Raw genomic sequence first — 102,387 nt, forward strand, 5'->3', positions numbered from 1 at the left:
ATGGAATTTGATGGAGATGTGATAGGATTCAACATCTTTGAGGCTATGAGGTATCCAATTGAATTTGATTCATGTTTTTCTATTGACATACTTGATACTCTTGCACAGAAGGTTTTGGAAGCAATAAGAGAAGATACGTTGATCACAACCATTGAGCAAGGCGTTGGTTACACCCATGATGGCGTCATAATTCCCATGAAGAAACTTCAGGAAACGTTGGACCCTCAAATATTTGAGGACGTTTCTTCCGTTGAAACTCATCTACGTTATGAAGGTAAACCTCCTTCCCCTTTGTCAATTCAGTTATCTACTAATAAACCTCTTCCTTCAGTGATTCAGGCCCCTACACTTGAACTCAAACCATTACCGGATCATTTGAAGTATGTTTATTTGGGAGATGACAAAACATTGCCTGTCATAGTCTCATCCAAGTTGACGCCATCTCAAGAAGAAGAACTTGTTAAAGTGCTAAAGAAACACAAGACTGCAATTGGATGGACATTAGCTGACATCAAGGGAATAAGCCCCACCACTTGTGTGCATCGAATTCTTCTTGAGGAGGGTGCCAAACCAACTAGAGAGGCTCAACGTCGTCTTAACCCTCCAATGATGGAAGTTGTGAAAAAGGAAGTCATCAAATTGCTCGATTGTGGCGTCATATACCCTATTTCAGACAGTAAATGGGTCTCACCAGTCCAAGTTGTGCCAAAGAAATCCGGAATTACGGTCGTGAAGAATGAAGAGAATGAACTTGTGCCCCAAAGAACCGTGACTGGCCATAGAGTCTGCATCGATTATAGGAAGCTTAACGCCACCACCAGGAAAGACCACTTCCCTTTACCCTTCATCGATCAAATGCTTGAAAGGTTAGCTGGTCATTCTTTTTATTGTTTCCTTGATGGTTATTCTGGTTATAATCAAATATGCATAGCTCAAGAGGATCAAGAGAAAACAACTTTCACTTGTCCTTTTGGCACTTTTGCTTACCGTCGAATGCCATTTGGACTTTGCAATGCCCCAGGTACGTTTCAAAGATGCATGCTCAGTATTTTTTCTGATTATATTGAGAAAATAATTGAAGTTTTCATGGATGATTTTAGTGTTTTTGGTGATAGCTTCGAAAATTGCTTAGGAAACCTAGAATTAATCTTGAAACGTTGCATTGAAACTAACCTTGTTTTAAATTGGGAAAAATGTCACTTCATGGTTGCTCAAGGTATTGTTCTAGGGCATATTGTTTCTTCTAGGGGAATAGAAGTAGATAAAGCTAAAGTTGATCTTGTTCGCTACTTACCCTCCCCCACTTCTGTGAGAGAGGTTCGTTCTTTTCTTGGACATGCAGGATTTTACAGACGCTTTATCAAGGACTTCTCCAAAATTGCAAGACCCCTATGTCGACTTTTGCAAAAGGAGGTGACGTTTGAATGGAATGCGGACTGCCAAGTTGCGTTTGAACAATTAAAGGAGCTTTTGACCTCTGCTCCTATCATGCTTCCTCCGGATTGGTCCTTACCATTTGAGCTCATGTGTGATGCTTCTGATTATGCAGTAGGCGCAGTGCTTGGCCAAAGAAAAGAGAAAAAGCCTTATGCCATCTACTACGCCTCTCGGACTTTGAATGATGCTCAATTGAATTATTCGACTACAGAAAAAGAATTATTAGCTGTTGTTTTTGCTTTGGATAAATTTAGATCTTATTTACTTCAAACTAAAGTTGTTATTTATACTGATCATGCAGCTTTGAAGTATTTACTCTCAAAGAAGGAAGCGAAACCGAGGCTAATTCGATGGATTCTTCTTCTACAAGAATTTGATGTCGAAATTAAGGACAAAAAGGGGAGTGAAAATGTTGTTGCAGATCATTTGAGCCGCCTTGTACATGGTGAGGACGCCATACCTCTTATGGAAACTTTTCCGGATGAACAACTCTTCGGAATTGAGGTAAGTGAACCTTGGTATGCAGACATAGTCAATTTCTTAGTCACTAAAAAAATTCCAAACACGCTGTCAAGCTCTATGCATGCAAAACTTAAAAAGAATGCTAGGCAATATGTTTGGGATGATCCTTATCTTTGGAAATTTTGTGCGGATGGTATAATTCGACGTTGCGTGCCTGAAAGGGAGTTTACTCATATCTTGACATTTTGCCATTCTGAAAATTGTGGGGGTCATTTTGGTTCTAAGAAAACTGCTCTTAAGGTGTTGGAATCTGGTTTTTATTGGCCTAGTTTATTTAAGGATGCTTATGCTTTTTGTATGACATGTGATAGATGCCAAAGAACCGGAAACATAGGACCTAAAAATCAAATGCCTTTAACTAATGTTTTGGTTGTTGAAATTTTTGATGTTTGGGGTATCGATTTTATGGGACCTTTTCCTTCATCTCAAGGTTTTCTTTATATTCTTCTCGCTGTGGATTATGTCTCAAAATGGGTGGAAGCACAAGCCACCCGGACTAATGATTCCAAAGTTGTTGCAGATTTTCTTCGATCTAATATTTTCTCTAGGTTTGGAATGCCTCGAGCAATCATAAGTGATGGAGGATCGCACTTCTGCAATAGATCCATTGAAGCCTTGCTTAGAAAGTATAATGTGACACACAAGGTGTCAACGCCATATCATCCACAAACTAGTGGACAAGCAGAAGTGTCAAATCGTGAAATCAAGAAGATTTTGGAGAAAACAGTTAGCCCAAGTCGCAAGGATTGGAGTCAAAGGCTAGATGATGCCTTGTGGGCGTACCGGACAGCGTATAAGACGCCAATAGGAATGAGTCCCTTTAGGTTGGTGTATGGAAAAGCTTGCCATCTACCCGTGGAATTGGAACATCGAGCTTGGTGGGCTGTGAAGAGCTTTAATATGGATTTAGATGACGCTGGGATTCATAGAAAGCTTCAAGTGAATGAGTTGGAAGAACTACGTAATGATGCGTACGAGAGTTCCCGGATTTATAAAGAGAAAACTAAGGCCTTTCATGACAAGATGATTCGTGGGAAAACATTCATAGCAGGCCAAAAAGTTTTATTGTTTCACTCTCGTCTCAAACTCTTTCCCGGTAAGCTTCGCTCACGATGGGTTGGTCCTTTTATTGTTACTTACGTTTTTCCCCACGGAGCTGTGCAAATTCGAAGTGAGCAAACAGGCCATGAGTTCAAGGTGAATGGCCATCGATTGAAGCCATACTACGCAGCCTTTAAGGAGAGCAACGTAGAGGAAGAAGACCTTCATGACACACCTCCTCTCATAGATTAAAAGCATTCACTACGTCTGGCTGAAGACTTTAAACCAAGCGCTTCTTGGGAGGCAACCCAAGGGATGTTTTCTTTGCTTTCTTTGTTTTCTATTTAGTTCCTTTTTATGTTTTTCGTTTGTGTGCAGGTCATAGAGTTGTAGAGAGGTGTGAAAAGTGTTCCTTCTGTAAAACAGAGTACTGACCGTACAGTCCGTCTACTTTAGACAACTACCGTTTTTAGCTCAGAAGGGACCAGAAGACGTGCCATATATGAATCGAAAGATATTTGAGTCTAGTTTCGGTAAGTTTTTACAGAACTGGATTCGGAGTTTATATGTGTTCCCAGTTCCAGTTTGAATGCAGCAAGGTCAGCCCAGGAAAACAGAAAACTGCGCAGTTGTGTCACAGAAAAAGAAAAACTGGGCATATTTCCGTGGATGAAATGAGGAGTTCTTTACATGGACTCAAAGCTCTATATGTATACTACCTTCAGACCAAAAATCTCGTCCATTGACCCAGTGATGCTCCCGGAATAAAGGTTTGAGTGGGTAAAGGTCACTTTGCCCGGATTTCTGTTCCAATTTCTGTTTTTTTTTTCTCTAACTTTATAGGGCTATAACTTTCAAACCGCTTGGAGTTAGGAAGTGTTCCACATATGCACAGAAAGCTCGCAATGTCCACTTTCACCCCCAAGTGGTATAATCGTCATCTGAAGCTGCATAAAAACATTATGGAACCTGGAACATGCGCTGCCGGCACAAACTTCTGGTTTCCAAAGATGCAACAAGACTTCGCACGGAGCTTACGTTAGGAAGTCAAGACCTTAAGGTCTTGAGGTTGGGGTCTTTTGTTGTCATCTCCAAAGGTCGTGAGCATTGGGAGGTCTACAAGGGGGAGCTTTTCTATCAACCTTCTCACCTTTCTTCTTTTTGATTTCCCTTCTTTACACTTCTATTATGCATTGTTTGATTTAGTTTTCCATACATTGAGGGCAATGTATGATTCAAGTGTGGGGGAAGGGAATTTGAGTCTTACTTGAAAAAAAAAAAAAAAAAAAAAAAAAAAAAAAATTTTTTTTAGTTATGTTCTTTCTTTTAGCATTTTTAGTTCTTGTTTTTGTTTTGTTTTTCGAGTCTTAGGTTGCTTTCAACTGTCTAGGATGAACTTAATCTCTGAAATTATGGATAAAAGAGGATCACAATATTGAGATGATGTTAAAATAATTCTTTGGTTAATTATGATATATACAAAGCATATGAATGTGTAGTAGATGTGGTTTTTGTTGACCTTGGTACAGAATTATGAGCATGTTGATGATGAGTGTGATTCATAATAACCCTTGTGAGAACTTGAGCCTATTTTCCATTCTTTGTGAGTGTTTATTGAAAAATTATACTCTTATTTTTTTGGCGATGCTTAGTGATCTCATTATCTTTCTCTTTGATTGACTGCTTGCCACAGATTAAGTTTGACGGACTCTAGAGATTACTAGAACTTGCTCTTGTACTAGTTGAAACTTTTATCAATACATGTCCCTGATTCTGGAAAGGATAAAGGCACCTAGGAAATTCCACCATAGCCAAAAATAGCCTGTGTCCATATTTGTGCCCGTCGTGGGACTCCTCTAGTTAACCCCTTTGAGCCTACATTTAAACCTTTTCTTTCATCCTCAAAATCCTAACCTTTGAACCTTAGTATAGTTATATCCCTACCCTTGTTCTAAGGATTTAGTGGAGCTAATTCATGAGACAGATAAGATTTTGAAGGCACTACAAAGGAGATGATGAGAAAGAATAAGTGTGGGGGAAAGACTTGTCCATGAGAAAGAGGAAAAATAGTATGGTGAAAAAAAAAAAAAAAAGAGAAAAAAAAAAAGTGTAAGTATTTATGGATTTTAGTCCCCCCATTGTGGATAAGGAGTTTGTTTTGAAGTGAAGGCCTAAGTACGATGAATTTGGTCTTTGTCCTATTTCACAAGAAGTTCAACGTTGCAAGATGCCTTGGTGACTAAAGGAAGACGTCTCAATGCTTCAATGAAAGCTCCACTAGGTTATTAGAACACTTTGTGATTTTTCCTTACCCTTTCGTTTCTTAAACCCCTAAACCTTGGCCCCATTACAACCTTGAAGTAAGACCTCTTTGATCCTTAAGATGGGCAGCCTTTGATCTGTGGAGATTGGTTACAAGAGTTGAGCATATGGTTCGGTCCGTCCGGCAAGTAGTTGGTATCCTTCATGAGATCGTAAAAGAAAAAAAAAAAATGCATATATTTCGACATAGCCTTTCTTTCTTTATATGTGAGCTTTTTGTTTGTCGAAAATATTATTATCTCTCACATATATTTGAGTGAAAAAGCTTTTAAGCATTAGCCTTGATCTGAGAGAAGAAAGAGTGGTGAATCCTGTGAGGTTTGAATCATACTTGTTAGATACATGCTAAGCTCCACCCATCACCATTGTCACATCCGTGTCTTACATGCTTATATGTGGAATATATATTTTAATTGACTATCGAATTACTCATGATTGATTCTTGGTTGCATGCTAATCTTGATGCTATAAAAGTAAGAGATTTCTGAGACAACAATGTTGAAGGCATAGTTTGTTTTGAGTCTTTTGAGTCTTTATTTTATTTTCTTAGTTTTGATTTTGCTAAGGGACTAGCAAAAGCTAAGTGTGGGGGAATTTGATAGGAGCATAAATGCGACGAATATAGTGTGAAATCCCTTACACTTTTCTTAGCTATTTCCTTTAAAAAGTCAGTTTTAACTTTGTTTTCTTTTTAGGTAGTTCGTGAAGTGATTCAAGAGAAATAAGAGCTGAAAGGGAGCAACGAAGCCATGAAACATGAAGTACTGATGCAGAGGACCAAGTTTGATCAACCATTTGGCCATAAATTACAAGGAAAGTCCACGGAATTCATTGTGCAAAACAGTTGCTGCAAAGCAGAAAACTGCAGTTTCAGAATCAGCTTTCTGGGAACGGTTTTGAGGAGAAATTATTGCATCATTCCAGCTTCACATTTGAAGAAAGGACCAGTGATCCTTGAAGACATGATGTTATACTTCAACTACAGCCAAAGAACAGGTCAAAATCATCAACGAGGCAGTAGGAAATCAAAGTCGAAGTATGCTTCCCGATAAGGCAGAAACTGTCAGCTTTTCACGAAGCTTTTTGAGAGATCTTTTCCGGCGATTTTCTTGGAGTTTTTCCAGAAGGTTATCGATCATTCTAGATGATATGATGTCATAGAACACGTGGGAGTCAAGAACCATCCAGAAACTTGTCAAGACGAAGTCGTTCCTTGTCCAAGAAGGAAGCTTCAGAGTAAGAAATCGAAACCTAGTCGAAACAGGACTGTTTGGCAGAAATCTTTTGTGGACGAATTTTGGGGGCATTTTTGGAAGGTTATTGCTGCTGCAAACATGAAGGAGAGTCCTAGAATGATTCCTCAAGATTTTGGGAAGATTACTAAGGCTTGAAAATCATTTAATTATGCACCAAGTAGAGTGATCCTCAAGCAATTAGGAGAGGTTTTCAAAGCAGAATTGGGAAAGGAAACTAGGGCTGTGTATTCTATATATATAGAGCAGTATAACACGTTGAGACACACCATCCTACAGCGCCGCTTCTGCTCCCAAAACCCTAGCACACAAAGTCTAAAATTCCCAAGTCTTCAAGAAGGAAAACCGTGCACATCACCATCCATCTCCATCAAGCTCCTGCCGTGCCCCATCTTGAAGGATTGCCTGCATCTAAGGCTGCCTAAAAGTGAATTCGTGGCTCTCATACTCTGCTCTTTACGGTTTTTATCCTCTTGTAATCGATTACTCATGCTTTTAATTGTTGAATTTAAGACCATGTGTGGCTAGTTATTTTTGTTAGGGTCAAGGTTTGAAGCCCCAATTATGTAGAACATATGTTTGTTTAAATTTAGTTTCTTGATCTTTGGTGTGGATTGGTTGTTTATCTCTGATTGATTGAAAACTTTTGCATGTGTATGTTTTATGGTCGCGAACATAGGATTTATGCATGTAATTGGAGCTAGGTTTAGAAAATAATTCACCTAATCGTTTTGTTTTCTAATCCACAAGTATGCAAGGCTTTGAACAAAAGTTGATGTTTTAAACAACTAGAAGAGCATGCTAGGTAGGCGTTCCACACTAGACTGCAACTCTATAATCAATCGTTTCCATGAGATCTTAATGCTTCAAATGTGTTGACACTATATGTGTTGTTGATAGGATAGCGTTCTATACCTTGATTGCATGTTTGATAGGCTTAGCTATTGTGCATTCACGTAGACTAAGTATTTAGGGAAACATTAATAAGGGACATGATCTGCTCCGACTTGTTTCTTGGTTGATTTCTGTTCACACCTTAGTAATTGAAACTAGGTTAACTTAACATTGTTCGAAAATAATTGGTGGTGGATTTCCGAGTCTCTAACATCTTCTCCATATTTTTTAACTTAAAATCGAAATTGCTTCCTTTGTTTTCCTTTAATTTTCGTAAACCCTAAAACCCCAAAACATTTCTTCTTCTTTTCTTCTTTTATTTCGTTGTTTTCTCTCTTCTTTTCCCTATTCTGCGTTTTGCTCTTTTAGTTAGTTTTCTTTGTTTGTTTAATTTGTGTTCTTTGTTAGTTTAGCTTAGTTTAACTTTTCTTTGTGATTAATTGGTTACCCTCAATCTCTGGCATCGAACGATCCTTGCTTACTCTATATTGCTAACGACTACATCTTGCAGGGTTAAATTGAGCGCTTGTTTTTAGCGTATCACATAAGCAGCATTTATAAGTGGACAATGGCACAACACGTGACCAGCGTGTTTGCGTGTCAACCAACATCATGAAATATTTAAACGTCAGCAAGTTGGTTGAATCAATCCACAGAATCCCCATGGATTCTATGTAAGAACAGAATGAGTATGTTCATTTCCTTTGCATAGGACGGTCATAGTCCTAATTTCCCTAAGGAACGGGCTTTGTAAAACGAGCGAGAGGCTGTAGACGCAACCAATGAGAATTTTGGTTGGGCCTGAGCGTTTGAAACGCTAATTGAAGCAAGTTGGTGATTGCAGCATCACCTGGGGCGCCATCACCATGATGGACGCTATCCATGGTGTCATGGATAGGGATTGTGTCAGCCCTACGCTGGTGGTGGACGGAGGCGGTGCCCTAGGCAGTTGCGTCGATCATAATTAGTCCAGAAATCAACTTTTGATTCATGCTTCGTTTTGCTCGAAAGAGATGATGTCCATGTGAAGTCTTTAGTAGACGGATCATCATATCATGACTAGGATGATCTATTCTGTCGTGACAAAGCTAACATGTGTCTAAATCCAAGAGATCTTCTCTCATAACTTTATTGGATTAATAGCTCGAATAGTGACATAGAATCTACTAGAGAGACACATGAACTTCTCTAAGATGCGCATTCGTTCACAATCATTAGAGGTATTGCAAAGGAACTCATTTCCGTTCTCTACATGCGATTTCACATGGAATCCGTTGGCTATTCATAGGTGCAATTGGCCCTAGGAGGGTAGAGAGTTTCTGTGACAGTAATTAAGGTGCCATTTGGCAAGTGGAACTTGGGCTATTCCATGTCCTTGAATTAATACTGATGGCCCAGCCATTGTAGTCACAAAAGTCATATGCTCAGAATCAAAATGGAGTCATAAAGAACTCGAAATTTTATTCATAAGCCAACGGAGTTACATCATTGTCTCTTTGACTAAACAAAATCTAATCCAAAATGATAGCTAATGCAAAACAATGATAGTCATCTAACTTCTTTCGGTAATTCCAAAATAAATGTGACCAGGTGAGTAGAGAGATGTTGGTGGAGCAAAACTCGCTTAAGTACCACTAATCTCAAAACCTTCCTAGACATCACACTTACTTTGAGTGAGCCTACTTTGAGGAAAAGCTAAACCATTGGCATTTACTACAAAAATATATGGCAATTGCCTATTATATCTCTTGGAAAAATAAAGACTTAAACAGAATTAGCAATCTATTGATCCCAGCCAGATTTGTAGTCTTCGACCCTTCACTCTAGATCATCTTCTTGATCTTCTTGTTCCATATAGTGAGCTTCGCTTGCTTCACAATATGCTTTGCAGGCGGTGACAATTTCTTCACGAGCTCTACAAATGTGTGCCCAATGATCAGACACTCCACATCGAGAATATACATCTCTTTGCTCAAACTTCATTGATTGAGGTGCTTTGAAAGCGTCATTTAGATGGCTCTTAGTGTTGGTGGGGCCACCAACATGGCCAGAGGCATTGCCTCCCTCTCTCTTTCCACGTTTACCTCTTCGGTTTCGTGTTCGCCTATTTTGGCGATTACCTTCCCAAGTAGAGCGATTATATGGACCAGAACGTCCAAATGTATTCCTAAGATTAGGGTTTCGCTCTTGGCGCCCTCTCTTTGGGGCCCGACTATAATTGGATTCCGGAATATGCTCTGTTCCCACGGATTTCAAATTATAGTTCTTCACAAGGATGTTGTCATGCTTTTCAGCAACATTCATAGCTCTAATGAGCTCATGAAACCTTATGATTCGTCTTGCAGTAACATCGATTCGATAGTTCTTAGCAACTATCAATGCAGAGAAGGGAAAGTAGAGAGAGTCTTCTCAATCAACATCGCATTTGTGATCTCTTTACCACAGAATTCCATTAAGGATTTAATGCGAAGTGCTTCCGAGTTGTAGTCAAGAACTAACTTGAAATCACAGAAGCGGAGGCTATGCCATCTCACTTCTAGGTCAGGAAGCAGGGAGTCACGGACGTTGCCAAATCTATCGTAGTGAGACCCACAGCCTTCTGGGGTCTTCTTCATTCATACACTCGTACTGGAGCGAATCATCCATATGACGAGTCATTAGGATAATGGCTTTCGCCTTATTTGCCTCTAAGGCTGCTCTATTTGCTTCCAAAGCTTGAGCTTTCTCAACAGTTAGCACATCCTGGCTAGGCTCAAGAATCGTATCCAAGATTCCATCGGCCTTAAGATGCTGGAGGATATCACCAACCCACCTGTGATATTCAGAGCCAGTTGTTCCCAATGGAGCAAAGTCCAATTTGTTCAGGTTACTCATCCTGAAAGAGAACAAGAAATTAGGGTTAGTTTCGGAGTGAAAAAGGCTACCACGAAAACAAATAAAATTTCTAAGCGTAGTCGCTTCCAAGAAGTCAGGAATTTCCGAGCGTAGTCGCTTCTAAGAAATTCGATTCCAAGAGGGGTTGGATTAGATCGAAACAATGATGTTTGCGGTCGATCGTTTTAGCTCAACAAACTCTAAGTTTGGAGAACTCTACAAGCTCCAAGCTTGGAGTGAGCACGAACTCCCACAGTTCGGCTTAATTTGGTCTCCCCTATGATAAAGAAAGGGGGGTAGAAGAAGGAAGGTTGCAAGTCCCCGAAAAAGAAGAGAAATTGAATTTAAAAACTCTAAAAACAGGAACGTTTAGTAAAAAATACCTCGAAATATGTTGCCTGAAAATTTGGTCGGAAAAAGTGGCCGGGAATTTGCCGGAAAAGTTGTTGACCAGAGGTTGACCGTTGACCTATGCTGACGTGGCAGTGGGTCCCTGTATGCTGACTTGTCATTGAGTCAGGGTGCTGACATGGCGGTGTGGTATGCGTCAATGGGCTTGGGCTTCTAGGCTTCTGGCCTTCTTTTGCTCTCTTCCATTTTTTTTTTTCCTTTTCTTCTCTTCTTTTCTGTCGGTTCAAGATGCAGCTGCTCAGGTAGCCGGTTCACGCCTTTTTAGGCCAGTTTTTGGACTTTTTCTTCCGGTTCCTGAAACTTTAGATCAATGGACTTCTGCTACCAAAATTTGGTGGAAATTGGAGGTCCGGAAGATGGTGAACCGGTAGAATATTTGCTGCGAGTTGTATGGAGCTTCTGGTGGCCGGTTCAGTAGGTTTCCGGCCTGTTCTTGGGGTAGGGCCGCCAGTTCTAGACTCCTGGGATCGAGTTCTTCAATGTGTGAGGTGGAGGCAGAAAAGGGTTCAAGGTTTTGTATTCGGATTCAAGGTTTTTAGCTTCTTTAATTAGAGTTTGGCTATTTGTTTCAGAGTTAGGACTTTGTGCTGATAACGTGTTGTAGGGAAATGAGAATTGAGAGGAATTTGCTGTGTATTCTCATTGATAATAGGGGCCTCTTTATATAGAGGGTTACAATGCATAGAATCTCAATCATACAAGGAAAGTAATCGTACATTGAATAGAAATCTAAATCCTTTTAATTTAACCCTATTACCACTAGAGCAAGTAACCTAGAGTTTGACCAAACATAAATTAGGGTTTACTTGAACATAGCCTACTTTACTACATGATTTTTAATTTATCATAACAATTAATCGCATGATCAAGTATGACATAAAGAAACCTTGGGACCTCGTATCTCAAAAGATTTTGGTGGTTGTACATTGTTCATGTAATTTCAAGATCAAGATGATGTCAATTGTGTACATTTATATAGACTTATAGATTCTCAAAAGGCAAACCGATTTGTTTGGATGGCTTTTGGTGTCTTCTTCCCATGGGGACTAGCATGGTCTATTAATTAATTAATTGCTAATTGGTTCTACTCGCTGCCGCGATTGTTCTCAACTCAACCGTTTTTTCTAGTTGTGGTTAAGAGTTTACTAGGGTTTGTCGTTTGCGAATCTGTCGTTTTTGTCAGCTAAACACTAAAACTGTTAATGAATTGTGTACGTTAACTGGTGATTGGTCTTTCATTCTTTTCTTATCTAAAAAGTCTTATTGACTTACTATAGAATTTGGGAGCCGAGACATAACTCCATTTTTCTAGTACTACTAGCTCTTCTCATAGCACACTGCATTCTCCAAGTAATACAATGTTGTTCTAAATAAAGGAGGCTTCCTAATCTTAGTGGCTTGCTCAAAAGCATATACAATCTCGATTAGCTTTGGCTCTGAACCCCGAAGTCCACCAAAGCATATACCAGCTGGTCTCCCATTCACTACACCAAAAACGTTAACACACAACACTTTTTGCACAATGGAAAAAAAAAAAGTGTTGTGTGATGAAGAAAAGTGAATCACACAACATGTTTAGTAAACTTACGTTGTATAAGGTGGTTAAAATTCTGAAGTTTTTGTTTAGAAAGTCATTGCACAACGGTTACAAGAATAATCTGTTGTGTGAATCAAAAAAAAAAATTGCGGCAGATTTCCCTCCTAGATGGACTCAAATTTGGCTCCAAATTGTACCCTAAATGTCACTAAATTGTACAACAGTTTAGTTATTTGTGTTGTAGGAGTATACTTGCAAATAATCATACAATGGTTTTTAATGTGCCGTTGTGCAAGTAAGTGGCAGAATTTGGAGAAGTCTCCATAATGATATTCATTCCCCCTCAAAACAAGCAAATTTGGCTTCAATGGCTTGTCATGCTTGCAACTTCCTACAACATAATGAACTATTTCTGTTGTGTGAATGAGAAATGCCTAGCCTGAGAGCCAAAACTGGCATTTTAATTGCACAAGCGGGAAATTTTCATCTTTTGTTCCCTCAACTATGTAGCAATTCAGACAACGTAAATGTATCTATACTTTGTCTGAGTAACTTAAAAAAAAAAAAAACAAAGCTATTGCTCAATGCCTTAGACAACTGAGGGCACATTTAAACAAAGTTGCTTGGCTATTTTTCATAACCTCTCGATCTCTTCTCTCAGGACGCCCAACACTCACAGCTCCCCATCTCTCTCGCGAAATCTTTGTCCTCCTCATCGTTGAACTCTCACGTTCTACTCTCTCTCTCTCTCTCTCTGTCTCTCTCTCTCTCTCTCTCTCTCTCTCACTCTTAGTCTTCTCTCGCTCACTTCTTCATCCAACTCTCTTCTTTACCCAGAAATCATAGTCTTCCTCTCACTTTCATTCTGAAATCCCAAATAGGGAAACCCCAATCTTAGATTCCCCGAAATCAACCAAATCTCTATTGGTCGAACCCTCAATCTGAAACCCAAATTTCATTGACCTAACTCTCGTCTCCACAATTAGCTAGATTTACACCGCACAGCCATGGGCCAGGAACTTGATGAAGAACAAGCAGCGCTGCTGGTCATCCTCTAATGGTAAGATTTGGGCGAGTTGCCAGAAAAACGAGCTGATTATTAAGGCTCCCGAAAAGGTGAGAACGGGGGGTGGAAGATGGTTTGCAGAAGACTGCTCAAGAACAGCAGTGAATCTAGGGTTTTGTAGAAGAATACCCGATATCCACTGCTAGTTCCAGATGAACTCTCGGCGAGATTGCACAATTTCAAGAACTCCCATTGCTTATTTCTGGGTATGATTCTTTTTCATGTTCTTCCTAGCGGTAATTGGCAATTTTTGTTCTTTTTCTATTCCGTCAAATCTCTTGGTTTGATAAGCCTTAGTGATCTAATTTCTATTTTACGAATCTCATCGATATAGATCTATTTTTCTACACTTGGTGGAAACAAAAAGGTCCAGAATTTAAGTAGAATATATAGCAAGGCTTCTTGACAAATGACAATGGCAACTTTGTTGTTCAAGATGCATGTGATGTAATATGGCAAAGTTTTTAACTGATGCATGTGATGTAATATGGCAGTTCCAATACTTTGAATATTGGAACTGGGTTAACGAGATGATTACTTTGTGGCAATTTGATCTTTGATTGTTGAGAAGAAAAAGGTGATTACTTTGTTGAAGTTGATGTGTGTGTGAAAATGGGGAGGTAAGTTACTCTGTTACTTAGGTTGGACTTGCAAGGATAGGTGTTTATTATATGTCAGAATAATCACTCAATTCAGCAATTTTTTACATGCCAATAAGCAGAATTAAAAAGTTTCTTTGGCTTATGTAGAAAACAGGGAAGGGTAGGAGACTGGGAAATGGAGGATTTCAAACATTTTTACCTAAACACTTGGTGATTTAATTCTGCTATGCTTTTCAAGCCATTCTTTTGCATATATCAACAGAGGGAAAAGGGTTTTTCTTAATGTTATTTGATTTGAAATTATTTTTTTTTTGAATTATAAAACACAATTATGACATGACAGTAGTCATGTCAAAAGGGTGAACTCATTGTTAAGGTGGTTGAATTTCCATAGAGACAGCTCTACAACATTCAATATGTAGACCCATAATATTATTTTCGTTTGGTGCATAACGTCTTTAGTTTTGCTTTTGGGCCTAGAGTTAATTCAATTAAAATTATATCTTCTTATGTTTTAGAATGTTTCATAATAATCACTTTGATTTGTGTTTTGTCTAGAATCTCTTCTTTCTTGCTTCTGGGGCCTTCTTATTTGTTGATCTCGATGAGTTGTTTGTGTTTTATTTTCTATTGAGAATGGTATTTTTTTGTTTTGATTATGCTAAATTCAGGTCTAATCAATTATTTTTTATATTTTGTTTTTGGTTTTGCTATTCATTCTCTTCCTATTGCTGTTGCTGCTATCCGATTTGTTGTTCCCCCTGCATGCATAAATTGGCTCTTCCTTGCCTATTTCTGCGAGTTGCTTTTTATGTTGTATTTTTTTTTCCTGGTCTTCATATTTTTAAATCCTTTTGAGTTTGCTTATTTGCATAAGGAGCTTGTATTATATGCATATGGTGTATATTTGAGCCGAGAATAAATTAGTCAGTTGATGCATATGGTGCAGAAATCTCAAACTGCAGAATGTCTATTTGAAATTGCAGAATGGTTGAATCATTCATAGCAAAGTCATTGAAAAGCTATATATTTCTTGGTCTAAAGGTAGCTAGATGTCTATAAATGAGTTACTGGAAAAAACAATATTGGAATTTCTTTTGCTTCCTGATGCTGTCATATTGTATTATGTTCATAATGTTTTTCATTTCTCATCTTTTTTTGGTAAGAAATTCTAATTACCTATGTGATTTGTTTTATGACTTTACAGCATTGTTCTTTTACATGGAACTCCAGGGACTAGAAAAACCACTTTATGTAAAGCATTAGCTCAAAAACTATCCATCTGATTTAACTCCAGGTTCGTGGATGTATCACTTTTCTCTCCATTAAGTCATGTGTTTGTATATTTGTAGAATGCCCGACTCATGGTTTTATGATTTACAGATACCTACAGTCCCAATTGCTTCAAATTAATGCACATTCTCTATTCAGCAAATGATACTCTGAAAATGGCAAGTTGGTGAAAATGGCAAGCTGGTATGTAGTCGACACTATCACTGAAAATGACTGCTCTTTGTAAACTAAAGTTGGATTTGGACCATGTGCTCTTTGTAAACCAATCTGATAGTTGTTCTGATTGGTGAAATTTACTGCTACTATGATTTTGTTTTTTCATCTGGCTTGACTATAAATGTATGATGATATGTAGATGAAGTTGAAAGTCTCGCTTCTGTTAAAAAATTTGCTTGATCGAGTTTGGAACCTTCAGATTCTATTCAGGCACCATGCTCTCCCCTTTTCCTTTTGTAGGCTATTTTCTAAGCTTTTTCGTCAGATGTAATACAAAAGATCAAAATTAACATTTTGCATTCAGTTGAGGGTCAAGTTCATATATTCAAGCTTTTCCTAATTCCCTTCAACCATGGCATGTGCCCACAAGCCCTTGACTTGGAGTTACAGGACAGTAGTAATGGTAGGTATCATAATGAACATAAAGTAGAAGAGTAGTAATGAGCTAGATCCCTAAGGATTCATAGAGTCCTTCTAAACTATACCATTGAAAATAGGATGAGACAAAAAGAATAAATATAGCACTATCAAAACTGAGATTTGAGGATGGCATTGCCAAGCTATAATTCATGTTATTTCTTATCCTTCATTTGGTTTGGAAGACCTCCATCAATACTATGTTGTCCCTCACCTTTGGTTACATTCACCAAATAGTATAAAGTGGTGAATGAGGCCGACAGATGTATGAGTTTAATTTTTGTTGCTAGAATGAGGCAAGATTAATTAGACTGCAGAATACCATTTTGATTAAAGAAGCAACTGAATGTGCAGATGGACAGAAAATATGCAATAATGTCATTGTATAAGTTTCATTCTTTAGAATATTGTTTTTGGCCATTTAGCTTTCTTTCTTATTTTGTTCAGGAAATTACTAAGGCCGATGTAGTTATCTTGCTTCGATTTTTTTTTTCTCTCCCTACTTGACCAGCTTGACTTACTAAACCTAATGCTGACTATAACACTAAACAATATCCATTTCACCGGATTGAGATTATAGATGAATAGAGGAGAAGAGAGATGCAGGTATTACCTATGGATTACTGATGTAGAGATTAGTTATCAGCTTTATCTGATTCGGAGAATTTCTGGTGGTAGTATATATCGATTAGTTATCAGCTTTACGAATCATATCGAATCTCATCGATATACTCATGAATTTCACTTTTGTTTCATACATAAATGATCACTATATCGATTCGAAGTTTGTAAGTAACATTGGTTGGTATATATTAGCATGTATCAATCAAATCATATTAAGAGTGTAGCAAATGACTAATATACAGCTCAGAGATGTATATGACTTCTATTTGGACAACTTGACTTGCAACTTTCAATATTTAAATCATAATCATAACAATTGGATATATGCACTTTTGGATGGCATGCAGAAGGTTGTGTTCAGATGGATAGAGAGTAATTTCAACTTTCTGAAGCTTATTTGTTTGTATATAGGTTCTGGACTGGCTTTTTTCGCTGAGGTGTCTTTGGTTGGACATTTGGACATAAATTGCAAACCACTTGCTTCAACTTTAAAGGTTTGACACCATGGCTGCACAGACTAAGTTCCTGGAATAGTGGGAAGACAAGAGTTTGTATCAATATGTTGGCTATTGAAACCAAGTTCTTGCACAAACTCTATATGTGGCATGTTTTACATAGTTATATCAGCTTTTGGGAAATGCTTTTAACATTAAGAGATATATGGAATAGGTTTGATTACTCATTTGAGCATTTGCAATGTGTTTTCTTTCCAATTGATCAACGATCTAGACGTACCATTATTTAGGTAATAATGGAGCATTAATTTTGCTTAATTCTGATCACACAATGATCAGGTAACAAAAATAGGACAAAAACACATTGTAATCAATCATATCACACATCGGTTTTTAACAAATCAGTGTCTTCTAATTTATACTCAAATAACAGAATTAATTGAACTCTATTGTCCTAAAAGTTAATCACACAACATAATCAATTGAACTCTGTTGTCGTAAAAGTTAATCACACGACAGAATCAATTGAATTCTGTTGTCCTAAAGTTAATCACACAACAGAATCAATTGAATTCTGTTGTCCTAAAGTTAATCACACAACAGATATAGTCCAACAACTGAAGTTTGAAGATCAATCAGACAACAGACAAAATAAAAATATGTTGTCTGACACGCTTAACATACAACAGCTTAAAACTGACACTGTTGTCTGAAGACAGCGCCTCAACTGCTGCCATCCGCCGAACTATCACATAACAGTTATAACACATACTTGTTGTCTGTGTGTTTATCATACAACTGTGTTCCACCGTTGTCTGATTTTTCATCAGACAACGGCTCACTCTACAACGGTGGGACTCCAAATCCCACATCGGTTTTCTGCCGTTGTCTGATAAGATTTTTGGTGTAGTGATTGTTTTTGTATCCAGCTGGAACGTACTGTTAGACCTGGGGCTCCCCCAATTGCAAGTACAATTCGAAAATCTGATTTAGGAGTCACCACAGCATCTAGCTTCTTCTCTGTCATTAATTTCACAAGACCATATCTTGTCCACCTTGCAAGATTCAACAATGGTGGCTTCTCTGTTTTTCCAAACCCATTTGTTGCTTCAGCAGCTAAAAATACGTCTTGCCCATACTCCTTGATCGTTTCCTGCCCAAAAAAAATCAATTAGTTGATATGGTCATCATCAATTTGGTTTTAGACTTGCATTGTACACTACTGAAAAGGATAGCTACTTATCACTAATAATTGCAATGAGATTTTGTCAAACATTATTTGCTAACAAGTTTCTGATGTTTGTTGTTAAAGGCTATAGCATCTGCCAAGGATCGCACTGGGGAAGCCACCAACTCCTTCAAGTATGCATTTAAGGATATTTTGAACTCAATATACAATGCATTATATTCATCGTTTGAGGAACAGATTTCAGTCAAATTAGCAATTTTCAAATTGTCTACCAAAACAGCACCTCCTTTCCTAACACCAAATTAAAAGGTCGTCAGAATAGATGAAGACACTGCACATGATCTCCAGTTAAAAAGATATTGGCGACAATCCAGAGTTGTCTTAAAAAGACTAAATTTCTCGCTTAATTAAATATGCGACACCTTTGGGTTGTCGCAACCAGTTGTCGCGTAATGTGTTTTACTGATTGTCAAAAGCGACGAAATAACAGAGTTGTAGTTTTTTCAATATGCGACGCAATAAGTTCATCGACGAAATTATAGGAGACAAACAAGAAGCCTCGCATATAATTTTCTACAACAAATGCATATGTGTCACATATTAATATATGCAACAAAAATGAAACCTCGCAGTTATTTTTTACAACAAAAAAAAGTCTCACATATAAATTTTTGATCAAACATATAAACCTTGCAGATGGAATATGCAACGTAAACAAGGTCTCCTATATTGGAAATTGTAACAAATATAAAGTCTCGCTTATAGCATTCTGTAACGCACTCTCTTGTCTTGCAAAATGTCATATGTGAGGAACGAATTGCGTCGCCAATTGAAAATGCAACAAACATCCAAACCTCGTATATGGAATATGCGATGTAAATAAAGCCTCGTATATTAAAAATAGTGACAAATATAAAGTCTCGCATATAGTTTTTGGTAACACATTTGTGAGTGTCACAATTTGTGATATGCGAGGACCAATTGCGTCGCATATTGGAAAAGTGACAACCGTGTAATTTCGTCGCTTTTGACAATCAGTAAAACACATAAGGCGACAACTGGTTGCGACAACCCAAAGCCGTCGCATTTTCAATTCAGCGAGAAATTTTGACTTCTTATGACAACTTTAGGTTGTCGCCGATGACATTTTCTCTTGTAGTGGCCTGAGAAACTGTGCATAACCACCTTTGGGAATGTACTTCGATGTCTCAATCGTTGCAATGTCATTGTGGTAGATGCCTGCTATGGCATCAAGAACATAAGCAGCATCTGCTACTGTCCTACACATTGGCCTGCTCGATCGCAACCCCAAGAAATGAGTGATGAAAACAATGCAACCTGATTTAGTCATGTACTCTTATATTCAGTTTTGTGGGGTTTGTGGCTTGACGTATGTATTGTTTCAACTTAATTTTGCTATTCATTTACATATATGGTTTGAAATATTTATCAACGCACCTAACATATTTATGTTGTTAGAAGGAGTAATGATCTAGCCATATATCTGACATATTATTCTACGATCAAAGAAACATGTATATTTTGAGATGTATCATCAGTCCAAATGACTAGTCAAATAAGAGATTGTGGAAACTATAATTATACAGATGCATTAATCAACTCACCAAGCCATGACCGCCTCTGGCGATCCAACCATTGGGTGCTTTACTACACCTAAAATATGACCACTTGCTCAAGCTTGCCTTTCCCAAAATGATTGCCCCTGTTTTCCTCAACTTCTCCACCACACCAGCATCACGAGGCACGACGTACAGTGCAAAAGGGCCGGCGGTGGTGTTTATCTTATCCTTAGTTGCAATGTTGTCCTTGACCAGAATAGGAATGCCATGCAACTTAGAGAGTAGTGACACTGGTGCCTTAGTCCTGCGCTCGTAGTCAGCCTTGTCGGCAAGGTGAAGCGCATCTGGGTTGGCTTCTAGGACTCCTTTGAGAACCGGGTTCAGTTTTCGGATTTGGACAAGTTGCCTCGAGGCTAGGTGAGTTGGTTGTGCTTGAAAGCGAGCTGGAGATCGTCTATGGTGGCTTCTTTGAGTGAGAGTCTGCGGGCTACGAATGTGCCTGCTGGCAGAGATGACAATGTGAAGAGAAGAATGAGAAGCGAAAATGATAAGATGTGAGGGAAGCTTGGTTTCGCCGTGGCAGTCAATGAGGAAATTATCATTTCTTGCACTGGTTTGAGCTAGACTAGCAGTGTGAAATGTGTGATCCAAAATAACCAAATGTTATCTGTCTTTGGGTTTCTGGTTTAGTGGGGAACTGTGGTAGACCACCATGAGAACAATAATGTCGCTCACCATGTATGGCAACTTATACACACTTGATCCCAGAGAGCACCTATTCCAGGAAGGTTTGGAAAGACCCTCAGGTCCACACTCATCTTTCTTTTGGTGCTGCTACTTTACAAGAGAATATGCCATGGACCAAATACCTCCAAGTTCAATAATGTTTTATGCGACAAAAATTAGAACAGTAGCAAAAAGAACAAATATTAGGTGAAAGTCAAATATATATATTATGTCCTACATGATGTATCACATTGCTGGCTTTGAGATATCTATCCATGTCATTTCGACTACGAATCTGAAGAAAAAAAACTTCGACTACAAAATGAAAGATAAATGTAGATGAGTGATATTAATTTGTGCAGCAATAATATGCCGGTAGATGGAATTGATTTAATATGTTATACAGAGTTGGTTTACATTTATATATTGGTGCATGAAAACACCAAAGATTAGAAGAGTCATATGCATAAACACAATTTCATCAGTGTACGTAGGAGTTGGCAATCTTTGCAGAGGAAAAAGAAATTTTGAGCTTGGCCGCAGCCAAAAAGAATTTAGCTTGGCTAGCTAATGATAAGCACCAATGGCAGTTCATTGGCAAGTCTCGGTCTGGGAGGGAAATTCAAAAGGTGCACTCTCTAATGAAGAAGTGACGGAGTGTTTTAGGATTTTTATTCTCTCACCCAATGTTTTTTTTTTTTTTTGTTCCCTACACTGGAGAAGCTCTCATTTATTACCCTAATTTGTCACATCGAATTCAAAACCTATTTCTCAGCTGACTATCTTTGCAACAAGCTGATGAATGTCTTGATAATTTTTGTTTGTATATCTAAGATTCCACTTTTCCTGCTAGTCGTTCTATTACTCGGAAAGTTGTCCTCTATGGTGCTCAAGTGTTGTCGAGGGACATCAAGTGTCAAGTGAACAATCAGAGATGGTAAAACATTTCAATCCACTATGTTGCATGGAAGACTCTAGCAAATGAATCAAAGATACACAAGGGGAATCCATTAAGGTTAAGTATCACCAAGTCCCATGAGATAGCTTCTTTTATTGAATCTTGTCGTTTGGCCATTTGGTCAATAAGCTTTTAAGAAGGCAAATCGAGGTCTGATTGAATTATCATGAGAGTGTTGAGAATGTGAAAAGTATAACTCCCACATTGGAAAAATATTACTTTGTTTATGGGTTTATAAGGTTTCAGCCATTTCATCCATTGTCAATTGGTTTTGGATGTGAACCCCAAATTACTTTATCATGATATTAGAGCAGGTTACCCACGTGTTTAGTTTCAGCAATGGCCACACCTGCTCACCGTCAAAATATATAACTTGTCCACGTTTATGGCTTGAGAAATCGCCACATGTGCTGGGGCGTGTTGAGAATGTGAAAAATCTAACTCCCACATTGGAAAAATATAACTTTGCTTATTGGTTTATAAGGGTTTGGGCTAGGGCTGGGCAGTTTAACCCGAGGGATCAAGAAATCAAGACGATCCGAACCAGAACCGACCATTCGGGTCAGGTTTGAAGACAGAAATCCTCAGTTTGGGTTAAACCGAACTGATTAAATTGACATCGGGTTCGGTCGCGGTTTCACTAGTTGCAGAACCGAATAAAACTGATCCAGACTGGTAAATGTACCTGTATACATGTAGCATGTTAATTGGCTCTCAGTCAAGCCTATATAGAGTGTCGTGGACTTGGGTGCAAGCAATCACCCAATTTCATCCACCTAAATCCTAAACAAAGCTATCTTCTTCAGTAAGGTCGGTTTAGTGAGTTCACTAACTTCAAATCTTAATTCTTATCTTCTTCTTCACATTTCCGCTATTCACCCGGTGATTATCTCGATCAATCATGAAATCACCCATGGATTCCTCCACTGGAAGCACCTCAAATACACCACAAACAGAATCCCTTTCCTAATCCGAGCCCAATTCAAATTCTGATTTGAATCATGCAAACCCCAATTTTGATTCTGACATTGAAGTTGCCGAGAATGATGTCGTCCCTGCAACTGGCACAAACCAACCATCTTCTACAACAACTCCATCTACGATGACATCGTCACGACCACCAAAACCCAAAAATAGAGCAAGGAAGAGTACATCCACAAGGTCGAGGGAACGTTCAATGGTATGGGAGCACTATGAGAAGATTGATAAACCTTTCTATGAGTTCAAAGATGGAAAGAAGGTCCAAGTTGGGACTACCAAGCGCGCCAAATGCAGGTTTTGCTCCATAGACCTTGCCTATAATCCATACGATAATGGTACCAATAGTTTAAAGAGGCATATAGAGGTTGTGTGTAAAAAATATCCTGGTAGGATAGACCTGGAGGAGTTTCAGCAAGTGTTTGTAGCTGGTGGGAACTTGAATGAACCTTACTTAACTATGAGGGCATTTAGTCAAGATGCTTGCCTAAGAGCTTGTGTTGAGATGATAGTAATAGATGAGCTGCCATTTAGTCACCCGGAGGAGGAAGGGTTTCAAAGATTTTGTAAAGTTGCATGTCCTAGGTTCAAGGTTCCTTCTAGAAGATTAGTTGTAAGTACATTTTGAAAATTGTATGATGTTGAGAAGCTGAAACTGAAGCAGGAGCTAGCTAGCCACTGTGTTAATTTAACCACCGATACGTGGACATTAGTGCAAAACATAAATTACATGGTGGTTACAGCTCATTTCATAGATGGTGGCTGGAATTTACACAAAAGGATTCTTAACTTTTGTGTAATTCCTAATCATCAAGGGAACACCATCGGGAAGCTACTGGAAACATGCCTACTTGATTGGGGAATTGAGAGAGTGTTGACTGTTTCGGTGGATAATGCATCCACAAATAAAGTTGCCATACAGTACATTAGGAAAAAGATGCTGACTTAGAAAAAAAAAGCCTGTTTTAGAAGGTAAGTGGCTACATGTGAGGTGTTTAGCTCACATTCTCAACTTGATTGTGAAATCAGGGTTAAGAATGATGGATAGATCTGTGGCTTCGATTAGAAATGCAGTTCGTTATGTTAGGAGTTCATCTGCAAGGCTTGATGTTTTTAAGCAATGTGTTACAAAAGAACAATTGGATTGCAAGAAGGTGTGCATATTAGATGTGCCAAACCGGTGGAATTCCACCTTCTTAATGTTAGATGTAGCCCTTGAGCTTCGGAAAGCGTTTGACCGCATGGCGGAAGAGGAAGACTCGAAATACATTGGTTATTTTGATGAGGATGAAGTTGAGGATGATGAGTGATTAGAAGTGCCAGAAATAGAAGCTGAAAAAAAAAAAAAAAAAAAAAAGAAGCTGAAAAGGGTAGGGCCATCGGTTGAAACTGATTGGGAAAGAGCCACTGTTTTTGTGACCTTCCTCAAGGTAATCGGCTACTTTTATAAACTGCTTTAATGATAGCTTGTTTAGTTTATGCTTTTCTGCATTTCTACTTGTTTAGTTTTACTTTCGACAGTTTTCTGTTTAGTTTCTGCATTTTCTGCAATTAGGCCATTTGTACTTTAAAGTTTTTCTACATTTCTACAATTCTGCATTTTCTGCTTTCCAGTTTTGCTGCATTGCATATTTTTGCATTTTCTGTTTTATAGTTTACAATTTTGGACCTTTGTTGCATTTATGCATTTTATACTTGCTATACAGTTTCTGCATTTTCTACATTTTCTACTTGCTTTACAGTTTCTGCATTTTCTACTTGCTTTACAATTTCTGCTTTATACTCTAATATATGCAGATATTCTATGATGACACAATGAGGATTTCGGCCACTAACAGTCCCACAGCTCAGAAAGCATTCCACGATATCATGGCAATTGAAGCTGAGATCGATGACTTGTTCGACCGGCTTGAGATGTGTCTTAGAAGCAATATAGAGAAGATCTTGTTTGAGATGGCAGTGAAGATGAGGGGCAAGTTTAAAAAATATTTTGCAAGCCTCGATGACATGAATCATTTGCTTTTGGTGGCTTTGGTTTTAGATTCTTGATAAAAGCTTCACAATTTTGAGAGGGTATATAGAATATGGCTTAAACTTGATGCTGCAATAATCAAGCATAGGTCTGCTGAGCTGAAGGCATTGGTGGTGAATCTCACGGACTTGTATTCATCGTCTTTGGCCACCAAAAAGTTGAGACCAAGTGGTAATGAGGTTGAGAAAGCTGCAGCAAGTGGTACCGGCAGCTCTAGCACAAGAAGTTCAAGAACCCAAATGAGTGGGAAGATGGCTACCATGCAAGCTGATTGGAAACAAGAGTTGGAAGACTCAGATCATACTGTAGTTTCACACAAGGTGGATAGGTACTTGTTGGACCCTATTGAAGACCCTCCAAAGCATGAAGATTGGAAGCTTCTTGCAAAATGAATGGTTCTAAGTACCCCAATCTTGCATTAGTCGCCAAGGATGTGCTTGCAATTCAAGTAAGCACAGTTGCTAGTAAAAGCTGTTTCAGCACAGGGAGGAGGGTAATTGATCCATTCAGGAGTTCCCTATTTTCAAAAACAGTTGAAGCATTGATATGCTTCCAAAATTGGTTGAGGTCAGAAAGAATTCAAAGCATCGAATATGCTCCAACACTTGAGGATATGAACTTGTTTGAAGAAGTTGAGAGAGGTACATTTTTTAAATCATTTGAATATTTGATTTATGTATTTAATGACTTTGCACTTTCGTGAAAATGTCAATTTGTTCTTTTGTAGACCATGTGCTTCGAGACACAGCTGATAGTGTGCAAGCCAAAGCTGCCAAAGAAAAGGAACGAAAAACCAAGAAGCTGTCGCAGCAATGAACAAGCAAGGATCTTTGGCAGCCATGAAAAAGGCAGTGAAGGTACTAAAGGTTGCTGGCAGTTCAAAGAGGCCAAGAAAATGAAGAAATAAAATAGGTTGAATATAGTTAGTCAATGTCCAACAACTTATGGATTATTTGATTCAAGTAATTCGAGTATTGAACCTTTATTTGAATATATATATATATATATATATATGTATATATATATATATAGCTGCTGTTCTACAAATATTGCTTCTGCATATTATTTATTTGGTTTGGAATGTACCTTTTTTTTTGCAGGGTGGAGGTGGACTCAATGGTGTCAATGTCATGAAGTTCCTGCTTTCTGGTTTCTGCCTTGTCGTTGAGGGTTCAAGACTTCAAGACATGGCTATTTATAATAATTGAATAAATGTTGTTGTTGTTGGTTGATATAATGAACTACTAGTCTGCTACAGCTTTGACTATATATTTATAATTCTACTACTGTGATTTGCAGCTTTGCATTGTTTATGGCTTTAGTAGTTTAGTTTATCTGTTTATGGTTGTACTAAATAATGAAGTAATGAACTAAGTACTTGAGTTGACGAACTGCTACTTGAGTTGAGCAAATTGTGACATTGTGATTTTGTTACTTGAGTTTATCTTTTGTTGGCTTTTGTTTGCAGATTTGCTCCATTTGGATGCTTTAGTTTGCATAGTTTGTTACTTTGCTTCAGTTTGCAATCACTTTGCATAGTTTGTATAGTTTGTTACTTTGCTTCAGTTTGCAATCACTTTGCATAGTTTGTATAGTTTGTTACTTTGCTTTAGTTTGCACTTTGCAATGATGTAGAATGCAGTGAGTCAATGATTCAATCTAGACAAATAGATTTCTTGGCCCGAAAAACCGATAGACTGAACTGACTATTTTCGGGTCGGTTTATCATAGGTCTCTTCATTCTGTAAAAATCGATCTAGACTGAACCGACAGTGTCGGTTTCGGACTCGGTTTTTTCTATTTTCAGACCGAACCAATTCGAATCCAGCCCTAGTTTTGGCCACTCCATCCATTGCCAATTGGTTTTGGATGTGATATTACACCTCATACCCAAATTTACCTGTTTACTAATCAATTGGACTGTAAACGATAATTATCTTTACTTTTTACCTTCGTTTCAGACTTTTTAGGGGTTTCAGGAGTTGACTTTTGTTCGGCATTTTTTGGAGTTTCCTTTAAGTATAATTGGAAGCTTCCCAAAAGGGAAACTACTATTTTTAGTGATTTCCATTCTGGAAAATCGAAGAGAGAGAGAGAGAGAGAGAGAGAGAGAGAGACACACACACACACACACACACACACACACACACACAGACCGACGTCAAATTTCTCGGTCTCACTAGCGCTGATTTTGGCCACCTCCGGCCATGAGACCAGTCCCATCTGGACCATCTCGTCTTCCTCTTCCTCTTTGTGGCAATGGCGCATAATGATACCGGAGGTAGGAAGCACATCAAGTAATTTTTCAGCCAAGCTGTTTTTTGATTTTTTGGCCAATCTCTGATTTCCCTGCAGTTTTCGAGCACACCACCGCTTGAGCTTTCAAGCCCCCTTCTCCACAGTCCTAACCCACCAACTCTCTTGCCCCAATTCAGCCGGAGGAAGGAGAATCGAAGATTTGAGCAATTTTGGAGATTTCGGGTTAGAGGTAAATTCTAACTTATACGTTTGAAATTGATCAATGTTGTAGTTGAGAAAGATGTTGGGAATGTTGAGAGGAGCATGTCGATGAAATTTGGTGACCCAATTCGTGGTTGGAACTGGCGGAGTGTGGGGCCATGCACAGCCGCCTGTAGCGGTGAGTGAGGGAGAGTTCGACTGTTCTTGGCGTCATATTTTGGTTTGTTGGGTTGAACTTATCGTTACGAGCATGTGGGTGTAGTTTGGTAGTTATACAACTAACCTTGGGATTGTTGGGAATTTCTGAAGTTTTGGAAATTCGAGTTTCTATTCAGGAAGATCCGATAGTTAGATCGACCCTAGCTTTCGATAGGTTGTTATAATTATCGAGCCAACGTAATTTATGAAGTTTGAGCCGTTCTGACATGATTTTGAGCTTCCGATGAATTATCGGTTTTAGGGTTTGGATTTTGTTATCGTCAATTTAATTCCGATTATCGAAAAATAATTATTTATAATATCATTTTGCCAGGACGACGTGTAGGCCGAGTTCAAGGAAGAAATATTTGGTCAGCGTTGTAGTCACTAATTTGTGAGTGGACATTTTCTTTTAAATTAATTGTGCATGTAGTATTTTTGTTATTTCCGATTAATATTATGAGTTTATTATTTTCGAGATCTTATGATTTATGTGATTTATGGAGATTTCTTGATAATGGGTATATTTTGAGTTATGAAGGATTTTATAGAGTTTAGCCGACATTTGATTTTATTGATTTATTGTTGATTTCTATCGAGATTTTGAGTACCGAGTCATTGAGAAGAAAATGGAGATTTAAATAGTATGAGTATGATATTGAAGTATTTGAGCAAGATCGATTTCTCGACTATTCACAAATTATGCTTTCGACAATTTATTATTGAGGATTACGGAATTAATATTGAGTTTTCCTTCCGAAAGCATTTGCTATTGTTGAGTTATGCGAATATCGCGTTATTGGGAGAAACATGCAGGGAGATTTAAATACAAGTTGACATTTCACAAGATGATTTCAGTTTATTTGAGGAGGTAAATACGTTAGAGCATGCATGCATTACCTGGTCGGCAGTCCCCTCCAGGTAATTGTCTGGTTGGCAGTCCCCTCTAGAATATTCCGATCGGTTGGCAGTCCCCTTTAGATGACATGAGATAGTTAGTCGGTAGTACCCTCTAACTATCTATGGTTAGTCGACAGTACCCTCTAACCATCACCTCCTCTTCCATTCGGCAACATCCTCCGATCTGTTATCTGGTCGGCAGTTCCCTCTAGATAGCATGAGATAGTCGGCAGTACCCTCTAACTATCTATGTTTAGTCGACAGTATCCTCTAACCATCACCTCCTCTTCCAGTCAGCAGCACTCTTTGATGCTTCCCTAGTTGGCAGTCTCCTCCAGGTGGCATGAGATGACTAGTTGCCAGTTCCCTCTAGTCATCGCCTATTTTCCTATATAAATATTTATGAGATTTCAAGAGTTTCGAGATGAGATTTACATTACGATTTGAGATATCAGTATATCTTTGAGATAACAAGATTTTGAGATAGTTTTCGAGATGATTGACGGCAGGAGTTGAGATTCAGTTTCAGATAAAGATTAAGAGTTTTTTGAAGAGACTTTACTGCATGCTTGGTTTTTAAGAGAAGAAATTGGGAAAGCATTAAGTTTTGTTTATTTTTTTTCGAAATTACTTATTTTTCGTCCACTCACTCTAACCATTTTAAATGCTTTCCTCTATGCTATTCGGTTTCAAATGCGCAGTTTGCAGGCTAAATTAGTTTAGGTTAGGCGTACATGGAGTTGAGACATAGCTGTCACTGCTTCCACATTGTAGGATTTATCGATCCTTTACCTTTCTATTTCTTTTATTGTATACTTTGTATATTAGATTGCTCTGATAACCTAGTGACTAAATATTCTTAAGTTGAGACTTGTGTTGTGGTGGACACTACAACAAAGCTGGTCTTTTATGACACACAGTGTGTGCCATAAAAGACAACTTTACAGCACAAAAAAGAGTGTTGTAAAAGACCATGTCATAAAAAACAAATTTCTCTTGTGGCACACAAAATGTGCGCCGTAAAAAATATTTTTTGCTCGTCATAAAACACTCTTTTGCGCTCCGTGAAAGATGTTTTACAACTTTGATTATGTGCTGTAAAAGACCATTTTGTGTGTCGTAAAAGACCCTTTTGCGTGTCATAAAAGATGTCTTCATTCACTCTTCTAATAGAGAATACTTTCAATTAAACCCTTTCATTCAAGCATAGTAAACAAAAGCATTCATGTAGTAAAATTTTATCAATTAAATAACTTCATATTACAAAATCATAGTATAATTAAACTGGTTTTCAAATAGAACATGCTAGCTAGATCATCCTTGCTCTGTAATGTTCTACTCACAACCTCAAGGTTTGAGGGAATAAAAACTTTGCTGGTACAGGTCCTGATGTTTCAACCTCACTTCCACCACTTGGATCATTTTTTACAGAAGCAACCTAGGAAAATATAAAATAACAAAGTAAGATAAATGCCAGCAATGTACTTTGACGTCCATTTCCCAAGAAGGATGTTATATTAAAAAAAAAAAATGATCAACATTTTAATATATACAAACCTGGCCAATATCTTTGGATGACTGCAAAAGAGAATATGCACCCTTCGGCACGGTCGGAACGGCTCAAGACAATGCCTGAGAACCAGGAACCGGCGAAAGTTGAAGAAGTAGAAGACGGAGACGAAGAAGACAACGAGGGATTCATTTTAGAGTCTCCAATTGAATCTCATCGATTTCTATGGCTGCGATTCTTTTGTTATCGAGACGGAGAGGGGGGATTAAATACTTCGAACAGAAAAGTTAATACTAAAAAAGGTAAGCTGTAAATAGTAAAATAACTCATTTACGACACACATATCGTGCATGACGTTAATAAATAACTCATTTATGACACACATATTGTGTACGCGGTAAATAAATAACTAAATTTACGGCACACATAAAATGCATGTCGTAAATGATCTGAATAAAGATATTCTAACGGCACATATGAGATGTGCCCCGTAAATTGACAGTCTTTTATGGCGCACGTCAAATGTGCGCCGTAAAAGACTGATTTTGTTGTAGTAGGAGTTTCTTGTGAATCGGGGAGCAGGGTGGCTCTAGGAGAAAAAAGATGGTTCGTTTAGAAGTGTAATTATCTTTCTACATGTTTTGGGTAGTCCACTTTTAGGGGAAGTTCTGTCAATTTTTTAGTGTAATTTCTTCTAAGGTGGGCCTCATAGGGCCACTTCGGATTTCACCCTGAAATCCGGGGCGGGTCATGTCATGTGAATCTCAGATTACTTTATGAGAGAGATTGTACCTTTTTTTTTTTTTTTCTCCTGTGACTGAGCCTCTTCGCTTGCTTTGGCGATCTCACGCACTCTCTTTATCGTTTGCTCTAAGCCATCCTGAAATTTAGCACATATTCACAGGACCGTTATATTCTTAATATGTAACCACGAATACTCTGTACAAGTTTAATATGCTCTCCGTCATGCTTAAATGTCCCTAGGGGACATCCGATAAAATTAGAATGATACAGAGAAAATTAGCATGGTCCTTGCACAAGAATGACACCCATAAATAAAAAATTAATAGTCCAGATTTTTAATTCCACCAAAAAAATAATAATTTCATGGCCTACTTACCACATGATTTTTATTTAGCGTGACCACTAATCAGATGATCAAGTGTGACATAATGAAACCTTGGGATCCCGTATATCAAAACATTTTGATAATGTATATTGTTCATGTAACTTCAAAAATCAAGAGTGATGTCAATTGTGTACATCTATATAGAACCATAGATTCTCAAGGCGAACCGATCTGTTTGGATGGCGTCAGGTGTTTTAGAATGGTTCTACTCACAGTGGATGTTGTTCTCAACTTAACCATTTTTTCTTCTTGTGGTTCTGTCGTCTGTGAGTCTGTCTTTTGTGTCAGCTAAATGCTGAAACCGTTGATCATTGTGAATGAATTGTGTACGTTAACTGGTCATTGGTGTTTCTCTCATTCTCTGCTTATTTACAAAGTCTTATCGACTTATTATCGAATTTGGGTGCAGAGACATAACTCCATTTTTCTAGTACTACTAGCTCTCATAGCACACTGCATTCTCCAAGTAATGCAATGTTGTTCTAAAACTTGAAGCCTTTGAATGAAGGAGGCTTCCTAATCTTAGTAGCTTGCTCAAAAGCATATGCAATCTCGATTAGCTTTGGCTCTGAACCCCGAAGTCCACCAAAGCATATACCAGCTGGTCTCCCATTGTTCTCGTATCCGGCTGGAACTATTAGACCTGGGGCTCCCCCAATTGCAAGTACTCTTGAAACACCTGCGTGAGGAGTCACCACAGCATCTAGCTTCTTCTCTGTCACCAATTTCACAAGACCATTTCTTGTCCACCTTGCAAGATTCAACAATGCCGGCTTCTCTGTTTTTCCGAACCCATTTGTTGCTTCAGCAGCTAAAAATACGTCTTGCCCATACTCCTTGATCTTTTCCTGCATTTCGAGAAAAAAAAAAAAGGAAATCAATAAGTTCAGATGGTGATCATCAATTTGGTTTTAGAACTTGCATTGTACACTATTGAAAAGGACCACTAATAAATTATAGTGAGGTTTTGTCTAACATTATGTGCTAACCAGTTTCGGGTGTTTGTTGTTGAAGGCTATAACATCTGCCAAGGATCGCACTGGGGAAGCCACCAACTCCTTCAAGTATGCATTTAAGGATATTTTGAACTCAACAGACAATGCAGTACCTTCATCGCTTGAAGAATAGATTTCAGTCAAATTAGTAATTTCCAAATTGTCTACCAAAACAGCACCTCCTTTCCTAACACCAAATTAAAAGGTCGTCAGAATAGAGATCTCCAGTTAAGACTAAAACAGGAAAATGGAAACCGGCCTGCAGCATTTTGTTACCTCAGAGTGTTAAGATGTTTCTCAAAAGTTTGAGCCAAGGAAGTGTCATTGCCAAAGTCATAGAAGGCTCTCAATATCCCTATTCTTTTTCCTCTAAGTCCGTCGCGCCTGAGAAACTGTGCATAACCACCTTTGGGAATGTACTTTGATGTCTCTATCGTTGCAATGTCATTGTGGTCGATGCCTGCTATGGCATCAAGAACATAAGCAGCATCTGCTACTGTCCTACAAATTGGTCTGCTTGATCGCAACCCCAAGAAATGAGTGATGAAAACTATGCAACCTGATTTAGTCATGGCCATAGGAAAACTAATTGAACTAATTATAAATCGGCAATGATATATATTATATTCACTCACGTACCCAACAGTATCCTGCCTTGGAGAAATTGGGACAACTCCTGCTCGACTAGTAAGACCGATTGTTGGTTTGATGCCCACAACCGAGTTGTAACCTGATGGACATAAGATTGAACCATCTGTCTCAGTACCTAATGACACCGCTGCCAGATTTGCGGCTACTGATATTGCTGAACCGCTGCTTGAGCCGCAAGGGTCTGAGAATGTGTAAGGGTTCTGCAATGCATGTACTCTTATTCAGTTTTGTGGGGTTTGTTGCTTGAGGTATGTATTGTTTCAGCTAAATTCTGCTATTCACTTGCATGATTTGAAATATATTAGGAGTAATGATCTAGCCATATATCTATCATCTTATTCTGAGCTCAAAGAAACATGGATATTTCGAAATGTATCATCAGTCCAAACTAGTCAAATAAGAGATTGCGGAAGCTATAATTATATAGATACACTAATCTACTCACCAAGCCATAACCGCCTCTGGCGCTCCAACCATTTGGTGCTGTATTATTAGACCTAAAATATGACCACTCGCTCAAGCTAGCCTTTCCCAAAATGATAGCCCCAGCTTTCCTCAACTTCTCCACCACGCCGGCATCACGAGGCACGACAGATCCAAGCAGTGCAAAAGAGCCGGCGGTGGTGTTCATCTTATCCTTGGTAGCAATGTTGTCCTTGACCAGAATAGGAATGCCATGCAACTTAGAGAGTAGTGACACTGGTGCCTTGGTCCTGCGCTCGTAGTCAGCCTTGTCGGCAAGGTGAAGCGCATCCGGGTTGACTTCTAGGACTCCTTTGAGAACCGGGTTCAGTTTTCGGATTTGGGAAAGGTAATATTGGACAAGTTGCCTCGAGGTGAGTTGGTTGTGCATAAAAGCGAGCTGGAGATCGTCTATGGTGGCTTCTTTGAGTGAGAGTCTGCGGGCTGCGAATGTGCCTGGCTGAGATGATAATGTGAAGAGAAGAATGAGAAGCAATAAAGATAAGATGTGAGGGAAGCTTGGTTTCGTCATGGGAGTCGATGAGGAAATTATCATTTCTTGGACTGGTTTGGGCTAGACTAGTGTGAAATGTGTGATCCAAAATAACCAAATGTTATCTGTCTTTGGGTTTCTGGTTTGGTGGGGAACCGAGGTAGACCACCACGAGAACAATAATGTATGGCAACTTATACACACGATCCCAGAGAGCACCTATTCCAGGCGCTGTGGCACGTTTGGAAAGACCCTCAGGTCCACACTCATCTTTCTTTAGGTGCTGCTACTTTACAAAAGAATATGTCATAGACCAAAAGGAAAATTTTACAAATTGTCATTCAATTATAACTTATTAGACACTTTGGTAACTGAAATTTCAAATGTATCACTTTGGTCACTCAACTATTACATTGTCAATCACTTAAGTCACCCAAAAAGAAAAAAATTATGAAAAATACTCTTTGGGTGACTTAAGTGATTGACAATGTAATAGTTGAGTGACCAAAGTGATATATTTGAAACTTCAGTGACCAAAGTGTCGAATGAGTCATAGTTGAGTGACCATTTGTGAAATTCTCCCTAGACCAAATACCTCCAAGTTCAATAATGTTTTATGCGACAAAAATCAGAACAGTAGCAAAAAGAACAAATATTAGGTGAAACGTCAAATATTATGTCCTACATGATGATCAACTCGTGTATCAAATTGAAATAGAAAGACTGGTGTATTACATTGCTGGCTTTGAGATATCCATCCATGTCATTTCAACTAAGAATCTGAAGAAAAAAAATTAAGTAGACTACAAAATGATAGATAAATGTAGATGAGTAATATTAATTCGTGCAACAATAGATCAGTAATATGTCGGCGGATGGAGTTGATTTAATATATTATACGGAATTGGTTTACATTATATATTGGTGCATGAAAACACCAAAGAGGAACCCGTAATATTGTGTTGATTAGAAAAGTCATATTCATAATGATGTAGAGCGAATGGCGATAAGAATTGAAGAACAACTTGATCGTGGAAAATGAGGAAAACTCGGTTTGCTGCAACTTTGGCATTCGGTGTCCGAATCGTAATTGCTATACCTTTCTGGAAAGGGAACGACGCCAGGAACAAAACTCGTTGCTATGCCATGACATGTGGGCTTTTTTGGGCTTTCGGGGTCGTTTAGGATCTCAAAACTGCAATTTACTATTTTTCAGAACTTTTGGTTTTCTAGTTTGTTTTGGATTTGTTTTGTTTTTACCCATGGGCTTTAGGGTTTCTGATAGGCTATTTCTATACACCTAAATAGATGCACAAAAATGTCTATAATTTAACCCTACAAGAATGTCGAAAATAGTATAGGTAAGTAGGGATCGTTCCCGCAAGAGATTGTGGTCTAATCACTAATCTAAAGACTCAAAACAAAATAAACCTAAACTGTCCAGTTATAAAGATCTGACTGGCAGACGACTCTAAACTATTCTAAATGTCACGAAAATTTACAGACAGACTCTAGACATGATAAACTAACTACTGACAAAGTTTGATAATTTTTGAAGGTGTTTTGGTTGACGAACTAATTAAATAAAAACGAAACACTAAATGACTCCGAAAATAAAAAGACTTGATTCAGGGTTTTGAAAATCAAGATAAAACAAGTTAGAGGAATTGCATCCACCACCAATCAATCAAGTAAACGAATCATGTTCAACCTAATTTCATTTATTTATGGATGAAGATGCTCAAGTTAACCCAACGCCTGAATTAACCTATTGTTCTTCCTTACTTGTATGCTAGGTGAGAGACGCTCTACACCTAACCTATTTTCTAAAATGCAACCTAGGTTGACGCAACTCTAGATTTAACACATAGAAATCATTAAGATTAAGAAAAACGAGACATCACAAGACATCATGAGTACGACGCGTCTCAATTAAACTAGGAGCCTAATCACTCGCCTTATAGACGATTTACTACTCTAGAACTCTCAACGGAACCCTCGAAACAAGGCACAGGCAATGATCATTCTTAGCAATAGAATCCTAAACATGCAATCTAAGTTGCGCACCAAAGAAAACATGCAAAGGACTCATTAATGTGAAAATAGAAATTAGGTTCTCATCCAATAGATAAACAAAACTAATTGAAAGTCATAACAAGTTTACAATCATGATTTGGGGCTTCAACAACCCCTAACTAAAGAGTTAGTTCAACATAGAAGAAAACAAAACAAAGAAGGGGAGGAAGAGAGAGGAGAAGAGAGAAGAGAAGACAAGAGCTGCTGCAGATTGATCTCCTTTTATATCCTTAGAGGTTGCCTTCATCTTTCTGTTGTGTAGGAAATCCAAAACCTAAAAGAATTAGGGTTCACGTGCTTAGGTGGAGTTCTCCTATTGGCTCTTGAACTTGATGACTTATTCCAACCATTCACATCGCCCATTAAGTCAGAATATGATGCACAAACTCGTCCTCGGGCTTTTCGGTGTGATTTGGGCTTCAAAACATAAATTCCCGTTCAACCTCAGATTCACGCGCAGCCTGACCTTCTTGTACTAAATCGGACATAACTTTGTCTAGAAAAATGATATTGATGAGCCGTAAAAAGAACTGGAAACTAGACATCTGGAGCTTTCCATAAATATAAAGATTAACATCTGGTTCATTGTGAGCTGGTCTCAGTGATCTGTCGAAGTTGACTGATCTGTACAGGCAGATTTGCCTATTTTGCACTTCAATCCCTCTTTTACTTCTTTTCTCCTTCTTTGCTCAAAATACCTATAAAACAAGTAAACAACGTAAATAACGAGAAAATACACTAACTAACAAAGAAAGTATAGAGGTTAACGTTATTAATATCGCATAATTATGCTCTTATCAGTTTCATTGTTAGTCGCTCTAGGGTTTCATTGTTAGTCACTGTAGGGTTTCTTTTCTCATATATAAGCAACCTTAAATGGCTGCATAACCTATCTTTTGTCATATTATCAATTAAATTGAGAGTTTTCTCTGGTGGACTCCAGAATTCTTGTTTTAGGTTTATTGCTTGTAAACCTAGGGTTACTTTCCAACTGCGTCACATAAACACATGCAATTTCATCATAGTGTAGTACGTAGGAGTTGGCAATCTTTGCAGAAGAAAAAGAAATTTTAGCTTGGCCGCAGCCAAAACGAATTTAGCTTGGCTAATGATAAGCACCAATGGCAGTTCATTGGCAAGTCTCAATCTGGGAGGGAAATTCAAAAGGTGCACTCTCTAATGAAGAAGTACCAGAGTGTTTTAGGGTTACATAAAACAGGGAGACTCTCACCCTATGTTTTTTTTTTGGTTCGGTACATTAGGGCTGGGTACGGGCCGGGTCCAACAATAATTTCACTGGGCCCGGGACTGGCCTGTTTTTCATTGGGCCTGGACCCAGTCCATTGTGATACAAACAAGGACCGGGCCGGGCTTGCGGGCTTTCGGGCCCAAAAACCTGTATTTTACCATTTCTATATCTACTCTGCTATATATCCAGATTTCATTCATATCAACCTGGTGAAGATTTGAATCAAAACACAATATCAAGATCCAAAGTTCAAGCTGCAAATTCGAATATTCAGAATACATAATATCCAAATTCAAGTAATCATCAAGAACAATTAAAGCTACAATTGAAATACAAAGTGTCCAAATTTAAATACGAAGTCCAAATTCAAGTACAAATATGCAATGAAATAGAAAGTCTTAATCACAACTCTAGAGCCACCAATTCGAGTTTGATCGAGTTAAAGCTTCCCAAAATCAAACTCATTCTAGAAGTCCTTTCCCCTTTTCTGAACTTCTGCAAATGTCGCACAACAAGAATCAGTATCTGATGCATCAGAATCAAACCAAAATCAACAAATGAACAAAGAGAGAAAGAATTTCTGCAACAAAGAGAAACTGAGCAAAGAGAAACTAACCTGCCCAGATTGAGTAAGCTAACTGAAGGTTCAGATCAAGTATGCTAACTGAAGGTTCAAAATGAGTTTGGGAATTTAGGGTTCAGATCGAGTATTTTCAATGGAGGTTCAGATCGAGTTTGATGAATTGAAGGCTAACTGATTAGGCTGAGACTGAAGTGAAGTGAAGAGAGAGAGAGAGAGAGAGGTCTTGGCGATGACTGAAGCGGCTGGAGGAGGCGCTCTCGGGTTCGGTACAGATCAACTTTGTGAAGGAGGCGGCCTCTCTCTCTGATCGAGTTTGGGAACTATTGATGAAATGAAGGCTAACTGATTAGGCTAAGACTGAAGTGAAGCGATGTGAAGAGAGAGAGGAAGAGAGGGCTTAGTGTTGGCGGACATGGCGGAAGTGGCTGGTGGAGGAGCTCTCGGGTTCGGTTCAGATCGGCTTTGTGAAGGAGGCGGCCTCTCTCTCAGATCGGGTTTGGGGGAAGAAATGAGGCGAGACTGATTTAGTTGTTTAGGACTTTAGGTTTAGGCATTTCAGTGGGCAATATAATTCATTGTACCTGATCCTATGACAATATTTTGAGGCCTTATATTGACCAATAAAACACTGACATCTGTCTCTTTTTTATCTAATACGGGCCTGACGGGCTTTTCCAAATTTGAGTGTCAAGGCCTAGCCTGAACTGTTTTGGTGAAGAAAAAAATAGGACCCGGCCCGAACGGGTCGGGCTTTGAAAGGCCGGTCCGGATTTGAGAATTTTCGGGTTTAAACGCCCAGCCCTACCGTACATGGAGAAGCTCTCATTTTATTACCCTAGTGGCCACATCGAATTCAAAACCTGTTTTCTCAAATTTTCTAGGCTGACGATCTTTGCAACATGCGCGCTGATGATTGTCTTGATAATTTTTGTTTGTATATCTAAGATTCCAAGTTTCCTGCTAGTTCTACTAATCATGAAGTTGTCCTCTATGGTGCTCAAGTGTTGTCGAGGGACAACAAGTGTCAAGTGAACAATCAGAGATGATAAAACATCTCAATCCACAATGGGAATCCATTAAGGTTCAGTATCACCAAGTCCCATCAGATAGCTTCTTTTATTGAATCATGTAGTTTGGCCATTTGGTCAATATGCTCATAACCAACTATTGGAGTTGCCAATAGCTTTTAAGAAGGCAATCGAGGTCTGCTTGAATTATAGTGAGGGATCGATTATACTTTTTTTTTTTTTTTTTCTCTGATAAAACATCTCAATCCACAAGGGGAATCCATTAAGGTTCAGTATCACCAAGTCCCATCAGATAGCTTCTTTTATTGAATCATGTAGTTTGGCCATTTGGTCAATAAGCTCATAACCAACTATTGGAGTTGCCAATAGCTTTTAAGAAGGCAATCGAGGTCTGCTTGAATTATAGTGAGGGATCGATTATACTTTTTTTTTTTTTTTTTCTGTGACTGAGTCTCTTCGTCTACTTTGGCTATCTCACGCTCTCTCTTTATCGTTTGCTAAACAAAGTAATAATTTATAGAGGTTTTTGAATATAAGTCCAATTTCATTTCGTCATAATGGATGCAGTCCACAGATAAATTTATTATCAATCTAGGTCCACTGACTATTGTCATTATATTTTCATGCCAATTTTGCCCCTTGAGTTAAATATAGAAACAAATTAATTTCTTTTTAGCATTTATTTATTTGTTTATTTATTTTTCAATTTGAATTTTGAATCCATGATGAACTTGCAATAATTCAAAATACAATTAGTATCATAAAATTAGCAAATAGAGATGGGAAATCAACCTAACTGGAAGGAACAAAAAAAAGTTCATCAAAACATTTTAGCTAAAAGATACGTATAACCTAAGTAAGAGATATAAATTTTAAGGATTTCCTCTATTGTAGGTATACCATAAATAAGAGTTACGTACCTAAGTAAGAGATATATATTTACGGATTAATGTTCTTTGATTACTATAATCGAGATATATACAAAGTAAGAGATATACGGATATTAACTTTCTTCTATAGTAGGTATACCATAAGTAAGAGATATGTATCTAAGTAAGAGATATGTGTTTACAGTAATGTTCTTCAATTACCATAATTGAGCATAAATTATTCTATGCACCGACGGTGCAAATGACCCAACACTTATAAGATGATCTCAACCCTTGATATTTATAATTAATATTTTTATTAATAACCTAAGAGTATATTTAATATAATCTAACAATCCATTTACGTTGGTGCAAGTGCACGTCGGTGCACTGAATCCTCCCCAGGTAAGAAAAACTACATATATATGAGGTATACTAAAATGCTGAATTTTTGAGTTCTTAATACATCTACCACAAAAATTGCGCAATGTTTACCTTAGAATAATGTTATAATAGTGGTTTGTCAACCAACACACACACACGTTCCTTTCTAGGTTAAAGGTAAGTTAAGAAGGAAATGTAAAACAAAAAACAAAAAAAATGTAGAAGAAGAAGAAGAATAGCTACCATCAATAGAATGATTTACACCAAAAATATTACAATCGTATTGGGCCGACAAGAAAATACATTGACCATAGAAAGGTTAATGCTGAAGAAGGAGAACCACGTTCATAAAAAACTTAACATTACATACAAGAGCCATAACCATAGAAGCTCTGGTGTTGAAGAAAAACATTATCAAAAAATTGCTTTAGAAATATTCTTAACTTATAGAAGACATCTTTTAAATTAGAATAATTTTAGGGATGATTTACATTAAATATGGTATTCAATGTTATATCAATTCCATAATTTTATACCGGATCAATAAGAATAATTTAAAAAAGATATACATCAAATATGATATTAAATTACTAATCAGATTGCTAATTTTAATCCTATTAATTCTTGCCTTTTATGTTCAAAGGTCATATTAGTCATATAAAAAAGAAAAATTAATGAGGATTGAGTCAGCAAAATGGAAAAGGAAATAAATCGGAGGTGGTAGATGAGTCATTAGACCGCAATTAACAAGAAAAATTGATGCGGATTTTGGACTTTAATCTAATTTATACAAGCCACCCCGAAATTTAGTACATATTCACAAGACCCTGTATTCTTAATGTAAATCACAAAAACTCTTTACAAGTTTAATATGCTCTCACCTCATGCATAACTGTCCCTTAGGGGACACCCGATAAAATTGGAATGATACAAAGAAGATTAATTAGCATGGTCTTTGCACATGAATGAATAAAAAATAGTCTAGATTTTGAATTGCACCCCCAAAAAAAAAAAAAAAAAACAGATAATTTCATAGCCTACTTACCACATGTTTTTATTTAGTGTAACACTAATCACATGATCAAGCATGACATAAAGAAATCTTGGGATCCCGTATCTCAAAGGATTTTGGTAATGTATATTGCTCATGTAATTTCAAGATCAAGAGTGACGTCAATTGTGTACATCTATCTAGAACCATAGATTCTCAAGGCGAACCGATCTGTTTGGATGGCTTCTGGCGTTTGCTAGCATAGTCTATGGAATCTAGTCTATTGATTTCTAATTGGTTCTACTCACCGTGGATGTTGTTCTCAACTTAACCATCTTTTCTTTGTGAATCTAGTTCTGTCGTCTGTGTATCTGTCTTTTGTGTCAGCTAGACGCTGAAATCATGGATCATTGTTAATGAATTGTGTACGTTAACTGGTCATTGGTCTTTCTCTCAATCTTTTCTTATTTAAGAAGTCTTATTGACTTACTATAGAATTTGGGAGCAGAGACATAACTCCGTTTTTCTAGTACTACTGGCTCCTCTCATAGCACACTGCATTCTCTAAGTAATACAATGTTGTTCTAAAACTTGAATCCTTTGAATGAAGGAGGCTTTCTAATCTTAGTAGCTTGCTCAAAAGCATATGCAATCTCAATTAGCTTTGGCTCTGAACCCCGAAGTCCACCAAAGCATATACCAGCCGGTCTCCCATTGTTCTCGTATCCAGCTGGAACTATTAGACCTGGGGCTCCCCCAATTGCAAGTATCTTTGAAAAATCTGCTTTAGGAGTCACTACAGCATCTAGCTTCTTCTCTGTCACCAATTTCACAAGACCAATTCTTGTCCACCTTGCAAGATTCAACAGTGCCTGCTTCTCTGTTTTTCCAGACCCATTTGTTGCTTCAGCTGCTAAAAATAGGTCTTGCCCATACTCCTTGATCTTTTCCTGCATTTTGAGAAAAAACAAATCAATAAGTTCAGATGGTCATCATCAATTTGGTTTTAGACTTGCATTGTACACTATTGAAAAGAACCTCTACCTATCACTAATCAATTATAATGAGGTTTTGTCTAACATTATTTGCTAACCAGTTTCTGGTGTTTGTTGTTGAAGGCTATAACATCTGCCAAGGATCGCACTGGGGAAGCCACCAACTCCTTCAAGTATGCATTTAAGGATATTTTGCACTCAACAGACAATGCAGTATCTTCATCGCTTGAAGAATAGATATCAGTCAAATTAGCAATTTCCAAATTGTCTACCAAAACAGCACCTCCTTTCCTAACACCAAATTAAAAGGTCGTCAGAATAGATGAAGACACTGCATATGATCTCCAGTTAAGACAAAAACATGAAAAATGGAAACAGGCCTGCAGCATTTTGTTACCTCAGAGTGTTGAGATGTTTCTCAAAAGTTTGAGCCAAGGCAGTGTCATTGCCAAAGTTATAGAAGGCTCTCAATATCCCTATTCTTTTTCCTCCAAGTCCGTTGCGCCTGAGAAACTGTGCATAACCACCTTTGGGAATGTACTTTGATGTCTCAATTGTTGCAATGTCATTGTGGTCGATGCCTGCTATGGCATCAAGAACATAAGCAGCATCTGCTACTGTCCTACAAATTGGCCTGCTTGATCCCAACACCAAGAAATGAGTGATGAAAACTATGCAACTAGATTTAGTCATGGCCATTGGAAAAAGGAATTGTACTAATTATAAAGACAATTATGTATATTGTCATCAGTTGCGTACCCGACAGTATCCTGCCTTAGAGAAATTGGGACAACCCCTGCTCGACTAGTAAGACCGATCGTTGGTTTGATGCCCACAACTGAGTTATAACCTGATGGACATAGGATTGAACCATCTGTCTCAGTACCTAATGAAACCGCTGCCAGATTTGCAGCCACTGATATTGCTGAACCGCTGCTTGAGCCGCAAGGGTCTGAGAATGTGTAAGGGTTCTGCAATGCATGTACTCTTATTCAGTTTACATGATTTGAAATATTTTAGTAGTAATGATCTAGCCATATATCTATCATATTATTCTAAGATCAAAGAAACATGTATATTTCGGTATGTGTTGAGAATATATATATCTCACATGGGAAAAATGGGACCTTGTCTAAAGGTTTATAAGGGTTTGGGCCACTCCATCCATTGTCAATTGGTTTTGGATGTGAACCCTAGATTACTTTATCATGGTATCAGAGCGGGTTACCCTCGTGTGCATGCCTCACGGCCACACGGACTCCACATCACCCAAAGTTGTCCACGTGTATGACTTGAAAATTTGTCATACATGCGGGAGAATATATACATCCCACATGGGAAAGCCTATGGGTTAAAGCCACTTCATCCATTTTCAATTGGTTTTGAATGTGAACCCATATTTATCAACTTTATCAATATTTATCTTCAGTCCAAACTAGTCAAATAAGAGATTGTGGAAGCTAAAATTATATAGATACATCAATCAACTCACCAAGCCATAACCGCCTCTGGCGTTCCAACCGGAGGGTGCTTTATTAGACCTAAAATGTGACCACTCGCTCAAGCTAGCCTTTCCCAAAATGATAGCCCCAGCTTTCCTCAACTTCTCCACCACGCCAGCATCACGAGGCACGACAGATCCAAGCAGTGCAAAAGAGCCGGCGGTGGTGTTCATCTTATCCTTGGTAGCAATGTTGTCCTTGACCAGAATAGGAATGCCATGCAACTTAGAGAGTAGTGACACTGGTGCCTTGGTCCTGCGCTCGTAGTCAGCCTTGTCGGCAAGGTGAAGCGCATCCGGGTTGACTTCTAGGACTCCTTTGAGAACCGGGTTCAGTTTTCGGATTTGGGAATGGTAATATTGGACAAGCTGCCTCGAGGTGAGTTGGTTGTGCTTAAAAGCGAGCTGGAGATCGTCTATGGTGGCTTCTTTGAGTGAGAGTCTGCGCGCTGCGAATGTGCCTGGCAGAGATGAAAATGTGAAGAGAAGAATGAGAAGCAATAAGGATAAGATGTGAGGGAAGCTTGGTTTTGCCATGGCAGTCGATGAGGAAATTATCATGTCTCGTACCAGACTATATATAGTTGAAATGTGTGATCCAAATGTCTTTGGGTTTATGGTTTAGTGGGGAACTGAGGTAGACAACCAATGTGAACAATAGGGTCGCTCACTTATACACACTTGGTCCCAGAGAGCACCTATTAATTCCAGGCACGTTTGGAAAGAACACAGGTCCACACTCGATCTTTCTTTTGGTGCTGTTACTTTACAAAAGAATATGCCATAGGCCAAATACCTCCAAGTTCAATACTGTTTCATGTGACAACGTACAATCATAACAGTAGCAAAAAGAACAAATATTAGGTGAACGTCACATATTGTGTCATACATGATGATCAACTCGTGTATCACATTGTAATCGAAAGCCTCGTACGTGTAACACATTGCTGGCTTTCAGATATCTATCCTAGTAATCTGCCACAGTAATCAAAATTTCGGGTTGGCATTATGTTCATTAGGCCAAAAAAAACAAGTTAAGTGCACTACACAATGATAGATAAATGTAGATGAATAAGCAATACGTACGGTAGATGGAGTTGATTTGCATTATATATTGGTGCATGAAAACACCAAAGAGGGTCACCTATTATTGTGTTGATTAGAAGAGTCGCATAAACACAATTTCATCAGAGTGTATGTTTTCGGCAATCTTTTCAGAGCAAAAAAAAAAAAAAATTAGCTTGGCACGCGGCCAGAGCTTTATGCTAGCTTGGCTAATGATAAGCACCAATGGCAGTTCATTGGTAAGTCTCAGTCTGGGAGGGAAAATTCAAAAAGTACACCCTCTAAATGGAGAAGTGCCAGTGTTTTTGACTTTTTGGGTAGGTAAAACAGGGACTCTCACCGTATGCTTTTTGATCCATACATGGAGAAGCAATCATTTTATTAATTTTCAGGTGGTCACATGGAATTCGAAACCTATTTCTCAGCTTTTCTTTGCTGATGATCTTTGCAACAAGCTGACATTATGAGGGAATGTCTTAATAGTTTTTGTTTGAATATCTTAGATTCCAAATTTCCCGCTAGTTCTACTACAAAGTTGTCCTCTATGGTGCTCAAATGTTGTCGAGGGCATCAAGTGTCTAAGTGAGCACTCTGAGATAGTAAAACATTTCAATCCACTGAATTAACGATAAATGATACACAAGGGGAATCCATTAAGGTTCAGTATTCACCAATTCCGATCTAATGGCTTCCTCCTCAAGATAGACTTTCTCCTCAAGAGTTTCATTCAGGAACGCTGATTTAACATCCATTTGAAATATCTTCCAATAATTCTGAGCAGCAAGAGAAATCACCATTCTAACAGTATCAAGCCTAGCAACTGGAGCAAAAACTTCAAGATAATCAATACATGGTTTTTGCTTGTAGCCTTTGGCTACCAACCTCGCTTTGAAGTAATCCACATCTCCGTTATGCTTGTACTTTGTCTTATACACCCATTTGACTCCAACGGCTGTCTTTCCTTCCGGAAGTGAAGTGAGCTCCCATGTGTCATTCCTTTCAATAGCATGAATTTTGTCATCCATTGCCTTGACCCAATGTTGTTGCTGTCAAGCCTCATTGCAAGTAAGAGGATCACAATCAGCATACAAAGCAAAGTTGACAATATCTTCATCTGATATGCTTCTCCTTGTAGTGTTCAACTCATAGTCTTTCAAGTATGGTGGCAAACGACACGTTGAGGCCTTGCTGATGCAACTTCTAGTGAAGACTCTGCCTCTTTTTGGTTAGCTAGAGATTGAGTTTTTGGATTGTTAACCTACTAATCATCATCACTTAAATCATCTTCCAATGGCATGAATGTGGCCGGTCTGTTTTCTTTTGAACACCAATCATATCCCAAGCACTTTGCTCATCAAAAGTGACATCTTGACTCACTATTACTTTCTTTGTCTCCAGATTGTAAAGCTTGTACCCCTTTGTTACCGTGCTATAGCCGATAAAAATGCATTGATCAGCTTTATTATCAAGCTTCTTCCTTATGTGATCTGGAACATGAGCAAAAGCGATACATCCGAACACTCTCAAATGTTGAATGTTGGGCTTCTGACCACTCCACACCCTCATACCGAGTACTTCCATCAATGCTTCTACTAGGAGACCTGTTCAAAATGTACACTGCAAGATTCTTTGGTTGTAAGCTATTTCTAGCGCTTGGTCCAGTATTACCAATTCACAACTAGAGAGCACAATCAATCATACTTGAGGGCACCAGTGAGTAACTTAGTACCAATTCAACAACAAGCAAAAACAAAGTTTGCTGTTTCTGGGATTCGAACCCAGCCACAGAATGTACCAACATATGGCCAGTTGGTATTTCACCACCATTTAATATTAATACTACTAGAAGCAGATTCAACGCCATTTAATTGGCAATTGATCGATTCATGTTTTGGTTTTGATTGACATTTACCCAAAACAACCATAACAATTTCACAATGTATCCTTTATTACTACATTTTAATATCGTATATTACGCGAATTATGGGCTTGATATTTGGTTACACAAATTTGAATTATGCCATTATAATTCCTTATGCTAGAATCATTATGGGCTAAATTATTTCATGATTATTATATAAAGGTTATGCCAGAAGCATTTGCCCAATTTATTACCTATACGAAATGTCATAAGCATTAATGGGATTTGAACTCATTTCCTTAGGTACATAACCCCTGCATTAAGTTGTTTCTGTTATGATTTGATAATATATATTGAATTTGTCTATGTTATAATAGTGAATATTAAATGTGGCTGAGTCAGAAGCTCAGATCAAGCCCAAAGTCACAACAACAAATCTGAGCCAGAAACTCAGGCCCAAGTTAATTGCAAGGCTAGCACAAAAGCTCGCCACGTGTTGTCATGGCAATGGTTATGAATCTTCTCCAACTAGGCTCATCCAGTTGGTTGCGATGTCTAGGTAAAGTTCAGATGAGGATGTGTACTTAAGTGAGCCTCGCTCCACCTAAACCTCGTCCTTCTTTACCTTGTCGTATTCAATTGAAGTTACCAAAAGGGTCGACTAATAACATTTCATTCCTTGACAGACCAGTTTAGTCCCAGCAGGTCCACTCTCCCTTCGCGAGACCTAGCAGCTCAGCAGGCCTCACACACCTTTTGACTTACACATGAAAGCCCGGGTCACAACCTCGCAGACTAAGCCCGATAGGCTTCACTACCAAGCACACTGCTTCTTTGGTCCAGTAGAATCAAATAAAAGGAAAAATGATTTGATCTGTTGAGATTTGAACCCAGTCAATGTGCATGTCATTATGACTTTTGTAAATAGATTCACCATATTTAAGATGTGTAATTAATTAGTAGAAGCATTTTATTCACATAATTGTGTGATAATTAATATGTAATATTACTAGCATGCAATTAATATCTCAATTGATTTGTGATTTCCATTTATCCAATTTGTGAGATATTATTTCAATTTGCTCTATTCAATATTATTGTGTTACTTGTCTAAATTTTTGCACTAGAGTATATGTGTAGAAAATATAGGTACCTAATGAACTAGAAGTTCTAAATGAACCAGTAGTTCATACATATATCAAACTTGTAGTTTCGTTAATGCCATTTAAGAAACTTGAAGTTTCCTTCATAAATTCACCACACATGATAAAACCAATAGATTTAACATGTCTAATCCGATTTTTTATACCATGTTATAGAATCTGAAGTTCTTATTAGTTGCTTATGGACGATATTACCCAAAGCACTAAGATTATTTGTTCATTTCCTGTAAGAAATGTCAAATCTCAACAAGCATGACTTTGGTGCATTGGAGGTTTCTGGGAGAAACTATCTAAAGTTACCACCAAAATCAGCATGATCTTTGTTGTCGATGTGGAGGAATTGAATGCTAGTCCCACACCTGCTATGCGATAGCCGAAGCAGTAGATGAGTATTACACCGGTCGCAGAACTCGAAAGACCAACTTTGTTAAAGGGTCAATTCCTATCGATACCACACTAGAGATAATGGATTTCCAGGCAACTACTGAACATACCGAAGGTTAGAAACTCGAAGACATGGATATGATTGGCCCCTTGTGCCATATCTATTTTATCTTAATGAATGATGTTTCAATTTTCGGATTATTTTTGGTGATTTATGTTTTCAATCATTTTGGATTATGGAAATGTTGTTATGTTCGAATATATTTAATTCAATAAACTTATTTATACAAGTGATCCATTGAATTAAATAAATAAATAGGTATATTATAGTGGGAAAGTTTGTTGTCTGACTAAAAATGCTATTACGCACACCATACTCCCAGATCGGAGATATATTTTTCAAACTTATTATCTATTCATACCTCTGTAACAACCGTATCAGGCCAATCCAACCTGATAGAGAGCTATGGGAAAACCCACTTTATGTTGTACAGTGGTACTGAACTTACCATTAATGAGGCCTTATATTCTCCACGTTCCAAAAGAACGTTATTGAGTGTTAAGGATATTCGAACCAACGGTTATCACGTTGAAACCACTGAGAAAAATGAGTGGAATATCTTTGCATAACCTCCGAATGTGTGGCCAGAAGCGTACATTGGAGAAATTGAAATCTGTTAGCTAGAAGCTAATTAATTCGAGCAACTACTTATGACATGACTGTTTGGGACACCCAGGTCAAAATATGATGCACCGTATCCTCAACTCATCACACAGACATCCCCTTCTGAATAAGGGTCTTGTGTTTAGTGACACATTATGTCAAGCTTGCTCGCTAAGAAGGTTAAAAACATTAGGCCATCATATGCAAAGACTAATATATACACCATTTTTTTCTGCACAGAATGCAAGGGAAATTTGTGGACCTATCTAACCACCATGCAGACCAGTTAAATATTTCATGGTTTTGGATGATGAATCGACACGTTGCTTTTGCTAAACTCTTGCCCAGATCATGAAATTGAGGGCTCACCACTCAGATTATCCCATAAAGTCCATAAGACTTGATAATACCGGAGAGTTTACATCGAAGCCTTTCGATGATTATTGCATATCCCTTGGGATTGATGTTGAACATATAGTTCTCTATGTTCACACCCAAGATGGTCTCACAAATAGAATCTTGGTAATGCACATCAAGCTTCTAGTTTCTACGTGGGGCTATGCAATCTTGCATGCAGCCATGTTGGTTCTGTTGAGGCCCACCACTACCCAACCTTACTTCGCGTTAAGTTGGTGACTAGGTACGAACCTAACATTTCGCACTTACACATATTTGGGTATGCAATCCTTGTGCCAATTATACCGCCAGAACGTACAAAATTGGGTCCTCAACAAAAGATGGGCGTGTATGTCAACTATGAATCCCATCCATTATGTGCTCTTTAGAGCCCTTGACAGGTGATCTCTTTACCACTAGATTTGCGGATTGTCACTTTGATGAGACAGTCTTCCCGCCGTTAGAGGGAGATAAGAATGTCACTGTTCCTGATGAACGGCGTGAATTAACATGAAATGTCCCCACTATGTCTCATCTTAATCCCCGAACCTCACAAAAAGACTGAAGTGCGGAGTATAGAATACAATATGCCAGACACTTCCGCTGATCTAGCTAAAGTGTCGGGATCACATATACCTGCTGTAAATGTGCCTGCAAGGATAGACGTCCTCGTAGGACATGCAGTCCCAGATGGACGAGGTATGACCATAACGGCTAACCAGTCATATGTTCCTACCTAGAAGTGAGGTAGACCATTAGGTTCGAAGGATTCTTATCCCCAGAAGAGGGTAAATTTGGTACAAATGAATCCTCTTAACATCACAATCTCAAACTGATCCATCTCATGAAATAAATCCGGATTATGGGTCCGTCCTAGAAGAGACGACGTTGGGGGACGCTCCAACTTCTAAACTCACTCTCAAGAATAGAGAAAATCTCGGTAAATTTAGTGAGATTTGGAATCAAAATGAGATTATCATCGATGATATGTTTGTATTTGCGGTGGACACCGAAACTATAACAAGCGATGATCTCGAACCTTGCTTTGTTGATCAATATCAACGAAGAGACGACTGGCCAAAAAGGAAATAAACAATCCAAGTCAAATTAGATTCATTAACAAAGAGAAAGGTGTTTTGACTTGTTGTTCCTACACCTCCCCATGTTAAACCTGTAGAATTTAAATGGTTATTTGTAAGAAAGCGAAATGAGAAAAATGAGATTGTGATATACAAGGCTCGTCTAATGTCGTCTAATGGCACAAGGATTTTCTCAATGCCTTGTGATTGATTACGAGGAGACGTATTATCCCTTAATGGATGTAATAACGTTCCGCTACCTTATCAGTTTGGTTGTTTTCCGAAAAACTGAATATGCAGCTTATGAATGTGGTCACAACTTATCTCTATGGGGATCATGATATAGAGATATACATGAAAGTTCCTGAAGGACTTATGATACCCGACGCAAATAATTCTAGACCACAGAACAAGCTCTCCATTAGTTTTGAGGCGTTCACTTTATGGATTGAAACAATCTAGACGGAGGTGGTATAACCGTTTGAGTGAATATTTGATCGGGATGAAATATGTGAATAATAAACTATGCCCATGCGTGTTTATTAAGGAAACAAGTTCTTAGTTTGGAATTGTGGCGGTCTATGTCAATGACATGAATTTGATTGATACTCCTGAAGAGATTAAGGAAACCGCAAACCACCTGAAGTCAGAATTTGAGATGAAAGGCCTTGGGAGAACAAATTATTATCTCGACCTGGAGCCCGAGCACAGTGCAGATGAAATTTTGGTCCATCAACCAAATTACATCCAGAAGATGTTAAGATGATTTAATGAGGATAAAGCAAGTACACCCATGGTCGTCCGAAGTGTAGAGAGAACCGTATCGTCCTGCAGATGATAACGAAGAGATATTAGTGTCAGAAGTCCCATATCTAAGTGCAATAGGAATATTATTATACTTGGGCCAATGTCCTAGATAGGACATCTCATTCGATGTGAACTTGTTAGCTAGATATAACTCTGCGCCAACACGCCGCCACTGGAATGGCATAAAAGTCATTTTTCGCTACCTTAGAGGTACGGCGGGCATGGGCTTATTCTATTCTTATGCATCAAGGAATGGATTAAGTCCCCTTGATCCTCATAATAATGCTCGCCTTATTGGATATGCTGATACAGACAATCAATCAGACCTGCACAAGGCGTGTTCCCAAACTGGTTATGTCTTTACCATTGAGAATACTGCAATTTCTTGGAGGTCTACAAAACAGAACTTTGTTGCTACCTTTTTGAATCATGCTGAGATTATAGGCCTTCAAAAAGCAGTACGTGAATGTACGTATATGGTTGAGAGCCATCACAAAAGCATGTTCGAAGCACATGTGGACTGCATTCCACCATTAATGAACCGACCATTATCTACGAGGATAATGCTGCTTATATCAAGCATATAAAGATAAGTTTCATCAAAGGAGACAACACCAAACATATTGCACCAAAGTTTTTCTTTAATCAGCAACAACAGGAGCATCAAAAGATTAAAGTCAAGCAATTCGATCTAAGACAATCGTGCATACCTCTTTACCAAGTCAAGCAGATTCGATCTGAAGACAATCGTGCATACCTCTTTACCAAATCACTACCAAAGTCTACATTCCAGAAGCATGTGCAAGGTTTTGGTTTACGTGAATTATCTAAATTACCTAACATGTAATTTTCAGGGGGAGTATCCCGAAGCATACCTACTTAACCATCGTGTACTCTTTTTGTCCTTCATCCACGGTTGTTTTGTCCCACTGGGTTTTGTTACCTGGCAAGGTTTTGACAAGGCACATCTTTGGCAAGGTCACCCTACTTACTACATCCTGAAGATGCTTTGATTCGACATATATATGCATTTGCTCATCTTTTCCCTTCGACCACGGGTTTTTCCCACTAGGTTTACCGGGCAAGATTTTGGTGTAGCAACTCTAATGCATTCCTTTCATAGACATACTACCTACTTATGGTGCTGATAAGAAGGCTTCACCTATCTCTAAAGTTGTGATACTACTACTCCACACTCAAGCGCGTTGTGCTCTTTTTCTCCTTCGACCAAGGTTGTTTTTTCCCACAGGGTTTTTATTGCTTTGCAAGGTTTTTGATGAGGCAACTTAGATGCGCACAGCCTACGCAACACTATTGACATGGAATATCCAAGGGGGAGTGTTGTAAATAATTATGGATAAATCATGTAAATAGATGTTGAGTAATGGATGTCTATCCCTATAGATTGGTGATTGACAGAATTGTATATATGTAGGAGTAAATGACGTTGCTATTAAATGTTACCTTTTTGTGTACATCATGTACTCCTATATAACCGTCCTCATAGTGAGATGAATAGATACTCTCCATTCTCTGCATCATTTCTCTCCTCTCAAACTCTCTTACTTTTCATTTTACAACATTGGCAAATTTTTAAATTTCAGCATGCAACTCACCATATCCATAATGGTTCTGTTTTTCCTCCCCGCTACGCCGTTTTGTTGAGTCGTGTACCTAGTTGTCAACTGGTGATTTTTCTTCAAGAAGTCATCACAAACAATATATTCTTGGCCTCGATCAGTTCTCAACTCCTTTATTTTTCCTCCACTTTGCTTTTCAATATAAGCCTTGAAGACTTTGAATGTTTCACATGCTTCAAACTTATTCTTCTAAATAAACACCCATGTCTTCCTACTAAAATCGTCAATAAAAGTGATGAAATATTGCCCACCACCATGTGAAGTAACTTCAACAGGGCACAAGTCAGAGTGTATAATCTCAAGGGGCATTTGAGCTCTCAGCTGAGTCTTTCCTTTTGAAAAAGTATCTCTGTGCTTTTTTCCAAGAACACAAGGCTCACAAACTTGGTTTGGAACATGAATAGAAGGCAACCTAGAGACTAAATTTTTCCTTGCAAGAGAATTCAAGCTATTGAAATTTAAATGCCCAAAACACATATGCCAAAACCAATTATCACAATTTTCCATAGAACTAAAGCAAAATAACTTATCATATCGCACATGTAATGGAAACAAGCGATTAGGAGCCATGGTTACCTCTGCTATTAGTTTCCATCGAGGATCTCTGATGGTGAAAACTCCTCTGAAAATACTTATGTCATACCCCTTCTCTGATAATTGCCCCACACTAAGCAAGTTGTGACTAAGGCCAAGCACATAGTATACATTTGATGTGGTGTTGTACATCCTATTCTTCATCTGGATAGAAATCTTGCCCTTTCCTCTAACCAGCATCCTTGCATCATTCCCAAATTTAATCTCTGACCATATTGACTCATTTAGCTCAACAAATAACTCCTTGTGACCAGATATATGATTGCTACAGTGTGTGTCCAGGAACCATGTGATCTGTTCACCATTACTCATAGCACTGAAAGCCATCAACAGAGTCTCTTCACTACTGTTATTCTGCTCTGCAAACTTAGCATGAAACTACTTGTTCTCCGACCTTCTCAAGCTGCATTCATTCTTGTAATGACCATATCTATAACAATTAAAGCACTGGACATTTGATCTATCTCTTCCTTGACTCCAATGAAAGCCCCTTCCTCTTCCTCTTCTTGCTCCAAATCTTCCTTGTGAACCTCTCTTGTAACTTGAGTTTTGATTCTTCTGAGTTAAGCTTGACTTACTGCAGGACAACTAATTTTTCTCCCTTTTGAAGCTTAATTGAGTTTGCAGTGCTTCTTCAATTACCATCTCCGACTTCTCATTCAGCCTTTGTTCATAAGCCTGCAAGGAACTCACTAAATCGTCCACCATCATAGCATTAAGGTCTTGTGACTCCTCAATGGCTGTGACCTTTCCTTCAAACCGCTTCGTCAAGGTTTGAAAGATTTTCTCCACAATCTGAAGTTCTCTGATAACCTCCCCATTGGCTTTCATTTGATTGACAATGGCCAATGTTCTTGCAAAGTAATCGGAGAAACTTTTTTTTTTTTTTCCATCTGAAGAAGCTCGAACTGTCGTCGTAGAGTCTGCAATCTCACCTTCTTCACTTTATCTCTTCCCACAAAGGTATTGATCAGACAATCCCAGGCCTCCTTTGATGTGGTAATATGTACATTCTTCTCATAGACTTCAGAATCAATTGCTCCATAAATATACGTACATCAGGACTCTGCTATCTTTCTTCCTGTTTCGAATCAGTTCCACCCTCTGATTTTGTGTGAGATTTGCTTGGTCTCCTAGATCTGTAAATCCATCGATCAGCACCTCTGTGTACTCCATTATTTTGAAGAAGAGCTCCATCTACGATCTCCAATGCTGGAAATTTCCTTTCCCATCAAATTTACCAACTAGGCATTGAGGAAAATCATTCCCTCAGCTCGCCATCGATCGCTACACCTGCTCTACTATACCAGCTCTAATACCAGATGTAGAAACCAGGGCCGGCCCTGAGGGCTGCCACCTGAGGTGGCAGTCTCAGGCCACCGATCTCCGGCGGGCCTCTGACAATTTTCTTTTTACATATAAATATAGATTTCTAAATCAATTATATATTTTTTGTGTTACACTTGCATAACTTTTGGTCCTAGTTCAGCGGTAGGGGATCCATGTAGGCTTCTTTATGAAGCACCCACCCAAGTTCGAGTCATTTTTTGTTCAATGTGTTTTGTCTTTTTTATTATTATTTTTTACTAGTTCAGTTTGCCCTTCTTCTTCTTCTTTTTTTTTTTTCCTGTTTTCTTTTGGTATAAACACCTTTAGTTTTTTTTTTTTTTCATTGTTACGATTGTCTATTGGTTTAATTTATTTTTCCCGTTATAATTTGAGTAAACAATATAAAGGTAAGAAACTACTACATGAAAAATATATTTTGATTAAACACCTTTATATGAGACTACAATTATTCGCCTCAGGCCTCCAAAATGTCCGGACCGGCCCCGGTAGAAACACTACACAAATCACACTAGCAAATCTATCACACACACAATAACAAAACCAAGAGTGCTGGAGTAACAAGGAAGCATATCATTAATCACACTCTCACACAGCAAAGTACAAGAGGCACAGCCTTATAGATGGATATGCAGCAAGAACAAAGAGTTTTAAGCAAAAGTGGCTCTGAAGCCAAAAAGACAACATACTAGAACACTCATCCTAGAACACTCCAGACCAAACTAAAACACTTAACTAAATAACTATTAAATGGGAGACAATTATTTAATCAAGGCTTGGTTTATTTTCCAACAGCCGCCGATGGTATTCTCAACTTGACCATTTTTTCTTGTTGTGGTTAAGAGTTTACTAGGGTCTGTGAGTCTGTCTTTTGTGTCAGCTAAACGCTGAAACCATTGATCATCTGTTAGTGAAGTGTGTATGTTAACTGGTCATTGGTCTTTATCTCATTCTTTTCTTATTTAAAAGTCTTATTGATTTACTATAGAATTTAGGAGCAGAGACATAACTCCATTTTTCTAGTACTGCTAGCTCTTCTCATAACACACTGCATTCTCCGAGTAATACAATGTTGTTCTAAAACTTGAAGCCTTTCAATGAAGGAGGCTTCCTAATCTTAGTGGCTTGCTCAAAAGCATATGCAATCTCGATTAGCTTTGGCTCTGAACCCCGAAGTCCACCAAAGCATATACCAGCTGGTTCCTCATTGTTTTCGTATCCAGCTGGAACTATTAGACCTGGGGCTCTCCCAATTGCAAGTACACGTGACAAACTTGCGTAAGGAGACACCACAACATCTAGCTTCTTCTTTGTCACCAATTTCACAAGACCATTTCTTGTCCACCTTGCAAGATTCAACAATGCCAGCTTCTCTGTTTTTCCAAACCCATTTGTTGCTTCAGCTGCTAAAAATAGGTCTTGCCCATACTCCTTGATCTTTTCCTGCATTTTGAGAAAAAACAAATCAATCAGTTCATATGGTCATCATCAATTTGGTTTTAGACTTGCATTGTACACTACTGAAAAGGACCACTACCTATCACTAATTAATTATAATGAGGTTTTGTCTAATTTGCTAATTAACCAGTTTCTGGTGTTTCTTGTTGAAGGCTATAACATCTGCCAAGGATCGCACCGGGGAAGCCACCAACTCCTTCAAGTATGCATTTAAGGTTATTTTGCACTCAATATACAATGCAGCATATTCATCGCTTCTAGAATAGATTTCAGTCAAATTAGCAATTTCCAATTTGTCTACCAAAACAGCTCCTCCTTTCCTAACACCAAATTAAAAGGTCGTCAGAATAGATGAGGACACTGCATATGATCTCCAGTTAAGACTAAAACATGAAAAATGGAAACCGGCCTGCAGCATTTTGTTACCTCAGAGTGTTGAGATGTTTCTCAAAAGTTTGAGCCAAGGAAGTGTCATTGCCAAAGTCATGGAAGGCTCCGAATATCCCTATTCTTTTTCCACTAAGTCCGTCGCGCCTGAGAAACTGTGCATAACCACCTTTGGGAATGTACTTTGATGTCTCAATTGTTGCAATGTCATTGTGGTCGATCCCTGCTATGGCATCAAGAACATAAGCAGCATCTGCTACTGTCCTACAAATTGGCCTGCTCGATCGCAACCCCAAAAAATGAGTGATGAAAGCTACGCAACCTGATTTAGTCATGGCCACAGGAAAAGGAATTGTACTAATTATGAACGGACATATTGATATATATTATCATCACTTACGTACCCAACAGTATCCTGTCTTAGAGAAATTGGGACAACCCCTGCTCGACTAGTAAGACCGATTGTTGGTTTGAGGCCCACAACTGAGTTCAAACTTGATGGACATAAGATTGAACCACTTGTCTCGGTACCTAATGACACCGCTGCCAGATTTGCTGCCACTGATATTGCTGAACCGCTGCTTGAGCCGCAAGGGTCTGAGAATGTGTAAGGGTTCTGCAATGCACGTACTCTTATATTCAGTTTTATGGGGTTTGTTGCTTGAGGTATGTATTGTTTCAGCTTATATAGCAGAATTATTTTTTTACATGATTTGAAATATTTGTCAACGTACCTAATATATTATGTTGTTAGAAAGAGTAATGATCTAGCCATATATCTGTCATATTATTCTAAGATCAAAGAAACATGTATATTTAGAAATGTATCATCTGTCCAAACTAGGCAAATACGAGAGATTATGGAAGCTATAATTATATAGGGACATTAATCAACGCACCAAGCCATAACCGCCTCTGGCGCTCCAACCAGAGGGGGTTTTAGTAGACCTAAAATGTGACCACTCGCTCAAGCTAGCCTTTCCCAAAATGATAGCCCCTGCTTTCCGCAACTTCTCCACCACGCCGGCATCACGAGGCACGACAGATCCAAACAGCGCAAAAGAGCCGGCGGTGGTGTTCATCTTATCCTTGGTTGCAATGTTGTCCTTGATCAGAATAGGAATGCCATGCAACTTAGAGAGTAGTGACACTGGTGCCTTGGTCCTGCGCTCGTAGTCAGCCTTGTCGGCAAGGTGAAGCGCATCTGGATTGACTTCTAGGACTCCTTTGAGAACCGGGTTCAATTTTCGGATTTGGGCAAGGTAATATTGAACAAGTTGCCTCGAGGTGAGTTGGTTGTGCTTGAAAGCGAGCTGGAGATCGTCTATGGTGGCTTCTTTTAGTGAGAGTCTGCGGGCTGCGAATGTGCCTAGAAGAGATGACAATGTGAAGAGAAGCAATAAGCATGAGATGTGAGGGAATTTCGCCATGGCAGTGGATGAGGAAATTATCATTTCTTGTACTGGTTTGAGCTAGACTAGTGTGAAATGTGTGATACAAAATAACCAAATGTTATCCGTCTTTGGATTTCTGATTTAGTGGGGAACTGAGGTAGACCACCATGAGAACAATAGTGTCGCTGACCATACAGGTCGACACATCTTTCTTTCGGTGCTGTTACTTTACAAAAGAATATGTCATAGGCCCAATGAATTAAAAGGCGCGCCTTGAGGCGTAAAAGGCATAAGGCGCTGCTGAAATTGAGTTTGCTTTGCTGTCGAGGCAATCAGGCGCCGAAGGAGCAAAAAGCTGGTCTGAAGGAGTCCAAAAAGAAAATTTTCCAGAGTAAAAAGAAAATTTTAGCTTGGCACGCGGCCAGAGCTTTATGCTAGCTTGGCTAATGGTAAGCTCCAATGGCAGTTCATTTGTAAATCTCAGTCTGGGAGGGAAATTCAAAAGGTGCACTCTGTAAATGGAGGAGTGCCAGTGTTTTAGGGTAGGTAAAACAGGGACTCTCACCTTATGCTTTTTGATCCATACATGGAGAAGCTCTCATCTTATTAGTTTTCAAGTGGTCACATGGAATTCGAAACCTGTTTCTCAGCTTTTCTCTGCTGATGATCTTTGCAACAAGCTGATATTATGAGGGGAATATGTCTAAATAGTTTTTATTTGTATATCTTAGATTCCAAATTTCCTGCTAGTTCTACTACTCGGAAAGTTGTCCTCTATGGTGCTCAAATGTTGTCGAGGGGCATCATCAAGTGTCAAGTGAGCAATCTGAGACTGTAAAACATTTCAATTCACTGAATTAACGATAAATGATACACAAGGGGAGTCCATTATGGTTCACTATTCACCAATTCCCATCAGGTAGCTACTTTAATTGAATCAAGTGGTTTGGCCATTTGGTCAATAAGCTCAAAACCAACTTGGAGTTGCCAAGAGCTTAAACTGCCCATGTGCTATTGAGTTCATATCAACAGATTTAACAAAACCAATTGGACAAATTGGATTAAATAGGCTCAATACTTTCAATCCTAGATGTTTTCATTTTTGAGAAATGAAATAAAGAGAACAATAATCCAAAATCAAACAGAGAGAGAGAGAGAGAGAGAGAGAGGACTCAACAGCAAAAAAAGATAAGACCCCAAAGAAATCAAAAACCAAGAAGCAAATAAGAGTGTCATCTGGGCTCAGATATATGAACATATTCGTACTCCCGGACCACCAAAGGTCTCATAGAGCTGGGATTATCATTTATCATCATCGCAAATCCACAACAAAAATAACACCCAAATATCAAAACAAAAATAACACCCAAATATCAAAACAAAAAACCCCATCTTATAAATCAATCAAAATTGCAGAGAGGAAGAGAGCTTAGAGGGAGACGGCGCTCAGGGTTTTTGGAAGAGGAGGAGGAGAGTATGTGACGGCCGCTGGTGAGGGTTTAAGCCTTTAAGAAGGCAATCGAGGTATGCTTGATTTACTACTTTAACCCTCGACATTGAGTAAATGGCAATCGAAGTCAGGTCCATTAGTCCATTACCCATTATCGTAAAAGAGATTAAACCTTTCGGTTTTTGTCTATTTACCCCATTTTTAAAGATTTTTTTTTTCACTTGTCCCATTAAATTTTTTTAATTCTCTCCTACCCAAAACACTCTAAGAAGGCCTTCTCTAATACCCCATTAAGATTTTTTTTTTTGTTTAAATTTTTTTTAATACCATTTTACCCTCACCCCTTTGTTACTTAGAGAGAGAGAGAGAGAGAGAGAGAGAGAGAGAATGGAAGAGAGAGAATGGAAGAGAGAGAAACCATAGGAGACTTTGCCAGAGGCCGATTACCGGCTGCAAGAGTCCTGTCACCGGTCGCAGGAGTCCGGCCAACTTTCGCCAGATTCCGGTCACCGGCCGTCGCCCACCGGAATTTTCTGAAAATCTCACCGGAAATGTTTTTTTGCCCTCAATAGACATCTAATAGAGGGGCAATAGACGACTATCAGCCATGTATTGCCCCCCAATAGAATTTTCAATCGTTGGAATGTGAACTAATCTTTCTTGAATTAGACAAATAAAACTTTGATTAAAGAAAAAAAAAATTACATCAATTCAAAACGTCTATTGCCCCTCAATATACGTCTATTGCCCTCCAATAGACATTTAACAGACCTCTATTGCCCCAATATGACCCTTTTTTTTTGTCTCTTTTCTTTTCTTTGCCTTCCGCCCCTATTTTACCTAGAAAGAGAGATCTAATTATTGAAATTTTGATGCGGAGGGCGCGGAAAGCCCCCGCCAATAGACATTCAATTTCTTATTTTTTCTCCTTCTGCCCCATTACTTAAAAATAAAAATATAAAAAATCTAATTTTGGCACCCATTGCATACTCTGGGCACCAAATTGGATGTCGCGTGCCTTGTTCTAGTTCAGGACCCTAGACCTGATGCAGCAGACCATGTTCCGATTGGAGGACGAGTTCAGGACCTTGGTGGAGCACCGCGGCGAGTCGCTCGAGCTCAGTCGCGCATTTCGGAGCGAGTCAAATGGTAACTTGATTTTGACTCGGGAGCTGAAGACGACGAAGACAAGGAGGAGTGATTGGCGACGGCGAGGAGCACTAGATCCCTACAGCGCAGCCGATCACAGACTACGACATCGTCCTCGACGCGCTGCCGTCTGGGACCATCAACGATCTTCACGAGATCAAGAAGCAGATGGTGGCGATTTGCATTTAAGGGTTTCGTCGCCGTCGCTGTAGACAACTTCGCTGGTGACAATGTTGTCGACAATGGAGCGATGCGGAGAGAAAGACATAAATCCGGCATCTAGAGAGAGAGAGAGAGAGAGAGAGAGAGAGAGAGAGGATATTGTGTGGCATTTGGTGCAGTTGTTTAATTAAGCTAAGGGTAAATTTGTCATTTTCTTATAAATTGGGTTAGTGGGAATAAAAATTTATTGTTAGGGTAAGTGGGATAAGTTTAGTCAATTTTGGTACTTTGGGTCAAGAACCCAACCTTTGTAAACCTTTTGTTTTAGTGCACATAAGAGATTTATGCGAACCCTTTGATCTCTTTTTTGGAAAAATTATTCAATAGTCCAAAATTTTTGATAATCTAACTAGTTTATGTGGCACTATCTTGATGACGATTGGTTGATTTTATAAGTTCTTTTGTTTTCCCATGCATGCACGTATAGGCGTTCTGGTTGTCGACATTACAGACATATCATAGTTTCAGATTTACAATACCCGAATAATACACGTATTGAAATATATTTTCAAAATACTTCCGTACTTAATATTTTATAAAAGACTCGTTAAATTTTCAAAAAACTCCAAAAGTATTACACACAATTTTTTTACATGTTTTTCCATATTTACATATAATTAAACAAAAAATAATATAAGCTTAATTTTTTTTTTTTAATGATTCGTGTCCCATATTTTACTAACTATGGTCTCGGTACACACTGCAATTACTCTTCTTTTGGCTTAAGGGTGTTTTTCACCATTGTTCTCTTCTCTTTCACTAATGTTTTCTACCTTTTTTCTTTTTTCTTTTTTCTTTTTTAACCTTTGCATTTCATTCACTGCTTTGCAAAGCTGGTCAATCACTGTTCCACCGCCTTCATTGGTTAATGTTAAACACCAACAATGTGATTGAGGATCTTTGCCCAAAAAAAAAAAAACGACAATGTAAGATTAAATACAAAAGAATGTTATAGGAATTTTTTTTTTTTTAGATAATAAGAATTTTTTATAAAGGACTAAATATTGTTTAGTCATTGAGCTTTTGATCATAAAACACTTCAGTCCCTGACCTTCTAATTTCACACATTTAGTCCCTGTACTTCAAAATTTCAGACCAATAGGTCTTTGCCGTCTAAAAGTCGCTGTGAAATGTCTATTATGCCCTCAGTTCTTTTTTTTAATTAATTAATTATTTTATTTTTTTATAAAAGGAATTTTTTTCCCCTTTTTTTCTTTCTGTTTTTTTCCCTTTCTTTCTTTCTGTTTGAAAAAAAAAAGAATAAATAAAATAAAGAAAAAAGAATAAATAAAAAAAAGAGAAATGAATAAATTTATTTTTAAAAAAAAGAACTGAGGGCATAATAGACATTTCGCCGCGACTTTTAGACTGCAAGGACCTATTGGTCTGAAATTTGAAGTACAGGGACTAAACCTGTGAAATTAGAAGGTTAGGGACTGAAGTGTTTTATGGTCAAAACTTCAATGACTAAACAGTATTTAGTCATTTTATAAATAGGCATTAAGTGCATCTTTAGCATACTCTTTATTTTAGCTCCTTAGCTATTTTGAAGAGCATGTTTAGCTTTTTATCTATTTTAGCAGCTACACCAGACTCCTAGCAGCTGCACCAGACTCCTAAGTGGCTCTCTATTATTATAACTTTTAGCTATTGCGCTTCTAAATATAGAGAGCGAGGTGTGGCTCTCTATAATTTAAAACATTCATTTTAAGTAATTTTATGTAATTTATAAATACAATTAAACTATTTAATCTTCATTTAAAAATTAATATAAATTTTAAACTATCTAAAATAGAGAGAACTGATGCAGACGTTTTTTAAAAGTGGCTAGCCAAAATAACTTTTTAGATACTTTAGCTAAAATTTGACTAAAATATGGCTAGCATTGCTAAAGATTCTCTAAGAACTCATATTTCTTTTTTATATATATTAAGATAAATAGGAACTCATATTTTGATAGATCAAACCACTTATAAATAAGATTCGATTTAACATATCATAAATTCAAATTAAATAGAAGCTGTATGAAAATGTTCTTTACTAGACATCAATAAGTATAGTCTCATGTGCAAGGCCAAATGGATGATCTAGCAACATAACATGAGATATCATGTAAATATAGCCTACTAAGAATGACAAACAGACATATATGATCACTTGCAAGAAGTAAATTTGCAGGTGACTTTGCCATAGCCTGAATTAGCCCTGATGAACCTCAAGGCTGTATAGAGGACATTCCTCTCGGAACCCATCAATCCAGAATTCATATGCTGCACAACAGCAATGGTATTGTAAGGAAATTGAAGACTGTTGTAGGAGTTGAGAAAGGCAGTGATGCCTTCCCTTAGGAGAGTCCTATAAGGGTCTCCTCTTCCCTGTAGGCCTTGCCACAATGTTAGGTCAGTCCCATATCTTCTTGCTGCAAGCAATCCGAAAACAACAGCAACCTTTGTGTCTGGATTCACTGCCCTCCAGTAGCATTTGTACTCTGGCCTTGTCCAACTCCTGGAAAAATCACACCCAACATTGTTGTCAGCAAGAGGCTTGGGAATCAAATAGTTGGCCTCTTAAAACAGTATGAGAACAACTTTTCCAAGCATCAAATCCATAGTCAATCTAGTTTAGTAAGAGGCCTTTTCAATCTAGCGTATATGGTCAAAAAAGTGATGAATTCGTAACACTTATTGTGTGTCGGTATGTGAGTGGAATAAAAACCCACGGTTCCAATAAAACTTGGTATTGAAGACTAAACTCTATATCAAAATCCCCAATTTTGGACTCCTAACTATTTCATGTGTTTGTATTTTAGTCTACTATATATATATATATATATATATATATATATATATATATATGACCAAAAACTGGAACTTCACACGTTAATTTTCAAAGCGGACCTCTGCTCTGGATAGGATCTGTATATATATATATATATATATATATATATATATATATATATATATCCATGTTTGATTAATGAACTCATGGATTGGACCTCTAGTATTAATGGACCCAACTAAAAATGAAGAACTCACTGATGTGGGCATGCTGTGAGTTCCAAGAAGGGCATTGGTGGCATTGGTGGTAGCGGTGGCAGTGGCGGCAATGGTGGCAAGTGAGGCATTGGCGGCAATGGAGCAATTGGGGGAAGCCTGAAAGGAGGAGGACTGGCTGGCGTTACTTGTCTAGGCGGTGCCGGTGTTACTTGCCTAGGAGGAGCCGGTGCTACTTGTCTAGGCGGCGCTGGTGTTACAGGAGCAGGCACAGGATTAGATGACTTTGGGCAAAATGACATAGGCTGAGCAGGCTGAGTGAGCAAAGAGTCCACAGCATACATTCCCATGCCAAACATCCTAAACACAAGTTTAAGACTCTGAGCAGGGCCAGCAGGAATCCCACATGAGCCTTGCCCTGAGCTTAAAACCTTGGCATAACAGCCGCTCAAATCTGGTGTCCCATCAAATTGCATAGCATAGTTCCCAAACCAATTGGTAGTCTCCTCCCTTGACATTGTCACTTGGCCATTACTGTCACTACATGCCACTTGTACTTTAATTCCTGCAACCAAAAATGCAATCAAATAATTAAACTTCTAGGATACTAAAATAAATAGAGAAGGTAAAATTACTAAATGGTTGGAGATTGTGGATCTGACCATAGATTGGATAATCAAAGAGGGACCTTTCACCATCTTTGCATTGGTCACAGAAGACTGTGCCACTGACCACGGTATTTGCTTGAGCTTCATCAATGGCTGCCAAAACCAGAACTAGTAATGCTGCTGCAGAAATGAAAACCTGAAGAGAACCCATGAGAGTTGGAGAGAGGCTCTAAATGGGTCTGCAGAGAAAGAGAAAGGATTGGTGTATAAGAATGTACTGATGAATACTAGCATTTAATAGTCAGAAGTAGAATTTTTTTTTTAGCCCTATATCCAACTTCCAACTGCCTACATTTATTATGTACTGATGATTAGGAAGACCATGATTTTCAATCTAAAAGCTGCAAACAGTACGGATATACATTTAAGACTGGTGCTAAGAGTTTAATATACTTGATTTGAATTAGGACTGAGGTAGGCAAACCAAACTCTTGTAGGCCTATTAATTAGTTCAGTAATATGCTAATTATTTCCCTAGCTGTTTTATTGGTCTAGGACTTTGTTAGCATAAACTTGCTTGTTTTAAACTATTGCAATCCATATATCCCAAGATTTGAGTTAGAAGAAGAAAAGAAATTGAACTCTTAATAACTCCTTGTACATCCATCATTCCTGAAACCACTCTGTACAAATGACTTTCAAATGACTACTCATTACTTGTTTTGATTGCTCAATCCAAACGAAGCATGAGTTGAATCCACTGAAATCTTAAAATGGTGTGAAGGGTGTGCGTCGTTTCACCCGATTATAATCACATTATAAGCCGGAAATGTAGATGATATCCCATTTTCATTTACGTACGTGCATTACTACTGATTTGATGAAATAAAAATCTTTGTCTATCATGGACCAACCTTGATGTCCTAAATCTGGATCTCGAAATTGATGTGCATATGGAGACTTCAGAGTTCAAACCCTTCATCGCCCTCAGATATAAGTGCAGGCAGAGTTTTAGTTTGAACGTAACGACTTTGTCATTCATACACGGGCATTAGCAAAAGAGAGCAATGAGGGGCAAGCATAGTGCCATTTGTAACTTGGTCCAGATTGAATTTCAAGGCAAAAGCCATTTATTAGAGATGACATACATGAATTTCCTTTGAAGATTTTACTGGTGGGGAGTTGTAGTTGGCCGTCCAAGTAGCCAAAACATTAAATTGATGAGAAGGAGAAGAACTCAAGGATATGGGGGGTTTTTGAATAAGAGGTTAAAAGGCAGCCAGCCTAGACATAGAGAATGGACTCTCTTTAATGTTCTTTAACAACAATGTCTGCACAGATATGGGTTTTCTCTTCACATTTCAGCTGGACATTTCTCGTGTCCCCACTCAAAAGGTTGATGTACTAGCTAGTTTGGTGTGTACAGATACAGCCACATGAAGGGAGTGAACTTGTGTTTTCTCTATAGCCTCCAGATCCTCGATCTACAATGAGGAAGCCAAACTATATATATACAGATAATATATTAGAATAAACTTAAGTACTGAATTTGTTTGATGGATAAAAATCCGGCAATTTGTGTACAAATATTGGTGGAATTGGTTTATCCGTTCCAAATTATATCCAAATTGTTCGGATCGATAACCAATTCCGCCATATTTCATCCCAAATTCCAAAAGTTGTCCATGTACCTGAACTGCGGAAACCTAGTCTCATCCAAAACAAGAAACTTGGACAAGTTACGAGTCCAAAACTTGGGCTGAAGATGTGTGGTTCTAGTACTAGGATCGTAGCTTAGGGTTTAGAGATCATTACTAAATCTCTAAAGTTCCAGAGTTCAACATTCAAGTCATGTCTAATCCAAGTACTTTTTACCCCAAAACACAGGATAACAACATGGTAATTATTAAAAGTTTTTTAATCTCAATATGAGCGTAACATCACATAGTAAGTTACGGAGTAAATAACATGTTAACCTTCACTAAAATTGACCCACATCTATTTTGTCCTTTGTATTATATGTAGCAATCTATCAGCAAAGGCTTATCAAATGTTGCGAATTGGAACCCCTTCCCTCATCTTTGTCATTTGACTTTCTTCTCACTAATTCATGTTCTAAAACTCACTCTCAGATTGTGAACCCTCCATACTCGATCTAAAATTACAAATTTTGCTAGTCTTGTGCTATGAAACAGTCTCAACTCTCAAGATCTTCATTTTAATTTAGAAACCCCAAAGTTCTCTCGTGTAAACTGAAACATTGAGATAGTTGAAGGGTTCATCTACGCTGACATTAACATATTGACAAATCAAGTATGCATTGGTAACTAAGTTAGCTTAATCTTGAGCTAGTCTACGACTGTTGATCACACCAATTGCGATCAACTTCCAACAGCCATTGATGTCTCAGTATAATTTACCTTTCTGCATTTGCATGGTAAGTAGAAGAAACAAGGGGAACAGACGGAGCTGTGAAGGTAGAGAGAATATGGTATATTAACAAGGAGGGGTATGTAGGGTGGGAGGGTAGAAGAAGACAGTAGAGAATTAGAAATTATGGGTATGACCGATGCGGCTGGGTTTAGGTGTAGAGAGTCTCTCACATAAGTTCAAGTAGTACAGAATCCAGCCAATCTTGAAATTTCTCAAGTTCCAACTAGTACAGAATCTAGCCAATCTTAAAATTTGAACTTCAAAAGCTTGAAGGATTAGCCATGATACATTCGTAATTCTAGTTGGGAAAATATTTTCTGACAAATTTATTATATCTACTATTATAATTAATTAATCTATATTTGATGTACTAATACATTGGCGTACATAAAACTAGTTAGATGTCGTAAAAAAAAAAAAATAAATAAAATAAAATAAAATAAAAAACTAGTTAGATAGCAATGCCGAAATAATAACAGTCTAGTCCGATCCCATTGCGCTAAATGAACATGAGAATACTTGTAGGGATGGCACATGGCCACATGTATTGCAGATCACACCAGTTCATTACTACTTGTACTCGCTGCCTGGTGCCAGTTGTGTGTGTCCTTTGCCCCCATTTTGTTTGAATCAAGATTCCAAAATATATAAATCATTATGCCTCCCCAAGATCCTGAAATCTCACATTTACAAGATCCTGAACAGTTATTCCTATCCAAACCAGATATCCTGTATCACTCGCTCAAAACTACCTTCCGGCGATGGAGCCAACACAGACCCATAACCTAAACGACATATAAATAATCACACATCACTCTACGACAGTGCATTCAGCAACTCTTCATCAACCACACATCCAAAACCAAGAAAACACCAAGAAAACATTGCATGTGGAAGCACAAAAGAAAATGATCTGGACAATTATCCAATGAACATACCACAATTCCACGTTAACTTAACGATCAAAAATAATTATCAGAGTCACAGTGTTTCTCAATCTCAATACAACATACAAAACAAAGTCCTATAGGCAAAACTAGTATACTTGAAAACCTACCAAAAAAAACTGTTTTTAAGTTGAATGTATAGCATTAGCGACATAGCATAAATATAAAAAAGAAACTGAAAAATCAACAGCCTCATGGAATCAGCAGATCAAGCAACTTAGGACTTGTTCCCTCTAACATCATATTTCTAAGCTCCTCTTCAGTTCTCATTGACATTCTCATTCTCCGGTTCTGGTTCCTCAGAATTGCTGCTCCTACTCTCATCGTTTCCAGCACTACACTCAAAGAAAACAATTTAGTTTCAGAGTGGTAAGAGAACCTGGAAATTAGCACAAAAATGATTCCATGTACACAAGAACAAGCAAAGACCTTGAACATAATCAACTTGAATATCAGGAATGGCTAGATTAACATCTACAGATGCATAAGTACATACAATACATTTCCCCTTTGGTGTTACATTTTGCAGGTGACAGGGTTAGGTTCCTTCGTTCCTAAGTTTGTGTTCTCAAAACGCTTAAGAATGAACATGCAATCCCAAATATTACAACACACAAATGTTGGTTCTAGGGCCCTTCAGGATATGTAACAACTATCAAGTTGAGAATACAAACCAAATAATAGGGCCTTCTAACAAATAGAATACAAATACATTATAGAGCACTAATGAGAGAAGGGAGAGACAGTATGAACAGAACTCTTCAAAACAGGACCGCAATACCTCACAGTTCAAAATGCTTCCTTTTGAATTTAAAATGGAACATTAAAAAACACAGCTTATTGCTTAGCAAAGTAATGCAGAAACACCAACAGAAAACACTGCAGCTTATTGCTTGTTAGATGATACAAAAACACCACCTAACAAGCATCATTTCTCCTACAATATTCAAAAAGTATAGACACAAATGAGCATCACTTCTCTTACAATAGTCAAAAAGTTCACGTACAAGATGTAAGTAGTAGGGTTCCATCAAACAAAACTTCAACTAGCTAACTGAAACCAATTATAACTACAATGCACCTCTTTAACTGGCAATTTGCTGACAGAAACCACGCATACGAAGTACTAAAAGCATCAACCTTTACAATTAAGCATCCTAAAGATGATCAATTTATATAAACAATCAATCATATAACTGAAGCAGCATACCTCTGAGGACGAGCCTCAGCCTCTGCCTCCGCCTCAGCCACAACAGGTTTCCTCCAAGCTCCCACGGTGCGGTCACCAGAGCGCCCATTTCCCATCCCAAAACTCCTCTTCCCAAAAGACTCCCCTTCGGCAGCCACAGCCTCCTTCTCCTTAAGTTTCACAGACTCAAGCTGCTCGTCAATCTTCTTCCAATCCTGCCCCTTCTCTGCCAAAACCTCCTCTCTGGGCCTCGCCGCCCCAAACGGGTTCGAACCCCTGGGCCTTGGTGCTGCCGCCACATCCACAGGCACCGCCACCGGTGAGGTTTCATTGCTCACAACAGGCAATGTCCTCGGCTGCAAATTGAGCCTCGGCCTCCCAGTACTCTCCATCCCACCATTACTCTCCTCCCTCTTCCTTCCCCAACTCTCCGAATCCGCACCGCCACCGTTCGAATTGAACCCTAACCCTACCTTCCTCTCCCTTTCAAACCCACCACCACCATTACTCTCCTCCCTCTTCCTGCCCCAGCTCTCCGAATCAGCACCGCCGCCATTCGATGCAAACCCAACCTTCCTCTCCCGCTCAAACCCACTGCCAGAGCCGCCGTATCTCCTTCCCTCCGACGAAAACGAGCTCTTATTCGAGACCCAGCTGTCAGATTCATCCGCCTTCGACTGAGACCCAAAGAACCCTCCTCTATCCCTCTTCTCAAACCCATTCCCCGCCACCGATTTCTTCCCGGCGCCCCAGTCGTCGGCCTCATCCGCCCGCGACGGCCCATCTCTCTCCCCTCCTTCTTTCCCCCCGAACCCTCCTCCTTCCCTCCTCTGATTCCCCCACTTCGAACTCAAATCCTCGCGGTTCCCCCGATCGCCGCCGTAGCTCTTGAACCCGCCGCCGGGCCGGTTCCGTTCGAGCTCCTCGGCTGTCCGCTCGCGCGGGCCGGTCGGGAGAACCAACCGATCCTCGTGGGTCAGGCCCACGGGCTCGGCGGGTTTGGGCCCGCCGAAGGTGGAGAACTCGGCGAGGCTGACCTTCTGGCCCTTGTTCTTCTTCTTCGGCTTCGCGACGGCGGCGGAGAGAGAGGGGAAGTCAGCGAGGGGCTGCTGCGTTTCGATCTTGGCCTGATGTTGTTGTTGTTGTTCGAGCTCGGCTTCGTGCTCTTCGGCGTCGAGGGCCCACGCGCCGGGCTTGGCCCAAGGAGACGACACTGTTGCCGCCATGGTTGCGTTTGCGAGGTGAAAAGCTTTCTCTGGTGTTTCTTCGCTCTTTGAGATTTCTGCGATTTGTGTTTTGGGGATGCGTTGGTTTGAAGCGAAGGAAGGGGGTTTGTATTTATAGGTAGGGATGGGGATTTGATCCGACGGTCCAGAATGGATTCCCAATCAGATAGGGAATCTGGCTTTGATCGTAAAAAAGAGTTGAGAGGAAAAACTTAACACGAAAGTAATTGAGGGGTTTGTAACAGTAGATGAACTCCCATATTTTTTTTTTTTTTTTGAAATCCTTCACTACCATTTTTACGGTCGTGATTAGCGAATTAGTAACCGAGTTGGAGATGATTTTTCACTTCAGTTGTGATTAACGAATCCTCATATGAAATAAGATTAGTGTAACAAGATCAAAAACTTCAAAAGAGTTGAATGAGTTGAATACAAGATGTACAATGCCAAGCGGTAGCTGCGGAGTAATTGGCCAGTATGCCTCTTGGTTCTGTTCTAATAATGCGCTATTGACTGATGATACATAAAAAGAATCAGACTATGAAGGGAGAAGAGATCAAATTCACTCATACATCAACAAGAATCAGGGACAGAAACTGCAAGCATCCATATGTGTATATACCAATAGCCGTCATAGACAGATTGGACATTGCCAATATCACAGCAAATGTCTCTGCGCCACTGGTATATTGATACAGCACTGCAACCCCTTTTCCTGAGCCGATGATGATTCAGAGTCGGCACTGAGAGTGGTTCCACAAGCACACATCGGTAATCAACAAGCGTCCGGTTGAAGGTCTCATCAGTTGGCTTGTGAAGAAAGCCACATCAAATTAATCTCTGATAATCACCCCAAGGAGACACCTAGAAGAAACAAGGAACTCTATAAACACTGTCAAAGGGCCGCCCTATTGACACCCGACGCATTGCTCTCTACATCCTGTCAACTAATTTCCTTTACTTTCTCACTTTGACCTAAAATTTCATATTTTCCAAAAAAATAGAAACAAATATATAAAAAGACCTGCCATGGCTAGCTAGCCTAGCCTAGGAACATGGCAAAAACCAATGGAGGGAAGAGGTGTCCAGATATTTGAAGTTGTAATGAGCTATGTGCTAGGTGTCAACTCACTCAAGTCACAGCGCAGCATCATTGCTAGGATTCCATTCTCAAGATGACCGCTGCTGATGAATGGGTATATTACGGTTCAAGAAAATCTGAATCGTGTAAAGCAATTAAATCTTCATCTTGTGAAGCCTTCATTGAATCTCCACTAATGTACCATGTTACAGTTCCTGTTACAAAGAGCAGAACTACTGTAAGCTATAGTCAAAACTCAACAAGAAGATCTGAAGATACACCGAACACTACAAAAACACTGAAAAAGCATTTTTAGGTAGAAAATATAGACTATCACAGCTAACTGTAAGCGTAAATTTTCCCTTTATTCAAATGACAATGTAACATTCCACCAGATAAGAAAAACTACCTTTCCAGTCCTTTTTTATTTTTCCATAAGGTACTCAACCATAGAAGCAGTTACAATTAAGATGGGATAATCCAAGTACATGCTTGGGGCACAGGGTGTTATAGATTACATCTTTTTTCCGATTAAGAGGCAACTAAATATCTTGCACTATTGAGATCAAATATAGAATCATTAGACTCAAAACAATCTTCTTGAAGAGACACTCAAAACTGAAATTGAAATTATGCTTTTGGTCAAGAAAATGAAAAGAAAAGAAAAAAATAAACACGCGCGCGCGCACACGTGTGCTTGTACTCCTATGTTTAACTCTTCGTTTTTGTGATGAATTTCAATTATCAATGTTACCATGTTGCAGGATGTACTAAGAGAATAAAGAGCAAAAGAATCCAACTGTGAACCTTAGACAACAAAGTCCATTCTATACCTTGCGGAGGAGGTGGTTCCTGATCTCTGGTGGCATGGAGTATAATGGTTCCTGACAGTACAGTAATGAATCCACAAATTTCAGAGGCTATGCTGCTCGCGTCCTGACCAGACCAATCCTGCAGAATATAGAAGGAAATGTGCAATCAGAATCCTATGTCTCTGTAGTTGCTAGCAAAACATGTAAAGAATCAAAGCACCAGAAGGAATCAGAAGGAAACCCCAGCATATGGATCAAGCAACTTACCTTGAACATTATTACACTAGCAATAATGGTCAGAGTTGTGAACATCACATAATATACTGGAGCAACAATAGTTGCACTGAAGGTATCCAAAGCCTGAAACGAAGAATTCATGAACATCAGTGATATGAGACTTAGATGCTTAAGCAGAATAGCATCTGACCAGTGCGTGATACATAAGCTTAAGTTGTCAACAAACTGGAATCAAAATTGGCCAAAATGTATGCCATCTGAGGGGAAACCAGCACCTGCAGGCATTAGTGGCTAGCGGCTAGTTAGACCCCACTTAAATTCAACATATGTATTATATATATAGTTAAATATGTATTATATATATCGTTAAATATCCCTTCTAAAGAACAGATAGGTCTCACCTACGGACTGCTACTTCGTAGCCTTATGTGGCACCAACATGTAAGGAAACTCCTAAGAAGAATGGAGGGGCCCAGATCAATGAACCAGGGTTCAATTCTTCTGCTAAGAAGAACAAACAAGCAGTCAACCCTCCTGTTGTTACTACTATTACTACTACTGCTACTACTACTGCTACTACGCCTAAGAGGTTCGACAATCTAAAGGAAATAGGGCTCAAAGAGTCGATGGACCTGCTTCTTTGACTAGGGGTAGTAAGGCTGATTCAACCTGCTGGTCAAGGTAATATTGAAAGGGAGCAATACCAACCTCCTCATCCATATGAAGTCGATCAATTAGAATTCCCAAGACCAGAGCTCAGGGTCTTTCCTTATGACTTATCCAAAGCTGCAGAAATTTTTTATGAACTTCTTGCTGCGAAGCCAGCTCAATCCCCAGTTATACAAAGACTTGTCTAAGCTGAAGGGGAACAAGTTTTGCAAATGCACAAAATGGACGGGCCTCACACAAAAGATTGTGTTCAGCTCACTTCTCCAAACATGGTTTGATCAAGGCAAAATTCCAGGACAAAGAGAAGAAAAGCCTCTGAAGACTGACACTGAACCATTCGCTGAGGTCAAAATGGTGGTGGAACTCAACTGGCCAAGAAAAAAAACAATCCAAGAAAAAAGAGAGTGGATTTTACTACCACTGGCTCATCCAGGCCGGAAACTGGGCCTCCTGTCAGAACACTAAAATCTTTAGGAGACGGGAAATTCTGGCAAATAGCTACATAAGTGCAGTGGGCAAGAGGGGGTTCAAATTCCAGATCAGATGGGAGCAAACCATGAGCCTAACCATTCCAACTATCCCCGTCTTGGTAAGAGTGTGCGTGTGTGTGTGTGTGTGTGTACATATTATGATTGAACTTTCATAATTTGACTAAGTTTCAAACTTGTCACAAATGAATGTCTGTGTGCTTGATCTAATGCAATTATAAGTACAAGAAATAGGGAAGTCAAAAACACACAATGCATCATTTTCCTCTCCTTTAGGGAAGGAGAAACACATTGTGGTCAGAAGGTAACAAATAGGCAGAACATGATCTGAGAAAAAAAAAATTGGAATTGCATCTCAGGTAGAGCACAGATATCTGGTACAAGATTAGTATTACCACACAAAATGCTAATGACAATAGTCTTGCAGGAAGGGGACAGCATTAATAGCTGACTACTGACCTTGTTGAGGTAATTCAACTGTGTAACGACGCAGATTACTGCAACGGTCAGAAAAAACCAAGTCTGAGGATAAGCTATTTGACTTACTCCCTCAAGAGTAAGCTTTATTGCAATTCCAATGGCCTTTATGCTTACAACCTGAAGCAGCAGAACACAGCTAAGCATCTAAACAACACATGATACATAAAGGAACAAAGCGCCTATGTACTTGGCAAACAAGAGAAGCATATTTACCGTAAGTGAACCCATCAAAGAACAGATTCCCAAGTAGACTAGTATGTTTGTTAGCCCATAGCGAGGTTCAAAATGCAAAACCAAAGCTAAGACCAGGGAAAGTGTAGCTGCGACGTAAATTAGAAAGGCTGTTGGTAGAAAAGGAAAACAAAAACAAGTGTTAATAACAACCCCATTCAAGTTTATGACAACTAGTATTGAAGACAGAAAACAGAAGGGAGTATAAAGTCATTAACCTGGTTGAGTCGCAAGAGTCCATATTTCCAGTACAGAACTCAGAGTATGCTCCTGCGGCGCATGGATCACAATAACCACTGATCCCACAATGCACGTAACACATCCCACAATCCCCATTTTCTGCAGCCTTTCCTTCAACAAGAAGTGCGCCAAGACAGCACTAGACAAATCCAACAAAACACTCGAGTCACCAAACAAACTTCCTCCCATCACAAATCACCACAGAAATGACCTCGAAAACACATCTCACACTCACCTGACTATTATACTCAACGCACCAAGTGGAGTTACAAGAACTGCCGGCGCATATACATAAGCAATGAAATTCGCAACCTCTCCAACAATCACTACCGAAATTGCGAAAATTCAACACCAAAAAATCAATACCTCATATCCTCTAATCCTATATAAATGAGTAACAGAAAAATTGGCAAGAGCTAAACTTACTGGTGATCATGCCCGCCCACCATAATGGCTCTAACAAATAAGTATAGCCCCCAACGCCTACACAACTCAAACCAGAGAATTTCCATCAATCCCCAAGCACTAGAATAATCCTAAAAATTGAAACTTTTGATAAAACCTTTGCAATTCAGTCCAATTTTTCGGAATCTTAAAAGGCGAAAAAAGGAGCTGAAATTGAAATCGAGAAAAGAAATAGGACCTGCTCGAGTTCCGGCGGCGGCGGCGCGCTTGAGGCCTTTCTTCTTCAAGATGAAGCTGGAGCCTATGAAGGCGCTGGAGGCCATGGCTAGTATCAGACCTATCGAATTCTCTGACACCCCCATCTCTCTCTCTCTCTTTCCCGCCAACCAGAATTGAACAGGTGGCGCGCTTTCTCTCTCTCTCTCACTCTCTCTGTGAAATTGTAATGGCAGCTCTGAAGATTTCGGAGCGAGAGAGAGGGAGAGAAGAGAGGGAGAGAAGGATCGGGTATTGAATTTTCCGGTGTCGTTTTGTCGGAAGTTTCCGGTGGAGGGGGAGGATCGCCTGTTTCGCGTGCTGATTGGTTAAGTTGGATTCTCTCTCTCTCTCTCTCTCTCTCACTTGTTTTCTAATATTTCTGGAGGGACGGTGTCGGAATGACGATGTTGCCCCTATCACATGCAAAGGTGCGGTCTCTTTGACTCTTTTGCGTAGCTGGAACAGCGTACGTGATCGAAAACCGTGGCGGTGACGTGTATTTGTTTTGTTTTGGCCGGCTGCTCCGCCTCCACCACCACGGCACCACCCAATACGGTGGCGGCACTCATTTTCGGTGTCGACAAAGACATCTTCTATATATATATTTTTTTTTTGAGAATGATGAACAAAGATTTTTAGATGACGTAAAGATAAGAGTCCTTGACCAAATATCCAATTTTAAAGCAAAGTATTCCCACTTACTCTATAAAAAAAAATTTATTCTCATTTACTCAATTTAAGCTCAAATGACAACTTTATTCTCAGCCTATTTAATAAATTATAGACTCTGTCATCGATCTCTCTCTCACACACACACACTGGCGCGCGCGCACACACACTTTAATCTTAATCTCCGATCGGCGGTGTGCTGGCTCAGTGGCAGTCGCCTTCGACCTTGAGGATCCTTCGGGCGAGAAGTTGCACGCGCCGTCGAAATAGGCAGTGAACTTATCGTTGCTCCGGTCGAGCTTGTAGCCGGTGACTGGATGACGTCGTAGGGCAACTGGGAATCGTCATCAGCGGTGGCTCTGAAGAACGGTGATTGTTCTGGTTTGAATTAGCAATTCCGGCCAGAGCTCTGCAAAAAATGGTGAGTCTCTGATCGCTTCACTTTACATGATCGTTTTCGTATAGGCCGCACCTTAGATCTAATCCAAATCCTTTAGTTTTTTGTGCGAATTCCTCATTGTTTGATCAACTGTGTCAATTGTAGTGACAGTGTTGGAATTCATTAGGCTCTGTTTGGTTGATTTGAATTCTATGGCTGCTCCATTTTTGATTTGATATCGGCAATCAGCCTGAGCAATTGTAACTTGAATTTCGGTGAGATCTTGTGTTGATTGTCGTCGATTCTGAGTTGTTATGTAGATTCTAATCAATGATGAGAAGATTTGGAGTTTTGAATTGGCACTGATAGGTCTTCCTTTCCGACTTGAAATCAAGGTAATGTTGTTAAATTCCCTTTTCTTTAATATTACTTGTTCTCTGTGGGATCAGATCTCTATTCTAATTGTTTTGTTTTGAATTGTGTTTCTAATATTTTAATTGAAATCTTCTTGGTTCAGAGGAAACTGGCTCAAAGAACAGAGAGAGTAAAATCTATGGATCTACATCCAACGGAAAATTGGTTGAAGACTGCCTAATATCATTTGTATTTTGTAGATCATGAAATTGTTGCAAATGCTTGATCGACTTCGCATTTTGTTTTTCTATTTTGCCTATTTTTACCATACCAGCATATATGAGTATCATGCATATGTAAGCGTTTATGTGTGCTGAAGAAAGGAGAGCATCATATCATTTTTAGTTGTGAATTGATATATTTTGTACTTTCTAACAATGTCGGAGCAATAATATCTTGAAACATGGGTCAATAAAAAGTTTATTGAGGACAAATAAAATCTTTATTGGAGGGCAATAAAAAGTTTATTGGGGGGCACTAAAATCTTTATTGGGGGGTAATAAAAAGTTTGTTGAGGGGCAATAAAATTTTTATTGAGGGACAATAAAAGCAGACTCCAGTCGCCGGACTCCGATCTCTGGTCACTGGATTCCGGTGACCAGAGAGAGAATTCTGGCAACCGGTTAGATTCCTGTCGCCGGACTCTGATCTCCGTTCACCGGAATTTGGTGGCCGGTCACCGGAATTCGGCGAAGTCTTCGATGACTTATTTTTCTTGCTAAGTGATAAAGACGGAGAGGGCAAAATTGTCCTAAAAATAAATAATAAATAAATATTTAATTGGGTATTAGGGCAAAAGATATATAATTTATTGGGTAAATAGACAATCTCATAAGATGGTTGGGTAAATGGGGTAAGTGTATCTCAAATTTGGGTAAATAGACGTTTTCCCTAAAGAGGGCTATGGTATGTTTACATTTCTTACATATGTCATATTTCATGCAATATTTAATATTTTGAGGATTTATGTTACCACTTGATGACTCATATGTGGTAATTTAACAACAACAACAAAAATCCTTATTAAAGTGAGGGTAAGGCTATGGTATGTTAATATTTCTCATACATCAACTATTTTTATCACTTTGAGGACTTTTTGACTCATTTTACCACTTGAGGATTCATGTAGTAAATTTACCACTTTAGGGACTCATGTTACCATTTTGAGGACTAATATTACTATTTTGATGACTAATTTACCACTTTAAGGTAACTGTATGCATGTCATACGTTAACACATTGTAGAATTTCCCTTGAATAAGGTTCTCGTTTGAGTAAAGGAGGTAACTAGAAAAAAAAAATCATCATTATGGTAAATGAGATCTTCATGAGAGTAAACTAGGTTTTCATATGAGTAATTAAGCCTAAAAGTGTTAATTGTATTAGGTTCTCATTTAAATAATTTTGCCATTTACATTTTACTTGTGTACAGGCCCGCTCACCTGCGGGACGAAAATAAAGGGACAAAACGGGATGAAATCATTCCAGCCGTCAGATCTTAATTAAATTGATCAAACGGATAGAGAACCAAACCATTAAAACCAAATCTGTTTAGACTGCTAAGACTCCACGCCTAATCTGTTTATCTTCCTTGGTTCCTCCTCCCTCGTCTCAACTCATGCTCTCCCTATACCATTCTTCATTCTTCCTCATCACCATAAGACTGGTCTCTCTTGAAGGTATTTTTCTTAGATTTCTCTCTCTCTCTCTCGATTTTAGGTTTTTTTTTTCTTTCTTTCTTTTCAGTTTGGTGAATCATGGAGCCATTGTATTTTGTTTGATGATTTCGTTGCTAGTGTTCTGATTTCATTGTCGAAATTTTGGTTGTTCCTGTGGAAGTATTGATTTTGGTTGCAAATGGTTCGTATTTGGATTCCTGCTCAAAATTCGATTGTCTGGATTTGCTATGTTTGTTTTGGGATTTGAAAGTGTTTCTATTTTTAATTGCTGGGATATAGAGTTGGTCAAAAGAAATTGAAAGAAGGACAATTTACATGGTATCTGTATAATCTAGAATTAGAGCTATAGAAGAAAGTTATATCATGTGGGTTGAACTGCTGATCATTGTTGATGTCAAGGATTCTTTTGTCACTGTTTTCGTTTATTATGTTTTCTGGTCAGTGTTATTTAATTAGAATCTCTATACCAATTACAGCTGAAATGCAGAGAAAGATCAATATTTCTATTATTTCCGACTTCCAAGGGAATCGAAGTTGCAATAGGAAAAGATCAATTACTATATATTGCTAAGTGATTATTATATCAATGCTATACGGGTTTACCAAAAGTCAGGTGATTCCATAGAAGGAATTTGGTTGCAAATTCTATTATCATTGTTGATTCCTTCTTGTTGTCATCATGAAATTCAGGTGAGGAAGTCAATGTGTCGTATCAAGCACGTACTCACTTAGAGAGTAATTGAAGAACCCGATTCCAGGAGGTCTGCTGAGATGAAGAGGATGATAAATGCGTTGTGATGGCCTCTACACCCATGTATTGGATGGTTGGTGATATTGGCGACGCTGCCTAGCTTCTTTATCTCCTTGCATGTAGGACTAGAAACTTGTGGTAATCTGAATTAAAAGGAGCAACTTGTAATATGTGATCAATCTATGATGGCTTTTTATCTTTCTATTTTGATGAACTCTTATGGTGGCTTGTTTCTATGTGAGCAAAATAATTAATACAGTTTCTTGTTTCTCTGCATGATAACTTGCTTTATTATTATATATTTGTAGATATGTAAATTTTCTTCTCCAACTCGGACTTTATTTTACAGAATCAGTAGAACTTGACGACCATTCTAGTTACATTTCAAAGTTCAGTCCTAAACCTAGGGCTTTCACACAAGTCATCTAAAATTGCAGTAATAACTTGCGGATGAAGTTGCTCCACACTCAAAGCTCAGCATCCGATCCAGACTTAGAAAAGCACATCAGCAACCTGGTTGATTTAACGATACACATGAAGTTTCACAATGCAGGACTTGTTCCATTAGAATTGGCAACAATTGCAGGCCATCCACACCATTTTTTATCTAGTTAGAATTTCAGAATCATGTTCAATCAGGATGTTCAGACATTGTTAGTAATCCCCAACCGACTCCATGAAGCACAGTACCATTCACCAATCTATCCACATAACCAGAAGTCCAGTTGCCAGAATGGCTCCTTAAAACAGCACCAGCACCGATGTCCCCGTTTTGATTTTCTAGCACCACCCACATTGAGGTTATAGAAGTTCACAGAAGGCTTACTCAAACCAGTCTGACCATGCTGGCAGCGTTCTACAACTTAGCACCATCAATTATTATCTTGCTTGTATTAAAGGGAAATGAAATATCTCATCAAAAATAGCTTTATTTCCTCACTTCCATATGAGAAGACAACCAAAACAATCTTTCCTGCAGTGAGCATTAGCAGAAACCCAAGCATACCAGTCCAGATGCATAGTTCTAGCAATAGTGTCAAAACAATGCAGCGGTTGTTGGTGATAATAAACGCAATGCAGTTGAGAAGGATGCTAGCTAGCAACCAGAATCAAATGAAGAGTTCCCTACAAAACAACATACCAAGATTCAAATTCTATCTAAACAATCCTCATCTGTGGAAAAACTATCATAAGATATAGAACAAAGTGAAACGAATCTCGGTGCAATATGGCCTCTCTCACTCTCATCAACACCAAAACTTTGACTCAAAGATTTTGACTTTGATCACTTCACAAAAGGATGAAGGAAAAGAAAGCAGGACCAAACCCATCTCACTTTATGTTCTTCCGAAATGTATAGCACAGATGGCTGTAGCATCAATCACACTTTTAGTAATAAAGCAGTCAAACAATTTTCACAACCAAAATTTCGACAATGGTGAAACAGAACACCAGCAAAGAGTCTAACCACTTAATCAAGTTGGTCAATGAGGCTTCCTATTCAATGACTCAATCCATTCCATGGACAAAAGGTATTGACCTTCTTTCAATTTCTTTTGACCAACTCTATATCCCAGCAATTAAAAATAGAAACACTTTCAAATCCCAAAACAAACATAGCAAATCCAGACAATCGAATTTTGAGCAGGAATCCAAATACGAACCATTTGCAACCAAAATCAATACTTCCACAGGAACAACCAAAATTTCGACAATGAAATCAGAACACCAGCAACGAAATCATCAAACAAAATACAATGGCTCCATGATTCACCAAATTGAAAAGAAAGAAAGAAAAAAAAAACCTAAAATCGAGAGAGAGAGAGAAATCTAAGAAAAATACCTTCAAGAGAGACCAGTCTTATGGTGATGAGGAAGAATGAAGAATGGTATAGGGGAGAGCATGAGTTGAGACGAGGGAGGAGGAACCGAGGAAGATAAACAGATTAGGCGTGGAGTCTTAGCAGTCTAAACAGATTTGGTTTTAATGGTTTGGTTCTCTATCCGTTTGATCAATTTAATTAAGATCTGACGGCTGGAATGATTTCATCTCGTTTTGTCCCTTTATTTTCGTCCCGCAGGTGAGCGGGCCTGTACTTGTGTATATGTCATATATTAACATAATGTAGAAATTTCCTATAAAACAGGAAAAAAAAATAGTAATTTTTGTGAAGATGTTGTTAATTTGTTTGTTTCCAACTGAAGAGAATTTACCGAATTTACCATACTACAATTAAATTTCACCAACATTACTCACGTTTTTCCATATTGTCCAACTCAATTTTTAGTGCTTCACAATTATATGTTGGAGTTGCATGTCCTATATATACAGACAAGAATTAGCATTAGAAATTTTATTCACACACCTCTAAATACTAAATATACATTTTTTTTTCATACACCTAACATTAGATTTTATGAGTGCATTTTTTTTTTTTTTTTAGAGAAAAGAAAAAGCTTTCATTGATTAAACATCATTACAATCCTAAAAGATGATAGCAGGGATAGAACTAAAAAAATCCATATAATACAACCCAACCTTGGCTTCTTGAGCTAGAGAATAAGCCACTAAGTTAGCCCCATGTCCCACAAATTCCACTTTTGCAAAAGAGGCCTGTTGCAAAAGGTTCCTGAGGTCCTGAATGAGAAAACCTAATTCCAAAAAAAAAAAAAAAAAAATCTAAGGTAGAGTGTGAAAGAGCTTGCACCGAATCATTACAATCGGATTCCACCAACAAGGGAGTGAAGCTATGTGCAATAGCCAGCTAAACCCCAGTCAATAATGCAAGCAGTTCAGCATGCATGTCTAGCAGAGCTAGAAACAGGCACAGAATGTCTGAAGCCTCCCAATACTTAAGCATCATGGTCCCTAAAAATTCTACCAAGGCCATTAGGCCAACTCTCCCTAAGGCTAAGTCAAAAGTTGCATCCGCATTCAGCTTAACCATTCCAACTGGAGGTTTCCTCCATTGTTGTTATCTGATCAAACTAGCTGAGTGATCAGAAACATGAGCCAATCTAAACTCCTCCCACCAACCCAAAGTCAAGGCACCAACTTAGAAACCTGTTGAAACTCATCATCCCACACCCTGGCATTTATATTCCTCTATATAGCCCAAATTAATAAGAAAATGAGCAAAATAAGCAGGATGTTGTTGATGAACTGAAGCAAGGCAATCAGAAACTCCCATAGTGGATTGAACATTAGGAAAATTAGCTTGCTGTAGAATAGCAGCAGCATAGGGGCACTCTTTAAGTGCATGAACAAGTGATTCCACCTCCTCCTCACATAACGGGCATTAGGTATCAATGTCAATACCTCTTTCATTTAGCCTGATGCGTCACCTGCGTATAGCGAGAATGTTAGAACTAGCCTTCCATGCACAAATTTTAACCTTACCCGGGACTGGAGCCTTCAAGATATTATTCCAAGGCTTCTACATAATCTGATCAAGCTGATGCCTTGTAGCTTCCAAATCCTCTTTTCTACTTTTGAACTCAAAACGGTCCCATGCTGACAGGTGGCTTCCAGTCTCCTTGATCTTCATAGCACAAATGAATCATAGGAGCTGGATTCCCAGAAGCTGGCTAACTCAAGCTTCCTCCACAATCTGAGAAAAATTTTCATGAGCACTCACCAACCTTCTTCAAACCTAAACCTCCTCTGTATCCTATTCTGCCTCACATGTTCCTTCCTAACCTCTAAAGGTAGAGTAATATGATTCGAACAACTGGGAGGTAGATGAAAGACAGGACAAATGGGAACGCAGTTTGCCAGGTCAACGAACATATACCCTTGTTCAGCCTCTCCTTTGTGTATGAATTACTCTAAGTGTACACACCTCCTGCATCACCCATATCACTCAAATTACAATCTGATATAGCTTGCCAGAATGCCTGCATCTGAGTTTGATCATAAAGCCTACAGTCAGATTTCTCAAACGAGGACAAAATTTCATTAAAATCACCGGCATTTACCCACTTCTCCACCGGACTACTGAATAAGGACCTAAGAAAACCTCATGACTTATGCCTCTCACCGGTATTAGAATGCCCATAAAATCCCTTGAAACGTCATTCTCTGTTCTTCGAGCTTGTCATGATGACGTCAATGAAGAAGTAGTTGAGGTTGCTTTCTTAGACAGAGACCGAGTCACCCCACAGCAGTGCAACAGCACAGGCGATTTCAATCCAGTCAAAATGTGCGATATGAGGGAGTCTAATCGCTGAGGGCAGCAACTTGTGAAGCTTTTTGAAGCAGTTCGTTTCCTAAGAAAAACTAGAAGATTGATGCTTTTGAACGGGAAGTTTGAGGGCATGTCGTGTAAGTTGATTGGCTATACGCCTATACCCTAACAGTTCCAGAAGGGGAGGTTCATGGCAACGACGTAATGAGGCTGCGCCATTGGAATACGGGTCGCAGATCGAACTATGCAAAAACCCTAGAACCAGGCGTTTCACTTCTTTTGTGCATTAGATTTTATGAGTACATTGACGCTGCATTTGGATGAGAAAATTTTAAATTCAAGAGAAATTTTGAAACAATGGAATCTAGAACTCCATCAATTAAAATTCCATTAGTTGCAATTTTTATTATTTGGTTGTGAATTTTTAGAATTTGAAATGTTTTAAACTAAGAAAGTTTAAAACAAACTAAAATATCCAAATAAAAATAATAATAATAAAATATATATATTGTTTTGGAAACTCATAAAGAGATAAGAAGAAACATCTGCTGAAAATTTGAAATGACACTAATTTTGAAGGAAATTGAAGTGAGGAATTCAGTCAATCAATTCCTTCATTTTGTCCACAAATAAGTTTACAATTTTCACGTTTAGAATGCCAAACAAGGTAATTCATGTTTAAGAATTATGAATTCCTCTTCTTTTCCTTCATCCAAACACACCCAAATTACCAAAAGAGACATCTATGTTATTAGAATTAAATAGTATAGTTGAAAACTTAGAATATATTATCCCACTTTAGCGTTTTCTTCTCCTCTTTACGTGAATGAAATTGCAAACTTAGAATCTATCTAAAAGTATTTTAAGTATTGCAAAAATGGATCCCATCTATAAATAGTAGCCACTCATCTAAACCCTAAACTCATCGCCTCACCTCACATATCGAGAAAGTTTTGAGCAACCAATCCCAAGCTTGAAGCAAAGGAAATCAACTACGCTGCCTGCAATGAAGTCGAAGATGATTATATCCAGGTATCAAGGCAAGTCCCCAAAGTTTGATCCATAAACCAAGATGGTCCTCGCCCACTACATGAGAAAGGATCTGGTCCAATCACTAATCGCTCATCAGAAGTATCTGTAGAGCAAGAAACGCAATTAGACTTGAGAACAATGTAAGAGTAGCACGCGAACCAACTTTGTGCTTGCTATGGTGAATTTTGAATAGTAACGGCTGGTTCCCTTTGGCTTAGAGCCGACGAGCATGAGTTGGCAGAGACAAATCTATGAGCCATTTCAGAGATGTGTGGTTATCACTGGGATTTGGTTACTTGCTTTGCTTGAAATTTTACAAAACCCTAAATCTAAGCCCAAAATGACACCCCCTATTTACAAGAGATGTCAGTCAGGGTAATCTACTCTCAGTGCAGTAATTTTCAAATGAAACCTGTAGTAGGGAGGTAGAGGTATTAATTAATCCTAATAACATTTAAATGGAAGTCAGTAATGTTTTCAAAAAAGATTTTCCAAAAAAGATTTTTAAAAACAAAAAGGAGAAAACGAAAATGTTTTTTCAAATTTGAAAATGGTTCGACAATTTAGTGAAAAAATATAAATTTTAAAATTAAGAGAAGAAAAACATGAAAATGATATATTGTTGTTTTCCGTTTGTCCGAATAAAAATTGAAAATATTTTCTACGTTTTGAGAAATAGGTTGCCAAACGCATTCTCATCCTTTTCCTATCTTATATTCCTACGTATGTAGGAGCAATATATCTCTAATCTCAACCAAAGGTTGTTAACTGAAAATTTTGCATTATTGTTTCTGTATGGGTTAGGTTTATGCCCCCATTGCACATTTCTACTTTTCAATGAATCTATAAATAGAGGGACGGGCAATGGGCTAGTCTTATAGTGACCCTTTTCCTTCAGGATTGTAGGTGTATGCTAGACGCCTCAAATTGGCTGATGCAGAGGAGGTAATATCGCCTAATTCTCTATTTATTTATTTTTATTTTTAAATGTTATGGAGAAGATATCTAAACTCAATAAGTGCTCCTCAGATAAAAAAAAAAAAAAAGACAAATAAAAATACATAATTTGTGCTCGCCATATCATGTGCTTATGGCTTCAAAACATGAAAGACAATGTCCATTCATTTTTTTTTTAATCAACCCAAAGGGGATGATAATATATTCATTTCAAGCTAGAGTGGTCGTTACATACCATTTCACTGTCATCTTAAATAGTGATAGACAAAAAGGTGTGGTAGTACCTATGGTGCTACATAGACAATAGCTAGGTCTACTCATTGGACATCAAATTACAATACCCACAGTGATCATGCCCTCCCACCAAAGTGACTCTAACAAATAAATATAGCCCGACTCCTACACAACTAACACGAGAATTTCCAATCAATCCCCAAACAGTTGGATAATCCCAAAAATTGAATCTTTTGATTAAATCTTTGCAATTCAGTCCAATTGTTTGAAATCGTAAAAGCATAAATAAGGAGATGAAATTGAAATCGAAAAGAAATAGGACTGCTCGAGTTCCCGCGACCGCGATGCGCTGGAGGCATTTCTTCTTCAAGACGAATATGGAGCCTATGAAGATGCTGGAGGCCATGGCTAGTATCAGACCTATTGTATTTTCTAATACCCCCATCTCTCTCTCTCTCTTCCCCTCTCTCTCTCTGAACTCTAATGGTAGCTCTGAAGATTTCAGAGAGAGAGAGAGGGATTTGGTACTGAATTTTTCGATGTCATTCTGTTGGAAGTTTCCGATGGACTGAGGGGGGTCACCTGCTTCTCGTGCTGATTGGTTAAGTAGCAGAAATCTATTGGATATTATATTTGGATTCTCTCTCTTTTACTTGTTTTCTAATCTTTCTGGAGGGTCGTTGTCAGAATGACGATGTTGTCCCTATCATATGCAGATGGGCAATTGTTTTCTAACCTTGTTTGACTCTATTTGCAAAGTTGGAACAGTGAACATGATTTAAAACCGTGGCGTTGACGTGTATTTGTTTCGTTTTGGGCTTGTCGCTCTGCCTCCATCACCACAGCACCATACAACTCGTTCGCTATGGTGGCAGCACTCATTTTCGGTGGCACTGCTCAAGTTCCATGACCAAAGATTTTTGGATAACATAAGGAAACAAATTAATATTTATATTTTTGAAGACTTATGTTATCACTTTGAGGACTCATATATAGTAACTTATAAAAAGTCTTTACTAAAGTAAATAAGGTTCTCGTTAGAGTAGATAACTAGAAAAAAAAAATCCTCATTAGAGTAAAGTAGATTGTCATTTGAGTGATCAGGTCATAGAAGTGGTAATTGTAATATGATAATTCTTAGGTTCAGCTTTAGAGTGAATGGGCATATTCACCCTTTATTGTGATTAATGCATTTTAATTTTATAATTTTCTAATATAACAATTCATGTTGCATATCATCAAACAAAGATTAGCTCTGTAGAAAATCAATCAAACTAAAGACCTTTTAGTTATTCATTTCTATGAAATACATTGTTGGTGACGAAAAATTCCGTAGAGAAGTTTGACTCATCAATGAATGCGGACTGGAGTGGGAGCTAACAAGGAATGATTGAGAAGCTTCCTTTGGAGCGTCAACTCGAAGTTTGACAGTCACTCGAGAATTTTTTTTTTTTTTTTTTTTGGGGGGAGGGGGGGGGGGGATCTGTAAAAAACTCTCCGATGCCTAAGTCAGTAAGTTTCTTAGTAGTGGAGTAAAGAGAATTGGAATTCAATGATTTACCTTGACATCGAGCTGTCTTTATATAGGCTATGACTTACTTAGAGAGCAAGCCGTTATCATTCCGGGTTTTATGGCTGTATTTATCCACATACTTATGTCGATGATTATTGTTATAATAATTGTGTAACCGCCATTGCCCTTAAAGCCACAATTAACGCCACACTTATCGCTGCATTGATCTTCGTATTTATAGCCGCAATGAGGACCGCATTCATGATCGTATTCATAGTTGACTGTTCGTCCTAATTGCGTGTCGAAAATATTTGGCTGCTCCCACATACATGGACGGTTTATCATAATAGTAGTAAGTGTTGTTAGAATCATCCATTTGTTTAATTCAATTAGATAATTAAACGGTTTCTGATTCGATTGATTTTTTACATAAATAATCTTAAAGGCTAATCTAAGATGTGAACTGTTGGATGATAAATTTATTAAGTAAAAGCTGAACCTTAGAATTATCTATTGTAATAAGTATCTACCAATGTTAGACGGAAATTGACATTAAAAGTGACTCGGCCCTTCTGATTGCTGCACTCAACAGTGAGTAGAAAATTTTCTCGGAGGTAAGTAGGGTTATAGATGATTGTAGAGACTACTTGACAGCTTTTCAATCAGCTATAATTCGAAAAAATTTTCATGAAGCAAATTGTGTTGCACATAGGCTTGCTCACCTAGCTAGTGTATTTTCTCATTGATGATGTTTGGCTAGATGAGACTCCTGTTACTATTCAGGATGTTCTCTACGAGGATCATTGTGATTGATTCTATGTAGTACGGGGTTCAGGTATTACGTCTCCCCTGTCAGTGGCGTAGCTAGAAATTTTATTTAGGAGGGTCAAAACATAATAGCTATTACACTGGAAAAATATTCATTGAATAACATAATTGCTCCATGTAAAATCTTTAAGTAGTTGACTAGCTTATACCTAGCTTTATAAATTACCTTATTAGATTGATTTATTGGAGAATATCTATTATGGTTTCCTCTGTATTAATAGAAATTGAAAAAAGAAATTTATCAAACATTAAAACTGGAAAGTAAAGAGGTAAAATTATGCATTTAATTAGACCAAAGGTAAAGCTGAAAAACCATTATTGTCATTTGTTAGGACTTAATTAGAATGATCATTATGATATTATATTATATTGTATTTTCATATAGAAAATTCAATTAGTCAACAATTAAGATAAAAATATGAGAAGGGTTAGTTCCCCTCGCGTCCCCCCTCCCTACGCCCATCCCCCATTGCAAAATACTATCTTAATAAATAGAATCGGCCGTGGGGCTGAGCCTCCCAGCTATTCCAAATCCCTTTAAAATATATATATATATATATATATAAATAATAAAATATAAAATAAACAAATATGACATACATACAAGTAAGTGTAAATGACAAAATTACTTAAATGAGAACCTCCTACAAGAAGAAGGCCAGCTTTGCACGCCTTAGTTTCCATAAAACTGAAGGAAAAAAAAAATTAATGTGATGTTGTTGTTTGTTTGTTTTCAACTGCGAAGAGAATTTACTGAATTATCGTACTACTTTGGGTTGAATTTCACCAACATTTCTACGTCTTTCTATGTTATCCAACCAAAGTTGCGGTGCTTCACAATTATATGTTGGAGTTGCATGTCTTATTTATGCACACAAGAATTGGTATTAGAAAGCTCTAATTTCATGTTTATGAAGCATTTACTCTAATTCTGGCAATCCGGCATTAAAACAGAACATGTATATATAGCTACCACGTACGTAATAGTAAATGATTACTGCCCTTGAATCCTAATTGATCGAGGCAAGCCATTACTATATATCTTTTTTACCCCGAGAATGAGATTCCAGAATATGGACGCGCGTGTATGTATATATGGATCTTCTATCTCAATTGATGAGGTGGTGGTAACATCAATTAATATCAAAGAAGCATGCAACCAAAACTAAAGGCCAAAATAATGTATTAATGCTTACAATATATGCCATGCTTGTAATTCAGTATCTGCCTGTGTTTCAATTTCCAAAGAAACGTTAACAAAATGTTAATGCATGTAATGTTGGTTCTATCTAGCTATCATAAAATTAAGATGCTCATAGAAGCAATCCATACAAATAATAAACCTATGAATCCACATTCCACAGGAAAGCAAACGAAGACTAACACCAGCTTAAGCAGGACTATCGATCATCGACCCACTTTGCTACAAGCTTGACTTTTGCTACCAGCATTCTGACGCATCTTGGCTTTTGCAATGATGGGATTGCAGAGACTCTCAAGCTTTGCCCTTTCATCGTCGTATTTACTGCATTCCACAAGTTGGTTCGCATTAAGCCACAGCAAAGCCTTTTTAACTGCATCAACAATTGTCTTCTTGTTTGCCTCATTAAGGGCAAGATCATTAACGCTATCCCTCAAGCCATATGCATATAATTCAAATAAAACCTTAGCCTCTTCTTTCTTTTTATTCTCCTCATCCTCTGCCTTGTACTTCTCTGCCTCCTTTACCATCTTTTCTATTTCCCAACTATGTAACCTATTTTTGTAATCATTGATTGTGATCTTTTTCTTCCTTCCTGTTAATAATATCTCCTCTGCAGAGATAACCAAAATTCCATTCGCATCTATCTCGTAGCAAACACTGATCGAAGGTACACCTTTTGGACTAGGAGGTAAGCCGGAGAGTACCATTCCACCCAACAATTTGTTATCTCGGGCCATTATTCTTTCACCCTCAACAACATCTATAATTATACCAGATTGGTTTTGCATGATGGTTGTGAAAACTCTTTCTTTCTTGGTGGGAATAGTAGTGTTTCTTGGGATCATAACAGTTGTTTTCCCTGTATAACGCCGCACACCAAGGGAAAGTGGAGTCACATCCAGCAAGAGTAAATCCTGAACCTTCTCAACGCCACCGCTCAAAACTGCAGCCTGTACGGCAGCGCCATATGCAACTGCTTCATCTGGATTGATATTTTTGCAAAGCTCCTTACCATTAAAAAAATCCTGCAATAGCTGTTGTAGCTTGGGAATTCTAGTAGATCCACCGACAAGAACAATATCATGAATGATGCTATTGTCTATTTCAGCATCCCTCATACAATTCTCCACAGACTCCATACATTTTAAAAAGAGATCCATATTGAGCTCCTCAAATTTTGCTCTCGTTATTTTGGAGAAAAAGTCTTTACCCTCAAATATAGAATCAATTTCAATAGTGGTTTCAGTAGTTGAAGAAAGAGTCCTTTTCGCTCTCTCACAAGATGTTCTCAATCTCCTCAATGCTTTAGGGTTTTTGCTAATGTCCTTCTTGTGTTTCTTCTCGAACTCTTGTACAAAATGGTTCACCATTCTATTGTCAAAATCTTCACCTCCAAGATGAGTATCTCCAGTCGTAGCTTTCACTTCAAAAATCTCATCTTCAATTTTAAGAATGGAGACATCAAAGGTACCACCACCAAGATCGAATATGAGAACATTCTTCCCACCAGTGCTACTGACTTTTTTGTCAAGACCATAAGCAATTGCCGCAGCTGTTGGCTCATTGATGATACGCATAACGTTCATTCCGGCAATTAAACCAGCGTCCTTTGTGGCCAGTCGTTGAGAGTCATTAAAATATGCTGGGACAGTTACAACTGCAGTCTTTACTACCGATCCAAGATAGGCCTCTGCTATTTCACGCATCTTATAGAGAACCATTGATGATATCTCTTCCGGAGCTAATTGTTTTGTTTCATTCTTATACTTGACTACAATCATCGGTTTGTTATTATCGCCAGAAATCACCTTGAAAGGCCATAACTTCATGTCACTTCTAACACATGAATCACTAAATCTCCTACCAATCAAACGCTTTGCATCTAAAACATTGCAAATAAAATTATAATTAATACCAGTTCGACATGCATGTCAATTAAAAAGAAAAAAATTTTATTAAAAAAAAAAAAAAAAAAAAACAGCTGAACAATAAAATTGTGCATTACCAAAGTTCAGTATAAAAGCTAAAATAGGGAAAGTTTAAAATTCACTTGCCAAAAACAGTATTAATGGGGTTCATGACGGCCTGGTTCTTGGCAGCATCACCTATCAAGCGCCGAGTGTCAGTGAAAGCAACATAAGACGGAGTTGTTCTGTTGCCTTGGTCATTGGCTATGATCTCAACCCGATCATGTTGCCAAACACCAACACATGAATATGTTGTTCCGAGGTCGATACCAATTGCTGGACCCTCACCCTTGGCTTTCTCAGCCACCAATGCCATTATTAATTATATTTACTTAGAAAGCTTTGAGAACGAAATATAACTAGAGAAAGTGTTTTTGGTATACGAATGCGTGCCTACGAGAAACAACTGAGAGGGATTGAACGATGAAACTGATCCATGATCGATGTATATATAGAGTTTGAGTGATCCACAATCAAATAGGAATCCTTGTTTGACTAGAACCTTAGCTAATTGACGGTAGGAAATAGATTCCTATGTGGATTAGTAATTGAAAGTAGCTAATAAGAAGAAGAAGAAGAAGAAGAAGAAGAAGTCTGGCCGTTGTCATCATCATTGGGAGCACGAGCATGTACGCAAATTAACATTGCTTATGTAACAAGACATTGTTTGGAGTTTGTATTCTGCATATATGCTTCATATATGTAATTGATCTAAGTTTAGACTATAGTATAAGCTTATGATATATATCATATTAAGTCAAGCTTATCTGTTATTTGCATTCAAAATTGGGTTGCAGTTAGACAAGCAGTTAAGGATGATATGCAGTTAAGGTATTGCAGCAGTTTCTTTATGGATGAAACTGATTGGCAAGGTTGCTCTATATATATGTCAGATTGGTCCTTTCTAATGCACGAGTTGTTCTTGATTTTAGTCTCATATACTAAGAGAACATAAGGGTGAAATTAGGAGAAGGCTATCATGGACAGTGGGAGTGCATCAAGTAAGTTTTTTGGGTTCATATGCTTGTGTTCTTATTTTCTGCAGATTCAGGATTGATATGTACTCTTCAATCCCTATTTCATTCTTACATTCAGTTAATTTGCAGTAATTCTCTATTAACATGATTTGATCTAGTATAGGTTCAGATAATGTGTGATTTGATATATTTTCATATCTCATGCTTATAATTGGTATCAGAGCTACCATACATAGATCATTTACATGTTGAAGTAATTAACTGCATTGAAATTTCGAATTCTGGGAACTTCAATTACCTTAATCCGCATCAAGTAATTCATATAACTTTTTTTTTGTATATTCATGATCATGATATGCTGATTTAGAAACTTATATTAATTTCATTTTATATGTCCTCATACATTGATTCGACAAAATATACATGTGGATCATATGTTCATGACAGAAAAATGTCAAACATTTTAAGATCCATATTCAAGTTCATATCAGATTCATATCATAGGTATATGTATATGAATTCATGTATCATTAAGATTATGTGATAATTGGTGTATGAATATGCTGATCTGATGACAGGTATGAAGATAAATGCATCAAGTACTGTCAAAGTGGCCTAAGAATGTATTAAATAGAAATATTCACATCATTCCGTTGATCTTTAAGCACATATATGCAGTCAAAGTGGCTTTATGTTAAAAGAGAAAAATGATGTCAATGTTCTGTTATTAAAGTTACAGGTTTTGAAACTTAAAATTAATTTGTACTAATTTCCAAAGAAATGCAGTTGCAGACATTTGGTTCTAAATCTGTTATATATATATTGAGTGAATGAACATTCATATATCAATGGAGATTAGTACACCACAAAGGTTGTCAAAGTCTTGAAATTATAAAGTTTCATATTGCTGCATATATAAACTACATCATATTTCGGGACATTCAGTTTATTCTGGTATTAAGCCATGCTAGATTGATCTATTTGATAATTTCACATGCAGCTATGCACTTTCCAATGAGTATCAATCAAATTGAGCTTCTGAATGGCTCAAACTTTAAGAAATGGAAAGGAGACATAGAATTGAATCTGGGGATATTTGATTATGACCACACTACAAGAAAAATGGCCTTTTGCAGGGAATTTTTTCCTTGTGAAAAACTAGAAATTCCTTGCATTTGAGTCCTTGCAAAGAGGCCCTTGCAAAAGAGCAAATACAATGACTTGAAAATTTCTTGCATTTGAATTCACAAATGCAAGGAATTGTTCATCTCGAATGCAAGGAATTTAACACCTGAGGTTATGGTTAACTGATATACAAGGACAATTCTTTGCATATCATTCCTTGAATTTGGTATTAAAAATAGGGGCTGTGACCACTTACCCAATTTTTGGCTAAAAATTGCCCACTTACTCTACCAAGAGTTTTTTAACCCCATTTACCCAATCTAATAGTGTTTGACAGTATTACCCTTATTTTAATTAACAAATTAAACTTATATCTCTCTCTCCTCACCCTTATCGATTTCACTCTCTCTCTTTCTCTAACCTCGTCTCAAGCTCTCTTTCTCTCTCTCTCTCTCTGAGCCACCACGCCCACCACTCCACCGTCGATGTCGAGCTCCACCATCGCCGCTCCGTCCCACCGTCGGACCACCAGAGGATGACGCCATCTAACTCCACGATCCCAACCCCTCTGGGCTTCGCCAGTTTTGTTCGTCAGATGTCCGGGAAGCTCTCCACGCAGGAATCGGGTCTGGGCTTCCCTTGCAGGTCTCGGACGACGTCAAAACGAAGACATTATTTGGGGGCAGTAATGTGTCTACTGCCCCCCACTAAACCATTAAAACTTGCACCAGTTAAGTGAAGGGTTATGACTTCGTATGAAGACATTATTTGGGGGCAGTAATGTGTCTACTGCCCCCCAATAATCTGTCAATGATAGTTAAGTGAAGGGTTCTGACTTAAAACGAAGACATTATTTGGGGGCAGTAATGTGTCTACTGCCCCCCACTAAACCATTAAAACTTGCACCAGTTAAGTGTAGGGTTCTGACTTCGTATGAAGACATTATTTGGAGGCAATAATGTGTCTACTGCCCCCCACTAAACCATTAAAACTTGCACCAGATTCAAGGATTCACAATGTATTGCACTTTATCACAAACAAATCAAAAAGAGATGATTACTGTCTCCTAAGAAAGACATTATTGGGTGGCACTAATGTGTCTACTGCCCCCCAATAGACCTTCAAACATTACACCGCTTCCTATGTTTCACATATTATAGAAGTTATTCACACTCAAAACAACAGATAATGTCTAAAAACCCACATTTTGAGGGTCAATATTCTGTCTACTGCCCCCCACTAGACTGACACAAACCAAACAATTTTTTTCATTTATCGACTACTGCAATTTAACACTACATTTACTTTGGAATAGCAGTTTTCAGTCCGTCAATAAATAAAGCAGTCATCATTGGTCCCTAATACAAAGTCTACTGGGGGGCACTAATGTAACAAATTTTATGGTTATGACTGCACAATAGCATATAGCAGTTTTCAGTCCCAGATAGCAGTCTTCAGTCCGTCGTCGATTCCTTCATAAGGTCAACCCCGACCTCGCCGAGCTTCTAAGCGACGAGGACCGTTGGCTTGGTGTTGAGCCCGGCCGCGGAGAGCACGACGACGAGTTTCGGCATCGCGATGGCGAGAGCAGGCGTCGTGGGTGACCTGCTGGAGGGATGGAGGGAGGGAGAGAGAAATCCGACGTCGTCTGGAGAGAGAGAGAGAGAGAGAGAGAGAGAGAGAGAGAGAGAGAGAGAGAGAGAGAGAGAGAGAGAGAGAGAGAGAGAGAGATCGGTGAGGGTGGAGGAGAGAGAAATCGGTGAGGGGGAGAGGGCAAAAAAGTCCCCAAAATAAATAAAAAGAAGAAAAAAAGAATTAATTGGGTAAAGGGGAAATAATCCCTTAGAGTGTTTTGGGTAAACGGGGTTAAAAAACAGTTAGTGGAGCAAGTGGGCAAATTTTAAGCTAAAATTGGGTAAATGAGCATTTTCCCTTAAAAATATTTAAAAAAATTAAAACTAAATAAAAAAATTCATTATGGATTTTTTTATTCCTTGAATTAAAAAAATTAGTTCAACTGTACATACAGACCACAAAAAAAGTGTACATAAAAAATTGATGCTACTAAGCTATAACAAGATTAGCAAAATCAAGATACACACAAGTAGAGACACCAGAACAAAAATTAGTAAAACTGCAAATCACTGAAGCTTGGGGTGAGTGTATTTTGGTGTGGGGAGAATCGTCCAAACTCATCTACTTCCGAGATCCCCTCAAAAACTTTCTATTTGAGCCTTCAAGTGCCATTTCCTTGCTTCATTATGAGAATATTGGAAAAGCCAGTCATTAGAGTTCAACGCTTATGTAACTTAGAATTACTAACTGTATTAAACAATTCAAGCCATAGAGAAAACTCCAACTTGATGATCATATAGTCTAATTAAGAAAGATAAAGATGCTTAGTCACATGAAAAGAGTCGATTGCACCTAAACTAACAAATCTTCAGTGTTTGATATCCAATCATGCAAATAAAATTAAGTGGCTCCATGAAGGAACACCTATTTAGGTACTTTACAGATATATTTAAGCCAAAATATGAAGTACAATTACAATGTTTCATTTAAGTGCAGCTAGAGAACCTTGGCATATGACTTAAGGAACCAACCCATACCATAACAAAATCAGTTAATTATAATAGAACAACTAATTTCATAACAATCAAAGTAAAAGTGCAGCAATAACAACCACAAATTGATGTAAAGTAGAGAACCAAGTTAATCTCTATATTGTCCAATAGCAAGTTCTATCGATTTCCTAAATTTCAATTAAGGCTTATGTATACACATGTACACACACAGGCACATAGAACTTAAGTATGATTTCTCACCTAACTACATCAGACAAAATAGTCCAGCACGCACATATTTAGTGTCACAAAGAAACTGAGTCCTAAAAGAAGGGAAAAAAATGGATACCTTTCCAATACGAGCCAAAGCAGGATGGCAAGAATGAGATGTTCAAAGGTCAATCATAGATTGGGATTTGCAACCCAAAATTTCTACCACATGTTTGGCATCTGTCATGAACAAAAACTCACTCAAACCCAATTAAATAAACTCAATCTTCAATCACTGCTCTAGATGTCAATATCCATCAAGTTACTTTGTAGACATTTTTCTGAAAGTCTGCTAATTACTTCCAAAACATTATCCATTTTATAGTTAGTCCTCTAGTTGACATAAATTAATTAATCCAACACTTTACACATTGTATTTTATTGACTGGTACGTGCTCGTTGTTTGAAAGCAATGGCTTGGCAGCCATGAATTCAATTAAAATTAAGTAGTAGCACAATGCTTAATGTAAATTCCATGAATTAAATTTAACTTATTTTCTATTGAATGCCTTAGTTAACCGTGCAAATTCTATTTACCATTTTAAACTTGACATATGACTTAAATATAAACAACTTGACAGTAGATCTACTAATATAGGATGCCAACTTTCCGTGTCTTAGGACATTCTCCACTAATGGAACTGCATAAGAAACATAAACAAATCAAGTTATTGTCCTACCACTCAAATATTTGTACAACTACCAAATTTGGGCAACCAACCATATAGGAAATGCAAGCAGTAGTAAGTATCGGGAATAGAAGCAGGACAAGACGCTTTGAAATATCCTTGGGGAACTTCTCCAAACAAGACACTTGTACATGTTTGGGGAACTTCTCCAAACAAGCCACCAGAAGTGGGAAGAACTCGAGGGATTGCAAACAAAACTGGGAAGAACATAGTTGGAAATCCCATTGCCCTGTTTAACAAGAAGTCAATACTTTGTTACCAGTTACAAACAGGAACCCTCAAGCTTTCATATCATTACACAAGGACAAGTACCTATAATAAACAAGAATGCCATGGATATGCATTTTATAAGCTCTAGTTTCTTGGATATGCTCTAACCTTGTGCTAAAGAAAGCAAGAAATAAAAATCAAACCAATACATATTAACTGTCAGAATTTTTTTTAATTTTATAGTTATCAATAGTTTAATAGTATGCAGCTTACTTTGTCTATGTTCCATAGGATCCTAATGTTAGTTGATTCTATACTTTTTTCATATGGATCTCTACTTGGAACAGAAACAAACATGTAAAGCAATAAAATCTTGTTTGGACTGTATGTGATATCATACATCAATTCCATATTATAGCATTCCTGCTGATAGGCAACAAACTCAGTTCTTGTTTGGACTTAGAATAATAAGAATACAGTAATAAGAATAAAATAACACACGAAACCCTTATTATAGTTATCATTACTTTGAACCCTAAGGATCCAAATGAAAATAGCACAAATAAAAACCTTGAGGAGGAAATTCAAGTTTGAACACAGGTGCTTTTGGAATCGAAGTGTTTCTCAGTAACTGTGAATTGCACAATAATACATACGAGCCTTTCAGCTATTCCAATTACACAAGAAAATTCAAACGGAAAGTAACACATAACATGCAAAACACAACAGACCTTAGTCATCTTATTATGCTTCTTCAACAATGAGATTACCAAAGAACCAATAATGGGGGCCTCAACAATCCATACAAATAACTTAAGAAAAAAAACTAGTCGAATGCGGAGCTACAAGCACAGAAAAGAAAACCCAATTCACACTCAAAGCCAAATACATTCATATCAATTACTGTTGTGCAGTGAAGAATAGTAAACTAACCCTAATGCGTTCAAATACCTTAATGAAAGAATCTGAGAGTGAGCACTGAGCAGCATTACCAACCAAATTCCACAATCTCTAACCCTATGGAAGGAGACCACCAAATTCAGTCTTAGATAAACAGATTTCAAGTATATAACTGACACAGCTAAGAAAGTTGATGACAATTCTACACTAATATTGCTGACAATTTTTCATAACCAGTAGCCAAGAAGACACATGAATTTCATTGATACCATTGATTATACATAATAAAAGTTACATCCGAGTCATCCGACTCCTGAAACAAAGTTAACTACATGCATAGATCATCCAATTTTCATGTGTCATCATTCAGATTCCAAACTTTCAAACAATTGATGATGCCCACAAGAAAAGGCTCACTACCAATTGAAAGGCCCACATTCTACCAGGCATGAACATATTTAGGTACTTAGTTGGCAAAACGTACATTCTATTTATAATTCATATCTGATAAAACCACTCAACCCAACATCTATTAGTCTCTTGACAAATTGACCAAATTGGTACTGAAAATAAAAATACAACTCAGCCTTAAAACTAAATGTACTAGTCATATACCAAATGCTAAAGTCATATACAAATTTCTGTCAATATTACTCACCAGTTTAACCAAATGTACCGGAAACCAAAACCTCTACAACTAGCAATTATTTGCTGAACCTGCAACCCATTGAATTCCTTAACAGAATCACTATAAAAATATAGAAATTTAACCAAAATTAACCTCCGAATAAATGAAAATCCAAATTGTAGAAAACAACAAACTATCAATAAGAATTCGATCCTAAGCAAACTAGTTATATTATAATACCTTTCAAAACGAGGCAAAGCAGAGTCGCGAGGATGAACTAAAAATACGATTCATGCTCAGCTTGCCGATTTGGAAACCAAAATTTCTACCCTGGCATTTGGATATCTATCATGGATCGAAAAATCAACTCAAACCTCATAAAAATTAAGACAGTCATCAATTCACACAAACACATAACATAAAAGTACAAAATCGAGAGGAGAGCATAAGAGATGTGGGTATTGGAGCTGAGAGGTTAGGATTTGTGTTTTAGGTATTAGGGTTTTTGGGCCTGGATTGGATTTAAGAGACAATGGAGCGGGATATGAGAGCGTGAGAAAAAAGAATGACGAAGAAGATGGAGGGGAAGGGATGTGTGATTCAGATTTGGATTTGGTGCGTGTTTCTGATTTTCTGCTTTCTGCTTTTCGGATTTGGGTTTCAGTCTTAGGGAGAGATGAAGATAGATAGAGAATTGGTGTTATCTTAAAAATGATAAATTTAGACCAAACCTTTGGAGAGCCAAAAATCCCGCTCAATCAATGCAAGGAAATGAAAAGCAAATACAAGGACTTTTACTTTTCATATATTTTAACAAACAAAATGCAAGGAGTTTACGTGTTCTTGGCATTATCTCCAAATTAAATGCATGGACTTGTACAATTCTTTGTATTATCAAACCAAATACAAGGAATTTTAACTCCTTGCATATAATATAAACCCGTTGCATATACCCAAATTTCTTGTAGTGCCATGTGTTGAAGGAAAATCCACCAGCAGCATTAACTGAGAGTTCTAGCAGAGAGGAAAGGGAGAAACATGACAAATGGTACAAGCATAACATGATGGCATTGATTATGATCAAGAAAAGCATGCATGAGAATGTGAAGGGCAGTATACCTGATTCAGAATTGGCCAAGGAGTTCTTTAACTCCATTGCAGAAAAGTTTAAAATTTCTGATAAGGCTGAAGTGCAGAATTTGGTGAGGTCTCTTGCAAGGATGAAATACAATGGCAAGACTAGTGTGAGAGAGTACATTATGAGAGGTTCTAATATTGCTGCAAGGCTAAGAGCACTAAATATGGCAATTGATTATTCATTCCTTGTGTACATGATTCTGGACTCACTCCCAAATGAACATTCTCAACTAAAAATCTTGTACAAGACTCAGAAGGAAAAAAGGAGTATCAATGAGTTGATCTCACTGTGTGTGAAAGTTGAAAATGAAATGCAAAAGCAAGAAGGACAAGAAATGGTTATGAATCTGATGTCCAAAATCAAGTACAAGAAGAAATTTGGCAACAACAAGAACTTCAAACCTGGAACCACTGTAAGCACCTCTAAATCCATTGTGAAATCTGATCATGATAAAATGAAGAACAAACATGCAGGTGGCATTAAGTGTTTCTTTTGCAAGAAACTTGGTCACTTTAAGAAAGATTGTGAAGGTTTCAAAGCTTGGCTGAAAAAGAAAGGTAGTTTCCTTTCAAAATCTGTTTTTAATTTTGAGTCAAATGCTTTTGTAAATGACAACTCTTGGTGGTTTAACACTGGTTCCCCTATTCATATTGTCAATTCATTACAGGGATTGTTAGAGATTTCAATCCCAAGAAAGAATGAGACAAGGGTGTGCACTGGAAGTGGCCAAAGAGTGGCTGTAGGAATTGTCAAACTCAAGTTTAGGAATAATTATGTATTAGTGTTGAACAATGTGTACTGTTTTCCAAGTATTAGTAGGAATTTGATTTCTGGTTCTCAATTTGTAGCAAACAATGGTTTTAGCTTCTCAAGCAGTAATAAAGTTATGAATTTATATTATGATTCCAAGTGTTGTGGTGATGCAAATCTTGTAAATGGTTACTGGTGTGCAAATTGTGAAAATGTTTTGACTGTAACTGTTGACAGCAAGAAAATTTTCCTTTTAGGCAAATCAGGTACAAAAAGAAAGTTTTGTGATGCATCATCTTTTCTGTGGCATAAGAGATTAGGTCATATCTCTAAACAAAGATTGCAAGAACTTGTGAAACAAGGTATTTTACCTGTTTTGGACTTTACAAATTTTGAAACATGTGTTGATTGCTTGAAAGGAAAGATGACAAATGTTAGGAAAACAGGTTCAAAGAGAAGTGAACAAATTCTTGATTTAATCCACACAGATATTTGTGGCCCTTTTCTAGTTAATACAATCTGTGGGAATTGTTATTTCATCACTTTCATTGATGATTTTTCAAGATTTTGTTACATTTACTTAATTTCAGAAATGTCACAAGCTTTGGAATTTTTCAAAATCTATAAGGCTGAGTTTGAAAAACAAACTGGAAAATTGATTAAGTGTATCAGATCAGATAGGGTCCTTTTGCATTGTACTTGCAGGAATGTGGAATAGTAGCTCAATACACTACTCCATATAACCCACAGCATAATGGAGTATCAGAAAAGAGGAATAGAACCTTGATTAGCATGGTGAGAAGTATGATTGTAAGGTCTACACTACCAAAATTTCTGTGGGGAAAAGCTTTGAAAACAGTAAATTATATTTGTAATAGAACTCCAAGCAAGGCTGTACTCAAAACCCCTTTCGAATTATGGTGTGGTTACAAACCGAGTTTAAATCATTTCCATGTGTGGGGCTGTAATGCAGAAGTGAGAGTTCATAATGTGGCAGATGTCAAGCTTGATTCTCAATCTGTAAGTGGTTATTTTATTGGCTACTGTGAGAAATCAAATGGTTTCAAATTTGATTGCCCAAACAGAAGCACAAGGATTGTAGAGTCACATAGAGCCACATTTTATGATGAACTGTTTGACAACAATGCAAGAAAAGATGAAGAAAAGGAAATGACAGAAATGCATAACAACAACAAAGCCTTTGAAGAATGGTTTGTGTACCAGGATTGCATTGCCTCGTTAACCCTAAACTAGGACTGCAGCAACAACTCAGTTCCAGAAAATGAAGCATTTTTGAGTCCTATTCCAGAAAATCAAGAATCTGATATTGCAGCACACCAAATTGAAGATATGGTGCATAATGACATTGAGAATGCTGATGCGGCCATAATTGCTCAAAATGAACAAAATATGAATAATGAAATGCAAGTGCAGCAAGTTGATCAACAAGATGAGATAAATGCAGCACCTAATGTAGAAGTGTCTCAACCTGTGGCCTTGAGAAAGTCCACAAGAACCAGAAAATGTGCCATATCAGATGATTACAAGCTATACTTGACTATTGAAGAGACTGACCTAGGAGATGAAGATGATCCCATATCAGTTTCAGAAGCTATGCAATCTGTAAATAATGCAAAATGGAGGTTGGCCATGGAGGATGAGCTTCACAGCATGGCAAAAAATGGTGTATGGACTTTGGTTGATAAACCATGCAATGCTAAGCCTATAGGATGTAAATGGGTGTTTAAGACAAAAAGGGATGCAGATGGCAGAGTAGAGAGACATAAAGCCAGGTTGGTGGCTAAGGGCTACAATCAAAAGGAAGGAATTGATTATAATGAGACTTTCTCTCCAGTCTCAATCAAAGATGCATTCAGAGTTGTCATGGCCCTAGTAGCACACTTTGATCTTGAGTTGCACTAGATGGATGTCAAGACTGCATTTTTGAATGGAGATTTGCATGAGGAAATTTATATGTTGTAGCCAGATGGTTTTGTAGAAGATGAAAGCAAGGTCTGCAAACTCAAGAAATCAATATATAGTCTTAAGCAAGCTTCCAGGCAATGGTACCTCAAGTTTGATAAGTTAATCACTCAATTTGGATTTTTGGAAAATAAATTAGATGAGTGTATTTATCTTAAGACCAGTGGGAGCAATTTTATTTTGCTCATTCTATATATTGATGACATTTTACTTACAAGCAGTAATATTTGCTTGTTGAAAGATACAAAGGCTTTTCTGTTAAGTCAGTTTTGACATGAAAGACATGGGAGAAGCACATTATGTGCTAGGTATTGAGATAACCAGAAATAGAAAGCAATGTGCTTTAGGTTTACCTCAGAAAAATTATGTGGACAAGATATTGCAGAGATTTGGAATGCAAGGCTGCAAATCAGGTGATGCACCAATATCTAAAGGAGATAGACTGCATAAGGGACAATGTCCTAAAAATACATTAGAAGCAGAAAGCATGAAAAATGTGCCTTATGCAAGATTGGTGGGGAGCTTGATGTACGCTCAAATTTGTACAAGGCTTGATATATCATTTGCAGTAAATATGCTTTCAAGGTTTCAATCAAATGCAGGCCATGATCATTGGATAGCAGGAAAGAAGGTATTGAGGTATTTGAAGAAAACAAGGAATCATATGCTGGTTTACGCAACTAGATTGTGGTTAAAAAATACATTCAAAGGTTGATTGCCTGTGTGTTCAATGTTATTCTGCATTTGCAGAGTCCACTAATCTTCTATGGATTCACTCAGAGTAAAGATGATAGTGATCCAGATCCAGGAAAAGTCATTCTTATGTGTGTTGACGTGCTGGTTTGAATTTCTGGCTAGCATGTAATATACAAAATGGATCTCTGGCATGTAGCACTCTCATGGGATACCTTACAGCACTTTTTCAAGCTTTCCATCTGTTAAAACATTCTAAATGTCCTGTTCCAAATGATTCTTCAACAAGTCCAAATAACCAACTGTCCGACCAGTAGCAAGTGTACACGTCTCTGGTATAGATAGGCAATACTCAATTGGCCTATATTCTGTTTGCTGCCGACTA

At 38.1% G+C, this 102,387-nt stretch overlaps 8 protein-coding genes, 3 long non-coding RNA genes, 2 other non-coding genes and 1 pseudogene across 25 annotated transcripts; 4 read left to right on the top strand and 10 right to left on the bottom strand.

The window, feature by feature from the left end:
* Positions 1-17,278: 17,278 nt before the first annotated feature.
* On the bottom strand, positions 17,279-19,441 carry LOC112169445 (probable amidase At4g34880). Its single transcript, XM_024306466.1, has 4 exons — positions 19,353-19,441; positions 18,252-18,444; positions 17,905-18,117; positions 17,279-17,284 (listed from the first exon to the last, which is right to left on the bottom strand). Exons 1-4 carry the CDS (start codon positions 19,439-19,441, stop codon positions 17,279-17,281), a joined length of 501 nt encoding a protein of 166 aa, XP_024162234.1.
* Positions 19,442-30,471: 11,030 nt separating this feature from the next.
* Positions 30,472-30,576, top strand: LOC112174957. Its single transcript, XR_002926266.1, has one exon. It is a non-coding gene; the product is annotated as a U6 spliceosomal RNA (small nuclear RNA).
* Positions 30,577-30,951: 375 nt separating this feature from the next.
* LOC112173134 (probable amidase At4g34880) lies at positions 30,952-33,391 on the bottom strand. Its single transcript, XM_024310697.2, has 5 exons — positions 32,716-33,391; positions 32,259-32,470; positions 31,896-32,132; positions 31,614-31,806; positions 30,952-31,472 (listed from the first exon to the last, which is right to left on the bottom strand). Exons 1-5 carry the CDS (start codon positions 33,286-33,288, stop codon positions 31,107-31,109), a joined length of 1,581 nt encoding a protein of 526 aa, XP_024166465.1. The 5' UTR covers positions 33,289-33,391; the 3' UTR covers positions 30,952-31,106.
* A 6,917-nt stretch (positions 33,392-40,308) lies between these two features.
* Positions 40,309-40,405, top strand: LOC112174961 (annotated as a pseudogene).
* Positions 40,406-40,843: 438 nt separating this feature from the next.
* Positions 40,844-43,468, bottom strand: LOC112169017 (probable amidase At4g34880). The gene is made up of 5 exons (XM_024305952.2): positions 42,893-43,468; positions 42,160-42,371; positions 41,798-42,034; positions 41,499-41,691; positions 40,844-41,355 (listed from the first exon to the last, which is right to left on the bottom strand). Exons 1-5 carry the CDS (start codon positions 43,460-43,462, stop codon positions 40,990-40,992), a joined length of 1,578 nt encoding a protein of 525 aa, XP_024161720.1. The 5' UTR covers positions 43,463-43,468; the 3' UTR covers positions 40,844-40,989.
* An 11,085-nt stretch (positions 43,469-54,553) lies between these two features.
* Positions 54,554-57,393, bottom strand: LOC112169018 (probable amidase At4g34880). Its single transcript, XM_024305953.2, has 5 exons — positions 56,646-57,393; positions 56,151-56,362; positions 55,786-56,022; positions 55,487-55,679; positions 54,554-55,344 (listed from the first exon to the last, which is right to left on the bottom strand). Exons 1-5 carry the CDS (start codon positions 57,198-57,200, stop codon positions 54,979-54,981), a joined length of 1,563 nt encoding a protein of 520 aa, XP_024161721.1. The 5' UTR covers positions 57,201-57,393; the 3' UTR covers positions 54,554-54,978.
* Positions 57,394-58,374: 981 nt separating this feature from the next.
* LOC112174925 lies at positions 58,375-58,463 on the bottom strand. The gene has a single exon (XR_002926236.1). It is a non-coding gene; the product is annotated as a small nucleolar RNA snoR69Y (small nucleolar RNA).
* A 3,455-nt stretch (positions 58,464-61,918) lies between these two features.
* LOC112169582 (protodermal factor 1) lies at positions 61,919-63,830 on the bottom strand. The gene is made up of 3 exons (XM_024306642.2): positions 63,617-63,830; positions 62,997-63,519; positions 61,919-62,466 (listed from the first exon to the last, which is right to left on the bottom strand). The coding sequence occupies exons 1-3, from the start codon at positions 63,771-63,773 to the stop codon at positions 62,115-62,117; spliced, it is 1,032 nt and encodes a 343-aa protein (XP_024162410.1). The 5' UTR covers positions 63,774-63,830; the 3' UTR covers positions 61,919-62,114.
* A 3,079-nt stretch (positions 63,831-66,909) lies between these two features.
* Positions 66,910-69,460, bottom strand: LOC112169949 (eukaryotic translation initiation factor 4B3). The gene is made up of 2 exons (XM_024307069.2): positions 68,153-69,460; positions 66,910-67,277 (listed from the first exon to the last, which is right to left on the bottom strand). The coding sequence occupies exons 1-2, from the start codon at positions 69,355-69,357 to the stop codon at positions 67,202-67,204; spliced, it is 1,281 nt and encodes a 426-aa protein (XP_024162837.1). The 5' UTR covers positions 69,358-69,460; the 3' UTR covers positions 66,910-67,201.
* Positions 69,461-69,741: 281 nt separating this feature from the next.
* Positions 69,742-74,625, bottom strand: LOC112169950 (probable magnesium transporter NIPA6). 11 transcript variants are annotated; one of them, XR_002924961.2, is made up of 10 exons: positions 74,239-74,624; positions 74,022-74,078; positions 73,831-73,921; positions 73,574-73,734; positions 73,338-73,465; positions 73,104-73,241; positions 71,518-71,610; positions 71,272-71,389; positions 70,490-70,653; positions 69,742-70,221 (listed from the first exon to the last, which is right to left on the bottom strand). XR_002924961.2 is itself a non-coding variant. In XM_024307070.2 (9 exons), the coding sequence occupies exons 1-9, from the start codon at positions 74,360-74,362 to the stop codon at positions 70,559-70,561; spliced, it is 1,005 nt and encodes a 334-aa protein (XP_024162838.1). In that variant the 5' UTR covers positions 74,363-74,624; the 3' UTR covers positions 69,742-70,558. The 11 variants fall into 11 exon arrangements, 2 of the variants coding, with proteins under 2 accessions (XP_024162838.1, XP_024162839.1); XR_005801379.1 differs by lacking the exons at positions 69,742-70,221; positions 70,490-70,653 and adding exons at positions 71,889-71,988; positions 72,120-72,606 and having other exon boundaries at positions 71,341-71,389; positions 74,239-74,625; XR_005801378.1 differs by lacking the exons at positions 69,742-70,221; positions 70,490-70,653 and adding exons at positions 71,889-71,988; positions 72,196-72,606 and having other exon boundaries at positions 71,349-71,389; positions 74,239-74,625.
* Positions 74,626-75,086: 461 nt separating this feature from the next.
* LOC112168718 lies at positions 75,087-76,126 on the top strand. Its single transcript, XR_002924392.2, has 3 exons — positions 75,087-75,348; positions 75,627-75,701; positions 75,824-76,126. It is a non-coding gene; the product is annotated as an uncharacterized LOC112168718 (long non-coding RNA).
* A 1,143-nt stretch (positions 76,127-77,269) lies between these two features.
* LOC121049724 lies at positions 77,270-78,370 on the top strand. The gene is made up of 2 exons (XR_005801160.1): positions 77,270-77,399; positions 78,090-78,370. It is a non-coding gene; the product is annotated as an uncharacterized LOC121049724 (long non-coding RNA).
* A 9,716-nt stretch (positions 78,371-88,086) lies between these two features.
* On the bottom strand, positions 88,087-90,199 carry LOC112169443 (heat shock cognate 70 kDa protein). Its single transcript, XM_024306464.2, has 2 exons — positions 90,160-90,199; positions 88,087-89,987 (listed from the first exon to the last, which is right to left on the bottom strand). The coding sequence occupies exons 1-2, from the start codon at positions 90,182-90,184 to the stop codon at positions 88,309-88,311; spliced, it is 1,704 nt and encodes a 567-aa protein (XP_024162232.2). The 5' UTR covers positions 90,185-90,199; the 3' UTR covers positions 88,087-88,308.
* Positions 90,200-94,196: 3,997 nt separating this feature from the next.
* On the bottom strand, positions 94,197-98,190 carry LOC121050238. Of its 3 annotated transcripts, XR_005802441.1 has the most exons (7): positions 98,170-98,190; positions 97,679-97,783; positions 97,469-97,527; positions 96,862-96,927; positions 95,733-95,929; positions 95,091-95,191; positions 94,197-94,428 (listed from the first exon to the last, which is right to left on the bottom strand). It is a non-coding gene; the product is annotated as an uncharacterized LOC121050238 (long non-coding RNA). The 3 variants fall into 3 exon arrangements; XR_005802440.1 differs by lacking the exon at positions 98,170-98,190 and having other exon boundaries at positions 97,679-98,141; XR_005802442.1 differs by lacking the exons at positions 94,197-94,428; positions 95,091-95,191; positions 98,170-98,190 and adding an exon at positions 95,336-95,652 and having other exon boundaries at positions 97,679-98,141.
* Between the last annotated feature and the right edge of the window lie 4,197 nt (positions 98,191-102,387).

The sequence above is a fragment of the Rosa chinensis genome, chromosome 6 (assembly GCF_002994745.2).
Source record: "Rosa chinensis cultivar Old Blush chromosome 6, RchiOBHm-V2, whole genome shotgun sequence".
Lineage (NCBI taxonomy): Eukaryota > Viridiplantae > Streptophyta > Magnoliopsida > Rosales > Rosaceae > Rosa > Rosa chinensis.

Coding starts and splice junctions, on each gene's coding strand:
- LOC112169445 (XM_024306466.1), bottom strand. CDS start 19,441: ATGTGTAGGACAGTAGCAGATGCTGCTTATGTTCTTGATGCCATAGCA. Junction 18,445..19,352: donor GCAACGATTGAGACATCGAA/GTACATTCCCAA, acceptor ATTTGGTGTTAG/GAAAGGAGGTGCTGTTTTGG. Junction 18,118..18,251: donor ACAACAAACATCAGAAACTT/GTTAGCAAATAA, acceptor TTTTTTGGGCAG/GAAACGATCAAGGAGTATGG.
- LOC112173134 (XM_024310697.2), bottom strand. CDS start 33,288: ATGATAATTTCCTCATCGACTCCCATGACGAAACCAAGCTTCCCTCAC. Junction 32,471..32,715: donor CCAGAGGCGGTTATGGCTTG/GTGAGTAGATTA, acceptor CATGCATTGCAG/AACCCTTACACATTCTCAGA. Junction 31,473..31,613: donor ACAACAAACACCCGAAACTG/GTTAGCACATAA, acceptor CTCGAAATGCAG/GAAAAGATCAAGGAGTATGG.
- LOC112169017 (XM_024305952.2), bottom strand. CDS start 43,462: ATGATAATTTCCTCATCGACTGCCATGGCAAAACCAAGCTTCCCTCAC. Junction 42,372..42,892: donor CCAGAGGCGGTTATGGCTTG/GTGAGTTGATTG, acceptor CATGCATTGCAG/AACCCTTACACATTCTCAGA. Junction 41,356..41,498: donor ACAACAAACACCAGAAACTG/GTTAGCAAATAA, acceptor CTCAAAATGCAG/GAAAAGATCAAGGAGTATGG.
- LOC112169018 (XM_024305953.2), bottom strand. CDS start 57,200: ATGATAATTTCCTCATCCACTGCCATGGCGAAATTCCCTCACATCTCA. Junction 56,023..56,150: donor CTAAGACAGGATACTGTTGG/GTACGTAAGTGA, acceptor GCGATCGAGCAG/GCCAATTTGTAGGACAGTAG. Junction 55,345..55,486: donor ACAAGAAACACCAGAAACTG/GTTAATTAGCAA, acceptor CTCAAAATGCAG/GAAAAGATCAAGGAGTATGG.
- LOC112169582 (XM_024306642.2), bottom strand. CDS start 63,773: ATGGGTTCTCTTCAGGTTTTCATTTCTGCAGCAGCATTACTAGTTCTG. Junction 63,520..63,616: donor CTTTGATTATCCAATCTATG/GTCAGATCCACA, acceptor TTTTGGTTGCAG/GAATTAAAGTACAAGTGGCA. Junction 62,467..62,996: donor CTCACAGCATGCCCACATCA/GTGAGTTCTTCA, acceptor TGATTTTTCCAG/GAGTTGGACAAGGCCAGAGT.
- LOC112169949 (XM_024307069.2), bottom strand. CDS start 69,357: ATGGCGGCAACAGTGTCGTCTCCTTGGGCCAAGCCCGGCGCGTGGGCC. Junction 67,278..68,152: donor GCTGAGGCTCGTCCTCAGAG/GTATGCTGCTTC, acceptor CTTTGAGTGTAG/TGCTGGAAACGATGAGAGTA.
- LOC112169950 (XM_024307070.2), bottom strand. CDS start 74,362: ATGGGGGTGTCAGAGAATTCGATAGGTCTGATACTAGCCATGGCCTCC. Junction 73,735..73,830: donor GCGTTGAGTATAATAGTCAG/GTGAGTGTGAGA, acceptor GGATTTGTCTAG/TGCTGTCTTGGCGCACTTCT. Junction 70,654..71,271: donor GGAACCACCTCCTCCGCAAG/GTATAGAATGGA, acceptor TCTTTGTAACAG/GAACTGTAACATGGTACATT.
- LOC112169443 (XM_024306464.2), bottom strand. CDS start 90,184: ATGAACCCCATTAATACTGTTTTTG. Junction 89,988..90,159: donor CCCCATTAATACTGTTTTTG/GCAAGTGAATTT, acceptor GCAATGTTTTAG/ATGCAAAGCGTTTGATTGGT.